Source organism: Geotrypetes seraphini, chromosome 15 (genome assembly GCF_902459505.1).
Source record: "Geotrypetes seraphini chromosome 15, aGeoSer1.1, whole genome shotgun sequence".
In the NCBI taxonomy this organism is placed as follows: Eukaryota; Metazoa; Chordata; class Amphibia; order Gymnophiona; family Dermophiidae; genus Geotrypetes; species Geotrypetes seraphini.
The window spans coordinates 61,304,190-61,426,085 of NC_047098.1; the positions used below are offsets into that span (position 1 = coordinate 61,304,190).

The window sequence follows — 121,896 nt, forward strand, 5'->3', positions numbered from 1 at the left end:
TCAGGGCTACCCCCCCAGCCTTCGATGGGGCTCTCTTATGAGCATTCTCCAGGCGTCGAAGGAGGGACAGCAACTTCAATCTACGAGCCACTCGACATTGGTTGCGATATGACCCTCTTGAAATACAACAACCCCGGAGGGTGGCCTTAAAACTTTCCCACAGAGTGTCAACACTAATGTCAGCCACATCATTAAAGAGAAAAAATTCCTTGACATCAGACTCTAGTAGAACCAAGGTAGTGGGATCTTTCAACAGAGAGTCGTTCATACGCCACAAACAACGACCCTCTTTAACTTGTCTGACCTGTAATTCCAGGGACAGGGGGGCATGATCTGACCATACCCGGGGCTCAATACTAGAGGTTAAGACTCGAGGCAGAGCAAATCGAGGCAGCAACCACATATCAATTCTAGTATAGGAATCATGTTTCGATGAGTAGAAGGTATAATCTCGCGTGCCAGGGTGTAAAAAACGCCACACATCTATCAAATCCTGCCTACGCAGGAAGCGCAGAAAAATCTTTCTATCGCCTCTAGCATAGCGGATGGAGGAATTGGAATTATCCTCCTGAGGGTAGCAAGTAAGATTAAAGTCTCCACCTATAAGGAGAGTACCTTCAACATGATCTAACAACACTTGTTCCAACAGTGTGAAGAAGGCCCCCTGCCCAACGTTTGGGGCATAGACATTCAGTAGACTATATAATATACCATCCAACTCAGCTTTGACCAATATATAGCGGCCCTCGACATCCCGCACTACCTCTCTCAATACCACCTGGACACGTTTATGGATTAAAATACCCACCCCCTGGGTCTTTTTCCTGACCTTATTTGAAGAAAGGTAAACATGTGGGTAGTTATGGTGTGTAAGCAATTTCTCATAATGAGATAGAAAATGAGTCTCCTGAATAAATCCAATAGCACTACTCAGACGGCTCAGTTCCTTAAATAATAAGCGCCGCTTTTGCGGTGAATTCAAACCATGTACATTATAAGACAGCAAAGTAAGCTTATCCATTTATATCAGAGAAGAGAAAGCATTGCGTCGCCAAATCCATACCAAGTCCCGAAGCAAGCAAACCTAATAACCCCTGCAAGTGCAACCTTAAGAAAAACAATAGATAAACATTCTCCCATACAATCATACAAAGAAACACTCGGTCACAACCCTTCCCCTCCCTTCCACCCCCCCCCACCCCCCAACCCCCCAACATCATCCCACATGGTCCAGCTACCAAGGCACCTGGCAACCACGGTACAGGAAGTGTAGAGCAACAGTTCACAAATGGACCCCCAGAACAAGCCCTGTAGTAATGACCTTCGCGACTGAGGCCGCTCTGTAAAGGAAAAAGAAAAAGAAAATGTACATAGCAGAAATGTTCAGGAACACATCACTCAAATACAACAGGTCAATGGGATGAGGACGTGGCCGCTTCCAGAGGGCGACGGGCAGCAGCCGACCGAACTACTCGCTGCCATCCCAGTCCTCGTCCCGATTTGGGCACGGGAGACCTCTGAGGCAGAGGAGCCATCTCCGAAGCTGTCATCAAACCTGCTTCCACCATTCGAGACTGAACATCAGCCACAGAAATTGCAGTGTAGTTCTTGCCGGCATGCGTAAAAGCCAATCCAATAGGATAAATCCACCTATATCGAACACTGCGCTCCTGAAGTATACGGGTACAGTCTCTATACATGCGACGGCGGGCCAGGGTTGCTGGGGCCACATCAGGATAAACATCAATTTCCGCCTCTTCCCATTTAACGGTTCCCCCAGAGCGTCTCACCGCCCTAAGCACATGTTCCTTATCCATATAGCGATGGAAACAAGCCACAACATCTCGGGGGCGGTTCATATCACGAGGGCCAGGGATGCGGTGTGCCCTATCCAGCAATGGCTTACCCACCTCCACAGGCAAGCCAGCAGTCTCCAGTGCCTGTATGCATATATGATCAATCACCTCCATACAGCGAGGGTCAGATACAGTGTCAGGGACGCCCCGAAAGCGAAGGTTGCAGCGTCTGGAGCGATTCTCCAGGTCCTCCAGCTTTAGGGTGCTCACATCTGCTTTTTCCTCCAGTGCTGCAATCTTATTTTTCAGCTGTGTTAATTCAGAGCTATGTGCTTCCACTGCTACTTCCGTCTCCCCCACCCGACTCCCGAGGTCACCCACCTCTCTTTTCAGCTCAGCAACTACAGTATGGATGTCAGCCCGAACTGCAGAAATCTCAGTTTTTAATTCCTGGAACCAGCCTCGCATCTCCATCTGCAGATTCGGCAACGTTGCCTCAACAGGTGAGCCCTCCGCAGCCGCGCCCGGATCGGGCGCCATTTTAGGGCCAGTTTTAGGAGGCCCATTCGGGATCGGGGAGGAGAACGTTTTAATGTCCGTTTGTTTTTTTTCGCGTCGCCATCGAGATTTAGCCACGCAGCTTCACAGACAAGCAGAAGAAGGCAGACAGTGCAGGCACGCGAAATCGCGCGAATATCGCCAAAATTAGCCCGGGGGTCCGCGGAGCTATCGCTCTAGGCTGCCATCAGCCACGATGACGTCACTTCCTCTCAAACAGATACGTTTTTAACAATTTCCTGATTCATATAAGATGTGGAAATGGAAAATAACCAGCGAAGGTCAGAATCCCAAATTACTATGCAAATCTCCTAATGCATGTTGTGTTTAGGGCCCAAAAAACACGGTAAAATAGCCCCAGCTTTTTATTGGGGTTATATAAACGCATGATCCTACATTTAACAAAGTAACATAGTAGATTACAGCAGATAAAGACCCGAATGGCCCATCCAGTCTGCCCAACCTGATTCAATTTAAATTTTTTTTATTTTTTCTTCTTATCTATTTCTTTGCAAGAATCCAAAGCTCTACCCGCTATTGTGCTTGGGTTCCAGCTGCTGAAGTCTCCATCAGAGCTCACTCTAGCCTATTTACACCCTCCCAGCCATTGAAGCCCTCCCCAGCCCATCCTCAACCAAAAGACCATATAGAGACACATTCCGTGTAAGTCTGCCAAGTACTGGCCTTAGTTCTTCAATATTTACTATTAATTTCTGATTCTAGATCCTCTATGTTTATCCCATGCTTCCATGAACTCTGTCACTGTTTTCCTCTCTACCACCTCTCTCGGGAGCGCATTCCAGGCATCCACCACCTTCTCTGTTAAGTAGAATTTCCTTACATTGCTCTTGAATCTACCACCCTTCAATCTCAAATTATGTCCTATGGTTTTACCATTTTCCTTTCTCTGGAAAAGATTTTGTTCTACGTTAATATCTTTCAAGTATTTGAACGTCTGAATCATATCTCCCCTGTCCCTCCTTTCATCTAGTGTATACATATTCAGGGCTTCCAGTCTCTCCTCATAGGTCTTCTGGCGCAAACCTCCTATCATTTCCGTTGCCCTCCTCTGGACTGCTTCAAGTCTTCCTATGTCTCCAAAACTGAACAAAATGCCCCAAGTGGGGCCTCAACAACGACCTGTACAGGGGCATCAACACCTTTTTTCTTTCTATTGGTTACGCCTCTCTTTATACAGCCTAGCATCTTTCTGGCAGCAGCCACCGCCTTGTTTTTTCGCCTTTAAATCTTCAGACACTATCACCCCAAGGTCTCTGTCCCCATCCGTGCATATCAGCCTCTCACCTCCCAGCATATACGGCTCCTTCCGATTATTAATCCCCGAAATGCATTACTCTGCATTTCTGTGCATTGAATTTTAGTTCCCAGATATTAGACCATTCCTTTAACTTTTGCAGATCCTTTTTCATATTTTCCACTCCCTCTTCGGTGTCTACTCTGTTACAAATCTTGGTATCATCTGCAAAAAGGCACACTTTTCCTTCTAACCCTTCAGCAATGTCACTCACAAACTTATTGAACAGGTTCGGCCCCAGCACCGAACCCTGAGGGACTCCACTACTCACCATTCCTTCCTTCGAGTTATTTCCATTAACCATCACCCTCTGGTGTCTGTCCAACAGCCAGTTTCTAATCCAGTTCACCACTTTAGGTCCTAACGTCAGCCCTTCAAGTTTGTTCAAGAGCCTCCTATGAGGAACCGTATCAAAGGCTTTGCTGAAATCTAAGTAAATTACATCTAGCATATGTCCTCGATCCAGTTCTCTGGTCACCCAGTTTGGCACGATTTACCTTTTGTAAAGCCATGTTGCCTAAGATCCTGTAACCCATTCTAGGAAGTTCACTATCCTTTCTTTCAGCAACACTTCCATTATTTTTCCAACAACCGAAGTGAGGCTTATCAGCCTATAGTTTCCCGCATCATCTCTGTAACCACTTTTGTAAATAGGGACCACATCCGCTCTCCTCCAATCCCCAGGAACCACACCCGTCTCCAGAGATTTGTTGAATAAGTCTTTAATAGGACCCGCCAGAACCTCTCTGAGCTCCCTCAGTATCCTGGGATGGATCCTGTCCGGTCCTATCGCATGGTCCACTTTCAGGTTTTTCAGGTTGAACAGCGCAGAATCTACTCCATTTTCTTGCGTTACTTTGCCAGACAATCTCGGTCCTTCTCCAGGATTTTATTCCGTGAACACAGAACAGAAGTATTTGTTTAGCACGTTTGCTTTTTCCTCATCACTCTCCACATATCGGTTCCCAGCATCTTTTAGTTTAGCAATTCCATTTTTCATTATCCTCCTTTCACTATTATACAGTATCTGAAAACATTTCTTAGCATTAAATCTTAGCTGTCAAATTTCAGACCATTCTTCAAATTTCACTAGGTCCTTCCTCGTGTTAATCACACCATCAGGGGTGTCTACTCTATTGCAGATTTTGGAATCAAACCTTACCTGACAGCCCTTCAGCAATATCGCTTACAAAAATGTTAAAAAATAACAGGCACACAAACCAAACCTTAAGGTACACCAGTGGTAACATTCCTTTTCTCAGAGAGAATCCATTGACCATTACTTCTGTTGCCTTCTATCCAACCAGTTCCTGACTCAGTCCATCACTTTGGGGTCCATCCCAAGGGCACTCAATTTATTAGATGCCTGTGTGGAACACTGTCAAAAGCCCACATCTAGTACACTCCCTCTATCTAATTCTCTGGTCATCCAGTCAAAGAAATTGATCAGATTTGGGAAAGGGATTTGTATACCACCTTTTTGTAGTTTTGCAACCATAGTCAAAGTGGTTTACACACAGATACTTCAAGCAGTTTCCCTATCTGTCCTGTTGGGCTCACAATCTATCTAATGTACCTGGGGCAGTGGAGGATTAAGTGACTTGCCCAGAGTCATAAGGAGCAGTGTGGGGTTTGAACCCAAAGCCTCAGGGTGCTGAGGCTGTAGCTCTAACCACTATGTCACACTCTCCTTATTTGTCTGACAAGACCTGCCTCTAATGATCCATGTTGCCTTGGGTCATATAATCCACTGGTTTCCAGAAATTTCACTATTATCTGTTTTAAAAGTTTTTCCATTAATTTACTTTACCACAGAAGTCAGACTTACTTGTCTATAGTTCCCTACTTCCCTACTTCTACTTTTGTGGAGAGGGACCAAATCTGCCCTTCTCCGATCCTCCAGTACCACTCCCGACTCTAGAGAAGCATTGAAAAGATCAGCCAGCGACATTCCCTGTTATTAATCCCAGGGCAATCAGTAACTTCTCACATGTCTGTCTCAACAGCAGACTATGGACTTTTCCTCCAGGAGCTTGCCAAATCTTTTTTAAACCCAGCTATGCTAACTACTGTAAATCAGGATTTACATGTTCATGCCATCTGCACATGCAAATGCTGCTATTTAATACATAAAATTGTCATACAAGGAGTCCAATGACCTTGACCATTCTCTACTTTCCAAATATTTTATAGAAATTTTCAAAAGACACAATTACATTTAACAATCTTTCCTTCCAATGCCATCTTCCTTCAAGTCATATATCCCAAGCAATTTTCAAAACAACAAAAGGCTGCACATACCTTCCCTTTGAAAATTGCCCCTGGATACAACAGCCTGCAGGCTTTTTCACCTGCTTTTCATGTGGGAAAATTCTGGCTGAGAAATAACACCGAGAGATTTTAAAATGCAACCTACCAGCACTGATTCTTATACCATCTTCAACAGAAACTGTAGGGGGACACTATGGAACCCCCAAATGCATTTTTAGCAGGATTAAGTGTAGGCCATTTTTAGGCATGCCTTTCACTAGGATAAATCGGTGATTACTGAAGTAAATGACATTTGAAAAAAATGTCTTCCCAAGGAAATATTTCAAGAAGTATGGTATATGTAGAATGCTTTATGAATTCAAGAGTATTATCTATAGACCGACAGAGAGAGTAGTAATATCAAACGGTTATGCGGTGCTTAGTACAAGTTGTATCTGAGAAGAGAGTCTTACAGTGAATTTCAAACACGGTAATATTTGACGTGAACATAAAAGCATTTTAGTTCAGTAGACAAGGTCAGAAACACTGCCTGCCTTTGTTGCAGGCTGATGACAGCAAGAAACAAGGAGAAGAAAGAATAAGCCCGGGCCATACCCACTGTGAAAGAAGCATTTTAAAAAAGACCCTCTTCTTTTACGTATGAAAGAGCCACTGTTCCTTTCAAAGCCTTTGATTGGGAGACTTGCTTCAAAGCAATGCATTTCTGAGGTGATGCTGCAGGTTACCCAGCAACCACGGTGCCTGTGCCAGACCGGCAGCAATGCCATATCTCCTTGTGATGGAATCCAAACCCTGTGCAACAAGAAATGAGGGATGGTTAACAGCCAGAGTGACTAAGGGCACACTAGGAGAGCTCCCATGAATAAAAAAAAGCCTACAACACTTCATTAAGAAACTGAAGGGCCCTGGGAGTTGGAGTCCTATGAAGAAGATTGGACAAAATGTAAACTCTCCGCCCAAACAGATTATGTAAAGGCAAGGGAAGGATTTGAGGAGAGAAGATAGCATTAAAAAAAGGCTTCTGAGTTAGACTGAGGTCCATTGAGCTCTGTCTCTCTCCTGGCCATTTCAGATCAGAAGCACTTGGCAGAAACCCCCCCCCCAAAAAAAAAAAAAAAAAGCTAGATTGTTTCTCATAGATTATTTTAAAAGTTAAGAATTTTGGTTTTCCAAATCTACCTAACTTTTTTTTTTTTTACTTTTTCTACAGGGCGCTTATTCAAATCTCTTTTGAACCTCACCATGTTAATCATTTTTGGCTGCATCCTTTGGCAACAGATTCTACGGGGGAGCCGAGTATCACTTTTTAGTGATTGCTGCAGAACTATTACGGAGGAGTGTGTGACGCAATGGTTGAAGCTACAGCCTCAGCACCCTGGGGTTGTGGGTTCAAACCCCACGCTGCTCCTTGTGAGCCTGGGCAAGTCACTTAATCCTCCATAACCCCAGGTACGTTAGCTAGATTGTGAGCCCACCGGGACAGAGAGGGAAAATGCTTGAGTACCTGATTGTAAAAAACCGCTTAGATAACCTTGATAGGCGGTATATAAAATCCTAATAAAACTTGAAACTTATTGTGGCCAGGAATGTGCAGCTGATCAATTAAGAACATAAGAAGTTGCCTCCAGAGGTCCATCGCGCCCAGCGGTCCACTCCTGCGGCAGCCCATCAGGCCTATGAGCTTTGAAGTGGTCCCTGACTATTCCTATATCCTACCTCTACTTCTATCTGTACCCCTCAATCCCCTTATCCTTTGGAACCTATCTAAACCTTCCCTGAATTGAAGTAAGATCTGATGTTCCTGCCCCCTCCCTACAAATGGCTGAAGAGACAAAAAGCCCTGAATTAGCCCCTCCCCCCAGCTCCAAACCCCCTTTTGAAAAAAATCCTACCAAAAATAATAATTTCTACATTCTCTATCCCCTCCCCTAGTATGCAAAAAAAGAGCTCCTTTTGTACCATTCTCCATACTTCACCCCTTTACCAGTAGAAATACTTTCTACAATTTGTTAGTTTCATCGAACGTCCTTTTGTAGAGGTGTTTAAAAGTTTAATAACTATTCTCCATTGCACTTTTTTTTCCCAAACTGAAAAACCATACTAGGTCCAGCCTGTATTCATAGGGGAAGAGGAACGGAAGCCAGATCTAAAAAAAAAGGAAGCTAATGCCTTCTCCCGTAATGATCTGGGGATCAGAAAATGGTATGGTTTAATAAAATGGGTACATTTTCAAGCATACATCATGCAGGTAAGACAATTTAGCAATTATAGCCAGTTATTCTGTAGCGAGTCTTCACCTAATCATGACTAGCAAGGTTTCCAGTCGAAAATGTGCCAAAATTTAGTCAGCTAAAATGCGTGATATAGGACAGTTCTTTGATCAGCCCAGTCAACAAAGATGGGACAGTCTCCGTTGAGAGCTATACATTTAGGCCCTCGTTTCCTAAGATGTGCTAAGCGTTTTAGCGAGTGTTTACCATGCGCTACATCAACGCATGCGCTAACCGCTAACGCATCCATAGGATAACATGCAAATTGGGCTGCCGGAGAGCAATTATATCTTTGGTGGGTTTTTATGAAGCAGTGCTGTTGAGCCATTCATAGGAATAGGGTAAACCATCAAAAGCGCGGACAATAGCGCGCCGACATTTGAGTGCAGGAAAAATGCTTGCCACCACTTCTGCCACTTTGAGGCCTTCTGAGGGGGTGGGGGGACTCCCCCGACTACAATTAGAACTCCTCGCGCTCCCGTTGTGGGGAGGATGGGGGAAGCCCCCCAGTACACTGAAAACTCCCGTTCTCCTTCCCGTTTTCAGTCTTCCGGAGTTTTTTAGTGTAGTGGGGGGTTCCCCCCCCACCCAACAGGAGCACGAGGACTTCTAAGTGTAGTGGTGGTGGGGGGTTCCCCCCACCATTAGCGCACAAAAGGGAAGGCCTCAAAGTGGTGGTGCACATTTGTCATATGTGCAAAAGTCGGCACGGGATTGTCAGAGCGTCGTTGTCCTCTGCGGTTTAGACGCATCACCTAGGAATAGAATGGGGTGGCTCGGCATTTAGCATGCATTGCTCCACAGTACACCTTTGTAAAAGGAGCCATTTAGCCATTATAAACTTAACAGACCAGGGATAAATATTGATTTCACTGGCTAAGTTGACACCAAAAATAAACCATTGATCTTCAATGTTGGTCACCGGAAACAGCCCAACACTGAATATCCGTGGTTAATGCCGGCTGTAGGAATTAGCCGGCCTTCCTCCTAAGGTCGGAAAATCTGCCTTAGGAGACTATTGCACGATCAACATTTTCAATTTCAGCTTACAATGTTTGAGTTTAAAGAACAATCTAGACTTTTGAAACAAGGTTTTTTGCGTAGAGGTTATCTCCCTGCAGTAATAAGAAAAGCTTTTTTGAGAGCCAAGTATGCACAACGTGAGCTGCTACTTGAATATAAATCAATAGATCAAGAAGATAAACTAGTGGCAGTTTTTCCTTTTCTATATTGATTACTTCTGTCATTGCTATTTTGAAATACTGGCATGTATTTCAGAGAAGCCTATTTTTTGTGTTCCATAGAGCGAAAAACATTGGGGAAATTCTCACATACAAGCATTTGGACTACACTGAAGTAGATGAGAGTACACATGGTTGCTTTGAATGTGATAATTGCCAGTGGTGCCATTCTGCTTTGGAGGGTTCTTCTTGGGTAGACCCTTAAACGAAACGGATTGTCTTTTTAAGATCATGGATTTCATGTGACTCTAAATAAGTGATCTATATAACGCCCATGCAATATGGTGTATATTGGACACACCTCTACAAAAAGAAAATAAGAATAGCCTTACTGGGTCAGACCAAAGGTCCATCAAGCCCAGTAGTCCATTTTCACGGTAGCCAATCCAGGTCATTAGTACCTGGCCAAAACCCAAAGAAAATATATTTGATGTTCCTAGGGCTGTGGAGGATAAAGTGCTTTGCCCAGGGTCACAGGGAGCAGCACAGGATTTGAACCCACGACCTCAGGGTGCTGAGGATATAGCTCTAACTGCTATGCCACTACAGGCCATTTGCATGAACATACATGTAGAATAACCAACCATGTGATTACAGCTCCATTGGTGCAGCATTGGATGGACTTTAATCATTCTCTCTAGGATTTGCACTGGCGAGTTCTTGATGTAATAATGATAGAATGGAAGGGTGGATATGCTGGGAATTTTTTTGAGCTATAAAGAACACTAGATTTTTTTTTCTTTAAACACAGTGAACCCCAGTGATTTGATATCATTCAGCCTCTAGATTTAATCATATGAATACTTCTTAGCCATTGGCTGATTGTGATCACCTGGTTGTGGCTACAATGCACGCCGTGTCATGTTTTAGCAGTGGCTTAATGAAGGAAATGTTTGTTTTGAGGTAATTTTGCTACTGATGTTTGTTAATTTTTGATTTAAGAAGGCAGATCTATTTGAATGATATTTATCTGTTGGGTTTTTTTTAGAAGATATCAAATCCTCAAGCAGTTATTCAAAACATACGAGGGGGCGCTGAAAAGTTCTCAGCCCAACCAACTTCCTAAATTCTGAGCGTTATTTTGCCACTGTAGTTGAAAAGTGTTATTTTATTTTGCAAAGTGCCAATTTGCAGAATCGTAATGCTATGTTTTGACATTGTTTCAGATCATTGATTTAACCATGTCAACAAAAAGTGTGGAATTTTCAAGTGTGGAACTTCGAGCCACCATGAAGTTCCTATTCCTGCAGAAGAAAATTCCACATGAAATCCATGAATGTATGATGCAAACATTGAGTGACAAAAACCCATCAAACTCCACAGTGAAGAACTTTCAGCATGGAGATTTTGAGATCAAAGATACAGCAAGGTCTGGGAGGCCTCAAACGATGTCAACTCCTGAAATGGTTGATCTTGTTCATGACCTGATTATGGAAGATTGGTGAATATCGGCTTAAACAATTGCTGAGAAGCTACAGATATCCATGGAATGTGTTGGGTGTATAATCCACTAGCAGCTGTGTATGCAGAATCTGTCAGCCAAGTGGGTGTCCAAATGTTTGAATGTTGATGAGAAACAATGTCGACAGGACACTTCCAAGTTGATTTTGCAGCATTTTCAGTCAGCTGGTGCCAATTTTTTGGAAAGACTAGTTACTATTGCTGAAACATGGTTATACCATTGTGATCCTCAGGCAAAACAGTCCATATAATAACAGCACTCCGGTTCTCCAAGGCTAAGGAAATTCAGGAGCCAAAAGTCATCAGGAAAGGTCATGGCCACAGTGTTTTGGGATCATGAAAATGTTGTAATGACTGACTATCTTTCAAAGGGCCAAACAGTTAATACAGAATACTGCTGCAATTTGCTGTGCCGATTAACAATAATAATAATAGTTCATTTTTATATAAGAACATAAGAATTGCTGTTGCTGGGTCAGACCAGTGGTCCATCGTGCTCAGCAGTCCACTCACGCGGTGGCCCTCTGATCAAAGATCAGTGCCCTGAGACTAGCCCTACCTGAGCACGTTCCAGTTCAGCAGGAACTTGAATCCCTGGAGGGTGTTTTCCCCTATGACAGACTCCGGAAGAGCGTTCCAGTTCTCTACCAATCTGTGGGTGAAGAAGAACTTCCTTACATTCGTATCCCCTTTTAATTTTAGAGAATGCCCTCTCGTTCTCCCTACCTTGGAGAGGGTGAACAACCTGCCCTTATCTACTAAGTCTATTCCCTTCAGTACCTTGAATGTTTTGATCATGTCCCCTCTCAATTTCCTCTGTTCAAGGGAGAAAAGGCCCAGTTTCTCTAATCTCTTGCTGAATAGCAACTCCTCCAGCCCCTTAACCATCTTAGTCACTCTTCTCTGGACCCTTTTGAGTAGTATCGTGTCCTTCTTCATGTACAGTAACCAGTGCTGGTTGCAGTACTCAAGGTGAGGGCACACCATGGCCTGGTACAGTGGTATGATAACTTTCTCAAATCTGTTCGTGATCCCCTTCTTTATCATTCCTAGCATTCTGTTCACCCTTTTCGCCGCCGCTGCACATTGCGTGGACGGCTTCATCGACTTGTCGATCATAACTCCTAAGTCTCTTTCCTGGAAGGTCTCTCCAAGTACCGCCCCGGACATCCTGTGTTTATGTATATACATCAGTTCTTGGCGGTTTACACAATAGTAATTACAACAAGTAATTAAAATACAGATCCAATTAACAAAGTCTTATAAAAGAAAGTAACACAATTCAATAAAAGATACTGACTAACAAAATGCGACCCTAACTTATTCAAAGTAAGATGTGCACAATACAAATTTCGCTTATCATGATAGTTTTGAAATCGATTAAATATTGTATTTTTTAAAAAGATAAATTTTAAGATCTTTCCAAAATTGATAAGTGAGGGCTGGAGAAATAAGAGCATTCAAACATGAATTCATTACTCCTGCTTGAAACGCCAGAATCCTATCTAAGAATTTCTTAAAGTGGCACATTTTCGCTGAAGGAAAATAAAACCAACCAGATCTACATGTAAAAAAATCTAAAATGAGCAACAAGATAAGATGGAGCTAACACAAATAAAATTTTATAACAAATACATCCAAATTTAAACAATACTCTAGCCTCGAATGGCAACCAGTGAAGTTTTTGATAATATGAACTAATGTGATCATGTTTTTTAAAATTAAAAATCAGATGAATTGCTGTGTTTTGAATTAATCTTAATCGACTGGTTAAAGGAGACATTGAAAGAAAAAAGGAGAGGGAAGCTACAGAAAGGAGTTCTCTTTTTGCAAGACAATGCACCTGCTCACAAGACTGTCAAAACGATGGATGTTTTGATGCAATTGGGGTTTCCTTGCATTGATCATCTACTCTACTCAGCAGAACTTGATCAATCTGACTTATTTTATATTTCAAAACCTTAAAAAGAGTATGAAAGGGTAACAATTTTTGAATGATTCAGAGGTGATAGCAGCAGCAAAGCAGTATTTCAGTGACCAGACATCAGAGTATGTTTTTGGAAGGGTTACAGAAACTTCAAACACGATGTGCCAAGTGTGTTGAAATAGCACAATTTTGAAAGATAATGGAGCAGAAATGGGAAGGATATTACAAATAGTTTTCAAGACTGACCTCTAAAAAGGTTGAATAATTGAGCATTCATAAATCATGTGTTTAAAGTAGGCCAGTTGACTGTTGCAATGCCAACATTTGCTTGATTCTATTAAATGTGCTTTGTGGTGTTTACTAAGTGTCCAATAAGCTTTATTAAAGAGGAAGTATAGTGTTTGCATAAGACTTGTTGATAAAGTGGGTCATTGAAAATGTTGGAAGAAATATAACCATTGGTCATCTGTACCATAACACGTAGTTTCAAAAGACGAAAGCATTTTATTACGATTAGGAATGGGCGTGGATGAGTCTACATAAAATTTACAGAATAATTATGTGGTGTGGCCTAGTGTAAACCCAAGAGAGTAGAGTTCTGATAATTTGGATGAAAGAGGAGTATTAGGTTGTAGAGGCCATTTTAAACTATTTAAGCAATGTTTCAATTGCAACCATCAATAAAATTCCCCAGGGGGTAGATTATACCAGGATTGTAATTGTGCAAAAGATAGTAGGTATTGATCAGAGATAATGTGATTAAAATTCCATATGCCTCTCCCAACCCAAGAAGACCAACATATTGTGTTATTGACAATAGTAAGATCGTAATTGTACCATAGGGGGGCACTAAGAGACATCTTACTCTGATTGGGAGATATCTTTTCAAAATCTTGTATGGCATAATTAGTAAAAATGATTATGCCATGTGACAACATTAATTTAAGATTATTCTGGAAGGGAATGCACCTAAGTGGGATTGGATAAGCAAAATATGATTCAATGGAGAGCCAGACAGGAGGGACTGAGGTTTGGGAAATGTCTGCCATCCAAAAAGTACCGTATCTCAGAAGCATAGAAATATGATATTTATGGAAATCCAGAAATTCCATACCCCCATATTTTTAAGGTAACTTTAAAGTGGAAATAGCGATTCAAGGTTTGTTACACCAGACAAATTTAGAAAGGAGAGCATCAATGTCTTTGTAAAAAGAATGGTTAGCAAGTCTGGGAAGCATACTTAATACAAAATTAATAATGGGAGAAATAGTCATTTTGACAACTTGTATTCTTCCCCATCATAAGTTATTTGGGGACCATTTAGAAGTCAAAGTAGAAACTTTAAGAATTGTTTTTAGATTTAAGATCATTAAGGAAAAAATGCCAAGGTACTTTAAATGTTCAGGAGACCATGTCTCTGTGATCACCATTATATCCAACTCCTCTTCTTCCATCACAGCTTCTAGATCCAGAATCTTGTTTCCCATACTTTGAGCATTAGTATAGAGTATACTGCTTTCCAGACATTGCCCCCTTTTCCCATCCATGTGGAGGTATTCAGTGATTTACTTACCTGAGGGCTTATACTCACCTGGGAGCTTTGATCACCCCGCCCCATCACTTCTAGTTTAAAGCCCTCTTCAGTGGATTAGCCAGCCTGCTGGCAAAGACACTTCTTCCCTTCTTTGATAGATGCACACCATCCCTGCTCAGCAGCCCTTGGAAGATCATCCCATTGTTCAGGAAGCCAACACGCTCTTGACAACACTATCCACGTAGCCATGCATTCATCTCCAGGATGCACACTTCTCTGCCCTGGACTTTACCCTCGACCGGGAGGATGGATGAGAATACCACCTGTGCACCTGACTGCTCCACCTTCTCTTCCAGAGCCACAAAGTCACTTTTGACACATTTGCAGTGGTACCTGGCAGTATCGTTAGTGCCAATGTGGATGAGCAGCATCAGATAGTAGTCTTGAGGCTTGATGAGTTTCAGCAAGCTCTCCATAACATCTTGGATTTTGGCACCAGGCAGACAGCATATCTCTGACATCATGTCTGGTCTGTAGACGGATGCTTCTGTACCCCTCAGAAGGGAATCACCAGCGTTCCGTAATCTGAGTCCAGCTACCTTCTATCTTTTCCTAAAGGTCTCTTCTATCATTTCCTAAAGGACTCATAATCACCATTTTTTTTCTGAGGCCCAAGTCTACCCATACTTCATGACTAATGCAATAGTACGCAGAGAGATTGTGCAGCCTCTTTCTTTAAGGGGGGGAGCTCAAAATCTAGCAGTTGACAAAATTTGATAAATGAGGAAAACCTACTGTATATATAGAGAGACTTTATTGCTACTGAGGTAAAGTAGAAATGTCATATTCCTTATTTGAAATGTTATAAATAAGGCTATCTGTATTGGATGAAGTTCAGGGATAGGGGTCGCTTTAAGTTATTGGTCACTGTTTACATGTGCCTGCATAATTTGACTCCAAGACATCTTGTTGAGAGTATTCTGCCACATGCTCCGTCTCATCCACTTTATTCTGCAAAACAATTAGAACTACAAATTCCATCTGTAAAAGAACTGAAGCTAACATTATCCAGGGATAGTGTGTTTCATTGCATTGGGCCTAGGGAATGGAATAATCTCCCTGAATATATTCGTTGGCAACAGAATATACAGAATTTTAAGAGACTGCTCAAACGGCATCTTTTTTGCCAGATGAAATACAGGGTATGAGATTGTCTGTTTAATGAAGCAGAGATGATGACAGGTAAGGTGCTGGTCGCCTGTGCATATTATTGTTTGTATTTCTGTTTATTCTGTATTCCTGTTTTTGGGTAGGTGTTTTGGACGTCTTTTATAATTTTGTATGTAAGTTTGTAACCCGCCCTGTATAAGAGCAGGATATAAATAAATAAACCAAACTAAACATTGAGTCTCAAGTCATTATAATACAAAACACTTTAGGATTGATTTTCAGAACAAAATAATGGGGGGGGGGGGGGCTGGAAACTGTGTTAGATCGGGGAACAAAAGATATCCAGCCAATTTATAGGTATTGCGTGGCTAAATCTAGTCAAGTCGATTTGAACCAGCTACAATTACAGTAGGTTACGTTTTTAGGATTTCTATAAAGGGACCTTATTAGGCAGATGTCCAATGAGCGCGGAGAGAATATTTCTATGAAATAAACTAAAACATTGTTAAGGTGATAGGTAAAAAAAAAATGCAATAAATAGATAATATCATTTATTCTCAAAACGTATCTACATTTTACCCCCCTATTCGAGAGAGATCATTGCTCCACAGATTTTCCATTTGCGACTGTCACTCATGTCCTCAGAGAAAGACAACACACAGTACGTAGGGAAAATGCGCGTCTTGAAAAGGATGTTGCATCTATTTAAGTTATATCTCTTTTCAAGTTATGTTAAGTTTGGTTTCATACACATCTGGGAAAGGAGGGGGGTATTTCATAGCAATGTATTGGAATGTGTCTATATTTCGGGTCTGTAAAGGGTTGGGGGAATAATGATGATCTTTTAAAATTTATTGTTCAAAGGTGTGTTTTTATGGCTCATATCTTTCAAATGTATTCATTTGTATTCAACTGTTCATATTGGGAAAGAAGAAAATATAAAAAAAAAAAGAAGAAGAAAAGGATGTTAGCGTCCTATCAACCGATCTGCCTGTCCCCCTGCGCCGCACGTAAGCCAAACGCCCTTTCATTTGGAAGCCTGTTGCAGCGACTCCCCGAACGGAGAGGTTTTAGGACCTTGGAGAGCGACAAGGCTGGCGACGGCCCCAGCAGCTCGCAGTGAGCATGCGCGAAGTGGATTAGGTATTTTGCTGCTTGGTTAGTTACTCATATAAGCAGCTGGAGGTACCCAAGTGCGGACCTAACGTTTAAGCCGAGCTTTGGGCAGCAGGAGCAGGATTACAGCAGCCCGGGCTACAGAAGATGGACGAACACGGAAGAGCAAAAGGCACAGGACGTGCTCGTTTTGCTGGCATCGCCTTCCAGGCTGTTGGAATATCGGACTAGACGGTCCAGGACTTTGGAACACATTTCGCAAGGAGTTGGGCGCTAAAGTAACGGCGCCACTTCATTTTCCTTGCAGCCCTTGCGCGGGGATGCTCAACCTTGTCCGCGGAATCCACTGTGTGCGTTATTTGGTTCACCTTTATGTCAACTGGTTAACAAGTGTTTCTCGGAGAACTACAATTGTGTTCCAGAACTGCGGCTTTGACTCCCAAGTAAGGGGCGATAAGGCAAGTTGAGCTTAATTCCTTAGTGTTATTCTAGTTCAAAGTAAGACCCTGGTTTGAGCGAGAGCAGGTGCAGGAAAACCGGTGCTTTTGCACTGTTTTTACTGCAGAAGAGACCGTGACATACCAGTGGGACTTTCTGTTCTTCCTTGCCAGCGTTTCTTTTGGGAGAAGGGCATCTGTGTTTCTTTGGGGAATGCTGGATCGACCGTTTTCTTTCTCCCACTGCCCTCTTAGAACTACTGAGAACGGTGGAAGATTGCATTGAGTACAGATTTACTTTCAAACATTTTTTTTTTTTTATTCAACACTCTAAAATAATCTCTTCCATTTCTATAAATATTCTTATTGCAGCAAAGTGAAATTTGCTTTAAATGTAAATATTTTCCTAAGCTAATTCTTGGCCATAAGTTTCTGGCATAAGAATTTAGACACTATATAGCTTATTTATAAAAGAGTATATAACTGAGATTGTAATGTTTGTGTTTGGCTTTACCCATATATTGCTGGTTTTAATTTTCCTAAGCCAGAACCTCCCACTCCTTTGCAACCTAATGTCTCTCTATCCATCGTTTTATGGTTGTATTGAGAGGGAACAGGGAGGTCCCGCAAGACTACAGGGCAGTTCGAGTTGCAAGATGGCTGGAGCAGTGCCAGGCTTAGATGGCATGGGGCGATCCCCAGTTTCTTCCTTGCAGGATATGTGGGATATTGACAGCTGCGATTATCTGTCTATTTACATGACTAGAAAAGAGTATGATAGGATATTGTGAAGGTGGGTTTAAAAAAAAAAAAAAAGCTTTGGAAGAGTCAGCCTTCATGCCGCCTGTTTAAACGTCTGATGGAACAACTAATAGCTGCAGGTCTTTCCTTGTTGGGAAGCCAATGATCCAGAACTTTTTAGCAGGATTTGTTTTGTGGTAAAAATGGCAATTTGGCTGAGACGGTGCGTATTTAGGAAGCCAGCATTTATGCAAATAGAGGTAGAATTAAAAAAAACTGCCTCTTCAGAAAGAAAGAAACATATTGAATAGGATAATATTATTTATATCCAATTTTTTTCAATACAAATGTTGCCTATAATGTGTGAGGTACCAATCGGGGTTGTTTAATTCAATTAGCTTGTCTTTTATCAAACTTTTTTCTTTTAAAGCAAGAAATTTAACAAGCACAATGACTTAACCAGCAAGCATCCTCCAAAAGCCAGATTTCATCAATTATACCTGCAAAATATTTCACAATAAATTTCTTTAAACTTAAACAACTTTTGGCAACATAAAGTTTCAAAAGAAACCGAGGAGCAATCCTTTCAGGATTAACGTCACCCTCTTCATAAAGTCGTGTCTTATGTATTGCAATTTAAATCCAAATTATTCAGCTAAAAATGTTTTAGCACTTATCTTGCAATACACAAGACACGACTTTATGAAGAGTGTGAAAGGATTGCTCCTCGGTTTCTTTTAAAACTTTATGCTGCTCGAAGTTGCTTAAGTTTAAAGAAGTTTATTGTGACATATTTTGCAGGTATAATTGATGAAATTTGGCTTTTTTTTAAGCAATACATATTCTAAGACAGAGTTGTACAACTTAGAATGTCTTGTGAAGGGGTTTGCTGTGTAAATATATTCATGCTGGAAGAACACTGTTGTGAATGAACATGGATCCCCAAGGTTCGTTCCCCTCGCCACAATTCAACTGTGTTCCTTTTAGCAAATCACCTACCTGCGCTCAGAACTTTTCTTAAGTTTGGCAGGGCTAGGATGTTATAACCAAGCAGTTGATCTTGCCCAGTGCTATGCAAGTAATGTAGGTCTTCGTTATTTTACTTATAGTTAAGTAAAGAAAGCATACTGTCACTATTTTCTTCTTCTGCTTTGCTGTCTGCAAATGTATATGAGGGGGTGCTGAAAAATTGTCAGCCCAACCAACCAGCTTCCTAAATTCTGACTATTATTTTGCCACTGTGGTTGAAAAACTGAAACAAAATTCTATGTTGTTTTTTTTAAAAAATATTGTTTCAGATCATTGATTGAATCACATCCAAGTTATTCTCTTCTTGGTTGGGCTGAAAACTTTTCAGCACCCCCTTGTCGTGTGAAGACTTTCAGCCTCTGGTAACCAGAGCTGAGATTGTGATGTCATCAGGCCTCATTCCACCAATAAGAGCCAGCCTCATTAGTGAGGTCACATTGGCTTGATTGTCCTAGACGTGGCTCATTTTTATGACATAGCATGGGGTGCTGAAAAGTTCTCAGCCCAACCAAGCAACTTCCTAAATTCTGAGCATTATTATGCCACTGTAGCTGAAAAGAGCTTTATCTCATTTCATTAAATGCCAATTTGCAGAAATGAAATTCTATGTTTTTTGACATGTATGCTTTCTATTGTAACCCGCTTAGGAGATAGGTGGGGAAGAAATTTTTTAAATGAATAAATAAATTGTTTCAGGTCATTGATTGAACCATATCCATACCATTTTCTTCTTGGATGGGCTGAGAACTTGTCAGCACCCCCTTATAACATCACAAATGACCAAAGTGGTGAGTTGATACAAACATCTAGGTAATTCTGTTATCAGATTTTGTTTAGATTTGCATGCGCAGGGACTCTGACCTAGTTCTAGAACAGTAGGGCCATTCTTTGGAAAATAACCTTTTTTTCTGATTTGCTTATGTCTTATCATTTATTGTTTATTTCTCTTTGATATAATTTTTTGTACTAGGAATGCAAATCAAAGCATTTGCAATTATAGGAAAAAGTTGGGGAAGGAAAAGAATGCCATAAATATTATACAGACCCCCATGTGGTATATCAGTTGATAGAAAATAAAGAAATAGGAAAGAACCATATACATGAAATGCATTCAAAATTACGATAAGAACATAAGAATAGCCTTACTGGGTCAGACCAATGGTCCATCAAGCCTGCTTCACGGTGGCCAATCTAGGTCACTAGTACCTGGCCAAAATCCAAAGAGTAGCAACATTCCATGCTACCAATCCAGGGCAAGCAGTGGCTTCCCCCATGTCTTTCTCAATACCAGACTATGGACTTTTCCTCCAGGAACTTGTCCAAACCTTTCTTAAAACCAGCTACGCTATCCGCTCTTACCACAACCTCTGGCAATGCGATCCAGAGCTTAACTATTCTCTGAGCGAAAAAAAAATTTCCTCCTATTGGTTTTAAAAGTATTTCCCCGTAACTTCATCGAGTGTCCCCTAGTCTTTGTAATTTTTGACAGTGTGTGTGTACCAAACCATCCCGGACCCCTGAGAAAGGAGTGTTTTCCGAAACACGGACAATGTCGGGTCCTGTCTCTTCACATACGAGAACCACTCACTAACTGGATTGCTACACTGTATAGTCTCCAGTAAAGATCCTGTGCCTTGTCCATTATATCTGCAGTTTTCTCCCTTGTTTTCGTCGTTTGACTGTCCACTGCAGATCTGTTGCATCGTTCTTTTGTTTTGTCTTATACCAAAGGACATAACGTGATACTGGCAGTGGTGTTTCCGTACTCAAAATCTGATATACTTTCAGTGACAAGGATATATCTGTATGTAGGTGTAAGCATCCTTTGTCAAGTGCATAGCCAATAATTTTCCTCAATTATGGGGATAAGGAGTACCCGGGAACCCATGCTGAAATCTTCTGGATTAAATATTTGTTCAAGTTATCACACTTGCTTCAGAGTACGTCCTTTCCTTGCATGGTTTCCACATGAACTGAGAAAGCCACCTCTGAGTTTTCAGGAGGACTCCACTGAACTCTAAGACAGGATGCAGGTTTCAAGGCAAAATCCCTGTGATGTCAAACAGGGGCCACCACAACCTGGAGAATAGATTCCAATGCTCTCTCAACGACAATCCCCTTCTGATGGTCTCCGTAGTATTCTCAATGGTCCTTGAGTGGCAAAGCGAAGAACTAGAGAATTCAAACAACCGCCTCAATCTGGTTAACCCAATGCAAATGTAGATCTCAATGTTACATAGGACTTGGAGAGGGGGGAGCTGAGATGTCCAAGTTGGGACATGTACAATTCCTCTGGTATTTTACAAAGACTCTGCCAAAGCCAGAGCCTTCTCAAAAACACATGTAAGGACGTGCACCTGTCTTTCCCCAGTGATTTTACAAAGGTGCTTGTGGGAAATGTGCATCTGCACCCCACATGTACATAGGAGACGCTTTGGAACATTGCTGCTCTCGACAGCATCTACTCCTCTCACTTACTGATCCCTCCTCTCAACAGCAGTAACTCATTCACTCTCGACACCACCCCAGCATCACAGTTCCCTCCAAGGGTCCCCCTTCCAGACACCACTCACCCCCAGTCCTTTCCAGTACAACCTCTATTCCTCTCTTCCCTGATCCTACCAGTGGCTCCTTCCAGGATCCCTGGTGGTCTAGTGGTAACAGGAGTGCTCCCCAGTCATTCCTGATTTTGTGAGCCTGGGTTCAAAATGGTGCACGTGACCCCCATCAGCAGCAGGAGGTAGGGATCATAGGTGCCAAAACTTCAGGATTCTTATATTTTGCATCTTACTGTTACAGGAAGTACATATGACTAAATATTGAATTTATAAGTTAAAAACAAAAGCCCTCGATATTATTTTAACACAAGCCTATATTGCTGTGTTCAAGAACATGTAGCAATAAGATGTAGGTGAAACTTTCTTATTGGACTACATCTGTGACTAGCATATGAGAGTTGTCCTCCCTTCATCATGTCAGTAGGACATGGTATTTGGCAGGGTTACACTGGCTTAGGTTGCCCCCAGCAGTACATTTGACTAGCAATGCAATAAGTTTCAAGTTTCCAAGTTTATTGATTTCTTGATATACCATCTATCATATATATCTAAACGGTTTACAATAAAATATCATAAATAAGTAAAAACAGCATATACAAAAGTATTAAAAGGGATTAATAATCAATCAGTAAATGAATGAATGGCATGATACAAGGGGAAATCGGACGAGGGGAGTGCTTAATTACAAAGGGATACTTTTTTTAAAAAAAAAAGGAGGAGGGGATGGCCGCCATCGCTGCAAACGTAGCTTTTCTAGTCTGGGGAGTCTATTTGGCTTCCCTATCTACTAGAAGACGTAGTCTCCTTTTGAACCATCTTATTTAGCTTTGTTGCTATGCCCCATGCTAGCTCCCGGGATTGGTCGCTGCAGGCTCCTTTTTTTTCTCTCTTTCCTTCTTTTTCTTTTGGGGAGGGAACTTCTTTCTCCTCCATAGTGATTCCTCTGTCCTATTAATCTCTTTCTCCTCAACAATGCATTTCCGGTCCTATTAACTCTCCTCTTCCCCCCTCTTAAATTCAATCAATTTGTACCTCGCTTAATCTATTGTAAACCGCATAGAACTTAACGTATTGTGGTATATAAACTGTTATTATTATTATTATTCCAATAGCTCCCAGGGGCCTGTGGGATCTTGGTGACCTCTTGGTTATCTTCTGTATGTTTATCTGGAAGGAAGAGGAGTTGGTGTTTGGGGGTTTTGTTGGTTGGGTAGGATTGGGGAACTGGGGGTGGGGGGGGATTGCTGCTTTTGTTTTATTGTCTGTCCTCAAATATTGTATTGTTGGATGCTTGTTCTTTGGATTTTGTTCTGTTCCTTGATGTTTCTTGCTTAGCATTCACAATAAAAAAGATTTGAACATAAAAAAAGGAGGAGGGGAAAGGGAAAAACATTAGGTAAGGGCAGGGAGGGAAAAAAGGAAAAAGCTGTTAGCCTCCAAAAAGAGGCTGAGTCTCACGTCTCAAATGCATCCTTGAATAGGAACGTTTTGAGCTTAGATTTAAAGTTTATCATGAAAGATTCTAGTCTGAGGTCTTGAGGGATGGTGTTCCATAATTGAGGAGCCATAACAGAAAAAAAATCATTTTGTGTGTTGTATCATACACTATCTGGTAGATTGATGGAATTACTAAGAGATTTTGTGCGTTTGATCGTAGTAATCTTGATGGAGCATAAGGAATCAGAGTTTTATCAATAAAAGCGGGTGCGTGCTCAATGCTAGTTTTAAAGGTGAGAAGTAGGATTTTATAGTTTATGCGATGCGGAATAGGCAGCCAATGAGCCTTTCGGATGGTCAAATTTTTTAGATTTGAAAATAATTTTTACTGCTGTTTTAGAGAATTTGTAGTTGACGAAGTTCCTTCTGTGTTATGCCCCTGATATAGAAAGTTGCAGTAGTCTAAATGTGAGTTAATATCTTTCTAGTAAATGGAAACTGGGGAGTTATGAGGTGCTGAAGTAAGACTTAAGTGTGATAACATGATGTTGCATTTATTTTTGTTTATTTTTAAAATTTTTGGTTGTTGTTCTGTTTCAAATTTTCTGTGTTTAAGCCTGTTTGGATAATCAAATAATCACATTAATCAGGAGAATAAATAATACAAAAGATCTTTGATAGATAATGGGTGAGAGGGAAATGGAAATTCAAGTGTCTCTAGTAAGTCCTTTTGCACTGAATCATCTTTTAGTTCCAAATTGTTTGCATTCTTGTGTATTCCTGACCCTGATTATGAAGTTGTTAAGGGATTGATTTTCCTTGAATAAATGTTCAAGCACTAACTTGACTTATTAGATTAATTCAGTTTATTGTTTTATGATCTTTAAATTTAGTATAAACCAATTAATTATAGCAATATAGTTATTATAAAACTATATATGGTGTTGTTTAGAACAGTGTTTCTCAACTCGGTCCTGGAGTATCCCCATGCCAGTCAGGTTTTCAGGCTATCCACACTGAATTTGCATAAACTTGATTTGCATACCCTGCCTCCATTATATGCAAATTTCTTTCATGCATATTCATTGTGGATATCTTGAAAACATGACTGGCATGCGCGTGACATCATCACGCCAATGCCAGCGCACTTCCGGGTGTCTCGAGATGGGGACACTAAGGCTCGCTAATCGATTTAGCGTGCGCTAAACGCTAATGCGTGCATGTTAGTCTATGGACACGTTAACGTTTAGCACGCACTAATTCGATTAGTGCATGCTAATCGCTTAGCACACCTTAGTAAAAGAGGGGGTAGGTTTAATGTGTCTCAGCTTGAAAAAGTTTGTGAGACACTGATTTAGGCACTAACATAGTAGATGACGGCAGATAAAGACCCGAATGGTCCATCCAGTCTGCCCAACCTGATTCAATTTAAATTTTTTTCTTCTTAGCTATTTCTGGGCAAGGATCCAAAGCTCTACCCTGTACTGTGCTTGGGTTCCTACTGCCAAAATCTCCGTTAAAACCTACTCCAGCCCATCTACACCCTCCCAGCCATTGAAGCCCTCCCCAGCCCATCCTCCATCAAACGGCCATATACAGACACAGACCGTGCAAGTCTGCCCAGTACTGGCCTTAATTGACATGTATCAATGCCCCACAAAATAACTGATTAATGCTACTCCCCACCCTCAGACATGTCCCCTTTCAGAAAAATAAAATGTCATTTTGTGAGCGTGCAAAGTGTACATTTTACCAGGGGACACAAGAGCATGTCCTGTGCAGTGGCATAGTAAGAGGGGGGTGAAGGGGGTGGTCTGCCCCGTGAGTCTTCTTGCTCGGGGTGCCAGCCCCCCTCCTCCTCTTCCCCGTGCGCACGACCTCTTCCCTTCCCCCGCCCCTTTTCAACTCCGGCGTGAGCAGCCGCCAACTCGCTGCCCACGTCGGCTTCGGCGCTCTCTCTGACGCCACTTCCGGGACCCGCGCCCTAAGAATTGTCATCGGAGAAAGCGCCAAAGCCGACACAGGCTGTAAGTTGGTGGCTGCTCGTGCTGAAGTTAAAAAGGTACGGGGAAGGGGCGCGCCTGCGCGGCAGGGGCACGCATGTGGGGCATTCCTGGCGACGCTCACCCTCACTACGCCTCTGCTCTTGTGGTAAGCCTTTTTAATCTGTAGTAAGCACACGCTAGTGCTTAATGTGGCTTAATAAAATAGCCCCTATATGTGTAATGCGCTTTATTTTGTGCGTAAATTATGTGAACCACTTTGAACAGGCAGTGATGTTAGCACTGATAATATATAAATATTTTAATAAAGGAAAGAAGAGACGGGAAAGCTCTTATATAATAACTTTCATATACAGAGTAAGGCAAAAAAACAAACCAGGAACCCCCTAGAGTTTTTTTGCTGTTTCCTCAGCAACCACTTTGATTTTCAATGAGAAATTTTATGTTCTTATTCAGTCATCATACTTAAGTATTACTGTTTAACCACATTTAATTATCTTCAGCTATGTTGATGTTACTCTCATTTTAGCGTTACTACCTAATGATTTTTTGCACGTTAAAAATGTTTCAGCTGAAACACAGTAAAATGCGTCATTCAAATGATGCAAATAGCAACGTGTCTGAATTTTGCAGTCGCTACGAATGCTTAAAGGGCCGGATTCTCCAAATAGCACCCAGCGGAGCCTACTTCGTAGGTGCCGCATGGTTCTCAATCAACTGCTAGGTGCGGCTGGGCATCCTAGAGGTGGGCGTCGGTATATTAGTGGCAACTAACTCGGATGCCCAATTCAGCTACACTTATTCTCTGCCCCAACCATGTCTACTTTTCAAGTAGGCGTTCTTATTTTTATTTATTCAATTTTCTATACCGTTCACCCAGGAGAACTCAGAACGGTTTACATGGGTTTATTCAGGTACTCAAGCATTTTCCCCTGTCTGTCCTGATGGGCTCCTAATCTATCTAATGTACCTGGGGCAACAGGGGGTTAAGTAACTTGCCCAGGGTCACAAGGAGAAGCATGGGTTTGAACCCACAACCACTACACCAAGTGTCAATAATCAAAACCCTTTTCCTGAATGTCTAGCAAGACATTTCTCCCGCTGTGCGTCCAGAGCTCAAAGGGCGTGTTGGTAGGAGTGATATGAGTGGTGTTTGGGCAGGCACTGGGCAGGCTTAGACTTAGATGTCCTGCAGGGATAATCAAATGTTTTGGCCGACAACCTGGACGGAACTTATACGCTTTGAGTTAGACCTGTTTTAAAAGGGTATAAGTGTTAAAAACGTACCCAAAGTGACAAGATAACCACTGCAGGGATAAAGTAAAGCGCCATTTTGCAGGGAAGCGCCATTTTGAAACTTGGATGAGTTCGTGCGAGTAGGTATATTCGCAGCAGCGCTGTGTTTCTGTTATAAACCCCTGGCGCAGCTTTGATCAGCAAAATGGGAATTCCCTGTTGGGTAATTCGGAAGGGGAACTTGTGTGTTGGAACCGGACGTAATCGGCAGAGAGTCTGACATTGTTGGAGCCCGGGCACGAAGCTAAGTACCCCTTTCCATTTTCAAATGCAGTGCTGATGTTACATTGTTTTTGTGACTAAGAACTACAACTTTGAGAGCTGACCCTGTGGACATAGTTATTGTGAATTTGGAGTATCTATAGTAGCAGTTCTCACGGCTGAGTTGCAGCACCTAATTTGGGGTTTTTTTTAGACCCATAAAGCCCTTCAACTGAAGTCTTTTTTTCTCCAATCAAAGATTTTTGAGTGCTCCTCGGTCACTTTAATACACAGACTTTTTTCTTTTCTTTTTGGCTATAGTTATTGAGTTTTTGGTGATCAGATAGACTATGAAGAGTGTCTAGCCTATGGTTTTTTTGCATATATGATTTACAGAATATGCTTCTCATTTTTTGAATAGTATAAAATAAAGAACCCACACAAACGTCTCCAATGTAAGTAAGAAAGAGATGAACATAGGATAGGACAATCTGGCTAAGTCCACAGAACTGAGACAGTAGGAAAGGTCAGTTGCAAACTAGTTGAGTGGTAGCCATAAGGGGGAGGAGGCAGGCAAGCTTGAGCCACGTTCCCTTTTCCTAGGAGTCTGGAATGAAGCCAGTAGTAAGAGAGTTGCTAGAAGGTAAGTACAGCTGGCTTGTAATTATCTATTCGGAGGTAGCGGTGGTAGTGGGGGCAGAGGCTTAGTTTACCAGTGGGTTGGAGGAATTGGGTGGGGGAATACCAGTTCAGCCCAGGTTAACCAAACGAGTGATCACTTTAGTTCTGTCCTATTGTATGTATGACATTGCAGTTCTAATTATCTCATTCAATTCTCTTAAATCAGAGCTGCAAATCTATGACTCTAGTGTGATAAAATAAGAAATAGATGAACCTGGTTGGTTGATCTGGGATAAGCTGACAATCTTTAAACGGTTTATAGAATCAGTCCCTAAAGGTGGAAAGAAGAACAAATAACAGCCAGCATGGTTGCGCACGAGTCAAATCTCTTTCATTTGAAAGGAAACTCTGCAATGAGAGGGCATAGGATGAAGTTAAGAGGTGATCTAAGGAAATACTTTTTTACAGAAAGGATGGTAGAAGCATGGAACAGTCTCCCAGAAGAGGTGGTGGAGACAGAGACTGTGTCTGAATTCAAGAGGGCCTGGGATAGGCACGTGGGATCTCTCAGAGAGAGAAAGAGATAATGGTTAGTGCTGATGGGCAGACTAGATGGGCCATTTGGCCTTTAGCTGCCATCATGTTTCTATGGTTAAAAGGTGAAGTGAAAGAGGCTGAGCCAAAAGAACATTCTTGAAAGAACAAAAAAAGGATCCGAATGAAGAAAATAAGCAACATAAGCACTGGCAAGTTAGATGCAAAACATCGATAAAGAAGGTTAAAAGAAAATATGAAAAGAAACTTGCCACAGAGGCAAAAACTCAGAGTGGCAACTTTTTCAGGTACATCAGAAGCAGAAAGCCTGTGAGGGAATCTGTGGGATCGTTGGATCATCGAGGATCAAAAGGGGCACTGAGGGAGGACAAAGAGGAGAGACTGAATGAATTATTTGCTTTGGTCTTTAGAAAAGAAAATGTAAGAGATCTACCTGAACCAGAAATAATTTTCAAATGTGATGATGCGATGGACCTTAAAGAAATCTCGGTGAACCTGGACGATGTACTGAGCAAAATTGATTAAGTTAGAGTGATAAATCACTTGGCCCAGGTGGTATACACCCTAGGATACTGAACGAAGTCAAACACAAAATTTCAGATCTTTTGTTAGTGACCTGTAACCTGTCACTAAAATCATCTGTTGTACCTGAAGATTGGAAGGTGGCCAAGGAATGCCAATCTTTCAAAAGGGTTCCGGGGGGTGATCCAGGAAATTATAGACCGATAAGCATGACTTCAGTTCTGGGCAACATAGTAGAAACTATTATAAAGAATATAATTACAAAATATGTAGATAAACATCTAATCTAATCTTCGATTTATATACCGGATCATCTCCCAACAGAGCTCAACTCGGTTCACATATAATTAAGACTAGAGTACATAGAAAGAGGAGCATGAGAGAAGTAAGAGCTATAGTATTATCATTTCGTTGATCCTGTAGTTGAACTGTTTAAATATTGCGAGAACAGCAAAGTTTTCAGGGTTTAACCCTTTCAGGACCAAGGGACATATTTGTCCCATAACTTTAAAATCCTATAAATTTTGATTGGGATAGTCTACAGTTCTAAATTTGATATGTACGGATTCCATATGATACTGCCTTTATGTAAACAAACTGGTTCCGACATTCATTCATTAGCGTCGTTGCCAGATTGACGAGAAGATTCACTTGCCACACTGTCCATAAGCCAGAAGTTTGATTTTTTAAAAAAAAAATAATGATATTTCACAAAAAAATCAATTTTTTTGGCATCTGCAAGCCCTTTTTACCATAAAAATGTCGTCAAAACCACAAAAATTGGCCTACGATCCTTATGGTCCTGAAAGGGTTAAAGGATCAAAATCAACATGGGTTCAGCCAAGGAAAGTCTTAATTTCTTTGAATCTGTGAATAAATATGTGGATAAAGGTGAGCCAGTTGATGTAGGGTATCTAGATTTTCAGAACGCTTTCAACAAAATTCCTCATGAGAGATTCCTGAGAATTAAAAAGCCATGGGATAGGAGACAATGTTCCGTTGTGGATTAGGAATTGGCTATTGGCAGAAAACAAGAGGGTAGAGTTAAATGGCCATTTTTCTCAGTGAGAGAAAATGAATAGTGGAGTGCTGCAGGGATTTGTAATAGAACCAGTGCTAGTTAACATACATATGGAAATTGGCATGACAAGTGAGATAATTAAATTTGCTGATGACACTAAACATTCAAAGTTGTTAATATATATACACACTGTGAAAAATTGCAGGAAGACCTTAGGAAATTGGAAGATTGGGCATCCAAGTGGTTTGGATTAATGACTTTATATAGCGCTTATCACAATGTATTTAAGGGCCTGTTTTACAAAGCCCCGCGGCAACAGCTCCAAAGCCCTTTAAATCTCTATGGACTTCGGGGCCGTTACCGTGCTGCAGCCGCTAGTGTGGTTTTGTAAAACAGGCCCTAAGTGCTTTACAAAAAATATTAAAATACAATGCCATACATTTTTCTTCTATACTGCAAATTTCAGCTAGGATTCAATGTGTTTTACAACAAGATTAGGAACTGAGGACTTGAACATTGAATGAAGGATAGAAGGTAGGCTCTTGAGATTTCATTATAGGTCCAAGGAGAAAAGGTGGTCTTAAGTTTCTTCCTGAAGATGTAATACTGGCATGGTTGTCACAGGTGGAGAGGAAGACTATAGCAGATTAAATTTAATGTGGACATATGCAAAGTGATGCACATTAAGAAGAATAATCTAATCTAAATCATAGCTACCAGATGCTAGGATCCAACTTAGGGGTCAACAGCCAAGAAAAAAAAAATCTAGGTGTCGCTGTAAACAGTACGCTGAAACCTTTCACCCAGTCTGTGATGGTGTCCAAGAAAGCAAACAAAATGCTAGGAATTATTAGGAAAGGGATGATAAATAAGACCAAGAATATTTTAATGGTTCTATATCGCTCTGTGGTGTGACCTCACCTTAAGAATTGCGTTCAGCTCTGATCACCATATCTCAAGAAAGATATAGCGGAATTAGAAAAGGTTCAAAGAAGAGCGACCAAAATAATAAGGGAATGGAACTCCTCTCATATGAGGAAAGGCTAATGAGGTTATGGCTCCCAGCTTGAAAAAGAAATGGCTGAGGGGAGATATGATTGAGGCCAACAAAATACTAAGTAGTGTAGAATAGGTAAAAGTGAATCATTTTTTTTTTAGTCTTTCAAAAATTATGAAGACAATGAAGTTACATGGAAATACCTTTAAAACAAATAGGAGGACATATTTTTTTCACTCAGAGAATAGTTAAGCTCTACAAAGAGCTAGTTAGTTAAGAGGATGTGGTTACAGCAATTAGCATCGCTAGGTTTAAAAAAAGTTTGGATAAACTTGTAGGAAAAGTCCATAGTCTGCTATTGAGACAGACATGTGAGAAGCCACTGCTTGCCCTGAGATCAGTAGCATGGGATGTTGCTAGTATTTGGGCTTCTGCCACGTACTTGTGACCTGGATTGGCCTCTATGGAAACAGTATACTGGGCTAAATGGACCAGTATAGTTATATGAACATCTTCAACTTATTCAAATAGCCATCAAAGTGATTGTTGGACACTGTAAATATCATATTACCCCATTGGGTTACCAATGACACACTTCTTTACTTACAAAATCCTGCTTCTAGTTTTTAAGATCCAGAATACAGGGAAACCACGCTTTCTCTCTCATCATTTAACACCTTATTGTTCCGTGACCGAGAAGTGACATCAGAAGGGAGCTGAGGCTGGCACGAGCAACAGACGGAAGATGCATACGCCGGCGAGCATTTCAAGAGGTATGCTGGGCAGAGGGCAGAGAGGAGGAGAGGTGCCGATGCCCCCACAAAGATGGTGGCTGGGACACTCCACCATGTCACATACAATATTAATAATGTGGTAAAATCACCATTTTAGATTTTTACTGCAGTGCTTTTTCTACCTGCCCTAATTTTTTTTAATTTTATTTGACTTCAAATGTAATAAGCTAATTATATGCTTAAAGGAGTGAAGTAAAACTTTGAGGTAAAATGAAAACAATATTAAAAAGCAATACACTGGAAGTAATGTTTTAAAACAAATGGGATATTAATTTCCAAGTTAAAAATGGAAGCAAACTTCAAATTTAACCTCTGTTTTTAATAAGAGACTCGACACCTAGAACAAGGAAGTTCTCAATCAAAAGAGGCTCAGAATTTCCAGCACCTCTATGATGGAACAATAATCCCAGGGAAACATTTTCCATCATCCTCTTCAACTAACATCCTCTCGGAAAATGGGGCCCTGTTGAAGAGGACAGCAGATGGTTCTTTTCCAGACCTAGATGAGTATTATTGATCTATCAGGGAGGCAGGTGGCTTGAGGGTTCTGGTCAAGGACCTCCTGGTGCCATCCCCTTGAGTGGGAACTTGCTCTCATTTCTGGAGGTTCTACTTCAGCTACAGCAGTGAAGAAAAACTTTAGCACTAATCGGAAAGTAAAGTATCTATAGTCTTTAGCACAGTTTTGAAAGTAATTCTGTTTGCAGCTAATTAACATGTATTTACATGCTAATTGTAAAAAGATTATTACAGTTATTTACATATGGTTTAGCAATGCTTACAACACTGGAAGTAAGCTTAAAGCATGCACAATTAACATAGAAATAGTAAATGATGGCAGATAAAGACCCGGGTGGTCCATCCAGTCTACCTAACAGTCACATTCATTCTCATGGCAACAAACCAGTAATTGATAGAAACTAAACTAAACCTTAGGTTTGTATACCGCATATCTCCATGGTCGTGGAGCTCGGCATGGTTTACAGGACTTGTAATGAGAAAGGAACTCCAGGAAAGGGCTAAATGAAGGTCGGAGGAGAGAAGGAAGTTAGAGGGCTAGGATGTCAGATGAGGAGGGAGTGTTAGATTTTTGAGAAAAGCCAGGTTTTCAGATGCTTACGGAAGGGTTGAAGAGCATTCAGGTTCCGAAGAGGGGAGGTAAGGTTGTTCCAGAGCTCGGTGAGTCTGAAGAGGAGGGAAGTCCCCAGTGTTCCTGGAAGGGAAATGCCTTTTAATGAGGGGAAGGATAATTTCGATTTTTGGGTGGGTCTGGTGGTATTAGGATTTGAGGAGTTCCAAGAAAGCGGAATTAATGGTGGAAGGATGCCATGGAGGATCTTGAAAGTTAGGCAGATGCATTTGAAGTGGACTCTGGAAGTTATCGGAAGCCAGTGAAGCATAAAAACATGACAGCAGATAAAAGGCAAAATGGCTCATCTAATCTGCCCTTCATAAGAACATAAGAATTGCCGCTGCTGAGTCAGACCAATGGTCCATCATGCCCAGCTCACGCGGCGGCCCTCTGGTCAAAGACCAGCGCTCTGAGACTAGCCCTATCAGCGTACGTTCTTGTTCAGCAGGAATTTGTCTGACTTTGTCTTGAATCCTTGGAGGGTGTTTTCCCCTATGACAGACTCTGGAAGAGCATTCCAGTTTTCTACCACCCTATGGGTGAAAAAGAACTTTCTTACGTTTGTATGGAATCTATCCCCTTTCAACTTTAGAGAGTGCCCTCTCGTTCTCCCTACCTTGGAGACGGTGAACAACCTGTCCTTATCTACTAAGTCTATCTCCTTCAGTACCTTGAATGTTTCGATCATGTCCCCTCTCAATCTCCTCTGTTCAAGGGAGAAGAGGCTCAGTTTCTCTAATCTTTCGCTGTACGGCAGCTCCTCCAACCCCTTAACCATCTTAGTCGCTTTTCTCTGGACTCTTTCGAGTAGTACCGTGTCCTTCTTCATGTACAGCGACCAGTGCTGGACGCAGTACTCCAGGTGAGGGCGCACCATGGCCCAGTACAGCGGCATGATAACCTTCTCCGATCTGTTTGTGATCCCCCTCTTTATCATTCCTAGCATTCTGTTTGTCCTTTTCACCGCCGCCGCACATTGCGTGGACGGCTTCATCAACTTGTCGATCAGAACTCCCAAGTCCCTTTCCTGGGAGGTCTCTCCAAGTACTGCTCCGGACATCTTGTATTCGTGCATGAGATTTTTGTTACCGACATGCATCACTTTCCACTTGTCTACGTTGAACCTCATCTGCCATGTCGATGCCCATTCCTCGAGCCTGATTATGTCACATTGCAGATCTTCGCAGTCCCCCTGCGTCTTCACTACTCTGAATAACTTCATATCATCTGCAAATTTAATCACCTCGCTCATTGTACCTATGTCCAGATCGTTTATAAAGATGTTGAAGAGTACGGGTCAAAGCACCAAGCCCTGAGGCACTCCACTGGTGACGCTCTTCCAGTCAGAGTATTGTCCATTTACCCCCACCCTCTGTTTCCTATGCTCCAACCAGTTTTTAATCCATGTATTTCACCCTCAATTCCATGTCTTGCAATTTTCTGAAGTAGTCATTCATGCGGAACCTTGTCGAACGCCTTCTGAAAGTCCAGATATACAATGTCGACCGGGCCACCCTTGTCTATCTGCCTGTTCACTCCCTCGAAGAAGTGCAGCAAGTTTGTCAGACAAGATCTGCCTTTGCTGAAACCGTGTTGGCTGGTCCTCATTAGACCGTGTCCGTCAAGGTGATCAATGATGCAGTCCTTTATCAGCGCCTCTACCATCTTTCCCGGTACTGAGATCAGACTCACCAGTTTGTAGTTTCCTGGGTCTCCCCTCGAACCTTTTTTGAAGATCAGCGTAACATTCGCCACCTTCCAGTCCTCCGGAATCTTTCCTGTTTTGATTGACAGATTGGCTAGTAGTTGAAGCAGTTCAGCTATAGTCCCTTTCAGTTCCTTGATGACCCTTGGATGGATGCCATCCGGTCCCGGAGATTTATCGCTCTTGAGCCTATCAATCTGCCTGCATACCTCTTTTAAACTGACCGTTAACCCTGACAGTAACTATTATCTCTTTCTCTCTCCAAGAGATCCCACGTGCCTGTCCCAAGCCCTTTTGAATTCAGACACAGTCTCCGCCACCTCTTCTGGGAGACTGTTCCACTCATGCACCCCAATCTCTGATGTCTTCCCCTTCCCTCCTCTCCCCTCTGTTCTCAGATGTTTGAATGTGGTACAAAATACATTTAATTGCTCTTGATCTGCCTTGCCGCATATGGAATGGAGATTGTAGAAGTCTCTCTGGCATTGGCTACACCGCCCCACACTGATCCACTGTTAGAGTCATCGACACAGCTAACTCCAGGCCATCCTCTTCCCCAATCCATCTTGCCACATACTGGACACAGACTGTAGAAGTCTGTCTGGCGTCTTGACTTCCCCGCTGCTGGGCTTCCATTTAGTCTCCATTCCTGTGCAACAGAAATGAAGTTCTAGTTTTTAATCTGTCAAGTTTTGTTTTGATACTATCCTATTTCTATTTAGGTTGCTGGCCACGTCGGCATCGGCGCTCTCTGACATCACTTCCGGGACTTGCATCTAGGAAGTGACATCACTCTTACGTCTACCACCTCACAACCTCATATTATGTCCTCTAGCTTTTCCATCAAAACAGGAAAACCAAACGGAAACTGCAGATAATGTACAAGATACAGGCAAAAGTTTATTGTACCAAGGTTAAAATGCAGTAATATAAAATCTTTTTACCAACCAAGAGACCCAACACGGTCCTTGTTTTGGACAACACGCCTTCGTCAGGGGTCCATGGTAAATAAGGTATAAAATATACCGCATAAATGAAGGTAACAACAAGTGCCTGTGTGTATAAATCGCTGAGAATCGCTGCCGAAAGTAAAGCGTCTCTAGCTTTTCCATTGCATTAAGATGATCACAGTTTATTACATTGGGATCGTATATTGTAATCTATGTTAGGCAGGGAGATGGTTCACTTAGTATGAGTTAGATGCTTTGCTATACCTGAATGTAACCTGACCAGGAGCATTGTAAGAACCATATGCACTCCGTGTGACCCCCCCCCCCCCAAATGATGCAGTATGCTCCTCTCCCTCCCACTTTGGTGACATCAGTGCAAGGAAAGCCCAGGGATGGCTTCCCCGTACACTGTGAGGCCGCACTGGCCACACATAGCTTGCTACGGCTCTGAACCAGACATGAACTTGGATTTAGAAAAGGCGAGCAATAAATCCAAATCCATTAACACATCAACAAGATGTTTAAAGGGCAAGTTGGCTTCATGCTGCCATCGTTTTCTAAGGAGCTCTGACCCACCTTCTCTGGAACTCAGTACCTTTAGATCAACTCAAAAAGCCAGCCTGCTGGATTCTATTATGACTCACGCTTCAAGCTCACTGCTGTATTGTACTACAGCCACTAGAAAGACCATTATCTCCACTCCGACAGAACTGTAAATGCTATCTGCCAAGTTTATTTAAAATAAACAAGCTGATCCTGGGAGAATCCACCGAGGAAATAGATTCTGATGAAATGAAAAATAATAATTGTGGTAGAGTGTGGGAGGCAGAGATATACAAACCCAATAAGAGTTTCATTTCTACCCCCCTCCTCCAAATACTTAACTACAGATTTCTATTTTTTATTTTGATTGGTCAACAGTGGAAGAAACTGGCACGTTAGCCTTACAGACAGTTCTGAAAGGAAGAGAAATGGTGCCAATTAGAAGCATGCACGGAAAAAACTGATTCATTTCTGCACCATTTTCAGATGTGTTTAGCTGATTTTCATACAATTTTGGTTTGTATCAGAAATGACCGCGTGTAAAATTTGATTAATGCAAGAGAAATATTTAACATCTGTAAATCAACAATGGGAGCAATTCTACAAAAAGGCACCGGCATTTAAGTTCCAAAACTGAGAGTAAATGACTTGAGTACTGGCACCTGACACGTCAAAACCGCGCCGATAATCCCGCGCAGGACTTATGTGCTCTGCCTTAAAACAGTTCCTGTTAGCGCTCTGAGAGGGGGTGGGGGGGCAGACCCCCCCCCCACTAAACTTACAAGAGTTTGCGCTCTTGATGGGGGGGGGTGGGAGGTACCCCCCACTACACTGAAAACTGCAGAATACCCAAAAAATGAAGGAAAACGGCAGTTTCCACTGTAATGGGAATGGGGAGGTTCCCTCCCCCAAACCCCCTCCAACAGAAGCACAAACACCCAAACCCCCCCTCAGAGCGCTAACAGGAACTGTTTTAAGGCCGCACGCACAAGTCCTGCGTGGGATGTCGGCGTGCTTTAGTTACGGTACCGTACTGGCATGCATGCACATATGTGTACATACCAGTTATATGCATAGTTTGAAGGGAGATGTAGACATATGTGGTCTAGGCAGAGCATGGGTAGGATGCATATTAATTATGGAAAACTGTAATTTGCATGCATTCTTTTAATCTAGGTGCTATGGCTGCAACATTAGCATTCACACTCAGTCACCGACACTTACCAACCATAACTCTTGCACTCAAAATAACCACAATACATTTTTCTTGTGGAATAAATGGTTTGGCCGCGGCTTTATTTCCCACAATAGCTTTAACATGGTCAACAACTCAGAACCTACTTCATTACATTACCCCACTCCCAATGTGGCTGTCCCCCCCCCCCCATGAGATATTTGGTGACAAAATTAGATCATACTTCTTGGCAAACCTTTGCCACGTCAAACCATATTGTGATCCACGGTATCATCAGGTCACACCTCCAACTCATAGCGGCGATGCCTCACAGCTTAACATGTACTTTAATTCTGACCCCAGCCGTATTGGACACAATATCCTCCAAATTCAGCACAATCGTCAAAACCCCGCTATGACCATCCCTGCCCCACCCTCCCCTCAACGTACTCCCCTCCTTTTACCAATGAAGAACCTGAGGGCGGGTGGGAGCGAAACACTATTCACATACCACACTCATTCAACACGCTCCCTAAACACTACCAAAATACCTGCTATCCCGCCATAATCTCCCTCACAATCAGTCAATCACCACCTCTCTTCTCTCCACCAAAAAGAGGACATGTCCGGGTAAAACCAGATGTCTGGTAGCCCTAGCCCATAGCATGCCTCCAGCACAACCATCTCATGCTCTGGACACATAGAGGTTAGGACACCTCGCTAGATGTACAGCAAGGTGGTTTCGATTATTGGCACTGGGACATAAGAACATAAGAAATGCCTTCACCGGATCAGACCGAGGTCCATCTAGTCCGGCGATCCGCACACGCGGCGGCCCATTAGCACTCCTTTATGGAGACCCGAAATTGCCGTATCCCTCAATATGATATGCAAGAAGGTGTGCATCCAACCTGCGCTTGAAACCCAGAACCGTAGTCTCTGCCACAACATCCACCGGCAGAGAATTCCAAGCGCCCACAACTCGCTGTGTGAAATAAAACTTTCTGACATTTATCCTGAACCTGCTGCCGCTCAGTTTCAGACTCTGTCCTCTTGTTCGTGTCACATCTGACAATGTTAGTAATGCTGCTTCTTGGTCTATTTTATCAAATCCTTTTAATATTTTAAAAGTCTCTATCAAATCCCCTCTCAGTCTTCTCTTCTCGAGTGTAAACAGTCCCAGTTTCCTGAGGCGTTCTTTGTAGCTCAAAGTTTCCAATCCTTTGACAAGTTTCATGGCTCGCCTCTGCACCCTCTCCATCAGAGTTATGTCCTTCTTGAGGTAAGGAGACCAGTGTTGGACACAGTATTCTAAATGTGGTCTAACCATTGCTCTATAAAGTGGCATTATGACATTCTGGCGATTAGAACATCCAAGCGTCAATTTACGAAGCTTTTTGGAAGTCTATGTGTTTTGATTATGAACCCAATGGTGTGTGCACTGCTGTACTGGGAGAGGTTTTTTCTGGATCTGTGGTTGAAATCTAGGACTGGTAAGTCTCAGACTCTCATTCCCAATGTAAACTGAGCAGATTTCTGAGATCCTTTTCCCTCTCTCATGATACAGCAGTCCTATGGCACCCCATCTCCTAAAATAGTGGCAGCCAGTTACAGGTCTTCTCAGCTACATTAAATTAATGCTTTCTGTTTGAAAAGATTCCAAATGTGGACCATCCGAAACAAGCATCTTGAAGGCCAAAAAGTCAGATTTTTGAGATGTTATGTGCAAGATATAAATTTAGAAAGATTTAACTGTGGCATTGTATTGCATATTGATAAAAAAAAAGTCAGCATATAATGTTTGCTTTTCTTTGGTGCCTCTGTAATGTCATAGACAAGCATGAAGGTAATCTGAGGATAATTTGAAGGGAATTTTGCCTTGATAACTAAGGAGGTTCCAGTGAATGAGTGTGTGAGAGAGTAAAAGTCTTTCCACCACTGTGACACACTTCCCTTGGGTGAGACTTGGCATCTCTGTATTTGTGGGGAAAAAAAGCTATAAACCAGTTCATTATTACTTCACACGTTCATGCTTCTTACATTACATTACTGACTTCTATTCCGCCCGTACCTTGCAGTTCTGGGCGGATTGCAAAAGAGACATCTGGACATTTCCAGGAGAATTACAAGACGATTTGAGAATTACAGTTTTGGGAATGGGATACGGCAAGGAAAATTGGGCTATTCTAGTAGATTTACAATTTGGGGAACTGTACAAGTAGGAGATAGTGCAGTTCCAGTATATATACAGTTTGGGAAGCAGTTGACATGCTTGAGGCTTTGAGGGAACACAGTATGACAATTCAAAAAAATGCTCACCCACATTAAGAACACAGGGTAGAGCCAAAAAAATCTTCCACTGATCATATAATCATGGAAACCTCAGGGGGGAGGACATCATACAATGTTTAAATTGTCAGATCATAGGACCTCTTATAATGCCCAATTATTCCAGATCCCCATCTTGAAGGTGATCAACGTAATCATCTGCCCAACCCACTGTAGCTAATAATCAGTCACTTAGGGGTCCTTTTATTAAGGTGAGTTAACCGATTTATCACACCTTAACAAAAGGACCCCTTAAAGAACAAACCTTTAAATATGACAATGCTCTCAAAATTATAAATGAAAACACATTCCAAATATTCCAAAACTAATTGGATTAATAAGCAAAAATAATTATGCAACGCCAACGCCTAGGGCAGGGGTCCCCAAAGTCCCTCCTTGAGGGCCGAATCCAGTCGGGTTTTCAGGATTTCCCCAATGAATATGCAGTGAAAGCAGTGCATGCACATAGATCTCATGCATATTCATTGGGGAAATCCTGAAAACCCGACTGGCCGCTAGGCCCGATTCTCTAAAAAACGTACGCGCCAGTAATGTAGGCCTTTAAAACCCTGGCCACATTACCGGCGCATACATTTTTCTTAGGTGCCGCTAGCCACGATTCTGTGAACGGAACTTAAGTGTGATTGGCACATGGCCAGTGCCTTTTTTCTAGGCGCCATACAATTTAGGCACTGTTAACAGAATCCAGGCCTCAGTGTCTTAATCAATATGTTGTGATCCAGGTTATCAAAGGCCAATGATGCTTCCAGCAAAACTAACAACTGAGGACAGGTTTAAGAACCACTGGTGTAAGAAGTCGGTTTCGAAAATTGGCACGTCTTTCTTTTTCGAAAAGAGCCCCTTAGTGTGCAACCCAAAAGGGGCGTGGCCACATGAGGAGCATGGGCGGGTCAGGAGTGTTCCTAAGATTTGCACAGTGTTACAGAATGCTGGGGTTGTGCGCCCAAATTGTTTCAGCGGACATAAATCCTGACGTCCAAATCTGGGCATCAAAAACAGCACTCAGTGCTGAATTCTATAATGGATGCTCATCTTTGAGTGCCAATACATTTCCTTTGTTGTAAGAACTTAAGAGAGAGCTGGTTTCTGGTCTTGATCTTGCTTAGTTTTTCAATAATAAAATAAAATGACATTCCTAAATAATAACAACCAAGAATAACTAGCACAGATGTACCACACCTAAGCTTCTAGTTTATTAAGGTTTTGATAAACCACTTATCTAAGAAAATCTAGGCGGTGTACAATACAATTTAAAGGGGAAAAAAATAGTAATAAAAAATAAACTTTTACTAAGGTGCGCTAACCGATTTAGCGCGTGTAAATGCTAATGCGTCCAAAGAATAAAATGGGCATGTTAGCATTTAGCGCACACTAATCGATTGGCGTGCACTAAATCAATTAGCGTGCAGTAAATCAGCCTTAGTAAAAGAGGGGGATAATTACATACAAAATACAACGTTGCACGTGAGACGGAAGGGAAGAAGGGGAGGAAATACAATGGACCCGATGCACTAACCTAACTGATCGTGACCGATCCATGTCCGATCCGTGGCAGGCCGACCAATTCACTACAGGCTAATATTTAAATGGGGGCGATCGGAGGAATGCCCCCCACCAACCACAAGGATCGCTACTGTGCGATCCCAACGCATAACCATTTCTTTGCCTGTCGATGATCTGCGCATGCTCCCTCCACGCAAGGAAGACACTTTTGCAGGTAGGGAGGGAGGCAGGGAAGGAGGGGGGGGCGCAATCAGACAGAACACGTAAATCCCATTAGGCCTTAACCTGCCCGACTCTCCTACTCTCTGCCGCTTTCTCTGCAGTGCGAGTCCGCGGGTAAAGCGGGGCTGCACTGGGGCATGTTCTGGAACACACCGTAGTGCAGCCCTGCTTTAAACCTGCAGGCTCGCACTGCAGGGAAGGCGGCAGAGATCCAGAGTTCGGGTCAGAGAGCAGGGCATGATCGGGGCAGAGAGCAAGGCTGGAAGATCGGGGCAGAGCTCAGGGCAGAGAGCAGGGCATGATCGGGGCAGAGAGCAAGGCTGGAAGATCGGGGCAGAGAGCAGGGCATGATCGGGGCAGAGAGCAGGGCATGATCGGGGCAGAGAGCAAGGCTGGAAGATCAGGGCAGAGCTCAGGGCAGAGAGCAGGGCATGATCGGGGCAGAGAGCAAGGCTGGAAGATCGGGGCAGAGCTCAGGGCAGAGAGCAGGGCATGATCGGGGCAGAGAGCAAGGCTGGAAGATCGGGGCAGAGCTCAGGGCAGAGAGCAGGGCATGATCGGGGCAGAGAGCAAGGCTGGAAGATCGGGGCAGAGCTCAGGGCAGAGAGCAGGGCATGATTGGGGCAGAGAGCAAGGCTGGAAGATCGGGGCAGAGTGCAGGGAGGCAATGGAGCAGGAGAGTCAGCGACTGGTCCTCAGCCGTCGCTTCTCCTGTTGATCAGCCAGCCCACTTTGCCTGCCGTCTCCCCTCATTTGCATGCAGAGGTTAGTGAATCGGGTCACAGTGGGGTCGCAAACCGATCGGTTTCTGTAGTGAATCTAGCCCAACGTATTGGAAGCTTCTCTCCGAGACAAATCCAGCATGATCTCTCTTTAGATTTACAAAGCTAGACCCATGAACAGTACAGCAACAAGCGCAGTATTCAAAGTGATTTAGAAGCGTGTTAATTACGCTAACCTGCCAGTTTACTTAATTGTGGAGACAGAAAATCATTTCCAAAGAAGCAAAATCGGGCCGACAGTGGTCCATTTAAAAGTGGTTCTTTTCAGCACTGATTGGATTATGCAAATAAATCACAGGCATTATCTAAAACAAGGCAGAAGGTGGTGAACTTGCCTTCAGATGTGCAGCAGGCGAAACTGCTTAAATTGCCTGTACTTTTTGAGGCAAGTAGATTTGCATAGCCCACATAATGGATTCATTCATATTCTCCCCCCCTATCTAGACAAAGCAACAGCTGTAGGCTGAGGCTCAGTCCATTGTGTCGAGTGGAAAGCCAGACCAAAATACGCTGGGATAGGTTTTCAAAAGCATCAAAGAAATGTCAAAATTCAGCCGCTTGCTTGGAAATTGCAGGTATTCTACTATTTCAAGCAATGTGAGTAGCAGACGTGGATGGGCTTTGATTCTCATTTTACTGCACTGATAAGGACAAATTCTGCAGTGTAAAACTGATAAACAGCATGAAAGTGTGTGCTTTCTCGCTAAAGATAAGACTACTGCTGCTGCTGCTACTAATTATAATTTCCATAGGGGTACTGGATATACACAGAACTGTACACAACGTGCAAGAGACAGTCCCTTCTCAACAGAGCTTACAATCTTTATAAGACAGAACAATTATTATGGGAAATATTAAAACAACACTGACAGGTGAACAAGGGGTTAAGAGTTAAAAGCGGCCTTTAAAAAAGGAGGCTTTTAGGCCCAATTTCTCCCAAGGGTGCCTAAAGTTAGGGGGTACTGAAAAGTTCTCAGCCCAACCAAAAAGAGAATGACATGGATATAATTCAATCAATGATCTGAAACAATGTCAAAACATAGAATTTCGTTTCTGCAAACTGGCACTTAAGGAAATAAGATAACACTCTTTTCAGTTACAGTGGCAAAATAACACTCTAAAGTTGAAAGGGGATAGATTCCGTACAAACGTAAGGAAGTTCTTCTTCACCCAGAGAGTGGTGGAGATCTGGAACGCTCTTCCGGAGTCTGTTGTAGGGGAAAACACCCTCCAGGATCTCAAGACTAAGCTGGACAAGTTCCTGCTAAACTAGGATGTACATAGGTGAGGCTGGACTTATTTAGAGCACTGGTCTTTGACCTGGAGGCCGCCACATGAGCCGGGCAGGATGGACCACTAGTCTGACCCAGAAGCGGCAATTCTTATGTTCTTATTTAGGAAGTTGGTTGGTTGGGCTGAGAAATTTTCAGCACCTCCTTGTACTATTTGGATTTCTGCCAGGTTCTGGTAATCTGGATTGGGGTCACAGTTGGAGACATGATACTGAGCTAGATGGACCATTGGTCTGACCCAGTATGGCTATTCTTATGTGAGCCAAGTATAGGACAATTTAGCAATTGTGACATCACTGATGAGATTGGCTCCTAGGCATTGGTGGAATGAGGCATTATGATATCATAATCTCAGTTCCGGAATGTTGCTATGAGGAGTACTGAAAAGTTCTCAGCCCAACCAAGAAGAGAATGATATGGTTCAATCAATGATCTCAAATAACGTCAAAACATAGAATTTTGTTTCTTGAAATTAGCACTTAACGAAATAAGACAACACTCTTTTCAGCTAGTGGCAAAATAATGCTCGGAATTTAAGAAGTTGGTTGGTTGGTCTGAGAATTTTGCAGCATCCCCTCGTATGTATTTGTAAAACCAAGTTGTACATACACCTTAAATGGAGTAAAATTAACAAGAATGGTAGCAGAAAGGGACTTGGGAGTAATCATCCATGAAGACATGAAGGCTACAAATCAGGTGGAAAAAGCCTCAGCAAAGGCTAGACAAATGCTTGGCTGCATCAGAAGAAGCTTTATCAGCCGAAAGCCCGAAGTTATAATGCCGTTATACAGATCCATGGTGAGACCACACCTTGAGTACTGCGTCCAGTTTTGGAGGCCACACTACCAAAAATATGTGAAGAGAAATGAGGCAGTTCAGAGAATGGCCACAAGGTTGGTCTCAGGACTCAAAAATCTTCCATATGAAGATCGACTGAGCAGGCTGCGCTTATACTCGCTCGAGGAGCGCATAGAAAGGGGGGACATGATAGAAACCTTCAAATACATAACGGGCCGCATCGAGGAGGAGGAGGAGGAAATCTTTACTGTTACGTGTCCCACGGTGACAAGAGAACATCCGCTGAAACTTAGGGGAGGAAGATTTCATGGAGACACCAGGAAGTACTTCTTTACCGAGAGGGTGATTGATAGATGGAATGGTCTTCCACGTCAGGTGGTCGAGGCCAGCAGTACGCTAGACTTCAAGAGACGATGAGACAAGCAGATGGGGTCGCTACAGAGATATAACAGGGTATAGTTTCTCGAGGGTGGGAGGGATCTTGATTGGGCAGACTTGTTGGGCCGCCGGCCCTTTTCTGCCATCATATTCTATGTTTCTATGTTATCCAGCAAGCCTATTTAAAATTGTCCACTCTATGGGTCTGCTAAAGTCAGGTAGTAGGAGGAAGTGAGCTAAATGCAAATTCTATATGATAAGTTACATAATATTAATGTAAGTCTACATATACACACCTAATATTAGGCATGATCAAAGGCTGGTGTAAATACTCGCACACCTAAACGTTATTTAATATATGGTCTTATAGACCAGTGGTTCCCAACCCTGTCCTGGAGGACCACCTGCCAGTTAGGTTTTCAAGATAGCCCTAATGAATATGCATGGAGCAGATTTGCAGGCCTGTCACCTCCATTATATGCAAATCTCTATCATGCATATTTATTAGGGCTATCCTAAAAACCTGACTGGCTGGAGGTCCTCTAGGACAGGGTTGGGAACCACTGTTATAGACCACCGAATCTTCACAAGTGCAGTTCTAGGCAGTTTTTAAGATTGCAAACACTTTACACAAACTTGTATCACGCCAGCATTGCAAACGTTGTTATCGGTTATGTATGTAACTGACAGTATTAATTTTTATTAGAAACATTGTAAAATTTATGCATCAAAGTAAGATGCCATTACAAACATATCATTGTAAATATACACACAAAAATTGTATATTATCAGCAGGCATATAAAGCCTGCTATCGGAGAGATAGTCGCCAACCCAGGTTGCATCTACAGTAGATTAAACCTCCTCCGGAAAAAGTCCCAGCCAGTGTAGGTCAGAGATTCCCAAACTGTGTTCCGGTCCTTAAATGGGATCACAAAACCCACTTTTGGAGCTCAGAATCTACCCTGTGTGGGCTCTCCATAGGTGCGTGATTATTTTGCATCTCTAGGGGGGGAGGGTCACACAATTTTATTTGGCTGTTTTCATAGGGCCATGGCCATAAAAAGAGAGATAAGCACTGGTGTAAATTTCACCACAAATTAAAAATATGTTTAGCGAACACTGTCATTTTTCTTTTGTTCTATATCAATCACTACCAAACCCAGACACCAAATAATGTGTAGTATTAATTTTTTTGATCCTCTGTAGCAGGGATCTCAAAGTCCCTCCTTGAGGGCCGAATCCAGTCAGGTTTTCTGGATTTTCCCAATGAATATGCATTAAAAGCAGTCCTTTCCCTTAGATCTCATGCATATTCATTGGGGAAATCCCAAAAACCTGACTGGATTCGGCCCTGTAGGCTTGATATTCTCCTTGATATTTCATTTAGAGATCGCATAAGCCATTTTCTTCATCGGATCTTTTTACTTTTGTGTAATAAATATATTCTTCAATATGAATCCATAAAATAATATCTGGTATCTTTTTTTGTTTGTTAGTGGAGGCGCTCCCTAATTAGAACCATAATAAAGTGCAGATAATTGAAGCGTCATTTAATAAAATACTGCTAGTATTTTTTGCATAAAATGTATTTTTATCATTATTTGATGAGAGGAGAATGTTTTCCTTTTGTTTTGTTCTAAGGAATCCGACCTCATTTGTTATAATTAGCATATTGGAGACTCCAGTTTTATTTCTGTAATGATTTATTGTTCTTTTTCCATAAAGGGCTCCTTTTACAAAGCCGCGCTAAACCGCCGGTCACGCTAGCCAAAACCGCCTTCTCTTGAGCAGGCGGTAGTTTATCGGCCAGCGCGGGGGTTAGCGTGTGATGAAAAGTCACGCGCGTTAAACCCGCTAACGCGGCTTCGTAAAAGGAATCCAAAATGCAGGATTCTCCAAAACCGCGCTGTAAGGGGTCCTTTTACTAAGGCGCGTGCTAATATTTAGCGCACGCGAAAACGGCTAGTGTGCCTTAGTAAAAGGACCCCTAAGTTAGGTGGGGGTAGGCACTGTAACGCTGCCTGACTGAATTGGTTTAACTGATTTTAATCAGTGCGATAATTGACCATGTCGTTTAAAATCAAACTCTCGTTAAAAAAGATGCAGCTGCCCGCCAACGCCTCCAAAAACAGCACTGTGATTACATCTACGGAAGCGCCTAAGGTCGAAGTTTACGCATGGCTAATGCAGGAAAAGACCTTAGGTGCTCTTGGGACTCTCTGTAGATGCAATTCACGTCAAATATAGGCACCAGAAATGTAGGTTGGCAAAACCCTGGCCTATGTTTGACGATGGCCACGATTCTCAAATGGGGCCGTTGCATGATTGACCTATGACCACCACCATTTTGGGAGGCACCGGCTGATAGAAAAAGAAACATAGAAACATAGAAAAAGACGGCAGATAAGGGCCGCGGCCCATCTAGTCTGCCCACCCCAATGACTCTCCCCTATTTAACTCTGTGCAGAGATCCCACGTGACGATCCCATTTCTTCTTAAAATCAGGCACGCTGCTTGCCTCGATCACCTGAAGTAGAAGTCTATTCCAGTGATCAACCACTCTTTCGGTGAAAAAGTATTTCCTGGTGTCGCCGTGCAACTCCCCCCCCCCCCCTGATTTTCCATGGATGTCCTCTTGTCGCCGTCGGACCTTTGACAAAAAAGAAATCCTCTTCTACCTCGATACGGCCCGTGAGGTACTTGAACGTCTCGATCATATCTCCCCTCTCTCTGCGTTCCTCGAGTGAGTATAGCCGCAATTTATCCAGCCGTTCCTCGTACGGGAGATCCTTGAGTCCCGAGACCATCCGGGTGGCCATTCGCTGGACTGACTCAAGCCTCAGTACATCCTTGCGGTAATGAGGCCTCCAGAATTGCACGCAATATTCCAGATGGGGCCTCACCATGGATCTATACAACGGCATAATGACTTCAGGCATACGGCTGACGGCTTACGGCTGACGGCTTACGGCTGACGTAATGGTGTCTTGTGGCCCCAAATGTCTTTTAATCAACGTATCATTGCTGAGTGTGAAAACATAAAAGTTGCAGCTATAATACCAAGAGATTTCATCCATTAAGCAACAATAATAGCAAATTGTAAGAAAAATTGAACTTTATGCAATGAGTGGCTTCGAGAAACCTCATGGTGGGCTTTAAAATTTTTTTTTAAATTATTTTCTGATCAAATTCACGGGGAAAACTTCAACTTCCACAGTTTTTCTGGACAATCCTAGGAGTACAGCTTATCACATTCACAATAAAAACAAATATCCACACTATATGCAGTTAAAGCCCTGATTCTATAGATGTTGTCTAAACATCGGTGCCAACTAGAGTGGCGCTAAGTGAGGTTCTATAAGAGTTAGGCGCACTGTTTAGAAATGTGGTTAGCGCCGCCAAAGCAGTTTTTAGGTGCCCTGTATTTATGCCAGTTTTCTTGGCCTAAAGGCCTGCACCTAAGTTAAGCACAGATAGTAACATAGTAGATGACAACAGATAAAGAACCGAATGGTCCATCCAGTCTGCCAAACCTGACTCAATTAAAAAAAATTTTTCTTCTTCTTAGCTATTTCTGGGCAAGAATCCAAAGCTCTGCCCGGTACTGTTCTTAGGTTCCAACTCTGTCAAAGCTCACTCCAGCCCATCTAAACCATCCCAGCCATCGAAGCCCATCCTCCACCAAACGGCCATATACAGATAAAGACCATGTAAGTCTGCCCAGTACTGGCCTTAGTCCTTCAATATTTACTATTATTTTCTGATTCTAGGTCAGGGGTGTCAAAGTCCTTCCTCGAGGGCAGCAATCCAGTCAGGTTTTCAGGATTTCCCCAATGAATATGCATGAGATCTATTAGCACACAATGAAAGCAGTGCATGCAAATGGATCTCATGCATATTCATTGAGGAAATCCTGAAAACCCAACTGGATTGCGGCCCTTGAGGAGGGACTTTGACATCCCTGTCCTAGATCCTCTGTGTTCATCCCACGCTTTTTTGAACTCCGTCACCGTTTTCCTCTCCACCACCTCTCTCGGGAGCGCATTCCAGGCATCCACCACCCTATCCATAAAGTAGAATTTCCTTACATTGCCCCTGAATCTACCACCCCTCAACCTCAAATTATGTCCTCTGGTTTTTTACCATTTTCCTTTCTCTGGAAAAGATTTTGTTCTACGTTAATACCTTTCAAGTATTTGAACATCTGAATCATATCTCCCCTGTCCCTCCTTTCCTCTAGGGCAGTGGTCTCAAAGTTCCTCCTTGAGGGCTGCAATCCAGTCGGGTTTTCAGAATTTCCCCAATGAATATGCATGAGATCTATGTGCATGCACTGCTTTCAGTGCATATTTGTTGGGGAAATCCTGAAAACCCGACTGGTTTGCAGCCCTCAAGGAGGGACTTTCAGATCCCTGCTCTAGGATATACATATTCAGGGCTTCCGGTCTCTCCTCATACGTCTAGTCAAAAACAGGTGCCTAACTCGAAAACACACCCGCCTTCTGCCCCTAACCATGCCTACTTTTAGGTAGGTACTTTGGACTAGGTGCCTACTCTTTATAGAATCACATTTTTCGAGTTAGGAGCCTAACTTTCAATTAAGTCCAATTAATGGCAGTTATGAAATATTACATGCCAATTAAGCATATTAATCAAGCTGATGACACCTAACTTTAATGGACTTTATAGAATTTGGGAATCAGTGCATGAATTAATGTATAACAATTTTTATTGAAAGAATCAAATAATCAGTACAGTAGGATAATACAAAAATACATTCAATACAATAAGAATCACAATAATATTTCATACAAATTTAAATCATTCTTTCAAATTTAATTTCCATATGAATTAATTCAATCTTATCTACACCCCCCTTAATTCCATCCCCTACCCACTATTATCCCATGCTACCGATCCAGGGCAAGCAGTGGCTTCCCCCGTGTCTTTCTAAATAATAGCCTATGGACTTTTCCTCCAGGAATTTGTCCAAACCTTTCTTAAAACCAGCTACGCTATCCGCTCGTACCACATCCTCTGGCAACACGTTCCAGAGCATGAATTAACACGTACAAATGTTCATGTTACCATGGTAACAGTTAGTATGCTTGTGCAGAGGTGGTTAACTTGCACTTATTCACATTTTGACTGCTTAATGTCCAACTCTGAAAGGACCCTGGTAATATGAAAGGTTATATTTACCCTAGTATAACATTTTATTGATTTTTAATTGTTTTGGGTCCTGTTTTCCACCACTCCTGGCTTCTGCTGGCCTGGTTATGTGGTTGGTTTCTTGGGGGGGGAGTGTTTCCTGAAGGATTCTATTCAGCGTTATATTTCATTATACATCTAGCCCAGAAGCCCTTGGTTGAATAAGGCCTCTCGTTTGAGCATTTGGGCTCATTTCCCGAACAGGATCATGAATCCAGGCCCCACAAAAGCCCCAAACGTGTTATTTTCTCTGCTTGTGCGAACATTTCCACTGTGCTTTTATAGACTCACAGAGAAATGATTGACCAGGGCTCCAAGGGGAAGCCTTTCTGGCATATTCCCAGCTTTTTATTTGCTGTAGGAGGTGAAAGGTTATTCCCTGCATAAAGGAGCTTTTCATTTGCTGTGACAATCCTATCACTGTGCAGATCAGTCATTCTAACAGCTGATGCTCCAATAGAATTGAAAATTTAAAATCGGATACAGCAAGAGAGACTGCACATTTGGCCGCATCAAATATTAGCAAAACATTGGGGGGGGGGGGTCCCAAAAGAATAATAATTTACATTGCATTCTGTACCACTGTACATGGGTCTGCTTTAAAGGCTCCTTTTACTAAGGTGCGCTAGTGTTTTTAGCGCACAGAGGAAATTACCGCGCGCCACGTGGCTAGAACTAACGCCAGCTCAATGCTGGCGTTAAGGTCTAGCGTGCGCGGTAATGTAGCACGCGTTAAAGCCCTAACACAGCTTAGTAAAAGGAGTCCATAATGTTTAGTCAACCGTTTGATTCACAAATAGCTGTGTTAAATCAACGTTTCAATAAATCTTACTAAACATTGACTTGATGGGTCAACTAAAAGCTTAGAGGGGTCGCTGTCTGGTACTATCTATAGCAGGTCCGTGGATTACTGTGAAATTCCTTTGATATTCTTAGAGATGCTTCTTGGTAACTGTAAAATCAAACCCTCACAAACCACTGGTGAAAACAGAAAAGACACTGAAGGTATTTCATCTACAAGGGTTACAAGCCTGAGATTATGGAGCTTCACCCACTTCGGGTTTTCTCCTGCTCCTATTTACATCACTGGCTTGAACCAACCTACCTACCTTTCACTAAATTTATATATTTTTTTTATCTTTATTGAATCCCATTTTAATATAATAAAGTTCATCTAAAAAAAGTCTCTCTAATTCACTATTTAAGAACTTGTTATAGACTCTTTTCTAAAGATTATTAACCTAGCAGCTCACTCCAAATAACAGAACCGACAGATTAATGCAAAAATTGTATTTATCTTGAAAAGTGCACTAATGCTTTGAAGTGCTTTGTTGAAAAGTGCACTGGTGCTTTAAAGTGCCTTAATTCATGCTCTATATAACCAAAGCAGTTGCTTGTTTTACTTTCCTAGAACATAAGAATAACCTTACTGGGTCAGACTAATGGTCCATCAAGCCCAGTAGCCCGTTCTCACGGTGGCCAATCCAGGTCCCTAATACCTGGCCAAAACCCAAGATAGCAATATCCCATGCTACCGATCCAGGGCAAGCAGTGGCTTCCCCCGTGTCTTTCTCAATAACAACCTATGGACTTTTCCTCCAGGAATTTGTCCAAACCTTTCTTAAAACCAGCTACGCTATCCGTTCTTGCCACATCCTCTGGCAACACGTTCCAGAGCTTAACTATTCTCTGAGTGAAAAAAAATGTCCTCCTATTGGTTTTAAAAGTATTTCCCTGTAACTTCATCGAGTGTCTCCTAGTCTTTGTCATTTTTGACGGAGTGAAAAATCGATCCACTCAGGCAAACAGCACCCCCGCTTCGTCAGGGAAAAGTTTTTAGCAACGCTAAAAAGCTAAACAGGTATAAATTACCATACATTATTATTTTGGTAACTGTAGCCTTGGCAGGTTGTGGGTTACTAAAAGTAACAATTTCACCTTCTAAGTCAATGTCTAAGACAAATCACCCTATACTATAATAGTGATGGACTAAGGAAATGCTCTTCTCCTTGGTTTTCACTTTTCCTCTATATTTCTCAACAATTCTTTCTGTTGTGATTTCAATTTTTATTTTTTAATTATATTATGATTAAGAATGGTATTCGGGATACAAAGGCGTCAAGTGCTCGCGGCTGTCTAACTTTAGAACTCATAAGAACATAAGAAACGCCTTTACCGGATCAGACACTAGGTCCATCTAGTCCGGCGACCCGCACACGCGGAGGCCAAGGTAGGTGCTCCCTGTTGGAGACCCTGATTTCCCATATCCCTCGATGTGATTTGCAAGAAGGTATGTATCCAACTTGCGCTTGAATTCCAGAACGGTAGTCTCCGTCACAACCTCCTCCGGGAGAGCATTCCAAGCGTTCACCACTCTCTGTGCGAAACAGAACTTCCGAACATTTGTCCTGGACCTGCTGCCCTTCAGTTTCAGTCTATGACCTCTTGTCCGTGTCACATCTGAAAAAGTGAATAATGCTGTTTCTTGGTCTATTTTGTCAAATCCTTTTAATATTTTAAAAGTCTCTATCATATCCCCTCACAGTCTCCTCTTTTCAAGGGTGAACAGTCCTAGTTTTCCGAGGCGTTCTTTGTAGCTCAAATTCTCCATACCTTTGACTAGTTTCGTGGCTCGCCTCTGCACCTTCTCCAACAGGGTTATATCTTTCTTAAGGTATGGAGACCAGTGTTGGACACAATATTCCAAGTGCGGTCTGATCATTGCTCTATAAAGCGGCATTATGACGTCCGCCGATCTACTCGTGATGCCCTTCTTTATCATGCCCAACATCCTATTTGCTTTCTTTGCCGCCGCCGCACATTGAGCCCACGGCTTCAGGGTCCTGTCTATCAGTATTCCCAGGTCCCTTTCTTGTTCGCATTTGCCTGTTATACCTAACATTTTATATTCATGTTCCTTGTTTTTCTTACCCAGATGCATCACCATGCATTTGTCTATGTTAAATTTCATCTGCCACTTTTCCGCCCACTTCTCCAGCTGGTTTAGATCCTTCTGGAGATCCTCACAGTCCCTTTGATATCCAACTGCCCGACATAGTTTTGTGTCATCTGCAAATTTGATTATATTGCTTGTTGTTTCCTCTTCCAGGTCATTTATAAAAATATTGAACAAGATGGGCCCAAGAACCGATCCCTGGGGCACGCCGCTAGTCACCTTCACCCAGTCCGAGAATTTCCCATTTATGCTTACCCTCTGCCTTCTGTTCTCTAGCCATTTGCCGATCCATCTGAGTATGTCTCCTTGTATTCCATGATTTAGTAGTTTCCTCATAAGCCTTGCGTGCGGGACCTTGTCGAACGCTTTCTGGAAGTCCAAGTAAATTATATCCACCGGGTCTCCGGTGGATATAATTTACAGCTCTTGCGAACTCTCATTGGTCTCTTCAATCCCGCTATCTTTTTCCGTGTGATCAGACTTTTTAAACTTTCCTTTTTATAACATTCATCTTTATACTTTGACAGTTCTCTTAATCTTAATCATACTTAATGCTAACCAGTCACTTTTCTTAGAGGACCTAAAAAAGCGAGATCAACGTTTTGAGATACTTAGCTTTTATGCCCTAACTTTCATTGCTGGTGATTTCTGCACCCGGCTTCCGTGACTGGATAGTAACCCAACTGGTAACTATTCCCGGTTGCTCCGATGATAATTGGCTCAACGGATAACCTCCATTTCACTCAGAAACGAGCTTCTTCAGGAGATCCTCAGAAAATATCATTTTAACCAACCGGCTTTCAGCTTTTATACTGCTGTTTTACCATAGACTCGACAGCGGACCTTTCAGCCGCTCTCGATATCATGCAAGTAGCCATCAGTGTTAAATATCACATAAGAACATTCAAACTACAGTAGATCATGTAAAAAGGTCCATTTAGATCAGGGGTCTCAAAGTCCCTCGAGGGCCGCAATCCAGTCGGGTTTTCAGGATTTCCCCAATGAATATGCATGAGATCTAGGTGCATGCACTGCTTTCAATGCATATTCATTGGGGAAATCCTGAAAACCCAACTGGATTGCGGCCCTCAAGGAGGGACTTTGAGATCCCTGATTTAGATCTTGGAAAGTAGCAAGCAGCAGGCGTTTAGGCAAAACATGTTTTGGAAAAAGATGGGCTATCTGCTTCCAGTGTGGGCAGTCATGGCTGAAGGACGTATAGAACCCAGGGTGACAGTGCTATCATTTATGCTAAATGACCTGATTAATTTGCCTTCCATAAATTTGTCTAGACTAATTTAAACTCAGCTATACCCGTGTCCCTTCGCAGTCTTTTTTTTTTTTAATGACTTTAGGGGCTGCATTTGGATATTTGGATGATTTTCTGCTTTTTGCTGTCTCCCTGACTTCCCACTGTCTGCAAAAACAATAATGAAATCCCTTTTCCAGTAGCACCCAGCAGGAGTCAGAAAAGAATGCCAGCTACTGAAGAGACTCCCTTGCATTCTAGAAGAAAAAATATGGGTTTGAAATCATTCATTCTCTACCTACAAAGCATGTGCAGAAAGAATCAATATATGACATTTTTAATCTTTGTTGTACTTAAATTCACATTCTTTATTGATGATTCCTGACATAATTGTGTGCATTTGAACAAATATCGGCCTCTTATCATGAATATTAAGTAATAATTAAAAAAATAGCCTCATAGATTTACAAACCCGCATTAATCCTTTGTAAATGACAACGTCCAGACTGACCTTGCTGTACTGCGCCTTGGGGCGAATTTCTTCAAAAAGGCTGTAAATAAATCATAAATAAATAAATTGCAATCGTAACATCTGTACCTATCAGAAAAGACATTTTTAGACTTAATTCACTCACTGTAGAGATGTTCTCTTAGGGCACCTTGCAATGCTCTATTCACAAGATAGGTATGTTTGTGTAAAATAGTATTATAACACAGAAAGAAGACTTCTCAGGAGACAGGTCATAAGAACATAAGAAGTTGCCTCCGCTGGGGCAGACCAGAGGTCCATCCTGCCCAGCGGTCCGCTCTCGCGGGGGCCCATCAGGCCTAATTGCCTGAACAGTGTCTGTGAAGGACACTTAGGCATACACTCAAACTATGTGTAGTCCGACCAAGAGCCGAAGCTCCTATAGCCGAACCCACCGTCCCATCACTGTGTATGGCTATTAAGTGTTGAAAATAAAGTGTTCTTCTGAAATATCTGTCTGAATGTTTCAATGGCAGGAAGGATAAAGAAATCCTACTTAACTTAAATTTGTTAGGCGGTCCCAACATGGGCCGTGTTTCGTGGTCTTTTTCAAGGAACCCAGAGGGAAGAAATGAAAAAAATTCCAATGCCAAAGAAAAGCAGGGTGATGTAGACAGGAAGATAATTCATAAATTTAAGAAACAGCTTTGTGGCGAGATGCTGAAGTTTCCAATGCTTCAATAGAGACTAAAAATTAACCAGCTTAGGGGGAAGTCATCGAGGTGTGGTAAAAGATCTTTTTTTTTTTAACTGCACCTTGATTTACTACGGGATTCAGCTTCCTGTGAGATAACAGTACCATAGGTTGCTGACTGCTGTGCTAAACGCTGCTTCTGAGCCACCTCGTAAGTAGCCAATCAACGCACAAATTGCTGTCACATGACTCAAAGGTACACCAGTCTAAACCTTTTTGAATCTAAAGAACATACAAGTATTTATTTTTTATTTTCTTAAGTCTACTATCAATTTTCTAAGCTCTTCCATTTAACTGTCTAAAAAAAAAAATTTGGACGTACAATGGAAAGAGGCAAATGAAATGTCGGATATTCGACCAAACAGTTACTTTATTGTGCAAATCATATACTGTAAACAAAGGGCTCTTTTTATCAAGCCACTTGGAGGATGGGAGTTTGATTGCAGGGTTGGGGCTTGGATCAGGAGGGATGAGGACTTGGATTGGGGAAAGGGACTGTTGTGAGAAAGCTCTGACGGCCCTGTCAAATGTGGCCTGGGAGTATCAGGCAGACTGTTCTCCAAAGAAGTCTTATTATTTTAGTTAAATCCTAATAGATACAGATTGACTTTGGAAAATCCACTGTTTATTTCTAGGATAAGCAGAAAAAATCTTTTACTCTTATGGGATCTTGCCAGGTACTCGTAACCTGGGTTGGCCACTATTGAAACATAAACCTAGAAATACGATGGCAGATAAAGGCCAAATGGCCCAGTCTGCCTATCCCCAGCATCCACTATCTCCTTCTCTTCCTAAGACATCCCACATGCTTGTCCTATGCTTTCTTGAATTCAGACAGTCTTTGTCTCCACCACTTCTGCCGGGAGACTATTCCATGCATCTACTACCTTTTCTGTAAAAAAAAAAAGTATTTTAGATTACTCCTGAGCCTATCACCTCTCATTCTGGAGCTTCCTTTCAAATGAAAGAGACTCGACTCATGCGCATTTATGCCACATAGGTATTTAAACATCTCTCCTGCCTTTCCTCCAAAGTATACATATTGAGATCTTTAAGTCTGTCCCCATACACCTTATGATGAAGACCACCAACCGTTTTAGTAGCCTTCCTCTGGGCTTGATGGACCTTTGTTCTGTCCCATTATGGCAGCTCTTATGTTCTATGCTCATGTTCTTATGTATACAGTATGTATATATATATATATATATATATATATATATATATATATATATAGAAATCCTGCTACATATGTGCATTTGTTACTATACATTTGGTTCTTTAGTGTGCCTTAAATATGATCAAGCTCAGATTCATCACGAGTTAACCAGCTGAGAATGGCTGCTGATCAGTTAACGCACGTCTCATTGACTAACTGGTCAGTTTCAGTACCGTTTAACCAGTTATCGCCACTGAAAATGCTCAACAACAAAAAAAGAAACAGGTGATGTTGGGAGCATGACTGCTTAAGTCCCTATGTTCAGGACATAAGTGGCCAGGATTAGTGGACAAATAAGGTTGCATAAAAATTAGGCCTAGCTTTGTCCCTTAAGCCATGATTGGTTAAGTCTAAATATTACTTCAACCAGCCATGCACTAGCCAGTGTTGAAAACCCCAGATATTCAGCGCTGGTCGCAGAAAACAGCCCTACATTGACTATCTGGATTGATTGCTTGTGGTGAGCAGTCAAAGTGCTGCCCGCCACAAGCTGAATATTGGGCAGAAAGTACACGAAATTGATTTAACACAGATCAACATATGAATTAATATGCATACAATTGATTTGCAGGTGTTAAAAACTTTATATGAAACCAACTGAAAAAAATGTTTGAAAATTGGAGAGAGAGAGCCAAACTTTCCAAAGATGGCCTGAAATTGCTTTATCTGTGGACATCCTTAGATTTTGTTTCCCAAGCATCATGAAAAGCTCTATATTTAGGAGCAATTCTATGAGTGGTCGCGTCCATTTAGGTGCCAAGATGATACATGATGAGAGCCTATTCTAAAATCACCAAAGAAGTTGACCAGTAGAAATCCACAGGTGTGACAGAAATCCAAAACGAAAGAACTGTGGAAACCTCTGATGGATGTTTTTATTGACTCTTTTTACGCTTTTAAAGTCTACATCAGAAGCATCGGCTTCCACAGTTCTTTCATATTGGAGAGCCTATTCTAAGCATCTGGATGCCTGGATTCTATGGACTACTAGTATGACCCTAAGTCCACACCTTACTTTTACTGCATATGCAAGGGACGAGTAAATATCGGCACCTAGTTTATAGAATTGCCTTTCAGGTGATAACCCTATATGGGCTCCTTTTACAAACCTGCGGTAATGATTCCCCCATGACAAATGCACATAAATGGCACCTACATTTGGGTATGCTTATGCTAAGTATCATGCATATGCGTCCTTAAAAATAGGCTCACTACCCACATTATTATGATGCCTAAATGGTGGTTTCATGTTAGAGAATTGGCCTCCAAATGTTTCACAAATGGATTTTTGATACTTTAGACGTGTACTATGGAATTTTTCTACTTTGGGGGATTTTACTAAGTACTTCTGACTTAGACTGACCAATATTGGAATCAAGGTACTTGGCTAGATGGACCCTTGGTCTGATCCATTAGAACAAATTTACATAATATACCTAATATTTGTTTAAACTGATAAAGAAACAAAGAACATAAAGGATACTGGGCTTGATGGACCTTCGGTCTGTCCCAATATGGCAACTATTATGTTCTAACTGATTTTGATTTCAACATACATTCATATGTCATATTTCATCCTGCAGGATTTCACATTTCTGTGGCCATTAGGATTTGAACGTATGGCGCTCAACACAGTGGAATAAGGATGCACCGCATGAACTTGGAGCAGACTGGCAACTTGGTGACCATGTGGTCTTGCGGATGTAAAGACACCTTTACAGTTACTAAATAAAACACTCAAGGGATGAAAAATGAAGGGAGGAACTTTTAGGAGAAACCACCACAAATCTAAATAGTGACTGCGAAGCCTGTCTGTAGGCTTGAAGATCCTACTTTCAGCAAGGGTATGGCCAAACCTTTCTTCAGTCTACAGAAGCTTCTTCGACGGACCCAGTTCCTGCTTTTCTTTCTTACAGCAGCATACCTAATGGCTGGCAGTCTTCTACTTTTCCAGAGGTCTCGCTTTGCAATCCAACAGGGTGTACACGGGACCTCAACTATTCAAACTCTCCCTGCATCAGATGTGGTGATAGGAGACCAGATCATAGATGCTAGGATGACACAAAATCCTCGCAAGGGTCCGAAACTTCTAGTGAGTATGGATGGCTTTACCGATCCAACATCTGACCAGAAACTTGGGCCACGCTGGCTGATGTCCCGTAACTCAGAGCTGAGACAGTTAAGAAGAAGATGGTTTCATAGCTTAATGAATGACCGAGAGGCAATCCATGGAATGGTCCCCAAAGTGATAAAACATACAGCTACTAACAAAGGTAATAACTGGCCCAATACAGTCTATTATCTAAGTGTGTATGTGTGTCAAGCAGAATAATAATATATTATAGAACAGTCAGATTTTTGGTGACATGTTGATCATTGCGATTATCAGATTATTCCTAATATATTGAAAGCAAATTAAATGATGTCCTAAGCATGTCTGTCATAATTACATTATTAGAAAAATGAAAATGCTTCAGGGGTTCTTCAAGTGCTTTTCATACTTTAAGCTAAGCTTCTTTCAGCAATCCAGAAGTTATAGGTGACCTGAGCTGGACGTCCAGCGTGCTTCCTATTTATCGTAGTTATGCACCTGGCATTGATCCTGATCCCTGGAAGTAAATTCTAGGTAGGCATGATTGTTCTGAATCAATAAAGCTATGGCTCAATTCAGGCTGCCGAGAGACAAAGCCGGCTCCAGGGCAAATAATCATAAAGCAACCTCACCCCCCCTCCCCCAACCAATGATTATACAACACGTTTCCAAAATCCCACTGCCCAGTTTCGCACTGCTCTTATGTGGGGATTCTGGGGAAATAAGGGTGCAAGGAGGAGGTAAAAATTCTCCAAGGCACTCCCTTTATTCCACACACACCTTTGTTTCCATTTCTTTTCACAAGATGCCCGCTCGCTTGGTGTTCACTCTCCTGAGTGCTGAGTTATCGTGTTAAGTTTTTACTTTTTGAGGCTGCTTTTGACTCCTTGCCCCGTTTCGGGGGTGAACACCCCCTTCTTCAGGAATGGCAGAGCTAAGCTGTAGCCCCCAAATCGTCAGGCTACAACAGTTTGGCAGAGCAGCTGAGCTAAGCTGTAGCCCCCAAATCGTCAGGCTACAACAGTTTGGCAGAGCAGAAAATGGTTTTCTGCTCTGCCAAACTGTTGTAGCCTGACGATTTGGGGGCTACAGCTTAGCTCTGCCGTTCCTGAAGAAGGGGGTGTTCACCCCCGAAACGGAGTCCCGTAGAACGAACTGGTTATCTGCTGGCTGCGTTATCCACAGAGAAGCTAAGTACTTCCAGTTGGCTTTTGCACAGTTGGATTTGGACGTTTATGTTCGGGCCCCTTGGATAAGGGGTAGAGATAATTTTATCTGTAGAGTGTGTTTTTGATTAAGTTTTGCACCTTCAGCACTTTTTTTGTGTGTTATTTATCACTAAAAATTCTACAGAGAGCCCGGGGATGTTTCACAGTTAACACCCTTTTGGGTGTAAGCCAGTGACAGCCATTACTTCTGGGGGCTCCCGGAGGGAGGCTGTGTGACTGAGGGCTCTCTTAATCTTAAACATTCGAAACTATCTTACTCAGTTTTCTGAGTGTCAGCAGAATAACCACTCTACAGATTGTCTCTCCCCCTTATCTAGTTCCATTTCTTGGGGTTTTGGGAGATCTGTTCTCTTCGGTGTGTGATTCTCAGCAGCTGCCTGGCGTCCTATACAGAATCTGCCCCTCAGTGCTGATAAACTTCCCCTTGCATATTAAATATATAAATTAAATTATATTGGTTTCCATTGGATAAACATTAGAAAAACTCCACTTCTGCCAGTACTCTCTTACTGTTCTCCTGGTTTGTCTTATGTCCTCCACCATATTCTATATACTGTATTCTACTCTTTTTTGTACCTTTCCTCCACCAATGAATCCTAAGTCACACAAAAATACATATTTGATTTTATAAGAAAAGGTACCCAGCAGCAATGCATGTGACGCAAAAATACTTATAAACACTAATGTTTTGCGCCCTAATTAGATGAATTTCCAATTTATAAAAATCTACGATTAGAAACCCTACATATTCTGTAACATGACCTGGTTTAGGACACTACCACAAGACAGAGGGCAGTTTTAAAAATTGGTGGCAAGATTTAGGTGCCACAAGGAGGAGGCTTAGCACCTTTTCTGTAATGGCTTCTGGGCATGTGTGATCCATTTTAGAATACTGGCACAAAGCCATTTTGGTACGCCGAAAGTTAGGCGTTCCAACGTCTGTCGTGTCTTGGCTCAGCTGTGATAGCTATACTACACTATGCAAGCATCTTTGTTAAGTATCCCCCTGCCTTGAAAAAGGTCAACAAAACGTGTTGGCAATGGGGATTGCGACTTACCTAAGCTACGTATTTTTATATCTTATGATAAAAGAACATAAAAAGGCTAAAACTCTCCCTTCCTTCTAAAAAAGAGATTAAAGGAATCAAGATCTTCAGTCAATCTTTGGTCTTTAAACTCTCTCAACTCTGGAATGATCTCCCCTTTTTTTTTAAGGAGTTTCAGTTTATTTAAAATTTTCCATAAATCTTTAAAAACTACTCTATTTGCCAAACATTTTGAAAATTCTTATGAAATTTTGCTATTATCTTCTATTTATCATTTGTAAATCATTCCCTGTTTATTTAATTGCTGTAAACTGAGTCGAGCTTTCTCAGAATGATGACTCGGTATACAAAGTTAAGCTTTAGTTTAGTTAGTTTAAAAAAGAAAAGGTTATAAAAAAAACTGCACTAAGTTAATTATTACAAAAAAATACCAAGCTAGCTTTAACGGGATCAATAAGGATGCAAACCATAAGCACATAAGCAGTGCCTCCGCTGGGTCAGACCAGAGGTCCATCATGCCCAGCAGTCCGCACACGCGGAGGCCCATCAGGTCCAGGACCTGTGTAGTAGTCCTCTATCCGTACTCTTCTATCCCCTTTTCTTCAGAAAATTGCCCAATCCCTTCTTGAACCCTTTTCTTCAGAAAATTGCCCAATCCCTTCTTGAACCCCAATACTGTACTAGAAACGCCTTCACCAGATCAGACTTTAGGTCCATCTATTCCGGCGACCCGCACACGCAGAGGCCAAGCCAAGTGCTCCCAGATGGAGACCCTGATTACCCATATCCCTCAATGTGATTTGCAAGGAGGTGTGCATCCAACTTACGCTTGAAACCCAGAATGGAAGTCTCCGTCACCACCTCCTCTGGGAGAGCATTCCAAGCGTCCATCACTTGAAGTTAAGCTACTCGGTGGTGGTCTGAAGATCCTTGAAGGTTGAAGCTTTGCTATATGCTATACGCTGTAATAGGGAACCATTGATGTACGAGTTGGATTTGCCTGTTTTTGAATACCGAATTTAAGGATTTATGACAATAGTATAAGTTGACACACCCAAATGCACCATGCAATGTGGAAAATTGATAGTTGCACGCTAAGCAGTGTACATGTGCTAGTTACATAATAGCGCTTAGCACGTGTATGTGAAACTTTCAGTTGCTGGTGCCAATCTCACACAAAAGTGCTACCTTTCTGCGATCGCTATTGGCTCCTACAGTTAGACACCCGCGTATAGGACTTCCTTTTCCATAATAATGTCAGAAGTGGATGTAATAATTGGAATGACTAAGGTGATCCCAGTGGCGTGCGTTTTCAGCCACCCTGGTAATACCTGGCCAGTAATCCATGTATCCTGAGTGCTTTCAGCAGTAGCAGCTTCATTTCATCTTCCTGTAGGTACCATCGTATCTCACTCAAGCACACAGGTTTTGCCTTCCTTGATGGACTCAGTGCCATTTTATCACAGTTCATCCTTATGTTATATTTCCAGAAAATCCTTCAGAAAAAAAAAAAAAATTGTGTTTATGGATTCTACTTTCCATCAAAACTATTGCAGTAGCAGACTAATGAGCTATGTAGCCCAAGGCTAGGCAAATTGCATGATCTTTTATTATTCTACGAGCTATTTCTCTCCGCAATCCTTTACCTGGGTGCATTCTCCAGGTTTGTTTCTCTCCAGATATGAATCCATTCTGGGTACCTTGATCTGATAACAGAAATGGTTTGGAAGCCTTTGCTTTCTGGTAAATAACTATTTTTAGTTGCTCTTGAAAATACTCTTAATACAAGGCTGACTGGGAGTGTATAAATAAGTGGACAAAGAGTCAAGATGCACACTTCTCAGGTAGTTCAGATTTTATATTTTCAGCTTCATTCTTCTTCATCATTTCCTCTCACTGTGTGTTCTTTACTTCTTGCAGGCTCAGGGGCTGAAAGTCACTTGGCCATAACAGCAGAAAATATCCTCATTTATCAACTTCCGTTATGGTGCAAAACAAGGGGTATCCTTTATCTCCCTTCTTCACAGTTATGTGACTGGAAACAAGCTTAGAACATTTATCATAGGCCTGTAGCATCTGTGGTCTGATGATCCCACAGTACAAGGTCATAAAGCTCTATCCCCATGTATGTATACAAGTCCGTCTGCAGTTAATCTCTGCATTGCAAGGTTGTACATTTGAGTACAGTATAGGCAACAAACGATGCAATGCCAGTTTCATCTTAGCCAGCCCTACAGTGGTAAATAGAAGGGAATGGGCAGCCAGAAAATTTGTATTTTGTGTCGTTTCCTGTGTTGTTTTAAGGGATGTTCAATTTATGACCTTACTAAAAAAATGCAAGGTCATGCATTTGGGCTGCAAAAACTCAAGGGAATGGCACAGTTTAGGGGGTGAAGAACTTTTGTGCATTAAAGAGGGGCAGGACTTTGGTGTGATAGAATGTAATAATCTTAAGGTGACCAAACAGGTTGAAAAGTTGACGGTGAAAGCTAGAAGGATCCTTGGGTGGATAGGGAGAGGAATGGCCAGAAGGAAAAAGGAGGTATTGATGCCCCTGTATAACACTCTGGTGAGACCTCGTTTAAAATACTGTGTACTTTTCTGGAGTCCACACCTTCAAAAAGATATAAACAGGATGGAGTCAATCCAAAGGAAGGCTGCTAAAATGGTTGGTGATCTGTGTCATAAGGCATATGGGTCAGACTCGAAGATCTCAATATGTATACATTGGAGCAAAGGCGGGAGAGAGGGGCGATATGATAGAAATGTTTTAAATACCTATGTGGCATAAATACACATGAGGTGAGTCTCTTTCAACTGACAGGAAACTCCAAAGTGAGAGGGCATGGGATGAAGTTAAAAGATGATAGGCTCGGGTGTAATCTAAGGAAATATTTTTTTACAGAAAGAGTGGTAGATGCATGGAATAGTCTCCCAGTAGAGGTGGTGGAGACAAAGACTGTGTGAATTCAAGAAAGCATGAGACAGACACATGGGATCTCTTAGGGAAAGGAGGAGATAGCAGATGTTGCAGATGGGTAAACGAGATGGGCCATTTGGCCTTTATCTGCCATCATGTTTCTATTTGTTTTTGTCTGACAATTTTGTCGTCCCTGGAGCAAAGTCATTAAGTGCATAGTATAAGTTGATTCATGTATGTGCAATGGTTCAAAAGGGTGAAGCATTAGGAAAAGAATGTGAACTGTTTCGAAAGCGAACATATTATTATTGGCAAAAGAAAACCTATCATTTTTATTCATTAAAGGTATGGCATATGTTCTTGACATTTCCCATATAGTTGCAAATAGCCCATTACTAGAAACTGGTATGTTACATCTGTGATGGGTATTGTCTCTATGCCAACATCCAACCAATAACGAAATATTAACGATGAAAGACATACTGTATAGCATTAACAAAGTACTTCATCATAGCAATAATGTTCAAATGAGTTATTGGTAATACACTTTTTAATGAGCTAATGTAGTACATCTGTGTTATCTTTCAAGAGCTGCTCTCATAGAGCATGCAACATAGTAAAACAGTAAGTGGAGTAACAAGTCTCGGGTTTGTGAACCAATAAAGAGTTGTTGGGTTTTTTAATCTTTAAGTGTGTCTGTGTGTGCGCAGGCTTAAAATCTGCTCGGTATCTTACAGGGCAGTATATGTTATGTTAATCAGGTTTTCTGTTCTGCCTTTACCTATTCAGTTCAAGATCGGATTACATTACATGAGGTTGGGTCAGTTACCCATGAAATTACAATGGACAGATTGACAAGGACATTCAATAGGGTTGCTAGTACAGGTAGATCAGTACAACTATTAATACAGTTAGGTCGTAGTTACAAATACATAGGGGTCCTTTTAGTAAGATGTGCTAGCCAATTTAGCACTCGCTAAGTGCCCATTATATTCTATGGACGCGTTAGCGTTTAGCGCTTGCTAAATCGGCTAGTGTGCCTTAGTAAAAGAGGGAGATAGTTACAAGTAGGTCATTGTCGGCTCTTTGTTTTGCCCTAGAGGTTGCGTTACACAACAAGCCTCAAACACTTATAATTTTAAAGTGATTGAGGCTTGTGCAGATGAGGACAGAGCTTGCAGGAATGGAGCAAGGACAGGAAAAGAACTCGCCGGGATGGGATAGGACAAGAAAATACATTCCCGCGGGCACGGGGAAAAATTTATCTTCATGTCATTCTCTACTTTGTCCAAATTCATAGGCACCTTCCTCAGACCCCTTACTCCACAGATACTATCCTATATATGAGATTCCACACATTATCGACATTTTGGAAAATATTAGATTGAAAATAAATATCTCTTTTGGGCAACTCTTGATATTGATTCATTATATATGAATGCTCTACAAACACAGGCTTTACAGATTATCGGAGAGACATTGAGCAATAGGAATATCAATCTAAGGATACCAGCAGAATACATTGTGGAATTAGCAACCTTGGCATTGGAAGAAAAGTATCTTGATTTTGAAGGCTGATTCTACAAACAGATTAAAGGAACAGCGATGGGGGCATCTATGTATGTATGTATCTATGTATGTTGCTCATTTTGAGAAAACATTTTTGACTAACAGTCCATACAAAAATAATATTCTTTCATGGTGCAGATATATATTGATGATATTCTCATGATTTGGAGTGGAGGAAATAATTTGCTTCTAATGTTCCACGATTGGCTGAACACCAAGGACAGTAATTTGAAGTTTCAGTTTCATTATAGTGGGTTATTGTTCTAATCAATTGCTTGTTTCTAAACACGTACTGATCTGTTCTGTGTTTGCTGCTTGCAAATACATCTCGGACATATTCATTGTAGAAATTCTGAAAACCAAGCTGGGTTGTTTGACCTCGAGGACTGGATTTAAGGACCTCTGCTGGCAATTAAGGGCAGATTCTGTATAGGACGCCAGGGAGGCCTGCCAGCTCTGCTGATCGGGGATTCCCTTGCTGTGATCAGCTCAGCCAGCCGTGTCTACTTTTAACTTTGGAAGTGTAGGCTAGCATTTTGCTGGCCTACATTTCAGGTATCTGTTGCGGCCGCTTAAGCTCACCCAAGGCCACTTCCGGGCAAAACTATGCCCAAGCCCAGCCTTGGGTGAATTTTAATGTCCCTAGGTATCTCCCTGTACCCATGACAAATGCCTACAGTGTAGGCGGCCTGCCTCAAGTTTTTTGGTTTTTTTTGTTAATGTGTATCCCAATTAGCTGCCAGACGGTGGTAGGACGCCTATCGCTGCCTACAAGGACACCCGTTTAGAGAATCAGCCCCTTAGTGTTGAGGTTTTGCAGTTACTGTGCATTAATTTGGGCAAATAACAAATAGTAACTGTAAAATTTTAATGTACTTTAGTCAAAGAAGCCCTAAACGTCCTCACTGAAGGGACAAGAGCATAAAGCTCCAAAACTAATCATAAATGCTATCATAGCCTAATAAACTGCTATCATCTACTGTGTTTATTGGCATTTCTTTCAATGAATATACTGTGGAAACAGCAGAGAATTTCCTCCAACCTGTGAGGCTCAATTAAGCTCTTAGAGTTCCCACCACAGTGTAGGTTTCTTTCTCCTGGCTTCTGCTTTTATCAATTTTTTTTCTATAAGAAACTGCTTTCTGTAGCAAGTACAAAATATACAGGAATAAGCCTCAAAGGTTTGATCATTTTAGCTTAATACCTGGGATAAGAAGGTCATCGTAAACTGCTGAGAAATCTTGGCAGGAAGGTGAAATAGAGCTATATGCTACTGGCAGGGGTTCTTATTATCATAGCTATGCCAGTGCTGAAGTCACAAAAACAACTACACTTAAAAAGACAGAATGCAGTATTGTTGCTGAAGGATTATATTTATATTATTGTAGTCTGTGCAGCTTGTTAACAATGTAGGAACAGGGTTGCTCTTAATGGCTTCATTGTTCTCCTTTGGAAGACGTACAGAGGATCTTGGGACAGAGCCAAACGGTCCTTTAGGCTCTCTCAGAATCTATAAAATCCTGAGTGGAGTAGAACGGGTACAAGTGGAACGATCTTTTTACTCCGTCAAAAATTATGACGACTAGGGGACACTCAAAGTTACAGGGAAATACTTTTAAAACCAATAGGAGGAAATATTTTTTTCACCCAGAGAATAGTTAAGCTCTGCAACGTGTTTGCCAGAGGTTGTGGTAAGAGTGGATAGCGTAGCTCGTTTTAAGAAAGGTTTGGATAAGTTCCTGGAGGAAAAATCCATAGTCTGTTATTTAGACGGACATGGGGGGAAGCCACTGCTTGCCTTGATTCAGTAGCATGAAACGTTGCTACATTTCTCCCTCCGTATTTGTGGTTTCAGCAATCGCGGGTTTGATTATGCACGGGTTTTAGCTTGCTGGCTTCAACCCCCAAATTACGTCAGCTTGCATAGAGAAATCACCGATTCCACGCGTTTACAGAGAAAATTGCTTCTCCTTCAGAAACCGGCCAGGTCTCCCACCATGTTATTCGTGGTTTCACCATATTCATAATGGTTTTTAATAGAAAACAGTGAATAACCTATGAAAAAGTTATTTGCTGTTTTTCTGTATTTGCGGTTCTATTAATCCACTATCACTGTGAACACGGAGGGAGAAGTGTACTCTTTGGGTTTTTCCCAGGTACTATTGACCCAGATTGGCCATCGTGAAGACAGGCTTCTGGGCTAGATGGACCATCAGTCTGACCCAGGAAGGATATTCTTATGTTCTTTTTTTTTTCCATTTTATTTTATTGCAATCTTAACAAATTTTATAAGAAAGGATAAGTGCCCCACCCCATAAGGGGGCAGCGGCGACAAAATGACCGAGACTGTTGCCCAGGGAGGGAAGGGAAAGGGAAGGGGGGAAGGGGAAAACAGGGGCAGAGAATAGATAGGATCAGAGGGCCAATTAGGGATAGGAAAGCAGGCAAGGGGGGGGGGGGGTAAGAGGAGGCGAGCCGAACTGAGGCGGAAGTTTCAGTTCGGCCTTCGCCGTGGGAGCATCGTGGCGTTTTAGGGTCATAGGCACATCATACTGATAAGAATGAATACTACGTTACATTTGTTGAGAGCAAAGAAGTGGCGACATATAGCCTTGCACTCAGAGGCTTGTCTCCCTGCTTAGACGGCGGGGAGACCATGTGGCATGACTTCAACAACCAACAGATGAATGGCTCTTTCCTTGAACAGGCTGGGGAGAAGGCGGGGCAGCTTGAACGGCTCTCCCAGGAGAACAACGGCAGCCCACAATACACGGATGAGTTGATGGTTATAAGAACTGAGATGCAGTATTGATGATGTGCTATGGTATATAAACTGTTCATGGTGAATGAATACGATGATATGCATTGGTATCTAAATTTGTTTGTTGTTAACGTTTTGGTATGTTGGTATTTGCTGTTTGTAGATGTTTGTATTAGGGCATTTACGGCTGCGGCCATTAATAAAATCCACATTTCTATCGACAAGCAGCGAGTCTATGTAATCCTTGCAGGGGTAGCGAGAGTTGGGTGGGGGGGCAACAAGTGCCAATTTTGAGAATTCTTGCTCAGGAAAAACCCAGCTAGAAACATGGTAAGGGCAACTCAGCAAAATTAAACAATTTGCTAAATAAAGCATTAAAACTTTCATCTTCCGTAGACCACAATCAATTAAGAAGGAAGGTACGATAGACTGAAGAGAAACTCAAATTTAAAGCATTTCATTCAGGAATAAACGTAACAGCATAGTCCCCTTTAACCTAACTGCTGTTCAAAAATTTTAGCTAGACCTTCCTGGCTGCCAATTTTTTCAAATCCAGAAAGGCTCGTAACTGTTCAGGAGCAAAAAAAACATATTTTACTCCCAGGTATTTTGCCACGACATTCTATATGGAAGGAACTAAACTACCAGTGGACCTAAAGAGCATGCAGAATCTGGGAACTGTATTTCAAAAACTGAATGTCAGTTATCATTTTTATGCTGATGATATTCCATTTTTTTCCGATGAATGATTGGAGAACTGAATTGCAAATTAAATTATCACCTTATTTAAAAGCTGTTGATGACTGGACGATAGACCATAAATTGGTGTTGAACCTTGCTAAAACAGATGTGATGTTGATTGGAAGGAATGTAGACCCCCATGTGACATCAAAATGTTGAGGTAAATAATATGAAACTTTTATAATATACAAACAACTGAATATTTTGGTAGTCTGGTTAGATTCGACATTGAGTATGAAAGATCGGGTATTGGCAGTGATTAGGTCTGCATTTTGTCATGTGTTTTATGAGTAGAGTTAAACCATTGTTATGAGGATGTGACTTTCGTTTGGTGGTACAGACCACAGTTATTCAAAGCTTTGCAGGTGATTCAAAATGCTGATATGTGGTGGAAGCAAATTTGAACGTTTTACACCATGGTTGAAAAAACTTCATTGGTTGCCTGTCAAATTTCGTATTGTCCTTGTGTTGCTTTTTAAAGTGATCCATTATAAGATTCTTTGGTATGTGACAAAAAATGATGATACTTTATCAGTTCCAATATACTCATTAAAACATCACTGTCCATTCAATTAAAAGATTCCATGAATAGGGTTACCAAATTTTGCATCTGGAAAAAGAGGACGTGTGGCCACGCCCCATTCTACCCTGCCCCTCCCCAGTCCAGCCCCGCCGCAGCCCCCAACCCCAAACAAACCTTGTCTCTTCAGGTCGAGTCTGGAGTCAATCCATGTAGATGATTTTCAAAAAAAAATATTATTTTGGATGTCTAGCGGTTCAGGTATCGAAAATGGCCATTTATATGTGTCTGACTTTGGACGTTTTGTGGGAAACATTCAGATGAGACTTAGACCTTTTTTTTTTTTTTTTTTTTCAAAAATGGCCACTTTTCAGATTATAAAACACTTCCTTTTCATTGCTGTTTCATAAGATTTTAGAAATGTTCTTAGATTTTATAGTGTAATTCTTTTTTGATAAGTGGCTGTTAAAATTAATTTATCTATAAATATTTCCCATTATCTCATTTACTACCAGCTTATTTCAGAGGAATGGAAACCAAGTTATAGTAAACAAGTCTTACATGGTCACAGTTTTATAAATAGACTTATTAATTACATTTGGTTGGTTTATTATTCATACACATGTATAGAGCAGCGGATCTTTTCAGATTGCATTGGAAACCTATAGAGGGGCATTTTCCAAAAACCCAGTAGGGAAAATAGCCATTTTTGAAACAAAAAGATAGATGTTTTTCTGTTTTTGAAAATGTTTTTTTCCTAGATGAGTTTGTCTTCGGTGCATCTATCTTTTTGAACCATTAAAAAAAAAAAAAGTCCAAATGAAAAATGCACAACCCCCCCCCCCCAAAAAAAACAAACAAACCTGCCATTGGGACATAGGTAGCAGACTGGCCACAAAGACATCCAAACAGAGCAGTGGGGCACCCTAGAGAACTTGACATAGAAGGTTCCAGATATACATCTCACCATAACCCCCTTGCATTGTATGGCAAGCCCTCCAAAACTCACTTACAACCTACAGTACTATGCCCGCCCTGAGGTTGTGAGTTCAAATCCCACACTGCTCCTTGTGACCCTGGGCAAGTCACTTAATCCCCTCATAATTTTTAATGTATATTTTCTGTAACCGCTTTGAACCTAACGGATGTAGCGGTATATAAGAAATAAATTACATTACATTACATTACATTACATTACATTTTCCCAGGTATACTAGATAGAGTTTGAGCTCACTGGGACAGATAGGAAAATATGATAAACCACTTAGGATATAAGTGGTATATAAATTATAAAATAAATAAAAAACCTTCCCAACAGCCCTTATGCCTGCAGGTGCACCTGTATATTAGTACAGTAGGTTTTTGTTGTGTTTCCACCACAACTGTACTAGTTAGAGTGGGATATGGGCCTGGGGGTTCACAGTCATAAGCACGCGGGACAAAGCCGTGCCGACATTAGAGAGCAGACAATTGAGTGCAAGACTCCAGCGCGCCACCATAAAAGTTAATTTTAAAGAGCTTTGATGGGAGGTGTGAGGGGGACCCCCCCAGTTTACTTAATAGTGTTCGTACTGCCATGGGGGGAGGGTTGGGGGTTAGAACCCCCCATTATAGAGGAAACTTAACTTTTTCCCTATTTTTTAGCTGAACCTATCACCTCTCTATGCCTTAAACAAACTGTGAAAATCATTTAAATGTTGGTTTCATTCCCTCCTCTTTCTATGCAGCGATCCTCTCTGTTTATCCCACGTGTCACTGTTTGTGACCCCTTTCACCTTCACTGGGAGAGTATTCCGGCATCCATCTCCCTCTCTGTAAAAAAACAAAGCATTTTCAGATATTACTCCCAAATCTGCCTCCCTGTAACCTCGATATATAATAATAATAATAATAATTTTATTCTTGTATACCGCCATACCCAGCGAGTTCTAGGTGGTTCACATCAATTAAATTAGGATCCGCGATGACATGCAGATTTACAACATTTTTTCAGAGATTGAGCGGCGAGGAAGGGAGAGGATAGAAGGTAGAGAAGAAATTATGAGGGAAGGAGAAGAACAGTGCGAGGGGTGAGATGTTATTGCAGGAGAGGGGGAGAATTAAGGGTCCTGTTCGCTGAATAGGTGAGTTTTGAATAATTTTCTGAAGGTATGAGGGAGCCTCGAGTATCATTTGGGCTAGCCATGGGTTCAGTTTAGCTGCCTGGAAGGCGAAGGTTTTGTCTAAGAATCTTTTGAGATGACATAGTTTTAGCGAGGGGAAGGCGAACAGCTGAATTCTACGGGATTTCTTATTGGTGCAATTAAGGTTAAAGTGAGGATTGATGTATCTTGGCGAAGAACCAAATACTGATTTGTAGCAGAAGCATGCGAACTTGAAGAGAACTCTGGATTCGAATGGCAGCCAATGAAGTTGGTGGTAAAACGGGGTGATGTGTTCCCATTTATTCAGGCCAAAGATGAGACGGACGGCGGTATTTTGGATCATCTTCAGTCTCCTGATGGTTTTCTTCGTGGAGCTTAAGTAAATTATATTGCAGTAGTCCAGAATGCTTAGAATGGAGGACTATACTAGTAGGCAGAAAGAGGTGTCGTCTAAGTATTTTTTTATGGTGCGGAGTTTCCAAAGTACCGAGAAGCTTTTCCTGACTGTGAGGTCGGTGTGATTTTCTAAGGATAAATGTTTGTCAAGAGTGACTCTCCCAATATTTTTAAGGTAGGTTCGAGGGGAAAAGTCATTCCTTTCAATTGGATTGTGGTGTCCTTGATTTTGTCATTGGGGGTGGCTAGGAAAAATTTAGTTTTGTTCAGGATTAGTTTCAGCCTGAATGATAGCATCCAGAGTTCAATCTGATAAGAACATAAGAACATAAGCAGTGCCTCTGCTGGGTCAGACCAGAGGTCCATCGTGCCCAGCAGTCCGCTCTCGCGGCGGCCCAACAGGTCCAGTACCTGTGCAGTAATCCTCTATCTATACCCCTCTATCCCCTTTTCCAGTAGGTAATTGTCTAATCCTTTCTTAAACCCCATTACTGTACTCTGCCCTATCACGTCCTCTGGAAGCGCATTCCAGGTGTCCACCACACGTTGGGTAAAGAAGAACTTCCTAGCATTGAGAATGTTTGTAATGTAGTCAAGTAGTTCTGGTGTGAAACTGGTTAGAGGGATGGCTATTGTGATGTCATCTGCATAGATGAAAAATTTGAGCTTGAAGTTATGTAGGAGGTTTCCCAGGGAGGTCAGGTAGATATTGAACAGGGTGGGGGATAGGGGGGAGCCCTGCGGGACACCGCAGCTATATGAGAAGGAGTTGTTCTTGAGTACCTTGTAGGATCTGTTTCTTAGGAACCCCTGGAACCAGTTGAGGACCTGGTCGGAGATGCCGATGTGAGTCAGGCATTCAAGGAGAATGTTGTGGTCGACTAGGTCAAAAGCACTGCTCAAGTCAAGTTGTAAGATCAGGGCACTTGAGCCCTGACTAAATAGTGTGTGGAGTTGGTTCTCTAGATCCACCACTTTCCCATCTCAGAATGTTCCTGAATTTAGCATACAGCTTATAACATTAATACTTTTTGTGTCTGATCTGTCTGTTTCCAAATGAGAGGAAGCAAATGTCAATACTGATGGCTAAATTGAAGAAATGTGATTGACCCAAGGTCATCGGGAGAGACATTGGAGGAAAAAAAGCCTGGACTTGTGTGTCATAACCTGTAGTTTGATGCTCTATCCTCCAAACCACACCTCCTGGCCTTGTTTCTTCTGCTGCTAAAAACTCAAATTCAAAACCAGTCTGAGCTTTAAGATCTTTTAATTAAAAGTCTACCGCGGAATTAGCTCTTTGTCTCAGGGCTATGAAAACATCTTGACTTTGAAATCAATAAAATACATTTTGAACCAGTAGATGGTTGAGTTTTTATGGTCTGATACTAACATTTTGCTGTAAACAAAAACATAATACACTCTGATTACAAAATCATAAAACAGTCATCCCCTGGGGCTCGTAACAAGGAAAGAGACTGCATTTGGATCAAGGTGATGGACTGCAGCTGTTTGGGAATGCAACTGAACTGAAAAGGTACAGCAGTAATATCTCCATGGAGTACTAGGAAGGAGAAGAGATGGCCGTCATGCGACAAGAGTGAGTTATCCAAGACATTCCCTGCTACCTCCCTCACCCTCCAGCCCTATTGTCCTATAGGGCTGATGCATCTTTTGTATTTTTTCTAACATTCAGTATCTCAGAGGAGAAGGAAAGCGGTATACAGTGTTCCCCCGGTCATTAGAGGTCGGCGGTTCACGGTCTCAGTCATTCGCGGTATTTTCCAACTGCGACCGCCGACCAGAAGAGGGCAGCTGGAGAGGCAGGAGAGAGCACCGGCAAGTGAAGGAATTCACTCGCTGTATGCTCTGACCACCTCTTCCTGCACTAAAGTCGGGCCTTACCAATCAGGAGCTGCTGTATACGGCTCCCTCCATATTCGCGGGGGTTTGGGGCAAAGTGAAAGTGATATGTTTTGCTGTAGCAGAACATTTTTTTTTCCATGATTTATACCTCTCTGTACTGTGTTCTAAGTTAGGTTAGTGGTTAGAGAGGACGGCTGAGAATCGGAGCCAGGGTTCAAATCATGTTCCTCCCATCGATCCATCGTGTGACCTACAGCAAGTTGAGTCACCCTCCAGTGACTCAAATCATCCTAATCCTAAGTCCACTTGGACAGGGAAATAAGACATGTACCTGAGTGTAACTCACCAAGAGCTTGGATTTATAATTTTTTTAAAAGGGGGGAGGGGGGTAATTAAATCAAAAATCTAATTCCATCTAAATATGGGATTAAAGATTTAGCCCATACCTTGTTTTCAGGAGTAGCTCAAGGCTAGTTGCATTCAATTACAGTAGCTTGCAATCACAAAGGGATCAATATTCATTATGCAGGAGTTAGCCTTTCTTTAAACGATGACCACTATCGGCTAAATTAGACCTGCACATTGAGTGCCAGGCCCTATCCAGCTTTCAGGGCTCAGTTAATATTTACTGCTGTCGCTGCACAGCTAATTGGGCGTATTTAGGAATGTCTTTATGAAGTCCAGCATGTCCAGTTAGTTACTGTATATGGGCACCAAAACTGAATATTCCACCAGTGCCAACATAAATCATGGCCCCTCTCCAACTCTGCTCCAGAGCTCCCTGCCACTAACCACTGAGTGCCTTGGTAGTCAGAGTAAATATTCAGCGGCTCTGCCTTTAACATATTTGTCAATGATCTGGAGATGGGAATAACTAGTGAGATAATTATACCCCCTCCCCCTCCCACACTTTTATGAAGCTGCATTGGCGTTTTTTTTTTATCGTCGGTCATGACGGTAAAAGCTCTGACATTTATAGAACTCCTATGAGTATCGGAACTTGTACCGCCATGGCCGACGATAAAAAATGCTAATGCGGCTTCGTAAAAGGAGGGGGAGGGGAGAAAATTTGCTGATGACATAAAGTTGTTCAAAATTGTTGAATCACAAGAAGACTGGGAAAAATTTCAAGAGGACCTTGTGAGACTGGGAAACCTTGTGAGACTGGGAAACTTTGACCAGAGGGCCACCACGTGAGCAGACTGCTGGGCATGATGGACCACTGGTCTGACCCAGCAGCGGCAATTCTTATGTTCTTATGGGTGTCAAAATGGCAGACGACGTTTAATATGAGCAAGTGCAAAGTGATGCATGTGGGAAAAATGAGTCCAATCTATAGCTGTGTGATGTTAGGAGTCAGTGCCCAGGAAAAGAATCTAGGTGTGCATTGAAACCCTCTGCTCAGTGTACAGCAGCGACTAAGAATACAAATAAATTGTTAGGAAAGGAATGGAAAACAAAAATGAAAACGTTCTACTGCCTTTGTATAGTGCTCTATAGTGTGACTGCATCTTAAACACTGTTTGCAATTCTGGTCACCACATTGCAAATAAGATGGCGGAATTAGGTGACAAAAATGATAAAGGGGAGGAGACAATTTCCCTATGAGGAAAGGCTAATGCAACTAGTGCTTTTCAGCCTGGAGACGAGTCAGCTGAGGGAAGATCGGATAGAGGTCTATGAAATACTGAGTGGAGTGGAGCAGGTAGATGCGAGTCGAATGTTTACTCTTTCCAAAAATACTAGCACTAAAGGGCATGCAATGAAGCTTTAAATTGCAAATTGAAAACAAACTGAAGGAACTATTTCTTCATTCAGTGTGCAATTAAACTCTGGAATTTGTTGCCAGAGAAAGTGGTAAAAGTAGTTAGCTTAGCAAAGTTTAAAAAAGGGTTTGAATAATTTCCTAAAAGTCGATGAGCTATTATTAACATGGACTTGGGAAAATCCTCTGCTTATTTCTAGGATAAGCAGCATAAAATCTGTTTTACTCTTTTGGGATCTTGCCAGGAACTTGTGACCTGAATTGGCCACTGTTAGAAACAAGATACTGGGCTTGATGGACCTTCGGTCTATCCTGGTATGGCAGTCTTTATGTTTTTTTTTTTTTTTGTTCATATGAATATTGACACCTAAGTTTGTACCTGAAGCAATGAAGGTTTAAGTGGCTTGCCCAAGGTCATAAAGGGTCTGATTTTATAAAGGGCACCTAACTCTGTTGGCATCTAGGAAAAAGGCATCTACCGCATGTCATTCAAGGTTAAGTGCTGTTTATAGAATCGTACTTAGCAGTGCCTAAATCGAGTTTGGCACCGGTAGGCATCTACGACTTAGGAGCTGGAATATTAGGCCAGGATTTTCTTGGCCTAAAATACTGGTGACTAACTCAATTCACACCAAAACTCCACACCTAACCATGCCGACATGCCAGGTAGGCGCCTACCAGTTAATTAAATTTGGAATTATTTGGAATTGGTTTCTAATTAGCACCAATTTACAAGAATTCTATGAGCATCAGAGCTGTTACCACTAAAGACTGCGCTACGGTTTTGTAAAAGGGGGGTTAGTTAGGTTCCTACATCAGTAGGCATCCCAAATGCCGTTTAGAGAATCAGGGCCCAAATGTATAGGTGGAATTAAAGCCTTGACTTTCTTAATTCTTATAAACAAACAAACAAATAGAGGACTTCATAGTAATCAGTGATATGCTTAATCACGAAAATGGACTAAGTCCTCTTGAACAAATCCAAATAAACAATTTGTTCAAGAGGACTTAGTCCATTTTCGTAGTAAAGCATATCATTTCTTAATTCTTAACCAACTTAGTGTCTACAGTCTTAGTTAAGGGGGTTGGAGGGGTGGGGGTGCCAGCACCCATCCTCTTCTCCTCTCCGCCCCTCCCCCCCTCTTCCCTTCCTTAATACCTCTTTAATTTTCCCAGCGTGCTGCTCACTGATGTCACTTCCGGGTCCCATGCCTAGGAAGTGATGTCAGAGGGAGAGCTAACATGACGAGGGCAGCAAATTTGTGATGCTGCTCGCGCCTGGAAAATGAAAGAGGTACATGGGAAGGGAAAGAGGGTGCGCACGTGGCAGGGGGGGTCGGGAAGGAGCGTGTGAGAGGGGCCTGTATTATGTGTTTGCAGTGCTTATCTGGTGACTAGGTGTTTTTTTGTGACTTAGACCATGTTTTAAATGGTCTAAGTCACAATGTCCAAGTTCCATCTAGGCTCTGTTGTAAAACCTTCGGTTATACATGCTGTACGACAAAGTCTAAGCCGGCCCACATCCCGCCCTTGACACGCCTCCTGAAATGCTCCGTGTAGCTACGGTCGTTCCGCGGCACTACGAAGGTCTAGGTCGTTTAGAAATACGTCCAAAACCCGGTTTGATTATCGGCACTTGGACGTCTTTCATTTATGATCGGCCGGTTTTTGGACGTTTTTCTCTTTCGATTATGAGCCCCTTTGTATCTAAAAGGATTGATGAACCCGGACCCGTTTGGTCCTGCACTGCGTAGGAGCTTTCACATTTTGCTAAGCTGTTTAACGCTGATTCTAGTTGTTATCCATCAGGTTTTCTTGTATATGATATAGAACCCCTGAGGAAAGAGCGTTTCTTCGACACACGGATCGTGTTGGGGCCGGGTTCATCGATCCTTTTGGATGCAAACTGTTTTATGATTCTATTTATGTCGATTGTTTATTAAAGACTTGGCATCTTGGACATCATCACTGCAGTTTGCGCCTTTGCTTTTAGTTCTGGTGGAATATCATTTGTGTGCTTTATAAATATGAATCTTAAATTGCTGGAAAAACTGAAGTATGCTACTAGACGCCAAAATTTAGGAACTCTGAAGTGTTTGTGTGACCTTACTTCTGATAAATAAGATTTACTCTTTTTGTTTATGCTGTTGGTGTACATTGTTAAAGGTTTATTCAGATGTTCACTTGTTTAAATTTGTATACTTTCAAAACTTATAATAAAAATGGCTTGAATTTAAAAAAAAAAAAAAGCATCCAGAGCGCCGCACAGAAGCTTCTATTGTTGGCTGAATAGACAGGTTTGCCTGTGTTTCTGAATCCGCGCATAGTTTTTCCCCTAAAATAGGGGTCGTTTTACTAAGGCGCGCGAGCCGATTTAATGCGTGCTAAAAGAGGGGGATATGGTCCTATGGAAGCCAAAGGTGCTTTGTCCAACAGTAGCCTAGAGAATAACCCAAGGACAAATTTGTTCCCGTCCCAGCGGGAACTGTCTCCTGCCCCCACGAGTTCTGTCCCTGCAAGCTCTGTCCTCTTGTGCGCTAGCCTCAAACAAGTGCGCGAGCCTTCTCTACAGTAGTCTTCAAGTTAATGTCTGATGTCATTATTGGCACCTTCTCTTTTCTGTCCAAGTGCAAAAGTCTTATTGCAGGTGTCAGCCTCTTGTTCTATTGATTTTTCTTCCTTCCATAGAGAGGGACAGAGCGCTTTGTTTGTTCAAAGTCACAGGCGCTACTATTTCATGTTTTAATGCAGTTGACAAGTACTGTCAAACATGGTTAGACAAAAAGTTCCTCTAGCCCAGCATCTGTCTCTGATAGAGGCAAGTGATGGTTCTTGAAAATAACGTGTAGGTATTAAGAAATGGGCCAGGTGCAGAACTGTCCACCTGCTACAAAATCTTTCCTCTTTTGCAGCTGTCATATTTTTTTAGTGGGGGGAGGAGGTGCACTGAACCATGGGTAACACCCTATACCAGGGGTGTCCAACCTTCAGCCCGAGGGTGGCATGCGGCCCCGTGAAGTATTTTGTGCGGCCCCGGTCGAGGGCGATGCAGTGTTTTCCTCTGCTGCTCCCAGGTGTTTACCGTCTTGCCAGCTCCCTCCTCTGTCTTGCTGCAGCCAATGTGGCCCAGGGAAGCCAAAAGGTTGGACACTCCTGCCCTATACTATTACATTTGAATTTGTTTTTGAGCCTCAGGAGAATTAAATGCAGGGACTCAAGTTACTCCTTTGTTTATCTGAACTTAAGTTGTACCTGAGTAATGGGCCCTCTTACTAAGCTGTGTTAAGACACTAACACATACCTAACGCAGCAAAAAAATGGACTACAATGTCATGTGGTGGTTTTTGAAAGTGCATACACCAATTCCCAGATCCTAGTTTCCTGTGCGTTGGTGCCCAATCGGGGTAAGGGATATCGTTTTGGTGCTCGGGGGAGCATGTAAGATCGCGGGGGGGGGGAATGACTCAAGCGGGGGGATGCCGGATCGCTGGGGAGGGGGTATGGAGCAGTGCCGGTGGCCTCAAGGGGGGGGGATTGGAGCAGCGCCAGTAGCCTCGGGTGGGGGGGGGTTGGTGGAACGAATCAAAACGAGTTTCCATTCATTCCTATGGGGAAACTCGCTTTGATATACGAGCAATTTGGTTTACGAGCATACTTCTGGAATGAATTATGCTCGTAAACCAAGGTTCCACTGTATATAAATAAGATCTAAAAAGGAAAGATATGAACAAAATGACAAGAAGGAGGAACCATGCTTTACCAAAACCTGAGAATGAAGAAGGAAAAAGAAGGAAACAATAATCCTTATGGCGTGAAAGACAGAAACCATGCAGGGCCAAATATAAATCGTTAGAACGTGGCTTGTATTGAAAAAGCTTCCTGATAGTGCCATCAACCAACAAAAGGTGAAACAAGTATTATAGCTGATAGTAAAGTGGCTAACCTGCATCCATATTGACACGGCTAAGATTCCCTGGGAACTACAAAACAAATATAGTAGATGCTTGACTAGAATGCATTAAACGCCCATCTGGCTGCGAACTGCTTCGGTGGAGGGATGCGGGAGGTGCAAGGAGAGAAGTAGAGACACCAGCCAGGAGGAAAGTCATCTGTGCCGGCTGACTTCCTACAGGAAGTGCCTTTTGCAGCGAGAGGCACGTCCTGTAGGCAGTCAGCTGGTGTGGATGACTCTCCTCGCCAGTGTGTCACAGCACACCTAAAATCTCAGGAGGCACACTGGTGTGCCACAGCACACAGTTTTGTGATACACTGGTATAATTCTTTATAGAATATATAATTCTTTGTAACATGTTTTAACTCGATACAGAATTCTTTTTTTTAAAATTCTTTATTTAATATTTTCTAACTCGATACAGAATTCTATGTAGCAGTATGCTGCTCTAATTAATGAGGATTTGGTGTGATATAGATTGCACAAAACATAATCCAAACAAAATAAAGTCTGCTAAAAAAAAAATAAAAATAAAAAAAAGACTCAAAAATACAAATATATTGGAGAAAGCAAACTTATAAAATATAACTAACTTTTTCACAAGACCTCATACACCCAAGGCACTACTTTGATTTCTTTCGTGCACTTACCTTCTGCCTGACAGTTCCTCAACCGTTTCACTGTTCAGTTTCCTCAGGGGCCGTGCTACTTCAATTGTATATGTTCTCAACTACTCCACACGACAGCATTCATAATGATTTCATATTGTTTTTTGAAATTGACGAACGGTTCTTCTTTCTCCATGATCCCTTGGGCAGAAGTTAAGTGATCTTCTTGTACACTTTATTATACACAGTCGTTTATACCACAGACTTCTGGCTGCCTCTGCTGTTGAATGTTCCAATACACTTTAGTTTATTTTTTTATATTTTAAGTAATAGCTTAAAATACTTGCATGTTTACATTGGGTGCTTTTGAACTGCAGAACAGAAGCACCTATGGTTGATCACTGGCACACGGCAGGACTGTCCCCTCTTATGACAGTTTCCGTAAAGGCCTGAAGACCTATGTTTTCAACATATCTTATTTACACTAACAGATAATTTTTTAAAGGTTTGAAAACCTATTTTTCTGCAAGATACATGTATATCATTCACTAACAGATGAGCTGATTTTTTTCTCTTTTTGTGTTTTAATCTTATGGAAGATTTTAATTCCTGGAGACGGCCAGCCTGTTATTAATTTGGAAATTGCATTGAACTCCTATTGGGGTAGTTTAGCAATTCATATATTAGCAATTCAGTGCCGGCACCTATTCTAAAACTTCAAAAGTGTCCCCAAATTTCAAGTCACAATTCAGTCAGTGGCAGCCAGCATTTCAAGAAATGCTGACCACTTCCAGCTGAATAACGATTGGTTCTTATATTGAAGGCATGTGTGTTTAGTGGTGGTGGGGGAGGGGGGGGGGTAAGAGGTAGGAATTCAACAGAGAAGAAAATGGGAAGAAAACTGAATATGTTGTGAGCTGAAAAAATCATGTCTATGAAATAACACAGAAGATTAGATTGAGAAACTGTGTTAGCAACATCAGGCGATGTCATCCATTCGGGTGGCTGATTCATCCTGCCTCTTATCAGTGAGCTATTGCTTTGTAACAATTTGATTACTCAGAACACCTGCTATTTGTATATACTGTATATATTCACAAAATGTTTGAGAAAATAAACCACTCCAAATTTTCAGATGCATCACTTCAGGGGTATACGATGACTAATTAAGTGGGTGGTGCATGTGTTGGAATGCTGATATTCATATAAATATTGGTATCACAAAAGTTTTATGCTCGGATGTGTGTACAACTCTGGGTGCTGATTTGAGTGCAAGACATAGCTGCTTCTAGCACAGACCCATGTGGACATAAGACTAGCTTTACTGGGTCAGATCAATGGTCCACCTAGCCCAGTATCCCATCTTACATTACATTACATTACATTATTGACTTCTATTCCGCTCCTACCTTGCAGTTCTGGGCGGATTACAAAAGAGACATCTGGACATTTCCAGGAGAATTACAAAGAGATATCTGGATATTTTCGGGAGAATTACAAGAAGATTGGTGAATTACAATTTAGGGAATGGGATACAGTGAGGAAGATTGGGCAGTTTCCAGGGGAGATGACAAAGAAATGACATCTGTATAAATTTTTTGAATAGTTGGGTTTTGATTTCTTTGCGAAAAGATTTGAAGTCGCTTGTTGTTATCAACAGGTTGGAGATGGTATGGTCCTGTTTTGCTGCTTGCATCGCTAGTAGACTGTCAAACATCTTCTTGCGCTGTGTGCCTTTGAGTGGGGGGTAGGTAAAAGGAGTCTTAGTTCTTCTTTGTCTAGTGGTAAGGTTTTAGTTCAGGCGGTTATTTAAGTAATTGGGGGCTGTGCCATTTATTGCTTTGAATAAGAGACAGTATAATTTGAACTGAATTAACGCTTCTATTGGTAACCAGTGTCTAGGTAGGCCGCAGTGACGTGGTCAAATTTTCTTAGCGAGTAGATCAATCTGAGTGCAGTGTTTTGGATTGTCTGTAGTTGTTTTATCATTGTTGCAGGGCATGGCAGATAGAAGATGTTGCAGTAGTCCAATAGACCTAGAACTAGGGATTGAACTATGAGACTATAGTGCTCTTTGTTGAAGAATTTTCTGATTTTTCATAGATTGCGCATGGTTAGAAATGCTTTCTGGGTGGTCTGGTTGATTTGGGCCTGCATTGTGTAGCATCTATCTATTGTTACTCCCAGGAATTTAAGGGTGGGTTGTATAGGGTACCTGACAAAACCCAAATAGTAGCAACAACCCATGCTACCAATCTGGGCAACCGGGGCAAGTAGTGGCTTTCCCCCATGTCTGTCTCAACAGCAGTCTATGGACTTTTCCTCCAGGAACTTGTCCAAACCTTTTTGAAAACCAGCTACATTACCACATCTTCTAGCAACACATTCCAGAGTTTAACTCTTCTCTGAGTGAAAAAATATTTCCTCCTATTGGTTTTAAAAGTATTACTCTGTAACTTTATCCAGTGTCCCCTAGTCTTTGTAAATCTTGATGGAGTAAAAAAATCGATCCACGTGTACTTGTTCTATACCACTCAGGATTTTGTAGACTTCAGTCATATCTTCCCTCAGCCATCTCTTTTCTATGGCTGCAGAACCCTAACCTTTTTAGTCTTTCCTCATACGAGAGGAGTTCCATCCCCTTTATCATCTTGGTTGCTTTTCTTTGAACCTTTTCTAGCGCCGTTATAATTTTTTTGAAATAAGGAGACCAGAACTGAATGTAATACTCAAGGTGAGGTTGAACCTTTATTCCCCATTTTTGACCACTGAAATGTCCTAGTTGAAAACATCCAATCTAGACCATTTGGTCATGGGTGGGACCAGCATTGTAAAAGACTGGCCACCTTAGAGGGCACTGCTGTGAACTTCACATAAAGGGTGTCACGTGTACATCTCACATAACCCCCCCAATAGCCCTTATGGCTGCAGGTGACATCTATATGGCAGTATAGTAGGATTTTGGTGGGATCACACTTTCCACCATAAATGTACAGGTTAGAGGGGCTTATAGGTCTGGGTCCTCCTCTCTATGACTCATTAGCCCATTAACCAGGGTACTTAAGATACCTGTGTGATGCTCTACTAATCTTTCCCATACCAGATGCTGCTGATATAGAGATGGGTATGTATCGCTTCATTCATATTTTAGGTGAGTAGGAGGGGATAGTGTCCACTGGGGAAGTGTATGTGTGTGTGTTCATAACATGCCTCCAAACACTCTCTGGATCTTTGGACACCCAACGGCTAGAAGGTCTCACAAGATGTCTAGAAAGACAGTTTCGAAAATTGGCATTTGGACGCTCCGGAGATTAGGACGTCCAAGTGCCAACTTATGACGTTATTTAGACATTTTTTAATTTTTGATTATGAGCCCCATTGATCCTCCACTAGCAAGAGTTGCAATCTTCTAATCTGATACTGTGGTAAGGTTTGCAGGAGACAGGTACGCTTTCTTAACTTTTTACCTATGCTGATGCTAATAAACTGCCCTCATTATAAAATGATGTGAGCTATTTGTACTCTGCCTAGTTGTAGGCAGAACAGAAATGAGTAAGTGCACAAATAATGAGATATTTAGGGCAATATAGCATTGCTGTAGCTAATGATATGTGCTCATAATCTTATGGCAGATGGCAGTGTTTGCCTCTTTCAGTTTCATTATGTGTGTGCTCTGTTACGTGTTTTAGGAACATATGTTGGATGCTTCACTGACGATTCTGAGGATAGAACCATGAAAGGAGTCATTTTTTATGACTTAAGGAAGATGACAGTGTCTCATTGTCAGGAAGCCTGTGCTGAAAGGTAAATTTATTTATTTCTTTTTAATCTTAACCAAACCACCCACCCAAAAAGCAAAACCAATTCACTCTTTTTGTAGACTAGTTGAGGCAGGTTAATTATAGCTCTGTCCAAGCAGCCATATCATGATCATGTTAAGAAGGTGCAAAAAGCCCACTTGGATTTTAAAATTTTAATAGACTCTTAATAGTGAAAAGAAATAGATGAAGGGAAATCAGGATTTAAAAGATTGGCATTGTTAATTTGACCATACAGCTTAGACCCCCCCACACACTAATGATGTCATCATGGCTTTCCCCCCCCCCCCCACACACACACACTTTTCTGACATACTATTCAGTGGAAGGACAGCACCTACCTCTACCTCTGTTTGGTTTTACTACTGAGACCTGCTTTCACTGCAGTTGAAATATATTTTTTCTATGCAATTTCAATGTGTTCCGAATTATCTGAGTTTTCAATTATCCAACAAATTGCTAGATTTAGTCGTGGTGACCTTGTAAGCCAGGAAATGTGGCAATTTTATTGTACTTATGGGGACATTTTTACCTAAATAAATATTTTTTTCTGGGTAAAATGAACTGACTGAAAATTTCCCTCTGCAAATATGGCTAAAAGTGTGCAAATCCAACAGTGCGCATTAAAAATTATAATCCCTGTGGGCGTGTGGGGTGGGGTGGGGCGCCCCTCCCCCACCCTGCTATGCACAGGCCTTCCCCCTTCCCTCCCCACAAAGGCACATCCCTAAAATTAACAAAGCTGAGTCCACCATTTCCCTCCTGGGACCCAGTTCAGGCAATAGGAGCAGTAGTGATTCTCATTCATTCCTGCTGCTTCCTACTTTAAAATGTCTCTCCTTGACCCCCTAATGTTAGTCTTGAATTATTGTTAGGAATTTGACTGCCTAGCAAAGGTTAGGGGACTCTGAACCCTTAGCAGTGAGTAGGGTTGCCAGATTTCCTCTGTTAAAAAAAGAGGACACCTGGTCCCACCCCAGCCCTGCCCAGTTCTGCCACCATACAAATCTCCCCGAGCTCAAGGACCGTGTCTGGAGACAACTGTTAAGGGTCAAGAGGAGCCATTTTAGAGGAGGTAGTCACCAGGGCAGAAGAGATTGTGGATCAATCCTGTTTTCTTTGTTTTATTTATTTATTCAATTTTCTATACTGTTCTCCCAGGGGAGCTCATAAGAGTTTACATGAATTTATTCAGGTACTCTAGCATTTTTCCCTGCCTTTCCCGGTGGGCTCACAATCTATCTAATGTACCTGGGGCAATGGGGGGGATTAAGTGACTTGCCCAGGGTCACAAGGAGTAGTGTGGGTTTGAACCCACAACCTCAGGGTGCTGAGGCTATAGCTTTAACCACTGCATCACTCTAGAAATCAAAATGTTGTAGAAGTGAGCCATTGTGACATCACTGATGAGGTTGGCTCTTAGCCATTGGTGGAATGAGGCATTATGATGTCACAATACCAGCTGTGGTCAGAGGATGAAACTTTTCACCCTATTTATTTATTCAAGTTTCAAGTTCAAGTTTATTAATTGGCTTGTTCAATCGCTTAATCGGATTTCTAAGCGATGTACAATAAAATATACATATAAGGAAACAAAAACATTACATACAATTAATTAATTATAACGTAAACAAAAGGTAAGAGGGGATGAAATACATTTTTTTATAGTAAAGAAAGAACATACAGGGAAAATACAAAAGGAAATTGAAAAAAAACAAGAGAAAGCAAAATAATTCACTAGAATAACACTTTATAAAAAAATTTAATTAATTTGCAAATGCATCTTTAAACAAAAAGGTTTTTAATTCGCTTTTAAATTTCCCAAACACCTTCTCCTCCCGTAAAAACATGGGAAGCGCATTCCAGATCTGGGGAGCTGTACATGAGAAGATAAATTGTCTTCTTGTGCTAATAACCTTCAACGAAGGAATTGACAAAAGGTTCCGTTCACTAGATCTTAAAGTTCTTTTAACTGAATATGGGATAAGTTTTCTATACCGTTCTCCCAGGGGAGCTCAGAACGGTTTACATGAATTTATTCAAGTGCTCAAGCATTTTTCCCTGTCTGTCCCAATGGGTTCACTATCTATCTAATGTACCTGGGGCAATGGGGGGATTAAATGATTTGCCCAGGGTCACAAGGAGCAGCATAGGCTTGAACCCACAACCCCAGACTCCTGAGGCTGTAGCTTTAACCACTGGGCCACACACTCCCTAGACTCCTAGCGGTGAGCTGGGGTCCCAGTAGTGATAGGGTGATGCAGCTGACCCTTAGATTCGTTCATTCAAAGGTGAGTTTTCTAACACGTATGCCTTGAATTCAAAAGGGTTTGTAAAGAAAAATTGCTTCTGCTCCATGGAAACCCCGAGTAAGTTTCCTTCACTCGTAATTTACTTCTTTAGAGATTTTCAAAAACACCAAAGCAAATTCTGATTTTTCAGCTCTGTAAATTCTGTTCAATCCAGGCCAGGTTTGACACTGGGTTAGCTGTGCGTCACTTGTCCTGGTGGCGCTTTCAGTGTTCGAAGAATGTGTCTCAGTCATTTCCTTTCCTTTGCAGAACTTACCTCTATGCGGGCTTAGAGTACGGAGCAGAATGCTACTGTGGGAACAAGCTTCCCACAACTACAGCAAAAGAGGAAGAATGCAACAACGAATGCAAAGGAGAAAAGGGCTCCGTCTGCGGGGGGGTCAACAGGCTGTCTGTCTTCAGGATAGAGGAGCTGAGGGACAAGGCAAAAAGACGTAAGTGACGAAGAAAGGGGCAACAGTTGGCAATAAAAAGGGTGGGTATTTTGGGATTCCTCTTACCTTCTTCTTTTTCAGTTATAAGAGGGAAGGCCAGTCTCCAGCCCTTCAATTTTCTAAGCATGACTGGTACACCAGTACAGCTATGGAATACTGGCACAGTCAGCCGACAAAAGAGAACCCTATATTTCCACAGTAAAGCAACAAACCAAAGCAAAAGAAACTGTGGAAACAGATGTTCCTGGTGCAGACGTTTTAAATTCAGTCTATAAAAGGTAATAGAACAATCCACTTGTGTATAAAACAAAGAGGACCCAACACGGTCCGCGTTTCGACCAACAGGTCTTCCTCGGGGGTCCTGTGGATATGAATATAATGAACTAAAATTCCCTTTGGAACTTGCTGCCCAATTACTTAGGGGTAGAGTCTGCACTAAACCAATTTAAATCCAAGTTAAAAACTTTATTGTTCCAGGATGCTTATGGACAATAACTATCCTTTTAAGGACTAAAACAATGCTTGTCTGTTTTTATCCTTACCTATTGTTTTTTCCCTTCTCTGTGTTCTTTTCTCCAAAGCTTGCCCATTTCCCCGTTTGTTTGAAGTTAGTCTGTATGTCATGTCATTTGTTGTACTAATATATCCTGGTATTGTTAAGCATTACTTATTCTTAATTTGATTTTATGGTGTTTTCATTGTACACCACCTAGAAGTTTGATTAGGCGCTATAAGAAATTTTAAATAAACTTGAAAAACTTGAAACTTGATATATAATCTGATAAAAGGTAAATGGTAAAAGTGACTTAATTAAGTAGTGGATAAATGGTGTCATGTGTAGGATTACCAGATTTTCCATCTGGAAAATCCAGACCCTAGGTCCCCCCAGGCCCACCCAGGTTCCACCCTCCCCTGCCCCATCACACCCTGGTCCTAGCTATGTACCAGTTAAAAAAAGAGGAAATCCAACATATTTAAGTATTCTTAAAAACAAAGACATAGACAAACTTACAGACGAGGAAAGTGGGAGGAAATACAATGCATTATGTTGGAGTGTGTGGCACAGAGGTTAGAGCTAAAGCCTCAGCACCCTGAGGTTGTGGGTTTGAATCCCTCACTGCTCCTTGTGACACTGGGCAAGTCACATAATCCCCTCATTGCCCCAGGAAAACTAGAAAGAGTTTGAACCCACCGGGACAGATAGGGAAATATGATAAAGTACCCGAATGTAAAACCACTTAGGATATAAGTAATATAAATAAATAAACACAATAACATATACTTTATAGAAAAGAAACACAAAAAAGGTCAAAACAGAAGGAGAGGTAAAAAGATTCATTATTTATTTTCTTTGGTGTGGGAGATATTTTACTGTTAAATTATGCCCTATTGGAAACCATAGGAGGGACCTACCTAGACACTACCAGGTCTACCCACTGCACTCATGCAAAGACCTTGCTTAATGGTTGTTTATTAGTGAAGTTTTTTGACATATGAAGATGAACTGAGGCTTTTTCTCCACTTTTTTTCTTGTTTTTTGTGTGTTAAGTGAATAAGTGGGTCTTTGTATGAGTGCAGTGGGTAGACCTGGTAGTGTCTAGATAGGTCTCTCCTATGGTTTCCAGTAGGGCATAATTTATTAGTAAAATTAGGAGTTTTGTATGTCCTTCGTGAGATTTTTTTTTAGATATTTTACTGTCCCTCGAGGGCTTGCAATCTAACTTCCCCCACCATTTTTACAAAACCACGGGAGTGGTTTTTAGCCCGGGCCAGCACTCTGAACGCTCCATAACAGGCTTTGGGTGTTCCCAAGGGCGGGTTAGATATGGACGTCTTGCAGTTATAAACATTTTGCAAGACATCCTGGACAGAACTTATACATTTGGAACTAGACCTGTTTTAGATGTCCCAAGCTGACCAGATGAGCAATGAATGTGATGAAATAATCTCCTGGTAGAGACAAAGGCTATATTAGAAATCAACACATGGAATCTAAGAGGGAAAGGAAGAGCAATCTTTGTTCACCACTACCGTCTGTCACCTTCCACTCAACCAGTTCCTGACCTAGACCATCACTTTGGGGCCCAAACTAAGGACAATCAGTTTGTTAAACTTCTATGCAGAACACTGTCAAAGCCTTTACTAAAATATAATTACATCATATCTAGCGCACTCCCTCTATCAATTCTCTGGTCACTGAATGAAAGAAATTGATCAGGTATGTCTGACAAGATCTGCCTTTAGTGAATCCATGGTGCCTTGGGGTCTTGTAATTGACTAGATTCCAGAAACAGCGCTGTTCTCTATTTTAAAAGCATTTCCATTAATTTACTTACCACAGAAGTCAGACTTACCAGCCTATAGTTCCCTACTTCTTCCTTATTTCCACTTTTGTGGAGAGGGACCACATCCGCCCTTCTCCACTCCTCTGGTACCACAGAACAGAAATATTTGTTAAGCCATTCAGTCTTATTTTTATCAGCTTCTCTATATTTCTTCCCTTCACCTTTAAGTCTCAGAATGCCACTTTTGCATTTCTTCCTATCACTAATATAGTTTATAAAAAATGTCTCCTGTTTTACCGTGTGGACTAATTTTTCTTCCATTTCTATCTTTGCTTTCCTGACTACTTGACCAGCCTCTCTTAGCTTCTCCAGATATTTTTGCTTGTCTTCCTTTTTCTCCAGTCTTTTGTGGTTTTTGATACAGAAAAGAGAACAATTAAGGGAAGCACAAGAGGTGCTTTTGGAAGTTAAAGACAGATGGAAAAAGGGGCAGAAATCAAGTTTTGAATGCTTCTTTAAATAAGTGACTCTTAAGTTGGCCTTTAAAGCGGTCTAGATTTCTTTCTTCTCTTAATATGTGGGAGTGTGTGGTGCAGTGGTTAGAGCTACAGCCTCGGCACCCTGAGGTTGTGGGTTCAAATCCTGCACTGCTCCTTGTGACCCTGGGCAAGTCACTTAATCCCCTTTGCCCCAGGTACATTAGATAGAGTGGGAGCCCACCGGGATAATTAGGAAAAATGCTTGTATACCTGAGTAATTTGTAATTTGCTTACAATTGTAGGATATATAGAATATAAATTATTATTTTTTTTAATATATATGATGGGTAGCATGTTCCAGAGCTGAGGAGCGATGACGGAGAAAATGTCCTGACATTTAGTACCAATTATTCTTAATGATGGAATAGTTAACAAGCCACAGTCCGTAAATCTAAGAGTGCGGGAAGATTCGTAAGGAATGAGATATTTTTCAAAAAACAGAATAGACAGTTCAAATTACTTAGTGTGTCTGAATATTGGCCTCATTGTAGAAAGAATAAAAGTGGAATGTGATTTATCTGGTATCAGGGTTACGCTTTATGGTATTTAAGTAGCTATGGCAACTGTTATAATAACATTCAAGAATACCGCATTGTTATTGGAAAGGAGGCAAGCTTTGTTAGGCATGAGGAAAACCAAATGCTCTAAAAATCTGATTGAGTTTCTCACTCAGGGGCCTGCCTGTTTCCTACACCAGATCTCGGGGCACACTCAGACAGCCTGGTTTTCGGGACATCCACCTTGAATTTGCGTAAGGTAGGCAGTCCTTGCAAATCTCATTGATATGCAATCTATTCATGTGTAGTTATGGCCGATACAGTATCCTGGAAACCTGACTGGCGGGGGGGGTGCTCCGAAATCTGGTGTAGGAAACAGGAAGTAGAGAAACGTTGTACTAACCATGACAGCGGTGTTTCAAAATGAAGTCAATTGCATAAAGCATTTTGGGTCTGATTCTATCAATGGCGCCTAAATTAGTCGGTGCCTACAGAAACGGCACCTACCGCAGGTCATTCGAAGTTAGGTGCCATTTACAGAATTGTGCCTAGTGGTGTCTAAATCAAGTTAGGTGCCAGTAGGCGTCATAATATTAGACTAGGGTTTCCCTACCAGCGCTTAACTCAGTCTAAGCTAGGGGTGTCAAAGTCCCTCCTCGAGGGCCGCAATCCAGTTGGGTTTTCAGGATTTCCCCAATGAATATGCATGAGATCTATTAGCATACAACGAAAACAGTGCATGCAAATAGATCTCATGCATATTTATTGAGGAAATCCTGAAAACCTGACTGGATTGTGGCCCTCAAGGAGGGACTTTGACACCCCTGGTCTAAGCCCAAACTCTCCAACCATGCCTTCTTTTCGGGAAAGTGCCTCGGTGTAGACAACCACGTGCAGTGGTGTAGCAAAGGTGAGAGGCGCCCCTCCTCCTCCCTGACCCCCCTGCCCCATCCCTGCCCCCTCCTGCCACATGTGCGTGTCCCTTCCCTTCCCCATATCTCTTTAACATTTCCGGCTTCAGCAGCAACCCCCAACCTGCTGCTTGTGCCAGTGTTGGCTCTTCCTCTGACATCACTTCCTAGGTGTGGGCCCAGGAAGTGATGTCAGAGAAAGAGCCGACACCTGAGTGAGCAGCAGGTTGGGAACGTTAAAGAGATACAGAGGAAGGGAAGGGGTGCATATGCGTGGTAGTGGGGGCAGAGAGGAAGAGGGGTGCCAGCACCGGGGGCGGACTTCCCCCCCTTACTATGCTACTGCCTACATGGCACCTATCAAGTTAGGTGCCTACCCAGAAATGTATAGTTTTTTAATAGCTTGATTAAATTAACAGCACTGATTTAACCAATTAAAATTTAAACCGCCCCCCCCCCCTCCTTTTACTAAGCTGCAGCAGAGGTTTCTATCGCAGCCCAGAGCGCTAAATGTTCCGATGCTGATAGGAATTCTATAAGCATCAGAGCAGCATCAGAACATTTAGCGCTCCAAGTCACAGTCGCTTAGTAAAAAGGGAAGGGGGTAAATTAGGTGCCTAGATCGGCTGGGTGCACTAATCTTGGTGCCTAATGGCCGGCACTTTTTATAAAATCAGGGTCTTCTTGTGTATGTGTGCGGGGGAGGTGTTGAGCAGCGGAAGAGTTTCAATATACTGGTACTCACTTACTTATTGATTTAGTACACATTAATTAAATGCCCTTTGAATTATCACTATAGCACACGTCGTGTTCCCTGTGATGGCGCACAGGCTAAAATAGCGTTTTTGCTCCGGAAAAGCCGGTTCAGTGAAGCACTAGGAGTATGGGCTTTTTCACTCTTCTGAAGCTTACTACCTCACACTGAGGGCTCACTTATTTCTAAAATTGTAATTTATATTTATTAATAGTTATTGTGAATGGGTGTTTGACCCTTATTGTATCAGCGTTTCTGTTACCCTCCACGCTTAGTTCTATTGGCAAATGCTGTGTTTCTATTGGCTTATAAAATTCTGTTGAATCCCTTAAACATAAGAACATAAGCATTGCCTCTGCCGGGTCAGACCAGGGGTCCATCGTGTATAGTTACCCTCTATCTGTACCCTTCAATCCCCTTCTCCTTCAGGAAGTCATCCAATCCCTTTTTGAAACCCAATATCGTACTCTGTCCTATCACCTCCTCCTCCTAGCATTCATTTTGAATCTGCCTCCTTTCAAATTTTCTGAATGCCCTCTTGTTTTTGTTGCCCCCGCTAGTCTGAAGAATCTGTCCCTCTCCACCCTCTCTATGTCTTTCATGATTTTATAAGTCTCTATCCTGTCCCCTCTAAGTCTCCGCTTTTCCAGGGAAAAGAGCCCCAGCTTCTCTAGCCCCAATGGTTCATAGATGAGGTATCATACCTCCTCAAGGAGAAGAAAAGAGCATTTCTCTCATACAAACGCATGGGGGAAAAAGAAGCAAACGTTAAATACAGGACAAAGTCTGCAGCGGTCAAAACAGCAGTCAGGGAGGCCAAACTTCGTATGGAAGAAACTCTAGCGAAGAACATCAAGAAAGGGGACAAATCCTTCTTCAGATACATTAGCGACAGGAAAAAGAACACAAACGGGATAGTACGCCTTAGAACGCCAGACGGGAATTATGTGGAAACTGACTCCGATAAAGCCAAACTACTGAATGATTACTTCTGTTCAGTCTTTACCTGCGAGGCACCAGGGCACGGGCCTCGGCTGGATGCAAAGCAAAGCCTGGATGACCCATTTCAGAAGTTTGAGTTCACACCAGCTGATGTTTACAGAGAACTGTCAAGACTCAAGGTGAACAAAGCCATGGGACCGGACAATCTGCACCCAAGAATGCTCAGAGAGCTATGTGATGTTTTGGCGGAACCGTTAGCCATGCTCTTCAATCTCTCCCTAAGTACGGGGAGAGTCCCCCTGGACTGGAAAACTGCCAATGTTGTTCCTCTGCACAAAAAGGGTTGCAGAGCGGAGGCTGTGAATTACAGACCAGTAAGTCTCACATCAATAGTGTGTAAACTCATGGAAACTCTACTTAAAGGGAAATTAGACACGATATTGGATGAGGGGAATCTGAGGGATCCCTGTCAACATGGATTCACTAGGGGAAGGTCATGCCAATCCATTCTTATCGACTTCTTTGACTGGGTGACAAGAAAGCTGGACTCGGGAGAGTCTCTGGACATAGTGTACTTGGATTTCAGTAAAGCGTTTGACAGTGTCCCACACCGTAGACTATTAAACAAGATGAAATCGATGGGGTTAGGTGAGAAACTAACGGCATGGGTCAATGATTGGCTGAGTGGAAGACTTCAGAGGGTGGTGGTCAATGGCACCCTCTCTAAGAGGTGACTAGCGGAGTGCCGCAAGGCTCAGTCCTGGGACCATCCCTTTTTAACATATTCATAAGGGACTTGACCCGAGGGCTTCAGGGAAAAGTAGTGCTGTTTGCCGACGACGCCAAACTGTGTAATATAGTAGGTGAAAGCGATCTCACGGATGGTATGGCGCAGGATCTGATCAAGTTGGAAAACTGGTCCTCAACATGGCAGCTGGGCTTCAACGCAAAGAAGTGTAAGGTGATGCATCTCGGCAGCAGAAATCCATGCAGAACATACACCTTGAATGGAGAAACACTAGCTACAACCTCAGAAGAACGGGACTTGGGAGTAATCATCAGTGCAGACATGAAGGCTGCCAAACAAGTAGAGAAAGCCTCATCCAAGGCAAGGCGAATGATGGGATGTATCAATAGAAGCTTCGTCAGCCGAAAACCTGAAGTCATAATGTCACTGTACAGAACCATGGTGAGACCTCATCTGGAGTACTGTGTGCAATTCTGGAGGCCACATTACCGTAAAGATGTACTTCGAGCTGAGTCAGTCCAGCGAATGGCCACTAGGATGGTCTCCGGACTCAAGGGTCTCTCATACGAGGAAAGACTGGGCAAGTTGCAGCTCTACACTCTGGAGGAGCGCAGGGAGAGGGGTGACATGATTGAGACATTTAAGTACGTCACAGGTCGTGTCGAGGTGGAAAACGACATATTATTTCCTAAAGGACCTTCAGTCACAAGGGGGCACCTGCTCAAACTCAGAGGAGGGAGATTTGGTGGTGACACCAGGAAGTATTTCTTTACAGAAAGGGTGGTGGATCACTGGAACAAACTACCGGTGCAGGTGATCAAGGCCACTAGCGTACTTGACTTTAAGAATAAATGGGACATACACGTGGGATCTCTACGTGAGTTGAGCAGCACTCTGACTTAATGGGGTGGGACAGTAGAGTGGGCAGACTTGATGGGCTGTAGCCCTTTTCTGCCGTCATCTTTCTATGTTTCTATGTTTCTACCCTGACTTTAGTAACAGGAAGAGGCGGTCGGAGCATACCGCAAGTGTTTTTTCTGCACCCACCGGCGCCCCAGCTGCCCTCTCCTGCCTTTTGACAGGTGAAAACCTGTAGTCGCGGTTTTTCAAAACGCGTGGGGGGGGGGTTTCCTGGAACGGAACCCCTGTGAATTTTGGGGGAGTACTGTATTCTATACCAGTGTGCTTAACTTTTAGAAATGCCCATGATCCACCCGTGCTCCTCCCCTAGCCACACCCCCATTTGAAATTTGTACACTAGAACTGACTCTCATTACTTTATAGAATGTGCCTACCAAGCTGTGCACATAACTTCTAATTAAAGCCAATTAGTGTCAATTATGAGGCGTTAATTCTGAATTATTGATGCCAATTGGTCTTGATATACAATTAAGTTGGGCGCGGAGATTGACTGTGCGTACCGATTTGAGCCTGCACCATTTGGAGCTATATAGAGAATATGTGGGTAAGCGTATAGAAATGCATTCTAAGACATCAATACTTATAGGTTAAGTAAATGAGGCCCTTAGATTGTCAGTCCCCTGGGGATAGGGGAATTTTGACTGTACTTGAATATATCTTATCTTGACCCACAAATGAAAAGCAAAACCATCCTATCGTTCATTTAAAATCTGCAGTGCACAGCCAAAGGAATGGGGGGGGGGGGGCAGGTGGTTGGAGAACCACGAACTGAGCTGCTCGACACTAACGCCCTTTTTTCATAATGCCCTCATTTTCATCGCTAGAAACCTCTTACATTTTACTGGAGCTTTTAACATTTCAGGATGAAAACAAAGAGCCAAACTATGAAGTGAATGTACCGGACGCCTAAGTGTACAGCCGACTGTGCCATGGAGGAATTTATTAGAACCTGCAGTACCAGAACATAGCTATTAAAGCTGCATGTGGCTTCTCGTAACAGTGAATTTGCTACATGTTTAGCTGTAGGGTTTGTGAATCAGCAGCCCGGTTTCTATTACTTTGCCACGGCATTCCCTTCGATGTCTGCAGCTGATACAGTTATTTTGTAACAGTGATACGCTGCCGGCTCTGCTTTCTTAGAAGGAAACTCTTTTCATCTTGTTGCAGGCAGGGCTCCCGTCCGTCGAGGATGCTTCAGGGTACCAGCGAACTTTACCAACACTTTCCCTACCTCTTTCGTGCAATTCAACTTGACAGCGGAGATCTGCTCAGAATTCTGCTCTGATAAAGTAAGCCCAGTGGTTTTATTTTTATATTGTGTTTGTGTTCTTTGTAGAGGTGGCTATATTTTATCTGTTAGAAATTGCTGAAGCCCTCCCTCACTGTACCGTATTGTCTCAAATGTAGAAGGAATGACAGAGTCCTCCAGCTCAGTAGCGTAGTAAGAGGGGTGGGAGGATGGACTGCCCTGGGTGATGGCAGGGAGGTGTTGTGGGGGCACCAACACCTCCCTGCCCCTCCCTTCCTCCCTCCCACCCATTCTTCTTTAAATCTTTGCCAGCGTGAGGAACAACTCTGGCCTGCTGCTCGCACCGGCCTGGCTCCTTCTGAAATCACTCCCGGGTCACGGGGGCCAGGAAGTGACATCAGAGGGAAAGCCCACGCCAGCACAAGCAGAAGCCAGAGATTTAAAGAGGTATGGGGGTGGGAAGGGAGGGCGTGAGTGTGGCATGGGGGGCATGGAAGGAGTAGGTGGGGGATGATGCGGAAGAAGTGGGGGCAGAGAAGAAGGTGTGGGGGGCACCACCGCCCAGGGCGCCTCCCACTCTTGCTACACCACCGCTTCAGCGCTCTGTCACTTTGGGCAATCTGACTCAGTTACCAGCATCTGAAGGTCTTCTGCCAAAAAAAAAAAAAGAATTTCATAGCTCTGCTGTTCAATTCCTACTAGAATATTTATCATGAAGTTCCCAATTGTGGTTTTCATGGCTCCCAAAGAGGTCTGGATTTTACGATATACACAGTGAATAACGCACAAGAATATTTTAGGCATGCACTTTTAAAACCAGTTGCATTGCTGCAAATCCACTGTATGTTTTGGCAGCCATTTTAAAAGCTTTGTGTGCATTACAGATAGCCTAAATCAGCATTTAGATGTCTATATTACATGCATATCTAAATCCAGATATACTCGTAGAAGCCCAGCTCCAATATCAAACATGTACATTTCACAAGCAGGCATGGTTTGAGCTTGTTATGAGTAGGACTAGCTAGAGAAAGCCTAAAAGATACCTCTGCGTTCCCAATTTCAGAAGGCAAACGCATGTGTATGCCCACTGGCATCAACATTGGGTTTTGCACCTGCTCCTGGGAATGTTTAGGTTAGAGAAGGTTGCTTGTTTTGTGCAGTGCTCCAGTGAAGGTATTAGCAAAGCAGGCCGTAGCAATATGTGCATCCAGTGCAGTCACACAGGATGCAAGAGAGGCAGGAGACGAGGATTGCCAGATTTTCCAATCAGAAAATCCGGACTCCCTAGACCCACCCCCCAGGCCTGTCCATCCCCGCTCTGTAATGTCCTAATCCCGCCTCCAGTGCCACCCTAGCCCTACCCCCTGCTGCCTGCTCTTGTCAGGCAGGGAGGAAGTCCGCGCATACGTGGATGGCGCACGTGATGTCATCGCTTGGCATCCGCGCATGTGTGGACTTCCTCCTTGCCCGATGCGATTTGAAAAGACTTTTCAATCGCGGACTCACTCATTTGCAGTCTGCTCAGACCGCCTCTTCCTGTATTAAAGTCGGGCTATACCAATCAGGAGCAGTTCCTGATTGGGGTAGTCCAACTTTACTACAGGAAGAGGCGGTCTGAGCTGACCGCGAGTGATTTTCTTCACCCACCGGCGCTCCAGCTGCCCTCTCCTGCCTCCCCTTCCTTTTGATAGGCGAAAAACCACATTTGCGGTTTTTCAAAATTCGCGGGAACCCCCCGCAAATTTCGGGGGAGTACTGTATATCGTTTGGTTATCCTGAATTTCTTTTATTCTTAAGAATGATCCATGTAGTTTTTGCATTTCTTCATTTTACAGCATGCAACATTTTTTCCACCAGATAATTTATCATCCTCTAGTGTTTGATTCTGATTCTAGCATAATTGAACATTACAGGAACAACCACTCAAAGCAATATTCTAACTGTGTGCTGTTGTTTTTTTTAATCAATAAAAATAATTCCAAACTCTGCAGCCTTCATAATAATGCTCAGTTAATTGAGCCATCATTTAAATTGGTCTGGCTTAATGCAGATCTGCTAATGAAATTTGATTCGAGCCCACCTTCCAAGAGTTGTATTTTGCAAAAGAAATGAAACGTGTCCAGAAAACATGATTGTTATTTTTGATGTCCTCTCCTGTCAACATGCTCTCTCAAAGATGATATTTGTATAAAATATTTCCAAGAGTTCACCAAGATAAAACCCATGCCAAAAATATATTGTATTCAAGAGAGATGATCATAATGACCAGTGATGAATTTTACCTCCTCCTTTACAAAGCCATTCTAGCGTTTTTAGCGCCAGCCATTGCGGTAACATCTCTGACGCTGATTGAATTCCTATGTGTGATGGTGCTGTTAGGATGCTGCGGCTCCCTTCGCCGATGGTGCACAGGCGCACGTCCGCTACCCCATCTAGAACTGCCCCATGCTCCCTGGTTAAGCTGCAAAATAAGGGCCTCATCATTAGTTCCCGCCATATGACAGTGGGCCTGATTATCACTAAGCAGCTAGCCCCAGCCTTTCCAGTTCTGTAATATCTTTAATTCTGTATAAATGTCATTTGATCAGAATTTAAAGAGACGCTCCTGAATATCAATGGGTCAAACACCATCAGTTCAAATCCACGATTTTCACCAACTGAGGGACCCTAACCAAGGTACAAATTTAGGGCTCCTTTTACTAAGGTGTGCTAAGCATTTTAGCGGTTAGTGCACGCTAAAACGCTTAGCGCACCTTAGTAAAACAGATTCGGTTTCTGCCAAGTGCAGTGTGGTTACTAGAAATGGCAACCATGTAGCCTGACTTAATTCTTTCTGAAGGGACCAATATACAAGTCAGTTGAGCAAACCAGTCTTATGATTGAAGCTGAACTGAAAACATTGCTCTGCGGTCTGAAGCCCCACTTAAGCTACACATCAGACCAATAGTTGACTTAATTCATCTTTCGGGATAAATAATTGATTCCTATTATTTAACTGGGAGGCAAAACTGCATAATCAGTCAGACTGCTTTTCTAGTCTATTTTAAATCCCCTGATAATAGAAGAAGTGCCCTGAATTATTGATTTCCAGGCTGGAATTATGTGGCACACGAACAGTGTGCTTGAAATGCTAAATCAGTCAGAGAGTGCCAACCACACTGAAGATTGATGCAGTTCGGATAATAGTGCTGTACAAGAATCACCTTATGAATTATGAGGGATTTTAGGATCCCTGCAAGGATGGTATGCACTCACCATGTACCCCTGCCCTCATTGCTCTCCCTTACTCACTTACATCAAGTGGCAGTGAAAGTACCTGGTATAGGTAGAGGTCATCAATCCCTATTGGTGCAAGAAGGAAGAATATTGTCCTGTTTCTCTGTTCTTATTGAGAAAGACATGGGGGAAGCTACTGCTTGCCCTGGATACTCTTTGGGTTTTGGCCAGGTACTAGTGACTTGGATTGGCCATCGTAAGAACAGGCTACTGGGCTTGATGGACCATTGGTCTGACCCAGTATGGCTGTTCTTATGCTCTTATATGTACCAAGTATAGGACAATCAACCCATTGTAACATCACTGATGAGGTTGGCTCTGAGGCTGGATGGCTCTGAGGCACTGTGGAATGAGGCATTATGACATCACAATCTCAGCTCTGGAATGTTGCTCTCATTGGGGTTCCGGAATCTTGATATTCTGTGAGATGCTGGAATGTTGCTACTCCTTGGGTTTTGGCCAGGTACTAGGGACCTGGATTGGCCACCTTGAGAACGAGCTACTGGGTTTGATGGGCCATTGGTCTGACCCAGTATGGCTGTTCTTATGCTCTTATGTGTGCCAAGTATAGGACAATCAAGCCATTGTAACATCACTGATGAGGTTGGCACTGTGGAATGAGGCATTATGACATCACAATCTCAGCTCTGGAATGTTGCTCTCATTGGGGTTCTGGAATCTTGCTATTCTTTGAGATGCTGGAACTCCTTGGGTTTTGGCCTGGTACTAGGGACCCGGATTGGCCACCGTGAGAATGGGCTACTGCAGTGTTTTTCAACCTATTTACACCCGTGGAGCGGCAGAAATAAAAGAATTATTTTATGGACCAGCAAACTACTAGGACTAAAATTTAAAAAAACCCTGTTTCTGCCCCATCTCCGCGAGCTCGGTCACTTCAGTAGCTATAGAAAAAGACAAATATAGTGCAAAATATAGACAGCAGATATAGATTCTCAAAACTGACACGTTTTGATCACTAAATTGAAAATACAATCATTTTTCCTACCTTTGCTGTCTGGTGATTTCATGAGTCTCTGGTTGTGTTTCCTTCTGTCTGTGTATCCTTTCTTTCATTTCTTTCTTTCTGCACTCAGGCCCAAGAATTGTCTCTTTCTATTCCCTCCCTCTTTCCTTCCCATGTCTTTAGTGCCCCAGTGCCTTCTTCCCATGTCCTTAGTGCCCCCAGTGCCTCATTCCCATGTCCTTAGTGCCCCTTCCTATGTCTTTAGTGCCCCAGTGCCTCCTTCCCATGTCTTTAGTGCCCCCAGTGCCTCCTTCCTATGTCCCTCTCACTGCCTTCCACACTTTGTCCCACCCTCACCCCCAAAGCCAGCCTGCCTGCCTGTCTACCTTTCTCCCTCCCTCCCTGGCCAAAGCCAGCCTGCTTGCCTGCCTACCTCCTTCCTTCCCTGCCGCTCAAAAAAAAAAAAAAAAGCTTCCCTCCTTCCTTTCCCCGGGTCGCCTGCTATCTTACCGCCCTGCTGCTGCTAAAGCCGACAGGAAGTCTTCTTTCTGACGTCAATTCTGACGTCGGAGAGGGCGTTCTGGGCCAGCCAGGCAGCGATTGGCTGGCCCAGAACGTCCTCTCCGAATTGACATCAGAAAGAAGACTCTCTGTCGGCTTTAGCAGCAGCAGCAGGGCGGTAAAATAGCAGCTGACCCGGGGAAAGGAAGGAGGGAGGCTTTTTTTTTTTGCACCTGTCCCTGGACCTTAATCTTACCGCCCTGTGCGGACCGGCAGAAATTTCCTGCAGACCGGCACCGGTCCGCGGACCGGCGGTTGAAGAACAGTGGGCTACTGGGCTTGATGGACCATTGGTCTGACCCAGTATGGCTGTTCTTATGCTCTTATGTGTGCCAAGTATAGGACAATCCAGCCATTGTAACATCACTGATGAGGTTGGCACTGTGGAATAAGGCATTATGACATCACAATCTCAGCTCTGGAATGTTGCTTTCATTGGGGTTCCAGAATCTTGCTTACTCTTTGAGATGCTAGAATGTTGCTACTCCTTGGGTTTTGGCCAGGTACTAGGGACCTGGATTGGCTACTGTGTGAACGTGCTACTGGGCTTGATGGACCGTTGGCCTGACCCAGTAAGGCTATTCTTATGTTCTTACAATGTTTTTATTTTATTTATATTTTTAGTCTACTTTTGTTTGCGATTTTCTATTTTATAATTTGTATTCAAACAATATCTTATCTGTTTTAAATCATTTCATGGAGCGTCTCTCACGACATGTGCATGTTTCAATTGCACTTCTTCAGGGTCGAGGCTCTTCCAACATTCTTAAAGCGCTATACACATTAGCGGAATCACTGCCGTACTACGCAACTTTTCAACATTTGTTTGTATTCTGACAGATAACAATAGTCATTTCTTGCACTGGTGAGGATTAAGGCCCCCCGCTGACATTGGGGGTTTGGGCAAAGCCAGCTAGCAGGAGTCAGTGTGGGAATGTCCACTGGCTCCTTAAGTGTTCCGGTTTGCTCAGCCATTTTTTTTTTTTTAAATGCACAGATATGTACAGACAGATGGACTGATCATCAACAACAGGCACTCATGTTTTAGTGTGAAACACAAAAATATTTAAGGTAATGCCTTCTTATGAGCAAGCAACACATTTCCTGGCTAGCTTTCAAGAGCTGCACCTCCGTAATGAGTTTAAAAAATGAGCAAATGAAGAATACAGTCATGTGGCGGATTGTTATCTGCTGGAAAATAGTGAAACAACAAATTATACGATGTTCTGTCTTCGCAAATCTTCTAATAAAAACATCAAGACTGAAAAAATATATATATTACCTTTCACTACATTACTGATCTTGGTTTCTGCATGTTTCAAAGCAAAATCAAGACAGGCCTGTTCAAAACAAACCAAACTTTATTATTTTACTACACATTTTTCCATTGTCTTTTAAACCCTGGCAGCACAGAAACCTTAATTATTTTCAACAATTAACTAACTCTCGCCCCCCTTTTACAAAGCCACCCATTCTATTTGTGACTCGTCATTTATCTTATGCTACTCGTCAGCGCGGCTTGATAAAAGGGGGAAGGGTAAATGAAACTCAGTATTTCTAAAGAATTAAATATGCTTTCTAACCAATAAAAGCAATTGGAATTGTACCCAATATCGTATTTAATTTACAATTGTAAATAAAACATTGCAGGCCTGACTTTCACAGAGAACCCAGCACAGAGGTAACACGTCCAAACTCATAATTTCATCTCTTGAAAATCGGATTTCAGTGCTATAATTAAGAAGGATATCACCCTTCATTAATCTTTGGTGATCAGGTTGCATGTCTGGGTTTTCCCTAACCATATGGCTCCAGAAAACGGAGGATGGATTGAGACATCCGGGTTTTACTTCCACTGAAAGCAATGGAAGTAAAAAAAATGGATGTCTCAATTCATCCTCCTTTTTTCTGGAGCCATATGGTAACTCCATCTAGGCAGGATCTAAATTAAACCTTATGCTTATACGCCACATCTTCTCTATAACATTAGAGCTTGGAATGGTTTACAAGAAATTAGAAAGGAGAATAGATACAATATGGATTTGGAATAGTATGGAGAGGAGCGGAATTTACTACTTTGAAAATAGCCAAGTTTTCAGATGTTTTCAAAATGGTTGGAAAGAGCCCAGATCGCACAGTTGAATAGGAAAATTATTCCACAGCTCAGTAATTTTGAAAAGTATAGACTTCCCTAATTTGCCAATGTAGTTAACGCCTTTCAACGTGGGAAAGGACCATTTAAATTCTTGAGTAGATCTGGTAATGTCAGACCTTACAGCATTCCAAGACAGGGGAATTAAAAGAGAAAGGATGCCATGCAAGATCTTAAATGTTACGTAGGCACATTTAAAATAAACCCTGGAAATTATTGGAAGCCAATGAAGTTTTTGCAGGAGCGGAGAAACGTGATTAAATTTACTTTTTGCAAATATCAGCAAAGCCGCAGTATTCTGAATCAGTTGAAGTCTTTGAATGCTTTTCTTGGTCAAGCTTAAATAGACCGAATTACAATAATCCAGCCTCGAAAGGATGATTGATTGAACAAGGACAGCAAAGTGTTGTTGATGGAAACAGGATCTCACTTTCCTCAACATATGGAGACTAAAAAAACATTTTTTTTTTACCAGAGAATTAAGATGGTCGTTGAATGAAAGTGTTGAATCTATAATGACACCCAGAATTTTACTTGAGCATTCAATCTGCAGTGAGGATCCTGAAGGCAACAGAATGGACGAAGGTAGCTGCTCTAATTTTGGGCCAAACCAAAATAACTTTGTTTTGGACTCGTTCAGTTTCTTTTATACAGTAAGGGCCCAAGACTGAAGTTTTGTTATACATTCTGTTATATTCCCATCGAAATTAGTGAGATTCGAGTCTATCTCAAGGAGAACAAAGATGTTGTCTGCATACATAAATAGTGTTTCGCAGGGGGATAAACGGAAAAGCTTCAAAATAGTCATGTAGATGTTGAAAAGAATAGGTGATAAAGGCGATCCCTGCAGGACTCCGCATAAAGGCTTCCATGAAGATGACATGGTGCCATTCATATTAACAGTATATGAGCGAGATCGTAAGAATTTTGAAAACCAGTCTAAGACTGTTGAATCAATACCTATCTCAGAAAGTTGGTAAATCAAAATATCTTGGTGAACGACATCGAAGGCCGCCGATAGATCGAATTGTAGCAAAATTGCAAACTTATTGCACGCTTGCAATTGCTGAACCTTAGACATTAAGACCTTAGAGATTCGGTACCAAGATTAGGTTTGTTGGTAGCGAAGTAAGAGATCAGGTTAATGACTTTATCTTCTACTGTGTGTGTTTCGGTTACTTGGTGTTCTATATATTATCAGTAGTTTTATGTCCTTCCCTCCTTCTTGATTTTTTATGTGCGATTACAGACTTTAAGAAAGAATAATTTTGCAAATATCTCTAATAAATATTATGCCTTTAGGATAAAGGTCTTTAAATCGATATATTTCTGGTAACCCATCTAGTAAATACTAAATACTAAAACATCTCTATCAAACATTAAATCTTTAAAGTTAAGGTTTTTTACATCAGCAAACTTCTACTAATTCTTTTAGTAAACTCTGTATCTACAATATCACTTTCTTTAAAACAGAATCCTTCAAACAATCATTTCTAGCACACGCTACTGTAGTTTTAAGGTTTTATAGTTGACATCTTTAGTCTAAAATTGTTTCTTTTACTCACTGTCCTTATGGTCCTCTTGGTCCACACAAAGGGCACTTTGGCGGGGCCCACCAGCAGTGCAGGCCCCCCTGTCAAGCAGTCCTTTAAAGAACTGTCGAGGAGGCCCAGAAGTAGGTGGGCGGGGCCTCACTGGGTCATATGGGGGATCAAAGCTGGTGGAGAGAGGCGGGATGTTCTACTGGCTCCCTTCCTCCTCTCTCTGCTGGAGGCTTGAGAGCGGTGGTGCTAGAATGAAATTAACACCTCAATAGACTCACCGAAACTATGTTTGATTTTGATTTTTTCTGATTTCATTCTAATTTGCTAAGTTATGCTACACCCTGTATTCTTCTTCTTATGTGTAAATTTTGATTTGTAACAGTACCTAAGGCACGCTAGCCGTTTTAGCACGCTCTAAATCTTAGTGCGCGTTAAACGTTGACGCATCCATAGAATATAATGGACACGTTAGCGTTTAGCGTGCGCTAATATTTAGCACATGCTATAACGGCTAGCACACCTTGGTAAAAGGACCCCTATATATTGTATAGCATATTACACCTTTCCTTTCAGTTATTTACTCTCCTGCCTTTTTTTGTACAGGCTGAGATCTGATTTGCTTCCTTCCTGTTTCATTTATCTTCTTTTCTTTAGTTCATACCATTCACTTCTCAGGCACTTTAGCTTATATTGTGATCTCTATTTGGAACAGATAGGGAATTATATGTGCCATAATACCACGTACAAGTGGTTCTATTAATTTTCAATGTTAATATTTTCTTCTTCCTTCTTGTACGTATTTTTCTGTAAGAACATAAGAATTTTCGTTGCTGGGTCAGACCAGTGGTCCATCGTGCCCAGCAGTCCGCTCATGCGGCGGCCCTCTGGTCAAAGACCAGCGCCCTAATTGAGACTAGCCCTACCTGCGTACTCTCTTGTTCACCAGGAACTTGTCTAACTTCGTCTTGAATCAGTGGAGGGTATTTTCCCCTATAACAGACTCCGGAAGAGCATTCCAATTTTCTACCACTCTCTGGGTGAAGAAGAACTTCCTTAAGTTCGTACAGAATCTATCCCCTTTCAACTTTAAAGCGTGCCCTCTCATTCTCCCTACCTTGGAGAGGGTGAACAACCTGTCTTTATCTACTAAGTTTATCCCCTTCAGTACCGCATTGAACCAAAAGGCATATTGCAGTATATAAAGAATTATGTTATTCAAACTAAAATTCAATAAACTGGAAACAAATGAACCATTTGTTTCCAGCTACAACCCTGAGCTACCTTCTACCTCGTAAGCTCAAATGTATACACTTGAATTGCCATGCTGTGAAGCATGTTTAATGTAAAGGATACTGGTAGATAAGGATCATTGGGCCCGAGTCTCACATTTAGCAGTTAGAGGGGAAACCCGCATAGTTCTGTCTGCCTGTTCCATGGCTTTGTTCATTCTGAGCTTGTGCACAGTGTTGGCATTCAGCAGCGTTTCATTAATTTTCATGAAGAGGCCAGATTGTCGTAACTCTTCATGTTTGCTTTGAAAATTAAGTTGTTCACAGCCTTCTGCTTCCAGCGATACTTCATAGGTAAAATCTTTTCTTTCCCCAACATTTTTTGAAATTTAAAGAAGGAAGAACAAAATACCATATACAGAGTGTATGGAAATAAGCTCTTTAGAAATTCCCTGCAGAGATGGAAATTGCTTCTGTATTTTCCAAGTCAAGTGATGTTTTTCAGCAGTTGTCACCTGGGGAATGATTTGACATTTGAATGAAAAATGCTGGGGCGTCTACCAGGCTAAATTGATGAGTAACGCAAGTCCTCAGTCAGGCAACTGACAGCTTTTATCATGAGGGGTGGGGGGTGATAGATTTGTCTATGGGCCTTGTTGGCACCACCTATACTTGGAAAACTCTAGAACAGTTGGAAAGACTGTTCAACCCACCGTGCTCTTTACAGAAGTGATGAACATTATTTTGAAGCACACACTTATAAGTTGTGACGTTGCCTTTGATAGACACCCATACAACATACTTTTTTTTTTTTTAAAAAGGAAAACATTTAGGCATCCCACTTTTACTCAGCTACGTTTACTGTAAATATGTCCTCAACACAGGAAAAATGGCCTAACACAGAACACACTAAAGTTCTCCTTTCACTCCCCTTTCTTTGCCCTCTATCTAGTCTCATCCTTTACTCTGTTCCCTGGTCAGATCATCGTTGTCTTAATTTCCACCATTCCTCCTCCAATCCAAAATAGTTCAGAACTACCTATAAAAACTAAAGAGCTTAGGAATGCTCGTGATTGTACTCCTAATTTATTCATCTTTTGTTGTGATTCTTTTCTGTTTGTCTTTCAATCACATCCTGTAGAATCAGGGCTGCGCATGCTAGGCTTCTGAAACAACAACTGCGCCATTGTGACTGCCAGTGGAGGAAACATACATTTCCACATTATCTACCTAAGGAATGCACAATATTGCAGGAATTTTGCTACACTAGCTACGAAATCTTATTTTACTTCAAAAAAAGACTCCAATTCATCTCATCTTTCTAAGATTCCTCTCAGCATCGTTTGCAAAGTACTCTTCATTCTCACAATCTTGCCCAAGCCTTTTTTAAGGAAATAGTATGTGTTCAATTGATTCTATCACTCTTGGCTTCTAATGATCTCATTCTATCCCCTTCTATCTCTATCCTACCTAAACCCTCTTCTGACAAACTTTACTATTCACGTTTCATGTTTATTTAAATTTGATTGATCACTTTACATAAAATTCTAAACGATTTACAATTAAAATGAGGGGAAAACAAGTAATCATATGAAAACATGACAAAAGACAGAGACATCAATTGCAAACTGGAACATTAGGAAAAGAACTACAATTTGTAAAGTAAAGAAACATATAGGGGCAACACAAGAGGTGAAGGAAAGAGCGGATTAATGATTTAATATGGCGGAGGTATGTCCGAGTTAGGATACAAAAGTTTCCAAGTTTATTCAAAATTTACTGCCATCTGCGTGGTGCGCACTCTATGTATGAACAGTGACACAATGAAGGAGGTTGGTGCCAGGGGCGGTCCCCCCTCTCTTTCCTGCCCCCCTTCCCTGCTGCTTGGGCGCCCCCCCTAACTCTTCCCTGCCACTTGAGCACCCCTTGCTCCCCACATTCCTCTTGAAATGTTCGGCGTCATGATCATCTTCTACCCGCTGCTGGCGCCGGCGTCAGCTCCCTTCTGTCCTGATCCAACAACGAGGAAAAGATGTCAGAAGGGAGCCGACACTGGTACGAGCAGCAAGTAGAAGATGCTGATTGAACTGGTGAACATTTCAAAAGGTTGGGGGGGGGGCGGAGAGGTGCCAATGCCCCCTACGAAGATAGTGCCCGGGGCGGTCCGCCCTCCCTCCCTTACTATGCCACTGTATATGAGAGGAGAAAGTAAGGTGAGAGGGGATCAGATAGGAAAAGAGAAACGTGAAGGGTCAGCATATATTGAATTCAATAATTGATAGGATAAGAGGAGAGCAGCAAGGCAGTAGGGGAAGGTTTGTGATTTCAGTCAACAGGACTCCCGAGGGGAGGCACTGACTTGTGATGTTAGGTGTAGGCATCTGTAAAAAGGTACGTTTTAAATTGGAATTTAAAATTCTGGATTGTGGTGAGTTGGCGCAAGTGAGAGGGTTAGTGAGAGGGTAGAGCATTCTAGAAATGGGACCTATTCCTGAAAAGATAGTGTTGGGTGGTGTGTCATAAGTTATTTGCCTAAAGGAGGGGATCACTAAAAGGTGTTCTTAGGAGTGACCTAGTGGGAAAGTATGGTATTAAGTAAGAACATAAGAACATAAGCAATGCCTCTGCTGGGTCAGACCTGAGGTTCATCATGCCCAGCAGTCCGCTCACGCGGCGGCCCAACAGGTCCAGGACCTGTGCAGTAATCCTCTATCTATACCCCTCTATCCCCTTTTCCAGTAGGAATTTGTCTAATCCTTTCTTGAACCTCAGTACCGTACTCTGCCCAATTATGTCCTCTGGAAGCGCATTCCAGGTGTCCACCACACGGGTAAAAAAGAACTTCCTAGTATTTGTTTTGAATCTGTCTCCTATCAACTTTTCCGAGTGCCCTCTTGTTCTTTTATGATTCGAAAGTTTGAAGAATCTGTCCCTCTCTACTCTCTCTATGCCCTTCATGATCTTATAAGTCTCTATCATATCCCCTCTAAGACTTGAAGCGGTCCAGGAGGCCTATAATTTTAGTTTTGAAGAACTGCGGAATAGCATAGTTCATTTTAATTCCATCACTGCCCCTTCTGATACAACGCCTCATATATCTTTCCTAAAACAGACTTGGGATTCTTTAATTCCACAACTTCATTCCATTCATCATCAAATTTTAATCTGGGTACTTCTCCTGTGGTATGGAAAAATACAATTGTTTTTGTTCAACAAAAGAACATTCAGGCTGACATTTCAGATCCCCCTGACTTCTTCCCAATATCTCAGCTTTTAAGCTTCTTTTCATGGCATATTCTGTGCATGTGCCGATCGTTATCACCAGCGACTCATCGCACGTAAATATAGTGACCCGTCGCAAAACACAATCTTCATTCACATGCGTGTTCTTTTTGAGATTGATGCGTCTTTTTGAAATTGTTACAATAATGGCCTTGGCAGTGGCCCGGCGGATTTTACCGAGAACATTAGAGAATCTTCTTTATGGTCTGCAAAGGAATTCAGATACCTACTTTTCCTTCTTGAATACTAGCCTAACTAGATATATGTGTGCGTAACAATGGGATGGAAGAATTTACACAAGTCACAGAGCACCTAATTACTGCAGATACATGTTTAACGTAAAATATTCTACTATACAAGCTGCATGTGTTTGAGTCCCACCCACATTCCATCTGTGCGTATGCCTCTCTTACAAAAACACAGTTCAAATGCACAGTACTTAGCTGAAATTTTGGCAGTTACATACATTTGAGCCCACATACACATGTTAACGCCATTATTATTTTTTTAAATTTATTTATTTATGATTTTTCAATAACATATCAAGTATCCACTTATAAGCACATAAGCATCGCCTCTGCTGAGTCAGACCATAGGTCCATCACGCCCAGCAGTCCGCTCCCGTGGTGGCCCCCCAGGTCAATGACCTGTAGTGATCTATTACTCTACTACTCTATTACTTTACAGCCTTCAGTACTGTATAGTAACCCTTTAATTGTACCCCTGGATCCCCTTTTCCTTCATGAACTCGTCCAATCCCCTTTTGAACCCCCATAGTCGTACAGAAAGGTAAAGTTAAACAGGAAATAAATTACAATACAAATTATAATCTAGTAACCCAATTTATCTTAAACTTAGCTCAAGTCCTCAATATGGGTCCAAGATGTAGAATCATCGAGAATTTAACAAAGAGATAGGAATAAAAAATTAACGCCATTATTATTTAAAACATTTGCACATGTAATTGGCAGATAAATTTTAGTACCTGTGTGATAGAATTACCCCCAGTGGGAACAAGTATAAAACTCCAACGGACATGTGTAAAATCCATGGGTGCTTTGATCCATAGACTTTTCACACCAGTTCTCAAATGGAATTTGGGCACACATTTTCCCTTTATAGAATAATGCTTAGGACTGAATTTTGGTTTTGATACCAAAGTTTTGGAGCTCTCCTTAGCACTTACATATGAACACACGCTCCAGTCATAGAGCTGGTATAACTGTTAAGCACCTCAAGGGAGAAGATGTCACAGTGTGGTAAGAAGCAAGCTTTAACCACTCCTTGACGTACCAGGGAGTCATCGATGACTCCTCTGGAAAAGGCATAACACTGCCTGTGAGCAATCTCACAAACACTATTGAGATTGAGGAGTCTATCATTGAGGAGTATCAGGCTTCCAAGCCATAGCCTGATGCTCTCAAGCCACATCTTAAAGGGGCTATCGAGCTGTCTCCCCTCCCTCGAGAAGCACTCTCCCCTGATCACATTCCATGCCTATCACATACCCCTTAATCACAACCTCCACCCAATCAAAATCACCCCTGATCAGACCTCTACTGCCTAATCAAAACCCCCACCCCTTGATGAAACCCCAAAGGACTCTCCTCCCATTCCCAAGGGTCAACCTGGTGGTCTAGTGGGTTCTTAGGCAGGAATGAGCCCCAATTTTTCCTGCCCTTGCTGGCGCTATCCCTCAAAATGGCACCCTTAGTAGTAGGTTTGTAGTTCTATCCCTCAGAATCATGTTTCAATATCAGGAGAAGGGAATTTCCTTGGGAAATGGGGATTTGATGATGGAATTTTGATTGGAAGGAGGATGTGATCAGGAGTGTGTGACTGGAGTGGGGGGTTCTGATAAGGGGAAGTACTTGCACTGCTTGGGGGAGTGTAGGGACAGCACTGAGACTAGAGAATGACATGGTGATTAAAATTCATCATCATTCTCCTCCCCGTGAATAACCGTGGGAAACCATCCCCATGTCATTCCTTAAGAAGAGAGGGAAGAATCAGACTATGAATGGGCACAACCACTGACCCTCAAGTCTTGCATTGAAGAATGCTGTGGTAGAAAGACTGAGGTGGAGATAGACACCAAAGAATGTCAGTCTCTGCTATCTAGAGCAGATATTGTGATGTCATAATGCCTCATTCCACCAATGCCTAAGAGCCAATCTCATCAGTGATGTCACAATGGGTTCATTATCCTGTACTTGACTCACATAAGAATCAGAGTCTGAATGGGCAAAGCCATTGACTCTCAAGCCTTGCATTGAAGAATATTGGTGTAGAAGGACTGAGGTTGAGATAGACACTAAAGAATTACACAGGGAACGGTGATGAATTTTGTCATCATGTCATTCTCTAACTGTGATCCCTTCAAGATGCTTCAAGGAAACATTGGGCTGTGCCGGGGTTATTTTTCCAGCTATAATGCAACTTGCAGTATTCCATGCAATTTGTGTTATAGAATTTTCATAGTATTGAGCAGTTTTGCACACATTTGCATGTCTGGCATCTCATGAATCCTATGTTGATAATTTCATAGCAGGGCACCCATATACCATTTTCTAGAAAAAGAAAAAAAAGTACCCATGGTTGTGCCTTGTTTCTCTTGCCAGACGTAATGTCTGGTAGGTTTTCTTTTCATTCTTTAAGCTGCTCATGATGCCAGTAAATAACAGAAATAGAAAGCAACAAGAGGTCGGAACAGACTGGAATCCAATTTCTTACTTAAGTATGAAATTTGAATACAATTTTTTTCTATATTACGAATGCCAATTGCAGTGAAATTGAGGTCTGGTAAAGCCAGAGAGTATTTGAAACTCACAAAACACTTTCCATTATACCTTCAACTTAAAGACAATTTATTTTACTCTCTGTGATAATAGCACCATGATTTTCTTCACCTCTCCTTTTTCATAGGAATTTCCCTTGGCTGTCATGAGAGGGATGGAATGCTTCTGTGCCTCTCCCACGGCACACTTTACTCTGCATGACAGTGTCGATGAATTATACTGTGGCAGAATATTGAATGCTAGCAGCATTGCAGAGGCCCCAGAAGAGGAAAAATATTGTGCTGTCTATCAGACTCCAGTACAAGGTAAAAGACACAGATGAACTAAATTAGTGTTTCCCTGGTCGGTCCAGGAGTACCCCCTTGCCAGTCAGGTTTTTAGGATATTCGTTGGGAATATCCTGAAAACTTGACCGGCGAGGGGGCACTCCAGGACCAATTTAAGAAATACTGAATTAAGCAGTACCACTTCCAAATGCATAAATGTTTTTTGAAAATAGGCTTTGAATTGATTCACTGAACTGGTGAATCGATTTGAATCGGTGAATTGGGCAGCATTAATAAGATAGGTTTAAAATAGGCACCATTTAGACTTATCATATAGACATCCTGTTATAAAATTGCTCCCTATATAATAACTAAGAAACTGCAGTAGTAATATGCTTATAACATAACACAAAGAAGGGATGTTTTATGGCTTTCTCATGTTTTATTCAGTTTCAGGTTTTTTAGCCCGTCCTCCCAAAGGAGCTCAGAACGGATTACATATCAGGCACTCAAGTGTTTTCCCTCTTTGTCCTGGTGGGCTCAGGCCAGGGCTACTCTATTCCAGTCCTCAAGGTCCACAGGTAGGCCAGGTTTTCAGGATATCCACAATGAATATTCAGGAGAGAGATTTGCATGCACTGCCTCCTGCATATTCATTGTGGATATCCTGAAAACCTGGCCTGCCTGTGGACCTTGAGGACTGGAATAGAGTAGCCCTGGGTAGGCTCTGGTTTCTCCCTGCTCTTGACAAGCCAAGGATGACTCTGATCTTGCAGGACATCTATTGGAGATCCTTCTCCTGGATATATGTGAGTAGGGTTACCAGATTTTACTCCAGTAAAATCCAGATCAGTACCCCGTTCCCGGCCCATCCAGTTCTACCCCACCCCGTTACACCCAAGTCACGCCCTAGTAATACTAGCCCCGCCCCCTCAACCTGTTTTCATCCTTGGGACCGCGTTGGGAGGGCATCTGTGCATACATGGATGCAACGTGATGACATCACACGCATGCGCAGATTCCCTCTTGACACAGTCCCGAGGTAGAAGCTTTTCAAAACCCGGACAAAATGCCGGATTTTGAAAAGCTGTCCAGACATGTCTGGGAAAATCTGGTAACCCTATATTTAAGTGATGTTTTGCAAGAATTGACCCCTAAATAGGAAATATTTATCCTAAATTTGAAACAAATTTGCTCATAGAGAGAAGTTGTGGTGGGGGAGGGGGGGTGGATGGGTGGATGAGCAGTATAGATACAGTAGACACTTCACAGTGATTAAACAAGCCTAAAAATGCTGTTGACCCAGCAGTGATATCTTTTCCTCTTCTTGTTTTTAGATACTAGATGTACAGATAGAAGATTTCTCTCTACAAAATCTAAAGTATTCGTTGCACTATCCAGCTTCCCAGGTGCCGGGAACACATGGGTTCGCCATTTAATAGAACATGCTACAGGATATTACACTGGCAGTTATTATTTTGATGGAGCCCTCTACAGTAAAGGTATTAAACACATGGAAGGGTATAATGAAAAGAAACATCTAAGTTCATTTGGGGCCTAAATCGCAAGTCATCCAAAGTCAGACATGGGAAAAGGTGCATTTTCGAAAAATAAGTCCAACATTTTTTTTTTTTTTTTTTTTGAAAATCGGCTAACTGAATGTCCAGCCGTCTGTTCATCCAGACCGCTAAGTCATCCATCTTTATACCCTATTTTCGTCCAAAAATTTGTCCAAGTCAAAAATGCCTAGAAAAAGACCTTTTGGACATGGGCTGGGTCAACAAATACAAACAATCCTAGACAAAGTTTAAGTCTATTAGACATAATAAAACAACTTATACAGACAATATCAGAACAAAAGGGGGAATTATTAATAAAATTACAATCGGTATTTAAAGGAAAAACATTTAAGGTAAAAAACAAGAGGAAGGGAAACAAATGTAGATTATAATGAATATATGGATAAAAAGAGTCATTAGCATTTCGTTTACTCATTAAATGCATCTTTAAAAAGAAAACTCTTAAGTTTGCTCTTAAATTTTTCCAAATTCTTTTCCTCTCTTATATATAGTGGGAGGGCATTCCACGATTGAGGTGCCGTTACCGAAAAAATAGTATGACGCCTCGTGTTAATAATTTTCAACGAGGGAATGACCAATAAATGTTGGTCATTTGACCTCAATGGTCTAGAGGTATAATATGGAATTAAAACTCTAAAAACAAAGGCAGGGGTTTAAAATAATAAGGATTTAAAGGTAAGCAGACATAATTTATATAATATACGATGAGCGACTGGGAGCCAATGTGCTTTTTTCAGTAATGGAGACACATGATCAAATTTTTTGGCTTTGTTAATAATTTTAATAGAAGCATTCTGTATAATTTGCAGACGTCTAATTTCTTTTTTCGGCAAGCCTTTAAACAAGGCGTTACAATAGTCGATTTTAGAGATTACTAAAGAATGGATTAGAATATTCAAGGACTTTGCACATAAGAATTTGGCCACAGAACGAATTTGACAAAGTCTATAGAAAGTTGATTTAACCACGTGACTTATATGATCATGATAAGATAATTTATTATCAAAAATTATCCCGAGAATCCTAATATTTTGAGTCAGTTGCAAGGGGATGCCTTTAATAGAAATGGGAAAAGAAAGTGTACAACAGTCTTTCCATGGAAAAAGCATAATGTTGGTTTTGCTGATGTTCATGGCTAGTCTGTTTGTATCCAGCCATTGATGAATTTGATCCAGTTTTCCATTTATGGCTGATATTTCTTGTCAGCTATTAGGATCAATCGGATGTAACAGCTGTATATCATCCGCATAAGCAAATACTGAAAATCCGATAGACTGACACAGAGTCATGAGAGGCGCAAGAAAGATATTAAATAAAAGAGGAGAAAGTATTGATCCACCCCCAGCCCTGCTTCATTCCTCCCCCAACCCACCCCATTCTACCTCCAACTCCTTTCCGTTCTGCTTCTAGCCTTGCCCTCCAAAAGCCGCATTTCTTTTTTTTCCCGACCTCCAGTTGTATCTTGAGGACCTCCAGCATGCATGTAAAGTCATCCGTGCATGCTTGTTGAAGGCTCTCCAGACGCAGCTGGAGCTTGGGGCTTTCCAAAACCCAGAAAAACTGCCAGGTTTTGGGAAATCCATCCGGGAACTAAAAAGAGGACGTGTCTGGTAACCCTAGGCACACCGATGCTGGGTTACGCTAGTATTCTATAACGATACTTGGGTGCCCAGATACTACATTGAAACATGTTGGGCTAATTGACTATTGTTGAATGAAGTCTGGACATTTATAAGCCACCTTTTTATACCCATTTATAAAAGTTTGGTTGAGCCAACTGGCTTCTCTGTGGCTCTTCTTTCTGTTCAAACAAATACAGTTACCGAATAGGCTCCTATCACATGTTATCGAGGCATCTAATCGAGCTCTTTGTTAACAGTTAACATGTGTTAAAACCACAGGCGGTTGGTGATTCAGAAATTTGGGGAACCTAGAGTGGAGCAGGGCTGGGGCTGGGGTGTGGTGTGATGATATGGGGTGTGAGCTCCTCTGTCTAGAGTTACCAGACGTCCAGGAAAACCCCGACACGTCCTCTTTTTAAAGGTGCCCGGACAGACTTTCCAAAACCTGGTAGTTTGTCTGGGTTTTGGAAAGTCCCAAAACCTCTGGCACTCCAGACATGGCCCAGAGGTTGGAGAAGACAAATCTTTGTCGGAGTGGGACCAGGGTGTAACGGTGTGGGGCTAGAGGTAGGGCAGGGCTGGGAGAGAAGCAAGGTGGGACCATGTATCCGGATTTCTACATCGGAAAATCTGGTAACCCTACCTCTGTCTCTATCCCCCTCTCTATCCAATATTGTCCATCTTTCGCCTTTCCCATACTCCTCCTCTCTTTCCTCCCATGGGTCCCATCTCTCACCATCATTCCATCTCATCCTCTCACCATACAATCGCCCCCATCTCTTTCTATCCCTCCATCTCCCGTCCTTCACTTACCAATACCCCCATCGACTGCTGCCTGCTCAAGTGTGGGAGGGCAAGAACAAATAAGGTTTTCCTTCTCTTCTCTTCCCTGCTGCTGTCTTTTCAACTCCAGAAACTGCAAAAAAATAAAATCAAGCACAGGGCCAGAGCCCTATGTGCACCACTGCTGGCTCTTCTTGACTCCCTCCTCCTCCGTCTTCCTCCATGAAACAGGAAGTTACATAATGGGGGAGGGAGGAGAAGGAGGGAGATGTGCAAGGACAACAACAGCAGCATAGGACTCCGACTTCGCACATGGGTTTTTTGGTGTTTTTTTCCAGCCTCCAGAGTTGGGGACACAGTGGCAGAGAAGGGAAGAAAAACTTCTATTTTTTTTTTGCTGCTGCCATGGACTCATGCAGGGAGGGGAAGTTAGTGCTTGGGGCAGGGATACTTTGCTTCCCCAAGCCTCTTATATGGGGCACCTATGGTTAAAACCCATGTTAAACACCTGGCATAGTTCAGTAAATGAGTTTCTAAACCCAGCACTTTCTTTGGCTGCCATCCAAGACAACCTAGTTATTTTTTTTTTAGAGATTTCAGTTCTTTTTATATGATAGTTACTTTAATCTTGGCAGTGTTGCACAGAGATCTGAAGTTGATGTTTACTACGTTGAGCAGGTTTTAAAGGAGAGAAAGATCACTGGAGAAGTGGGAGGACTATATGTGTAAAGACACATGAAAGTGGCAAGAGAGAAATTGAAATGTTTGACTCGGCAATCCTGCTGATTCGAAATCCCTACAATGCACTGATTGCAGAATTCAATAGGAAGTGTGCTGGACATCTGGGATATGCCACGGAGCGGAACTGGAACAGTAAAGGTAATTATGGAAAGATGTTGTGTGAATAGATTTTTAACTGGAGGAGTAAAGTTAATTACGGGGAAATGTGAGAAGCATTTTTTGCCCCATTGTATCTTTTTTGCTCTGGATTGCAAGTACATTTCCACACAAAACATAGTTGCTGCTACTTCTATCTATCTATCTAGTTTTTTGGGGGTTTTTTGTAACATAAAGTGTTTTTATTTTTTTTTAACAGGTGCATTTTGATGGGATTTTAATATCTTGTTTAATAAAATCGTCCCATCAAAAATAATATTGGGTTTTTGCCAGGCACTTGTGACCTGGACTGGCCACTGTGGAAACAGGATTCTGAGCCAGATGGATCATTGGTCTGACCCAGTACGGCTATTCTTATGTTCTAATATTTTAAGAAACATGAAATTCTAATTAAAATAAATGCTTTGGGGATCTATATTCGGTGCTTAATTAGCTAGCACTAACTGGGTCCCCACAGGATATTTAGCTGTACTGTATAGAACTGAGCAGTTCTGCTGAATATTCAGTCTGATCACCGTAGCGCTATCTGGTTACTACTGGGGCGGTCTGGGGGAAATGTCTGGGCAGAGCCAAGAGTTACCAAGACAGTTTTCAGCAAGGAACATAGTAACATAGTAGATGACGGCAGATAAAGACCCAAATGGTCCATCCAGTCTGCCCAACCTGATTCAATTTAAATTTTTTCTTCTTAGTTATTTCTGGGCAAGGATCCAAAGCTCTACCCGGTACTGTGCTTGGGTTCCAACTACCGAAATCTCCGTTACAACCTACTCCAGCCCATCTACACCCTCCCAGCCACTGAAGCCCTCCCCAGCCCCTCCTCCACCAAACGGCCATATACAGACTCAGACCGTGCAAGTCTAAGGCCCAGTACTGGCCTTAGTTCAATATTTAATCTTATTTTCTGATTCTAGATCTTTTGTGTTCATCCCGCGCTTCTTTGAACTCGGTCACAGTTTTCCTCTCCACCACCTCTTTCGCGAGCACATTCCAGGCATCCACCACCCTTTCCGTAAAGTTGAATTTCCTAACATTGCTCCTGAAGCTGACCTAAGCTAACCGAGTAGCTATGAGGTAGGAACTCTTAATATTAGGGTGACTTGGGGAAATCCAGCCAGGCTGCAGAGTACCTGGATATTCAGTACCACAACTGAGCACCCAGGGCTAATTCAGCCGGCAGAGGCCAGCATATAAAGAACCACCAGCAGCTGAATATCACCTTCTTTGTTTTCTATTTGATTACAACACTGTGGCCTCCTTTTACCAAGGTGCGCTAGGGCCTTAACGCGTGGACTAGCGCGTGCTAGCCGCTACCGCCTGCTTTGGAGGGCGTACCTTCGTAAAAGGAGCCCTATAGCATGGTAAAGGTGACACCTTTAACATTGAGGCTGATCACTATTATGCAACGCCACTGCGCTTTCTACTGAAGAAGAAATCGGAAGGGCAGTTTCAAAGTGATTAAAGAACTATAAAAACATCTGCACTGGGCAGATTTTTAGCCCGTTACTTTTTCATTTTATTTTGGTATTTTATATAGTGCATAGCAAAGTTATCTAAGAGGTTTACAATCAGGCACTCCAGCATTTTCCCTATCTGTCCCGGTGAGGATTGAGTGACTTGCCCTGGGTCACAAGGAGCAGCGTGGGATTTGAACCCACAACCTCAGGGTGCTGAGGCTGTGGATCTAACCACTGGGCCACTCCTAGTTAATTATTAACTTGCATTAGCTGTTAATGGGGGCCGCAACCCGAAAGGGGGCACCGAATGGTTAGAGAAAAGGCAGGGACTGTGCAGTGTGCTTTAACCCTGAACGTGGAAGGACTTTAACATTCATTAACTGTAATACAGCGGATAATGGGCTAGATTCACAAAGCAAACCGATCGTGTAATGATCGGTTTGCGACCCCTTAGCGACCAAATTCCCTTCCGGCCCGATTCACTTACCTCGGTGTCAGGTCAAAAGCGCGCCGGGACAAAGGCGCGCACAGACAACTGAGCGCAACGCGGAGGCACGCGCCGAAGAAAATGACTGTTTTAAAGGGCCCCCACCGTGTTGTGGGGGTATTGTGGGGGGTTTGGGGGGGTTGTAACCCCCACATTTTACTGAAAACTTCACTTTTTCCTTAAAAAACAGGGAAACAGTTAAGTTTCCAGTATAATGAGGGCGGTTACAACCCCCCAAGCCCCCCACAACGCCGCCGCGATCTGTATTAAGTAAAGTGGGGGGGGGGGGTTCCCCAACAAAACCCCCTGTCGGAGCCCCTAAACACACTCTTTTTCTTTGCCGCGTGCTTCCGTCTTGCGCTCAGTTGTCGGCGCGCACCTTTGTCTTCCGTGGTTTTATCTATGAACCCTTAACTCTCTGCCGACCATCCTCCGATCCACGCATGCAAATGAGGGGAGGGACATTCCAAAGTAGGGAAGGCAGCGATTCACAACACAAAATTTTCAATCCGACTGGGCTGGCCAATCAACTCCTAAAGCGAATGCTGGGGACCAGTTACACACCTCTCTACCGACTCTCCTGCTCCATTGCCGCCTCTGCCCGGCTCTCTGCTGTCCCGATCTCACTGCCTGTTTCAGGGGCTGCAGAAGCCCTGGGGCAGGGGGGAGAGCAGTGCCTGTTGGCTCCCTGAATTTGAAATTGCTCCTCTCGCCATCCAGACTGATCTCTGCTGCCTTCCCTGCAGTGCGAGCCCGCGGGTTTAAAGCGGGGCTGCATGCCGGAGTGCAGCCCCGCTTTAAACCCAAGGGCTCGCACTGCAGGGAAGGCGCAGAGAGCAGGTAGCATGAGGGAAGAGGCTGCCGCCGCTGGGGATAACAGGAGGAGAGTTGGGCCCGAAACAAAAAACCAAACAGATACAAAACGTGTGCGCAGACCATCTGCAGGGAAAGCAGATGGTCTGTGCATGCACGGGGATCGCACACCAGTGATCCGGGCAGGAGGATGGGGGCTTTCCTCCGATCGCCCCCATCTGCATATTTTTCTTTAGTGAATTTGTTAGATTGGGCCTGATCGGGCAGGTTAGTGAATCTGGCCCAATGTAACTTAGTTAACGTCACCTGAGTAGGCGTCACTAACCGCACCATGCTTTCTAGTAAGCAGTTACTGCTCTGTGATGATAATTCTGTGTTAATTGTTTGGGAATTCACTATGGATGCTCCCGACAGCTATTGGTTTGGTTTGGTTTATTTATTTATATCCTACCCTTACCCAGCGCGGATTGCAAAATTACATACAAAATCGACAATAAACACACACAATACAAAACATGATTAACAACACAGAGCAAAAATACAAACAATAAAATACATAGGCGACCAGCTTCCTTATTAACAACAGAGTCTCATACCCTGTATTTCAGCTGGCAATAAAGATGCCGTTTAAGCAATCTTTTAAAATCGTGTATGTTCTGTTGCCGACGAATGTATTCGGGGAGATTGCTCCATTCCCTAGGTCCTATACAACGGAATATACTTTTAATGAATTCAGCGGCTAGATTGATAATGGGCATTCCTAGGGTTGCCCATATTGCTCAAATCTTAAAAGCTCTCCACTGGTTACCTGTTCAACAGAGAATTTGCTCGAAAGCTCTGTCTGCCGTTCATCAAATATTGTACTCCTCTTTCAAAACTTGTGGGAAATCTATCAACGTGCAAGATGTTTGAGATCGGAGGGAGGGATGTTGCTCATCAGTTTAAAAGAAAATGGGATTTGCTATGTTAAGAACATAAGAACATAAGAAGTTGCCACCACTGGGTCAGACCATTGGTCCATCGCGCCCAGCGGTCATCTCCCATGGCGGCCCGTCAGGTCCGTGACCTGTAATGTGGTTCCTGTCCATTTCTGTAACCTACCTCTTCTTTTATCTGTAACCCTCAATCCCCCTATCTTTTAGGAACTTATCTAAACCTTCCTTGAAACCCTGCATGTTAAATTTAGAATATCTATTTTTTTGCAATTGCTGGTAAGAATCTCTGGAATTCAATTCCAGGTATAATGAGATTATGCAAAGATCGTATGTCTTTCAAGAAAATGTTAAAAACAATTTTGTGTGGACGCCTTTCTATTATTCTGTGGCTATTATTTGTTTTAGATTTAAAGAATTCTGTATTGAGGTTTGAATTATAAGAGCATATTCTTGAATACCACCATACTATTTAGTTCTAGGAGGTTCACATCCAAAAGAGACTGAACAATTCAGTGATAATACATTTTTAAGGTATGCTGCTGTGATGATTCCTTAACATCTTTGGCCAATCACAATGTGGTTGTATTAATTGAGCACTGAGAACATAACATTTCACAACCATTTTTTAATTGATTAATGTAATTAAATTTTGTCTTGTATTTTATTTATTCATATCTTTAAATGCCGCTTATATCCTAAGCAGTTTACATTGAAAAGTAATCAAGTACTTTAAATATTTTCCTTCTCGGTCCTAACAAGCTCACAATCTGGGCACTATAGTATTGTAATTCTCCAGGGTAGTGTAAAGGAAGGATAACACCACAGATTAATAGGATGTGTAGCAGCACAGGAGGGAGACGCAAACGGAGAAATTCTATAAAATAAACAGGCGCCTTAAGTTCAAGTTTATTGAGTTTTAATATACCAACCATCAGCAAGTATCTGGCCGGTTTACAATAAAATTTAAAAAGATAATAATAAGTAATTAATAATTAGAAAATAATAAAGTGTACATCAAGGACATAAACAGGACAAACATGAAAGTGAGGGAAAAAGGGAAATGGGAGGGGAAAGTTACATGTTAAAAGAAGAAAGGAGAGAGAGGGAAGGGGTAAAACGTATGGGGTGGGATCGCTTAGGCCCTCTTTTATCAAGCCGTGTTAGGGCTTTTTTTAAATCACCAGCCGCTGCGGTAAAAGGTCCGACGTTCATAGAATTCCTATGAGCGTCGGAGCTTTTACCGCAGTGGCCGGTGATTAAAAAAAAACCCTAAAGTGGCTTGATAAAAGGGGGCCTTAATTAATAAATCAGCTTCAATAAGGAGCTTTAACAAGCTCATAATTGGGAAAAATAAAATAAAATTGGATTGGGAGATAAGACGCCTAACTTTTTAGGCACGATTCTGTAATGGGCGCCTACGTGTGATTGACACGCAATAAGCACCTAACTTTAAGCGCCTATATTTTTGTAGGCGCCAATTATAGAATCTGGCCCTAATAGACCAGATGAACCAAGGTAAACTAAACTAAATTAAACCTTGGGTTTGTATACCGCACCATCTCCATAGTTGTGGAGCTCGGCACGGTTTACAGGATTTGTAATGAGGAAGGAACTCCAAGGAAGGGCTAGAAGAAGATCAGAGGAGAGGAGAATGTTAGAGGGCTAGGTATCCTTATATGCTATTTCCTATGATTTTGTGTTTCGCCCTGCTTAATATTTTGAGTCATTCCAGATCGATTGTAGTCTAATGCTTGATCTTTTCCATTCCTTTTCTTCTTTTTGTAACAGACTGGCCAGAATTTGTAAACAGCTATGCGTCTTGGTGGGCCTCTCATGTTTTAGACTGGCTAAAATACGGCAAATGCCTTCTTGTTGTTCATTACGAAGACCTCAAGAAGAACCTTCTTCAAAAATTGAAAGAAATGGTAGAATTTCTCAACATGACTGTGATCGAGGACCGGCTACTGTGCGTAGAAAACAATAAAGATGGTAATTTCAAGCGTTCAGGTGCCAGGCACAAAGATTTCGAGCCCTTCACCCAAGAAATGAAAGATCTAATCAATGCATACATACAAACAGTGGATGAAGCTCTGAGGAGAAGAAACTTTTCTGGTCTGCCAAGTGAATATTTGCCAAGATGATACTTAGCAAACTGTATTACGTGTGTTCCAAAAGCAAACCTTTCTAGCATGGAGAGTGAGATACACATTGCGACGTCCGGGGAATGCAAAATTCCTTCACTGTTTCATTGTTCTTTGTGAGCACTGCACTTCGAAAGGGACGCAATGAAGGATGGAAACTGGGTTCTACATCAAGACCAGGCCCTCTTTTACTAAGGTGTGCTAACCGATTAGCACGGGCTAATCAATTTAGCACGCGCTAAACGCTAACACGAGCATGTTAGTGTATGGACGCGTTAGTGGTCAGCATGCACTAATTCAATTAGCGAGCGCTAATCTGTTAGCGGGCCTTAGTAAAAGAGGGGGTTAAACTTTGTGCATTTCCTTCCTTATATAAACGGATACAATTGTAATGCTTACACATTGCCAACATTGTGAAGAGTTTACTTTTTCAGCCTTGCTGCCCACTGGCAATACTTGCCAAGGGTAGCTTTTAAGAGTTGACTTTTTTTGGGTAGTTGTTGTTGTTATGGGAAACTTATCATTCACATGTGAAAAC

At 42.2% G+C, this 121,896-nt stretch overlaps 1 protein-coding gene across 1 annotated transcript; it reads left to right on the top strand.

Annotated features, from left to right (window-relative positions):
• Nucleotides 1–57,150: 57,150 nt before the first annotated feature.
• On the top strand, nucleotides 57,151–121,358 carry WSCD1 (WSC domain containing 1). The gene is made up of 8 exons (XM_033922994.1): nucleotides 57,151–57,828; nucleotides 82,851–82,965; nucleotides 85,541–85,725; nucleotides 94,490–94,611; nucleotides 110,505–110,682; nucleotides 111,981–112,145; nucleotides 115,307–115,507; nucleotides 121,006–121,358. The coding sequence occupies exons 1-8, from the start codon at nucleotides 57,402–57,404 to the stop codon at nucleotides 121,356–121,358; spliced, it is 1,746 nt and encodes a 581-aa protein (XP_033778885.1). The 5' UTR covers nucleotides 57,151–57,401.
• Nucleotides 121,359–121,896: the final 538 nt, after the last annotated feature.

Bases quoted from the DNA above. Each gene is read 5' to 3' on its own strand.
- WSCD1 (XM_033922994.1), top strand. From the start codon at position 57,402: ATGGCCAAACCTTTCTTCAGTCTACAGAAGCTTCTTCGACGGACCCAG. The intron at 110,683-111,980 runs GTAAAAGACACA...TCTTGTTTTTAG, and splicing joins CTATCAGACTCCAGTACAAG to ATACTAGATGTACAGATAGA. The intron at 112,146-115,306 runs GTATTAAACACA...TACGTTGAGCAG, and splicing joins TGGAGCCCTCTACAGTAAAG to GTTTTAAAGGAGAGAAAGAT.